General features: G+C 41.8%; 1 protein-coding gene and 1 long non-coding RNA gene across 2 annotated transcripts; both read left to right on the top strand.

Annotated features, from left to right (window-relative positions):
- The first annotated feature begins 46,896 nt into the window (after nt 1-46,896).
- Nucleotides 46,897-54,228, top strand: LOC132398902 (uncharacterized). The gene is made up of 4 exons (XR_009513836.1): nt 46,897-47,039; nt 48,150-48,282; nt 48,567-48,639; nt 53,819-54,228. It is a non-coding gene; the product is annotated as an uncharacterized LOC132398902 (long non-coding RNA).
- Nucleotides 54,229-69,776: 15,548 nt separating this feature from the next.
- Nucleotides 69,777-124,325, top strand: LOC132399737 (protein-glutamine gamma-glutamyltransferase 2-like). Its single transcript, XM_059980437.1, has 13 exons — nt 69,777-69,926; nt 70,247-70,426; nt 86,223-86,462; nt 88,130-88,248; nt 98,496-98,624; nt 102,163-102,340; nt 105,399-105,534; nt 113,543-113,646; nt 114,511-114,753; nt 117,032-117,304; nt 117,897-118,057; nt 119,738-119,874; nt 122,472-124,325. Exons 1-13 carry the CDS (start codon nt 69,917-69,919, stop codon nt 122,623-122,625), a joined length of 2,064 nt encoding a protein of 687 aa, XP_059836420.1. The 5' UTR covers nt 69,777-69,916; the 3' UTR covers nt 122,626-124,325.
- Nucleotides 124,326-144,179: the final 19,854 nt, after the last annotated feature.

The following is a 144,179-nucleotide window of genomic DNA, read 5'->3' as shown; positions in this document are numbered from 1 at the left end:
CATTATGATTTATGATAATAATGTAATAAATAGAGTCAGGATGAAAATCAGGTTTATTGTCACTGACATTCGAACTGACATTGTTTTTCAGCAGCAGTAAAATACACAATGAAGTAAAGTACAGTAAAGTACAATACACAATAAAACTATAAGTTACCATAATAAAAGAGAACAAAACAATGAGGTAGTGCACTTCCTTCAAACAAAAGCTGTAGCCAAGAGTCCCAGCTTTGCCTGTTTTTATGTAGGCTACGTGGAACAGGCTATGTTCCAAGCCTACGCCAGTATCACTTCCCCACATTTCCTATGCTACATCGATGACTACATTGGTGCTACTTTCAGCACCCATGCGGAGCTTGTCGACTTCATCAACTTTGCCTCCAGCTTCCACCCTGCCCTTAAATTTACCTGATCCATTTCCAACACCTCCCTCCCCTTTCTCGATCTCTCTGTCTCTATCTCTGGAGATTGCTTATCTACTGATATCTTTTATAAACCCACTGACTCTCACAGCTCACACAAAATGCTGGTGGAACACAACGGGCCAGGCCCGTTCTATAAGGAGAAGCACTGTCAGCGTTTCAGGCCGAGACTCTTCATCAGGACTAACTGAAAGGAAACATACTAAGAGATTTGTAAGTAGTGGGGGGGGGAAAATGCAAAATGATAGGAGAAGACCGGAGGGGGTGGGATGAAGATAAGCGCTGGAAAGGTGATTAGCGAAAGTGATACAGAGCTGGAGAAGGGAAAGGATGGGACGGGAGACCTCAGGAGAAAGAAAGGGGGAGGGAGGAGCACCAGAGGGAGATGGAGAACAGGCAGAGTGATGGACAGAGAGAGAGAAAAAAAACAAACAACTAAATATTGTCAGGGATGGGGTAAGAAGGTGAAGAGAGGCATTAACGGAAGTTAGAGAAGTCATAGAAGACTCTCATAGCTACTTGGACTATACCTCTCCCTATTGTTACTTGTAAAAATGCCATCCCCTTCTCTCAATTCCTCCATCTGCTCTCAGGATGAGGCTTTTCATTCCAGAACTAAGGAGATGTTGTCCTTCTTCACAGTATGAGGCTTCCCTTCCTCCACCATCAATGTTGCCCTCAACCACGTCACTTCCATTTCACGCATGTCTGCCCTCACCCTGTCCTCCCAGCTCCCCACCAGGGATAGGGTTCCTCTTGTCCTCACCTACCAGCTCCACATCCAGCACATAATTCTCTGGAACTTCCTCCATCTCCAGTGGGATCCCACCACAAAGCACATCTTTCCCCTTCCCCCCCACTTTCTCCCTTCCACAGGAATCACTCCCTGCATGACTCCCTTGTTCTTTTAACCTTCCTCACTGATCTCCCTCCTGGCACTTATCCTTGCAAGTGGAACAAATGCTACACCTCCTGCCTCACTGGCTTTCAGGGACATAAACAGCCCTTCAAGGTGAGATGACACTTCACCTGTGAGTCTGTTGGGATCATCTACTGTATCTGGTGCTCCCAGTGTGGCCTCCTGTATATCAGTGAGACCTGACATAGACTGGGAGACGGCTTCACTGAGCACCTACGCTCCGACCACCAGAAAAGCAGGATGTCCTAACGGCCATCCATTTTAGTTCTGCTTTCCATGCCCATTCTGACATGTCCGTCCATGGCCTCCTCTACTGTGCGATGATGCCACACTCAGATTGGAGGAACAACACCTTACATTCCATCTGGGTGGCCTCCAACCTGATGGCATGAGCAGTGAATTCTCTAACTTTGAATAATGCCCCCACTCCACTTCACCATATCCCCATTCCCTTTTCACTCTCTCACCTTATCTTCTTACCTACCAGTCACCTCCCTCTGGTGCTCCTCCCTTTTTTCTTTCTTCCATGACCTTCTGTCCCCTCCTATCAATTCCCATTTCTCCAGCCCTGTATCTCTTTCAGACTCAGCTTTACAGGACTTCACTTCTCCCCTCCAGCTTTCTGGTTTTACCTATCGCTTTGTGTTTTTTCCTCTCTCCCCCCCCCCCCCCACCTTCTAACCCTGACACCTCATCTTTTTTCCTCCAGTCCTGATGGAAGGTCTCGGTCTGCAACATCGACTATACTCTTTTCCATAGATGCTGCCTGTCCTACTGAATTCCTGCAGCATGTTGTGTGTGTTGCTTGGATTTCCAACATCTGCAGATTTTTGCTTGTTAATGAGGTAGTGTTCATAGGTTCATAGGCTGTTCAGAAGGCTGATAGCAGAAGGGAAGAATTTGTTCCTAAAACACTGAATGTGTGTCCTTAGGCTTCTGTAGTTCCTCCCTGATGGTAGTAATAAGAAGATACACTATTCACAAATATAAGAGCAAGAGATGTTTGTTCAATATTATGACCCATCCTGAATGATGAAAAGTTCTAACCTGACATTGTGAGTTTTCTCTAGGTTGTCAGAGTCTTAACGTGAACAAAGTTAATGTCTTGCTTCACAACAATGTATGACATTTTGTCCTGATGCAGATCCTTGAACCAAAATATCAACAATTCCTTTATCTTCCCCACAGATGCTGCTTGACCTGCTGAGTTTTCTAGCAGCTTGCCTGTTGTTTGCTCTGGTTGCCAGCATCCGCAGTGCATTGTGTCTCTACAAAGTGCTTATAGAACATAGAACAGTACAGCACAGTACAGGCCTTATGGCCCACGATGTGCTGCCAACCCTTTAACCCACTCTAAGATCAATCTAACCCTTCCCTCCTACATAGTTCTCCATTTTCATTCATCCATGTGCCTATCCAAGAGTCTCTTAATTGTTCCTAACTACCATCACCCCTGCCAGCTCTTCCCACAAGTGTCTATAAAAAAGAGCTACATCTGACATCCCCCTTATACTTGCCTGCAAACACCTTAAAAATATGCCCCCTTGTACTAGGCATTTTTTTTTGATTTAGAGGTACAATGTGGAATAGGTTCTTCCAACCCTTTGAGCAGGACTGCCTAACAACCCTAGTCTAATGATAGGATAATTAACCTCCTAACTGGTACATCTTTAGACTGTGGGATGAAACCAGAGCACCTGGAGAGAACCTATGCATTACATGTGGAGGATATACAAACTCCACACAGAGGAGGCTGAGGTTGAGCTCTGAACTCTGACATCCTGAACTGTAATGGTACTGCGCCAACTGCTATGCTACTGTGGCACCCTGGGAGAAAAGTTTCTGGCTGTTCACTCAATCTCTGGCTCCTATCAGCTCTATTGAGTCACCTCTCATGCTCCTCCTCTGCAAAGAGAAAAGCCTTGTCTTTCAGCCTATCTACATAAGAGTTGCCCTCTAGTCCATCCAGCATCTGGGCAAAACTGCTCCGCAGCTCCTCTAAAGCTTCCACATCCTTCCTATAAAGCGGTGACCAGAACTGAACACAATATTCCAAGTGTGATCTAAGCAGAGTTTTACAAAGCTGCATCTTCACCTTGCAGCTCTTGAACTCAGTCCCCCAAAATGAAGGCCAACATACCGTATGCCTTCTTAACCACCCTATTAGCTTGTGCTCCTACTTTTATGGACGTGGACTCCAGGATTCCTCTGTTCCTCAACACTGATAAGAATACTGCTATTCACTCCGTATTCTGTCTTTAAGTGTGACCTTCCAAAATGAATCACACCAGACTTTTCTTGGACCTCATGTGAATATTGCTTTAAAGTTTAAAAAAGGTAATGGATTTACTGTGTTGGACAATAAGAGCTCTTGAATCAGATGGAATGATACTTTCAATATTCTATATATGAAACAAAACAATTTCCAAAATACTTTTTGAATCAGATTAAATTACTTGGGTATAATTCACCAATGGGTATTATGATTCTGAAGTTGAGGTTAGGAAAGGTGTGCATAAGAGCAGTTTTCCCCTGGAAATGAATGTGAAAATAATTGATAAGCTGACCACAGCTTAATTGATAAGCCTGAGAGGTGGAGAAACCAGTCTAGATCCCTGGACCATTCTTACTCCTTTGAAGATTCGTGGAAATCCAAAAGGATAGGGTATATAGTGTAGTCATGCAATCAGTCAAGTTGACTATGATGTTCTCCCAAGTGGTTATCTGTTGGTGGGTCTTCAGGTGGCTGTAGAAACCAACCTGGGATTCACATATTCTAGTGCATTATGGGTTTCCTGACCTCAGAATCCCATCCTTTTACCACTTTCTGGTCATCACAGGACTTGATCCAGGGTGTTAGAGTGGACCCTGTTAACGGAGAACGGTTGTGCATGACTTTGTTTAATGTTTACAGTTTGATGACAGGCATCCGCTATGTGGTCCTTGACAGATTGGGATCAAAGTCCAGTGGCATGGAATGTAAACTGACTGGGAACCCTTCTCTGCCTTCACTGCCGCTGTGATGTGTTATTTTCTTTCCAGCTCCATTGTAGAAGTTTTGATCAGATTACTATTTATCCAGAAATTCCCCTTGATCTTACTGCCATGGGTGCTAAGTGTCATATGGCTAAGCTCCAGACAACACTGCTCTCAGCATCTCAGGAATTCATAAGGCTCTCCACTGGGACAAATTAATGATCCTCAGTGGAATATGGAATGACACTGAGACATTACAGTAAGTTTGTAGATGTGGCTGGTTGCAAGTAAAGCAATTCGGATGAAGCACATCTCTGAGATGGTGTTACTCGATAAAACGATACAGTAAAAAGGTTTGCTTATGAATGTTAGGGGAGAGCGCGATAGAGAGTATTAAATCAAATAATCAGATAAACAGTACAGATAAATATTCCATGGAGAAGCTGATTTGGAAAGCAGACAAGTCAGGTATTAAAACACATGGGCACCTTTGAAGCAAATGAAAATCAATGTCAAGTTGAAAGTTAAGAGTGGGAAGTCTTTGCTGGGTTTGTCTATGTGATGGATGTAGTTCAAAAGCAGAACTGAAAAACTTACTACTTTCTTCAGCTGCACTATGATAAGAATCTTTGGTTTTGTAACCCTGAGAAATTATTGCAGCACATGTCCCTTTATTGAAGTGACCTTTTCTGTGCAATGGGTGCAACCACTTATTTGCTTCTACTTTTGCAAGTTTGTCAGTGACAACCACAGATATTTGGTCATTAGGGTTGCAGAGACAAGCTGGGCTTGAGACTATGTAGAATAAATGAAGAGTAATTCTGGAAAAAAAAATCAATCCTGATTTTACATTCAAAGTATCAGCATTTCTGCAACTCCCAAACAAGTGGGTTGGTGTTGGGACTGCTTCTTTTTATGCTGTAATTGGCTTTATTTCCAAGTTTGCAGATGACACGAAGTTTGGTGAAGGGCCAGGTAAGTTGAGGAAATGGGCAGGCTGCAGAAGGACTTTGACAGATCAGGAGAATGGGCAAGAAAGTGGCAAAGTGATGTTAGAAATCCAAGCAACACACAAAAAATGCTGGGGGAGCTTAGCAGTTCAGGCAGCATCTATGAGTTTCTCTAGCATTTTGTGTGCGTTGCTTGTATTTCCAGCGTCTGTAAATTCTCTCATTTGTTTTTGGTTGGAAAATGCATGGTCACATACTTGGTAATAAAAAATAAATGTGTAGACTATTTCTGAAATGTGGCGAAAAACCAAAAAACTGAGATGCAAAGGGACTCAGGAGTCCTTGTGCAGAACACCCTAAAGGTTAACTTACAGGTAGATTCGATGGTCAGGAAGGCAAATGCAATGCTAGCATTCATTTCAAAAGGTCCAGAATACAAGCGTAAGGATGTGATGCCCAGGCTTTATAAGGCAACAGCAAAGCTTCACCTTGAGTATTGTGAACAGCATTAAACTCTTCATCTAAGAAAAAATGTGCTGGCATTGGAGAGGGTCCAGAGGAGGTTCACAAGGATGATTCCAGGAATGAAAGAGTTATCAAACGAGGGACATTTGATAGCTCTGGGTCTGTACTTGCTGAAATTTAGAAGGATGGGGGGGGGGGGATCTCTTTGAAACCCTTTGAATGTTGAAAGGCCTAGACAGAGTAGATGTGGAAAAGATGTTTCCCATGGTGAGAGAGTCACCATGACAAGAGGACACAGCCTCAGGGTAGAGGGGCGTCAATTTCAAAAAGAGCTGTGGAGAATTTTCTTTAGCCAGAGGGTGGTGAATTTGTAGAATTTGTTACCGCAGGCAGCTGTGGAGGCCAGGTCATTGGGCATATTTAAGACAGATTGAAAGGTTCTTGAGAATGGTTACGGGGAGAAGGCCGTGGGGTGGGGCTGAGAAGGGAAAAAAAAGGATCAGCAGTGATTGAATGGTGGAGTAGACTTGGTGGGCCAAATGGCCTAATTCTTCTCCTGTACCTTAAGGTCTAACACACATTGATGTTGCTCAAACCCATGAATTCCTCCAGCAGTTAGTTTTTTTTTTAGCTTTATGATTCATTTATGTCTCAGGAAGAGTCCCAGATTAGGTTGCCTCCAATGGGATTTCACCAGCAATCAAATCCTTCCCCCACCCCCCCACTTTCTGCTTTCCATAGGGATCTCTCCCTATGCAACTCCCTTGTCCATTCGTCCCTCCTGGTACTTATCCTTACAAGAGGAACAAGTGCTACATTTGCCCCCACACCTCTTCCCTCACTACCTTCCAGGTGAGGTGACACTTCACCTGTGAGTCTGTTGGGGTCATCTATGGTACTCAGTGCTCCCGGTGTGGCGTCCTGTGTATCAGTGAGACCTGACATAAATTGGGAGACCGCTTCGCCAAGCACCAATGCTCCATCTGTCAGAACAAGCAGGATCTCCCAGTGGCTACCCATTTTAATTCTACTTCCCATTCCCATTCCAAAAGTACGCGGGCTCCTCTATTACCCTAAAGAGGCCACATTCAGGTTGACAGGTCAACAGTTTATATTCCGTCTGGGTAGCCTCCAACCCGATGGTATAAATATTGATTTCTTGAATTTCTGGAAGTGGGCACCACCGCCCCTCCACCATTCCCAATTCCCATTTCCTTTTTTCACCTTATCTCCTTGTCTGCCCATCACATCTCTCTAGTGCTCCTCCCCTTCCCTTTCTTCCATGGCCTTCTGTCCTCTCCTATCAGATTCCTCCTTCTCCTGCCCTTTATCTCTTTCACCAATCAACTACTCAGCTCTTTACTTCACCATTCGCCCTAACTCCCCGACCCCCTGGTTTAACCTACCTTGTATTTCTTCCTCCCCCTCTCCACCTTCTTACTCTGACTTCTCATCTTTTCACCCCAGTCCTCATGAAGAGTCTCAGCCCGAAACATCATCTATTTACACTTTTCCATAGATATCGTCTGGTTGTTGCATTCCTCCAGCATTTTGTGTGTGTTACTAGGTTCAGCTGTGTTACTCAGAGATCTAGATCTACCTATCCATGCTTGGTCCATAGTCTCCTATCTGTCTACTGACCTAGATGGTTTTTAAACATTGTTAATGTGCCCCCTTAACTGCTATTTCTTGAGAGTGAGGTGATGAGTTATTATATTTTTATTATTTATAGATAGAGCACGGTAACTGATTCTTCTGGCTTAATGAGGCCGTGCTGCCCAATTATTTTCGTGTGGCCAGTTAACCTACTACTCTCGTATGTCTTTGGAACTTGGGAGGAGAACGGAACCCCAGAGGAAATCCACGTTGTTACAGGGGAGAACATACAAACTCCTTACAGACAGTAGCAGAATTGAACCTGGGTCACTGGAGCTGGAAAACATTATGCTAACTGCTGCACTACAATGCCACCCATTGCTTTCTTCATGGTGAAGGTGACTAGCATGAATTAAGAAGTTTCAGGATTTAGTCCCTGCAGTAAGGAAGGAACAGAGGTATACTTCCAAGTCTATAAATTTGATGGAAGCCTGGAAAAGGTGGTGATCACATTCACCTGCAACTCAGTCGTCCTTCTTGGTTGTAAAGGTCAAGGATTTGGGGGTAACCTAGGAGACTAACTGCAGCACTTTGCAGATGGCCCATGCTATGCTGAGGAAATTGAGTATTTAGGAAGTGGATAGGCTATGAATCCAGCAGGCTACTTTGAACTGGATTATGTGAAGCCTCCTGAACATTGTTGGTGCTGAACTCATCAAGATGAACAAAGGTTATTAGAAAGTCATAGATTGGAGCAGAAATAGGCCTTTCAGCCCATCAAATCTGCTCCACCATTCCATCATGGCTGATTTATTATCCCTCTCAACAGAGCTATAGGACACAGGAGCAAAACTACACCATTCAGCTGATTGAGATTTTACAGCATAATTTTGCAAAAATGGTGAAGAAGCAGTTTCTGTTTTCTCTAGCAAAACATTCCCTTTTGTCTCTCCTGCTGAAACTTTCTTCCTTTGTGTACAGTAATCTCTGAAATACATGTATTCAAGTAACCTTCAGGCCAATTTCAGGGATTTGGTCTGAACCCCTTGAAGGCAAGTTCTCAAATGCAAGTTATAATCAAGCCCTGTCATTCAATGTGGGCAGATAAATTCCTGTATGATTGAAATAAGCCATCTCATTTCACCTCTTGAAACTCCAAGACATTAATGCCACCTGCTTTGAAAGCAAACTGAATCCATTGTGACTCTGCTTGGGAGCACAAAACTTCTTGGGAAGGTATTTAATCCTCTTCTCTAAGAAATCTCATCAAATATTTCCCTGATGTCAGAAGTTTAAGAGTAAAGATTAGGTTTATTTGTCACATGTACATCAAAACTTGCAGTGAAATGCTGTGATTGTGTCAATGCCCAATACAGTTTGAGAATGTGCTGGAGTCAGATTGCAAATGCCAGCATGACTCCAGCAACAACACAGCATGCAAGGGAGAAGCTAAATACAGATGTATTTTGTATTAGAGTGGAATAAAGGGAACCACAAAGGCATGAGAGAGGAGCAGACCAAAGCTGATTGGAAGGGGACACTAGCAGGAATGTTGGCAGAATAGCAATGGCTGGAGTTTCTGGGAACCATTTGGAAAGTGCAAGATAGCTACATCCCAAAGAAGAAGTACTCTAAAGGGTGGATAAGGCAACCATGGCTGTCAAAGGAAATCAAAGACATCATAAAAGGAAAAGAGAAAGCATGTACTTTATTGCCACCAAACAATTGATACTAGAGCATACAATCATCCAAGTGATATTTGTTTCTGCGCTTCGCACTCCCTGAAGTACAAATCAAAGTAAATATAATAAAAATTTAAATTATATATCATAATTAGAAAATAGAAAAGGAAAACTAAAGTAGTGCAAGTCAGGTCCAGATATTTGGAAGGTACAGCCCAGATCCGGGTCAGGATCTGTTCAGCAGTCTTATCACAGTTGGAAAGAAGCTGTTCACAAATCCGGCCGTATGAATCTTCATGCTTCTGTACCTTCTCCCAGAGGGAAGTGGTTCAAAAAGTGTGTTGGCTGGGTGGGTCTTGTCCTTGATTATCCTGTCAGTACTGCTCTGACAGAGTGCGGTGTAAAGTGAGTCCAGGGATGGAAGATTGGTTTGTGTGATGTGCTGGACTAGGTTCACGATCTTCTGCAGCTTCTTCCGGTCTTGGACAGGACAACTTCCATACCAGGTTGTGATGCACCCTAGAAGAATGCTTTCTACGGTGCACCTATAAAAATTAGTGAGGGTTTTAGGGGACAGGCCAAATTTCTTCAGCTTTCTCAGGAAGTAAAGGTGGGCCTTCTTGGCAGTGAACGCTGCTTGGTTAGACCAAGTCAGGTCATATATGTAATATAGCAAAAATAGAATGCTAGAGGATGGGAAGCTTTTACAAACCAACTGAAAGCAAATTAAAAAAAAAAATGTAAGGAGAGAAGAATTGAATTATGAAGGTAAGCTAGCCAATAACATAAAAGAGGATACCAGAAGTGTTTTCAGATATATGAAGAGTAAAAGAGAGGCAAGAGTGGATATCAGACATTGGAAAATAATGCTGGAGAGGCAGTAATGTGGGACAAAGAAATGGTGGACAAACATAATGAGTGTTTGGTGTCAGTCTTCATTGTGGAAGACACAAGTAGTATACCGGAAATTCAAGAGTGTCAGGGGCAGAAGTGAGCTGAGCTCTGGAGAAGGAGCTTGGGAAGCTGAAAGGTCGGAACATAGATAGGTCACCTGAATTGGATGGATTACACCTCAGAGTCCTGAAAGAGGTAGCTGAAGAGATGGTGGAAGCATTACTAGTGGAGACATTTCAAGAACCACTAGGTTCTGGAATAGTTTTGAGAAACATGAAGGCACGTGACAAAGTAGGTCAAGTTCAACATGACTTCCTTAAAGGGAAATCTTGCCTCACATATCTTTTGGAATTCTTTGAAGAAATAACAGGCACGATAGAGAAATGTGAGTCGGTGAATGTTGCTTACTCAGATTTTCAAAAGGCATTTGATATGGTGCCACATTTGATAACCCCAAAACAAGGTAAGAGTCCATGGTATTAGAGGAAAGATATTTGCATGGATGGAAGATTGGCTGACTGGCAGGAGGCAAAGAATGGAATAAAGGGGGCTTGTTCTGGTTTGCTGTGGGTAGTAGTGGTGTTCCACAGGGCTTAGTGTGGGGACCACTTCTTTTCATTTTTTGTCAATGCATTGTATAACACCATTGATGGCTTTGTGGCCACATTTGGGTATGATACAAAGATAGGTAGAGGGGCAGGTAATTTTGAAAAAGCAGAGAGTCTGCTGAAGAACGTAGATTGGGAGAATGAGAAAAGAAGTGGTAGATGAAATATAGTGTAGGGGAGTGTATGCTCATACAGTTTGGCAGAAGGAATAAAGGCATAGATTGTTTTCTAAACAGGAAACAATTTCAGAAGTTAGAGTTACAAATGGTCTTAGGATCCTCATGTAGGATATCCTAAAGGTTAACTTACTGGTTGAGTCAGTGGTAAGGAAGCCAAATGCAATATTAACATTAATTTCAAGGGGATGAGAATATGAAAGCAAGGGTGTAATGCTGAGGCTTTATGAGGTATTTGTCAGACTGCACTTGGAATCCTGTGAGCAGCTTTGGCCTCCTTATCTAAGATGTGTTGGCATTAGAGATGGACCAAAGGAGGGTCATGAGAATGATCCCAGAATGAAAGGGTTAATGTATGAGGAATGAATGAAGGCTCTGGGCCTGTACTCACTGGGGTTTAAAACAATGAGGAGGGATCTCATTGAAACTGATCAAATATCAAAAGGCCTAGATAGAATGGACGTGGAGAGGATGTTTCCTATAATGGGGGTATCTAGGAACGGAGGCACAGCCTCAGAATAGAAGGATTTCTTTAGCCAGAGGTTGGTGAATCTGTGGAAGTCATTGCCACAAATACCTGTGAAGGCCAAGTCACTGGATATATTTAAACTGGAGGTTAATAGGTTCTTGATTAGTAAGGACGTCAAAGGTTATGGGGAGAAGGTGGAAGAATGGGGTTAAAAGGGGTAATAAATCAGCCAATACACAATGGCAGAGCAGGCTTGATGGGCCAAATTGCATAATTGTCCTCCTATGTGTAATAATCTTGTAATCTAACAGATAAATTTCAGATGCAACAACCAATCTACTGGAGAAACTCAGAGGTTTCAGCAATTATCAGGGTTTCAGCAAGAAACTTACATCAGAAACTTTAGATAACAGTTTGCATAAGGAACCTCTTGCATTAAAGAAAACCCTATAAGGAAGAGACATTTTTAGTTCTTCTTGGTTCTGCAGAACCTCCTCAGCTTCAAGACCAAAGATCTTTAGCATAGTTAACAGAAGCCCCAGCATACATATAGCTTATCTACTACTTGCACAATTCTTTAACCCTTATCTTTCTTACCAAGTTTCCCCTGCATGTTTCAAGTTCAAGTTTTTATTTGTCATTGAACAATATATACAGCCTACAGTATACAGCTAAATGAACCATTGTTCCCCTGGGGCCAAGGTGCAAAACACAGTTCATATAGTCGCACATTACATATATAGTTGTGATCCAGCACATACAGTACAGGTCCTTGTGCAGCATGGCCTGAAGATTGATGACACATCAGGTGTTGTCCTGGAGCCACTTTTCTGTAAGAAGCAGCACATGGCAGTTCCTCACCTTGTGCTGGGTCAGTCGAAGGGAACTCAGTTTGTTTTCCTAGGAGCAAACACTGGAGAACAAAATTGATGGAAGAGCCAGCCTGCTGGGACTAGCCTCCTCATCTAGCACAGATCCCAGTGCCTTCTCTCACACCACTTCTGGTGCCTCCTCCCCTGGGTGGCTGTAATAGGTGACATCATGATATGAGGAACTATTGGAATTGAAAATTGCTTTGTTATTGTCACATGTACCAAGTTACAGAGAAGAGCTTGGGAAAGTTACAAGGAAGGCTAGTCTGATCCTAGAGAAGGTTAAAAGGCCAGCACGCATCATGGGCCAAAGGGCCTGTACTGTGCCTTAATGTTCCATGCTCAGCATTCTATAATAAGGTAGACAGTGAAGGCAAGAGTCCATCTATTGTACGAAGGAAATATTTATTAACTTTATAGTGGTTGGTAGAAGCTGCCACTGCTGGTCTGAGCCGTGAGCTCTTTGTGCTTCCTGCCCAATGAAAGAGGGAAGAGGAGAGAATGTCTGTAAAGGTCAAATATAGCCTGTTTGATACAACAGCACTTAGATTTGTTACAATATCTGAATGTTGGATGAACTCTGTGGGTCAACCAGCATCTTCAAGGCTGAAGGTGTGGGTTGACGTTTACAGAACCAAGACCTGGCATCAGGACTGAGAGGAGTAGGAAAGATTGTCGCTCTGTAGGGAGCTGATATGGAGGCAGGTAGGTGATAGGTGGAGACAAATGGAAGAGATGATGAACAGATGGAACCAACCGGGAGGGAGAGGGATGAAAAAAGTGAACAAAGAAGGAAATTACTGTAAATGGCAGGTGAGTGTGTGTGGCATAGGATCACTAAGGGTGCCAGTTACCTGAAAGTTGACAATTTATGTTCAATATAACACATACAAAGTGCTGGGGGAGCTCAACTGGTCAGACAGCATCTATGAAAAAGAATAAACAGTACTCATTTCAGGCTGAGACCCTTCATCAGGACTGGAAAGAAAGAGGGAAGAAGCCATAATGAGGTGGTGGGAAGAGAAAAGGAGTACAAAGTAGTTGACAGGTGAAGTCAGGTGAGGAGGGAGGTAGGCTGATGGGGGAGGGGGAAGAAGTAAGAAGTTGGGAGGTGATAGGTGGAAAGGTATAGGGGTGAAGAAGGAATATGATAGGAGAAGAGAGTAGACCATGGAAGAAAGGGAAAGATGAGGGACACCAGAGGGAAGTGATAGGCAGGTGAGGAGAAGAGAGAAGTTATCAGGGGTGCCCAAGTGGTAAATAGAAGAACAGGAAAGGGGGAGGGGGTAAATTACTGTTTGTTAGAGGAATCACTGTTTCCCAGAGGTGTTGAGGTTACACTCCTGAAAGTGGCTTCATCATGGCAGTAGAGAAGGCCATGGACCCAAAAATTGGGAATAGGGGTTGGAAATAAAATGGTTGGCCATCAGGAAAACCTGCTTGTTGCAGATGGAATGAAGGTGCTCGACAATCTTCAAACCAATGGCTTGTAAACTGCCCAAGTGGAATGTGAGTTATCATTCCTCCAATTTGTGACTGGTCACAGTAGAAATGGAGAAGGTCAAGGGCACACAGATTGATGTGGGATGTGGAAGCTTCGATGAGATGATGTGTGACTAGAAGCCCTTTGCTGACAGTATGTGAATATTCTGCTTGAGGGTCAACTGGTCTATATTTCATTTTACCAAGTACAGCATTCCATGTTATCAGCACCTATACCAGTAGGTTAGGTTGGAAGAGATGGTCACTTAATGCCCTCCCTGATCTCATTCTGACCACCAATCAACATGGGTATTTATCAATTGTCTTCCCCTGAAGCACCAGCACCACCAATTACCCCTGGATCCGCTGTACTGCATTGGGCCACTGTGGGTTTTGCTGCACTCCAGCGGGCCAATGTAACTGAGTGCTACGACTCAGGGAGAGAACTCACTCAGTCATAGACAGACGGGGGACGTGATTATTGCATATCCTGGTTACAGTCAGGGTGACCCACAAACACAGGTGAATAACCCAAGCTAAAATGTAACAATAAATGAGCTTGAACACCTCACTGTAATCCCACAAAAGCATTTTCAAACAAGAACAATAAATACAACCGGCCACTAAGAATGCCAAGGGTGGGCCGTTGACAAAGTCCACCCTCACGAAGCAGCACAATATATTGATAATTTTGTAACTTCAGGATGATTCCCAACTAACATGTATGTCGGTGACCATCAGTGAATCCACCCCTGAGAGCAGGGTGTCCCCTGGCTGGTTGAGAATAGATAGTGGGTTCCATGAAGAAGACACCCATTCCACTCTACCAGTCTGTGAGAACCTAGCAACAGTAGTAGTATTATTTCTATGAGTTAGATAAGCTTCTGTCCATTGAGAAAACAAACACACGATAACAATAAATGGTTATAATTCATACATCTACTTAGGCAATTGCAAAGAGTCCATTTGGAGATAAGACTATAAGGAATAGGAGCAGAATTAAGCCATTCAGCATGTAGAGTCTGCTCCGTCATTCAGTCATAGCTGATTTCTTATCCCTCACAACCCCATTTTCCTACCTTCTCTTTGTGCCCTTTGATGTCCTGACTCATCAAGAGTCTTTCAGTCTTAGCTTTAAATATACCCAATGAATTGGCCTCTACAGCCATCTGTGGCAATGATTTCCACAGATTCACCACCCTCTGGCTAAAGAAATTTCTCCTCATCTCTGTTCGAAAGGGACTTCTTTCTATTCACATAGAAATGGCCCCTACAGGGAGGGCCCAGCAGCAGCAGATACAAACAGTGTCTTTCAAGGATTATGTAATTGGCAAATTATACAGTTTGCCACATATTTCCTGCTATAATTGGAAAACCTGGTGCATTCCACTCATTTTCGATCACACCCATCATTGCCACTTATTTACCACACAGGCAAGTTATGGGACAAGAGGGGAGGGTGAAATTGGACAACCATCGGGGTCATGACAGAGCCCCTGAGTGCCTTGTACTCAGTGAATTGAACTGAATTGACTTTATTACTTACATCCTTCACATACGTGAGGAGTAGAAATGTTTATGTTACATCTCCATCTAAGTGTGCAATGTGTAATTTATAATAATTTGTAATAAATAAATAAATAAATAGTATATACAACAAGACAGTCAGTAAAGCATAGAAATACAGTTGTGCCAACATGAGTTAATCAGTCTGATGGCCTGGTGGAAGAAGCTGTCCTGGAGCCTGTTGGTCCTGGCTTTTATGCTGCGGTACTGTTTTCCAGATGGTAGCAGTTGGAACAGTTTGTGGTTGAGGTGACTCAGGTGTTCAATGATCCTTTTTACTCACTTGTCTCTGTAACTGTCCTGAATCATGGGAAGTTCACATCTACAGATGCGCTGGGCTGTCCACACCACTCTCTGCAGAGTCCTGCGACTGATGGAAATACAGTTTCCATACTAAGCAGTAATGCAGCTAGTCAGGATGCTCCCAGTTGTGTCCCTGTAGCAAGTTCTTAGGATTTGGAGACTCATGCCAAACTTCTTCAACCGTCTGAGGTGAAAGATTAGATTAGATTCAACTTCATTGTCATTGTGCTGAGTACAGATACAAAGCCAAATGAAATGCATCTAACCAGAAATGCATAGTTGTGGCGACCCACTTTCTGCACAGGCGAACTGGCTCACAAATAGCCAGCGCGCGGGGAGAGACTTTGGTAATGCACCTGTGATATCATTTCCGCCTGGAGAGGGCGGGTGCTTGGGATTAAATGCCAGCGCCGCGAAGTTTGAATAAACTAGTCTCCAAACGACTTACCGACTGCGTGTCGTTATTTCAGCACTGCGTGTAGCACATCGCTACATAGTGTTATTTACAAAATAACTGTGAATAAAAAGTAAGTGCTACAGCACACAAATATAAAAGTTCTGAGTCTGTCCAATATGGGTGCAATACTGCTTAGTGCTGTGATGTGAGGTTCAGCAGGGTCACAGCCTCAGGGAAGAAGCTCTTCTTGTGCCTGCTGGTGCGGGAGCGGTGGCTCCTGTAGCGCCTACTGGATGGGAGGAGAGTCCATGGTTAGGGTGAGATGCATCCTTGATAATGCTTTTCACCCTGCCCAGGCAGTATTTATGGTAGATGTTCTCAATGGTGGGCAATTGGGTGCTGATCATCTGCTGGGCAGTTTTCACCACATGCTGGAGTGCTTTGCAGTCCGATACGGGAGAATGGCCATACCACACTGAGATGCAGTTGGTGAGTGTGCTCTCAATGGTACAGCGGTAAAAGTCAATCAGTATCCTGGGACAGAGGTGAGCTTTCTTGATGCTCCGCAGGAAATAAAGGTGCTGTTATGCTTTTTTGATCAGGATGGAGGCGTTCAGGGACCAGGTGAGATCCTTGAAAATGTGGACACTAAGGAATTTGAAGCTTGATACACGCTCCTCTACAGCTCTAGTGATGTAGATGGGGACGTGAGTGTGGCTCCCAGCATGCCTGAAGTTCACAATGATCTCCTTGGTCTTCTGGGTGTTAAGGGCCAGGTTGTTGCTGGCGCACCATGCGGCCAGGTGTTGGACCTTGTCCCTGTAGGCTGTCTTGTCATCCCCTCTGATCGGGCCAATCACCGTGTTGTCGTCTGCACATTTGATTATGGAGTTAGAACCATGTACAGGAACACAGTCACTGGTGAAAAGGGAGTACAGAAGAGGGCTCAGCACACAGCCTTGAGGCACGCTGGTTTTCAGGGTGAGAATGGAGGAGGAGAGATTATCTAATTTAACAGATTGGGGTCTGTTAGTCAGAAAGTCCAAGGTCCAATTGCAGAGGGATGAGCTGATACCAAGCTGGTGAAGTTTGGTGATCAGCTTGGAGGGGGTCACAGTATTGAATGTTGAACTCAAGTCAATGAACAGCATTCTGATGTAAGAATTGGGGCTGTCCAGATAGGTCAGGGAGGAGTGAAGTGCCGTGGAGATGGCATCCTCTGTTGACCTGTTGGTGCGATAGGCAAATTGATGGGGTCCAGGGTAGTGGGCAAACAGGATTTCAGATGTGATAGAACCTGTCTCTCAAAGCACTCTGCAATAGTGCAACTGGGAGGAAGTCATTCAGGCCCATGGCAGTGGAACCGATGTACTCTTTTCACCACACAGTAGGTATATACAGATCATGTGAGACCCTCAGTGATATTTATACCGAGGAACTTAAAGCTGTTCACCTACTCAATCCTAGATCCATTGATGTCAATGATGCCATCTCCATTCCTCCTGTAGTCCACAGCCAGCACCTTTATTTTTTGCAACTTTGAGGGAATGTTGTTTTCTTGACACCACTGTGTCAGGGTGATGACTTCTTCTCCATAGGCTGCCTTGTAATTATTTGAAATAGTGGTTTATCTGTGTGTGCATTATTGTTTGAGAGTGCTTCAGTCCTAAAGGTCTTTTTGACCTCAGATGCTTCACATTGCAATTGTACAAGTTCATCAATAAAACCTGAGAAAAAGTTGGCATTCTCAATGCCCTGCCAGGGGTAGGGGTAGAGGCAGATACATTTGTCTTAGATGGGGGATAGAACATGGAGGGTTATATAGGAGGAAAGGATTAGATTAATCTTAGAGTAGGTTAAACAGTTGATGCAACATCATAGGCTGAAAGGCCTGTCCAGTGCTGTAATGTTCTGTGAGTACACTGGGTTCTCACATGGCCATAGAGATCTGCTATTGCTGCCTGACAGGAGAGTCGCCCTGTTTGTTACCTGTAGATATTTCATCTTTCCCATTAATGTGAGCCATACTTGATAACAGTAATAGCAGAAGGTAATTGAAGTTTCCATAATTGTCCATTGTCACGTGCTACTGCAAGGACATAACAAGAGTCAGTGTAAATGTTTACAACAGCACCAACTGCAAGGATGTAGGCACTTGTTAAGGCTAAAAGTTCAGTAGATGATAGGTCCTGTTGAGGGCAAGACCAAATTAATGCACTGTGGTTGACCAAAGATGCAGCTTCACCCTTTATAGTCAAAGACAATAGACAGTAGGTGCAGGAGTAGGCCATTCGGCCCTTCTAGCCAGCACCGCCATTCACTGTGATCATGGCTGATCGTACACAATCAGTACCCCATTCCTGCCCTCTCCCCATATCCCTTGACCCCGCTATCTATAAGAGTTCTATCTAACTCTCTCTTGAATGCATTCAGAGACTTGGCCTCCACTGCCTTCTGGGGCAGAGCATTCCACATATCCACCACTCTCTGGGTGAAAAAGTTTTTCTGCATCTCTGTCCTAAATGGCCTACCCCTTATTCTTAAACTGTGGCCTCTAGTTCTGGACTCACCCTTCAGCGGGAACATGCTTTCTGCCTCCAGTGTGTCCAATCCTTTAATAATTTTATATGTTTCAATCAGATCCCCTCTCATCCTTCTAAATTCCAGTGTATACAAGCCCAGTCGCTCCAATCTTTTAACATATGACAGTCCCGCCATTCTGAGAATTAATCTTGTGAAAGTACGCTGCACTCCCTCAATAGCAAGAATGTCCTTCTTCAAACTTGGAGACCAAAACTGCACACAATACTCCAGGTGGGGTCTCACCAGGGCCCTGTACAGCTGCAGAAGGACATCTTTACTCCTATACTCAATTCCTCTTGTTATAAAAGCCAGCATGTCATTAGCTTTCTTCACTGCCTGCTGTACCTGCATGCTTGCTTTCATTGACTGATGTACAAGAACACCTAGATCTCCTTGTACTTCCCCTTTTCCTGACTTGACTCCATTTAGATAGTAATTTGTCTTCTTGTTCTTGCCACCAAAGTGGATAACCTCTCATTTATCCACATTAAACTGCATCTGCCATACATTTGCCCACTTACCCAACCTGTCCAAGTCACCCTGCATTCTTATAATATCTTCCTGACATTTCACACTGCCATCCAGCTTTGTGTCATGTTACGTACTCGTGACACATGACAGTGGTACCCTTGCCACGTGACTGGGGTTGAAGCTATACTGGACGAAGTAATGGTCTTGTGATGGTGGAGTAACATCATTTTTCCTGCCAATAGAGATCATGTGACAGGTTTTTTTTACAGGTTCTAAAAGGAAGACCCCACCCTGTGAGAAGGGGCAGTTCGTGGCTGGATTTGCCAAGTTGACTTCATGCCACTGCGTGATTTAATGTGATGACGCAGTTTAGTTGAAAGATGAAGTTTTACCTAATGCCTAAAGTTTAAAAGGTCATTGCCAGCAGTTTCTTTACAATACTGCTCATTCCGAAATCATTGGAGAGTGAAGATCGGAGTTTGGGAGTTAAAGATCGAGGAGAATGGATTTACGACAGTGAAATGGGTTCGACCTTATTTAATTCTTATTTGAAAGGAATTCGTTGACTGTTCTCATGTTAATCACTGTGGGATAGCAGAAGATTGAGGACGGTGTGATAAAGGAAAAGTCAGTGCCTTTAAACCATTTCGTTTCGTAAATTCTTCGTGGGAAACGTTCAACGCCGGGGATCGAAGCAAAACGATGTGAAAGAGAACTTAAATCGTCTTAAAAAGTCTCTCCCTTAAATGAACCGTGAGCATTTTGAGTTTGTGGCAATCCTACTTAAAAGAACTGTTTTTGCAACATCGCTTTAAGAACTGTTTGAGCTGCATCGCTTTAAGAACTTTTTAAGCTGCCGCACAGCAGCTGATTTCCGGTTACGTTAGTGTTTGTTTACTTTTGGGGGTTTTGTTTTCCGTGTTTAATAAACATGTTGTTTGTTATAAAAACCCTTGCTAAACTCATATATTTATTGTTGCCTGAATACGTAACATAAATATGGGGGCTCATCCGGGATTGGATCGTTGAGTTTAAATGCTTGCTAACTTTTGAATCGGTGTTTTGGAAACAGGGAATGCTCAATTCTTTTGATTGCTTGGCTTGTGAGTGTTAATCGGCAACAATGAATATTGATGAGTTTCTGGTTTCGCCTGATGCGGAGTTGTTAGTGAAGGCGAAGAACATGGAGGTGTCTGAGATAGCTCGTAGGTTGCAACTTAAAGGTATTTTGCAGACTACATCAAAGGCTGTTATACAGAGAAAAATTGCATCATACTAGTGGATTCGGGTGTTTTTGATGAATCGATTTTATAGTCGTTTCCAATAAGTAATCTGGAGATGCAGTTGCAAATCGAACAGATGAAATTGGAGCATTGTAAATTGGAGGCTGTTCAAAAGAAGAGGGAATTTGAATATGCAATGTCGGAATTAAGGTCTGGGAATCAGTCTTCTGGTTCTAAAAAACCATTTGTTGCTAGTCAAGAAATTAAATTGGTCCCTCCATTTAGTGAAACAGAAGTGCAAAGATATTCTCAACATTTTGAAACTATTGCTTGGATGTTAGAGTGGCCGAAAGATAAATGGTCAGTGTTGTTACAGAGTGTAATTAAAGGTAAGGCACAACAAGTTTACACAGCTTTAACTGCTACGCAAGCACTTGATTATGATATTTTGAAAATGCATATTCTAAACGCATACTAATTAGTCCCAGAAGCTTATAGGGAAAGATTCAGAAGTTTGAAAAAGTCTGTGGATAAAACCTATTTGGAATTTGCCTATGATAAAGCTGTGTGTTTTGAGAGATGGGTTTCTTCTAAAAATGTAAATGGGGACTATGATACATTGAGAGAGCTGATTTTAATGGAGGAATTTAAAAGAAGCATTCCTGTTGAAGTAAGGACCTACTTAAATGAGAGGGATAGTGATAAATTGCAGGTCTGTGCTAGATTTGCTGATGAGTATGTTTTAATCCATAAGAATAAATTTCCTCAGGGCAGAATTTTTAAGAGGAAAAATAACATGGGGACTCACGGTAAATCAGAAATTTAATCAGAAGTTAATGAGAAAGGTAAGGAGGAAGGAAAGCCTGTGAAGGAAAGACAGTTTGGTCTTATTTGTAACTATTGTAAGAAGCCTGGCCATGTAATAGCTAACTGTTTCAGATTGAAAAAGAAGAAGAAGGAAGCAGTTCCAGGTGTTTGTGTGCAACATACTGAAGCACCTGTAAAGTTACAGGGTTTGATAAACACAAATGAGGCTTTGTTAGAGTCTGACCAGGTTAGAAAGGGATATGATCATTTTATAACTGAAGGGTTTGTATCCTTGAAAGAAGGATCTACTCTGGTGCCAATAAAAATCCTTAGGGATACTGGAGCTTCTCAATCACTGATGTTAGACAGTGTATTGAAGTTTAATGATGAGTCTGATACTGGTGAGGTAAATTATGTAAGAGGTGTTGGGAGTGATTTTATGCCTGTACATTTACATAAAGTAAATTTAAAATCAGGGTTAGTTACAGGATTTGTTAAAGTAGGATTACAGCATAGCTTACCTGTGAAGGGTATTTCTTTATTGTTAGGTAATGACTTGGCAGGTGGAAACATTTTTCCTGAAGTGCATTTGACAATGGAGTCAGAGGAACCAGAGTTGAATTCTAACACAGATTCTTCCTGTGTTGTGACTAGAGCTATGGCTAAAAAGTTTGATGTGCAGAATGAGGTTGTTACTCATGACTGTTCAACTCAGGATTTGAGTTTTGAGGATGTGTCAGAGACTTTCTTACTTTTGTTGTTTGAACAAGATTCTTGGAGTAAGTCTGACTATGAAGATTTATCTCTGTCTCGGAAGGAGATGATAGCAGAGCAGAATAGAGACCCTGAGATTATAAAATTAAAAGAACAAGCTTTACTAGGTAGTGAAATTGAGAAGATGCCAGTAGGATATTACTTGGAAAAAGGAGTGTTGATGAGGAAGTGGAGATCACCTACAATTCCTGCAAGTGAGGATTGGAATGTTGTTTACCAGGTAGTTGTCCCAAAAGTTTATCGAAATGAGATTTTGACTTTAGCTCATAGTGTGCCTTTAGGTGGACATCAAGGGGTACGGAAAACTGTGGACAAGATTCTAAAACATTTTTACTGGCCTGGTTTAAGGAAAGATGTGGCGATGTTTTGTAAAACGTACTATACTTGTCAAATTGTGGGTAAACCAAATCAGGTTACACTAGTAGCTCCATTACAACCTATTCCAGCATTTGGTGAACCATTTTCTAAAGTTATTGTCGACTGTGTTGGTCCATTACCAAAGACAAAAACTGGTTCTCAGTATTTGTTGACTATCATGTGTACTTCGTCTAGGTTTCCAGAGGCAGTACCACTTAGGAATATAAAAGCTAAAACTGTAACAAAGGCTCTTATAAAATTCTTTACTTATTTTGGATTACCTAAGGCAGGGGTCAGCAACCTTTACCACTGAAAGAGCCACTTGGACCCGTTTCCCACAGAAAAGAAAACACTGGGAGCCGCAAAACCCGTTTGACATTTAAAATGAAATAACACTGCATACGACGTTTTGTTTTGCCTTTATGCTATGTATAAACAAACTATAATGTGTTGCATTTATGAAATTGATGAACTCCTGCAGAGAAAACGAAATTACATTTCTGCATGCAACAAAAACATTTTGAACTCCGAAAAAAAGACGTTGGGTTGAAGGTTACTTTTAAGTAAAATACTCAACGTCTATTTGAGTCCTTCTTGTATTTATGAAAAACGCCAAACTTAAATTTGCCGCCAGCAGCAAACCAAAAATAACGTCAGCCAGCTGTCAACTTGAAAAATAAAAGGACTATTTCACTGAACAATGAAAACATGAATATACGTAAAATAATAGGCAATTAAAATATTTATCATACTTGATCAGATTGACTCACACCTGACAATGCAGTCGTATTCAGTAGGGATGGATCGATGCTTAGGGGAGTGACCGGGAAGGATAATGTGTTTTTTTCCTCGCTGAACTCACAGAAGCGTTTCCCAAACGATGTTTGCATTGCGATGATTGCAGAATGTAAATACTCCGAATTTATCATGTCGTGACCTTGTTTGAACTCTCTCAAATTGGGGAAGTGAGACAATGTGCCTTTCTGTAAATCTCTGGCAAGCACTGTCAACTTGCGCTCGAATGCCAAAACATCCTCCAACATGTGCAGGGCTGTACGTCCTTTCCCCTGAAGAGCTGTGTTCAGCGTGTTCAGGTGCGCTGTCATGTCCACCATGAAGTGTAGCTTTTCCAGCCACTCTGGCTGTTCCAGCTCAGGAAAGGTGAGCCCTTTGCTGCCCAGGAAAGTTTTCACTTCTTCCAGACACGCGACAAAGCATTTCAGCACCTCCCCTCTGGACAGCCAGCGATAAAAACACGTTGTAGCGGTGTGCTACATGCAGTCAGTAAACTGCAGTCAAAGATAGCTTTATTCGAACTAAACAGCCTTGCTTTTAAGCCTCCCTCAACCCGCCCCCCGTGGGTGCGGATGCTCCAAAAGACACGTACTCACAAACCCCCGTAGGCTATCTCCCTTAGCCTGAATGCTGGCTAATGGTGAGCCGGTTTGGATGTGTCAGGAAATGGGTCGCCACAACGTCTTATTTAGATTGTACAAGATCACCATAATCTTCAAATTTAGAATTACATTTCAAAAACTAACAAACTAACATAAAATACATTTTAATTAAATACTGACCAATTATTTCCCAAAGCAAAAGGGAGCCGCAGCACAGACGTAAAAGAGCCACATGTGGCTCCAGAGCCGTGGGTTGCCGACCCCCGACCTAAGGAGATACAAACTGATTAAGGCAGTAATTTTATGTCTGGATTGTTTCAACAGATAGTTTATAAATTGGGAGCTAAGCAAATCACTTTGTCTGCATACCATCCAGAATCGCAAGGTGCCTTGGAGAGGTTTCATTCTACCCTCAAGAATATGATTAGGACATATTGTGTGGAAAATGAAAGTGATAGGGATGAGGGTATAAACTTAATTTATTTGCAGTAAGGGAATCGGTACAGGAATCTTTAGGTTTTAGTCCATTTGAACTTGTGTTTGGGCATAGAGTTAGAGGGCCTTGAACTTTATTGAAAGAACAGTGGATTAGTAAGGAAGTACACACTAATTTGTTGAATAATGTTTTGAAATTTAAGGACAGGTTACATAAAGCTTATAGCTCAGCCAAGGAAAATTTAAAGTTGGCTCAGGAGAAAATGAAGACTTGGTATGATAAAGAAGCTAGGATGAGGATGTTTAAGCCTGGAGATAAGGTGTTGGTTCTTTTCCCAGTGCAGACAAATCTTTTACAAGCTAGATTTCATGGTCCTTATGAAATTGTGTCTAAAATCAATTATGTGGATTACATGATAAAAACTCCAGATCGTAGAAGGTCAACACAACTTTGCCATATAAATATGATAAAACCGTATTTTGAGAAACATTCTGATACTGTGACTGTTGTGGTTAGTGAGAATGAGTTTGATTTAACTAGGAACGTGTTAGATGATTCATCTGAATTTCATTCTAAATCCAACATTGTTTCTGTTAGGTTACCAAATTCAACCATTCTGGAAAATACTGATGAGAAATTAGCACATTTACAGCTAGAGCAGAAACAACAGATGAAGAGATTAATTTTTAAATATAAGGAGTTGTTTCCAGATGTTCTGAGAAGGACTACTATAGTTTCACATGATGTAGATGTTGGAGATGCCAAACCTATCAAACAACACCCACATAGGATGAACATAGAAAAATCTGAACTTGCTGAGAAAGAAATTGAATATATGTTAGAGAATAATATTATTAGACATTCTAACTCAAATTGGAGTTCACCATGTGTTATGGTGCCAAAACCAGATGATAGTATTAGGTTTTGTACGGATTATAGGAAGGTGAATGCTGTAACGAAAACAGATGCATATCCAATTCCTAGAGTAGATGATTGTGTAGATAAAGTTGGAAAAGCAAAGTACCTTACAAAGATTGATTTATTGAAAGGGTATTGGTGTGTTCCATTAACAGACAGAGGTAGAGAGATTTCTGCATTTGTAACTCGATCTGGGTTATATGAGTATAATTTTCTTCCATTTGGGATGAAGAATGCCCCAGGTACTTTCCAGAGGATGATTAACTCTGTGATTCAGGGATTGAAAGATACTGGTGCTTATATTGATGATTTAGTGACAGGAAATGATACTTGGGAAGCACACATTATTGCGGTGGAGAAATTGTTTGAAAGGCTTTCAAAAGCTAACTTAACTGTTAATTTAGCTAAGAGTGAATTTGGACATGCCACTGTGATTGTCTATCTCGATGTTGAATGTACAATGCAATTATTTTTTATGGAGTGGTTTTATTTCAATAGTAACACTCCTACTGTATTGTGAGTTGTAAGCTGTTATATGATGGTATTGTATATTATGTATGTTATAAAATTTATACATTTGTTTTTTCTGTAAGCAATTGTTAAAAATTTTTGTTCTTGTCAGACCAAAAATTTTTTTTTGGAGGGAGGTGTTACGTGTTACGTACACGTGACACATGACAGTGGTACCCTTGACTGGGGTTGAAGCTATACTGGACTTGAGGTAATGGTCTTGCGATGGTGGAGTGATGTCATTTTTCCCGCCAGTGGAGATCATGTGACAGGTTTTTTTTACAGGTTATAAAAGGAAGACCCCACCCTGTGAGGAGGGGCAGTTCGAGGCTGGATTTGCCAAGTTGGCTTCATGCCGCTGCGTGATTTAATGTGATGAAGCAGTTTAGTTGAAAGATGAAGTTTTATCTAATGCCTAAAGTTTAAAAGGTCATTGCCAGCAGTTTCTTTACAATACTGCTAGTTCAGAAATCATTGGAGAGTGAAGATCGGAGTTCGGGAGTTAAAGATCGAGGAGAATCGATTTACGACGGTGAAACGGGTTCGACCTTATTTAATCCTTATTTGAAAGGAATTCATTGACTGTTCTCATGTTAATCTCTGCAGGATAGCAGAAGATTGAGGACAGTGTGATATAGGATAGGTCAGTGCCTTTAAACCATTTCGTTTCGTAAATTCTTCGTGGGAAAAGTTCAACGCCGGGGATCGAAGCAAAACAATGTGAAAGATAACTTAAATCATCTTAAAAAGTCTCTCCCTTAAATGAACCGTGAGCATTTTGAACTTGTGGCAATCCTACTTAAAAGAACTGTTTTTGCAACATCGCTTTAAGAACTGTTTGAGCTGCATCGCTTTAAGAACTGTTTAAGCTGCCACACAGCAGCTGACTTCCGGTTACGTTAGTGTTTGTTTACTTTTGGGGAGTTTGTTTTCAGTGTTTAATAAACATGTTTTTTGTTATAAAAACCCTTGCCAAACTCATATATTTATTGTTGCCTGAATACGTAACAGTCATCAGCAAATCTGCTAATGTAACTTTTAATCCCTTCATCTAAATCATTAATGTATATTGTAAACAGCTGCGGTCCCAGCACCGAACCTTGTGGTACCCCACTGGTCACAGCCTGTCATTCCAAAAGGGACCCGTTAATCACTACTCTTTGTTTCCTGTCAGCCAGCCAATTTTCAATCCATGTCAGTACTCTGCCCCCAATACCATGTGCCCTAATTTTGTCCACAAATCTCTTATGTGGGACTTTATCAAAAGCTTTCTGGAAGTTCAGGTACACAACATCCACTGGCTCTCCCTTGTCCGTTTTCATACTTCCATCCTCAAAAAACTCCAGAAGATTAGTCAAGCATGATTTTCCCTTCATAAGTCCATGCTGACTCAGACTGATCCTTCTACTGCTATCCAAATGTGTCGTAATTTCCTCTTTTATAATTGACTCCAGCATCTTTCCTACCATCGATGCCAGGCTAACCGGTCTATAATTCCCTGTTTTCTCTCTCCCTCCTTTCTTGAAAAGTGGGACAACATTAGCCACCCTCCAATCAGCAGGAACTGTTCCTGAATCTATCGAACATTGGAAAATAATTACCAATGCGTCCATGATTTCTAGAGCCTTCGTTGACACCTTGTGATCTTTGTCAGCCAGAGAACTCCAATAGATTATTCAGAAGCTTTATGGTTTGGAAAACATTGAAGCACAGTATTCACATACTGAAGCAGCATGGAAGGGTTTTGTACAATCTAATTGTTCCTTATAAGGATTCAGCAGATATTATTTGCCTCACAACATTACCTCCTTTCACCCATTGGAGCTCTGGTACGTGAGTAAGCAAACATTTGGTTATCTCATTATTCTTTGTCTGGGAAAGGCTTAGGACTTAATATTCAAAGTTAGTGGAATAGGATGTAAGGTCGCTGTATGTCAAAGCAATTACCTGGGGAAATGCTAAAAGAGTTCACTCCGAAAAGGCACAGCTTTCTTCCAGAAGTGGTTGACCATGGGCCTCAAATCACTGAAACAGTGAGGCAGTATGACACAAAGAATGACATCTTTGTAATGTTGCAGGATGTAATGTTTGTAATGTTGCAGGATGACATCAGGTGACACTTTATAATGCGGTTCAGCATCAGTTGACAACAATCCCTTCATGGCCCAGGCACAGAGTGAAAAGATCAAGAAAGAAGGATTTGCTATGATAGTCTTGCAGTAACTGCTTTACAGCTTGTTCATCAATGAGCTGGACCTTCTGCAGAGGAATGTGTGATAAAGTGGATGGTCGCACGTCACTTGAATGTCAGGCATGGGCATTTCTCTAACACTGTATGAACTTCTGAGCATTGTAGTATTTGTTCAATCATAATCAATGCTTTGTCAGATAAAGAATTATTGGTAAACTTCTACCACCAGTTATTTCAAGTAGAGACCTCTACCAATGCTCAAACCATTAGGTGTACCATTTCTGATACATCAAGTTGTATCCTTTCAGGGTAGCATGCCAGTGTACATCTAGGTTTACAAAGGAAATCCCATCCTCACAAATTAATCACAAGTCTTGTCCTATAAGAAAATGATTCTCTCCTTCATATCTGTAAAGCTGATAAGTGACTGTGTGAGGAATGTGTAAAGAGACTGGCTGTCCTGTAAATTCTATAACGCCTATCAATTCATTGCTCAAGGATGCTCAAGGTCAATCGGAAGAACAAGTTGTGAAAAACGTGGCTCCAGTATCAACCAGGAAATCTAGTCATTGTCCAGTACAGTCAGGGGAATGACAGTCTCCGAAATCTTTACAATGGGTAGAAATATAATCTACAGCTTCTTCAGTACAGTTCGGGAGAGCATTATTTAAAGTGAACAGCATAGTCTGTGATGTTGGTAGTAGTGAAGGCTGAAGCTGTCTTATCAAAGTTGCTTTGCCGTTGAGGATGTCTTCGAGCTCTGTGGCCAGGCTGTCCATAAAACGTACCCCTATTGGACATTCCCCTCTTTAACTCCTACCATCTACACTGCCTTACCCCAGTGCTTTGTGGATATTGAAACCAAGTTTACAGTGATATTACAAGCAGAAGTTTATCTGGTAATGATTAGCCAAAACTTGGTCACTGTCATTTAAGTTAAATGTAAAGCAGAACTATAAGTTAAGATAACATTCCAATTGCATCGGACAGCTGTTGCAATATTCTTTAAACTATGTGGATAAAGTTTTGTCTTTGGCTTCCTTGGCAGGTTCAACCTTCTAATGTTTCAATTGGCTCGGGCAATGGTGCAAAACTCCCACAATTCTACTTAACTCTTCTCATCCCACTCAACTAACAGTGTACACTTTTTTTAAACCTGGATGCAACCCATTTACAATAATATTTAATATTCTCACCTCTAGGGTTAACCTGGAATACTTTTGAAATACAGTGCACATGAGCACTATGTATTCATTAATATGATTGTCTGTCTTTTGTGCAACGCTCTGTATATGGTAATCTACTGTGTGAAAGAAACATTTTCTTACAGATTCTGCGAGATTTGTTCAGAATGTACGTAAATCACCGTATCATTCATCCTCACTGAGGTAGACAGTCTTATCCTTGACAAATCTTTCTGCCACCCAGCTCCCCCCACCCCGTTTCACTTGTTTTACCTGTGGGACTCATTTAATCATTTCTCCAGTCACCACCCTACAGCTTGCTTGTAGTTTTTTTTCTTTTCTATCAACACTTCAAACACGCTGCAGATCATGTACATTAAATATATTTATAGGAGGCAATCCTTATCAACTCTGTTAATCCATTCCACTTACTTCTCAACATTCTTAATACTTTCTAGTTCATAACCTACAAAACTGGCACTCTGCTGGAGTGCCTGTAGGGGGTCAGTAACTGGGAACTCTCTCTCTCTCTCTCTCACCCCTTCACAGTAATTCACACTTTGGAATTTCTTTTCTTACACACACTTATACCCAGGAAAGGAAAAAAAAAACCTGTTACCCACAACGATCCTTATCTTAAATCCATACTTCTCTTTTTACTTTTATTTAGTTGGGGAATCAGACCTCTCTTGGCTGCAGCTCTCTTTACTCTCCTCATGTTTGAGCGGGGGGATTCAACCTCAAAGTTCAAGGTTCAAAGTAAATTTCAAAGTAAATCATAACCTCTTGCAATTGCTCTTTTCCAGACCCTCCAGTCTCAATTGCTGCTCCATTTGCAATCCCTTTTGGTGACTGATGTGATGGCAAACCTTGACTACTCTGCACTGGAGGAAACCTGCATTCCAGTAGCAGACTCAATCCTTCACTCAAATATGAGCTGCCTAGGATTTAGGACTGATCGGCTCCTTAGGCCCAACTCTGTTCTCCTGTAAAATGAAGTTAAGATTTCGCTATTTAGGTGTGGGGCCTCCAAGAAACTGTTACTGTTGATTAACTGGACTCTGAAAACTTGCACTTGATCCTCAACCACAGTATATACTTGAGCACGAGGAGAACTGTTCAGCCCTGTCAGCAAACCGTTCTGAATTCTGAACAGAGAAATGCCATTTTTATACAGAAATTGACTAGTTAGATACAGATATTGATTCAATAGAATCTTTGTTTACTTATGAATTGCATCATTTGCATATTTATTTGCTAGTTATAATACATGTTTCAGGTTATTAATAACTAAATCTATGTGTTAAAGAACAATAATAATTGAGAATTGGTAAACTAATAGTCCAATGGTAAATGTTGTCCTAGGATCCTTCATAGAGTCACAGCATCATAGAAAAGTATAGCACGGAAACAAAATCTTTGGCGCATCTGGTCATGCCGAAACCATTTAAACTGCCTACTCTCATTGAACTACATTGAGACCATAGCTCTCCATACCCCTACTATCCAAACTTCACTGGAATGTTGAGTTATAAAGAAAGATTAAATAGTTTAGGACTTTATTCCATAGAATGTAGAAGATTGGGAGATTTGATGGAGGTGTACAAAAGTATGAGGTGTATAGATCGGGTAAATGCAAGCAGGCTTTTCCCACTGAAGTTGAAACTAGAGGTCCTGGGTTAAGGATGAAAGGTGAAAAGATTAAGGGGAACAGAGGGCTGAGGGGGTGTGGAATGACCTGCCAGCACACAACCTCAAGTTCTATGTTTAAGAGAAGTTTGGATAGGTACATGGATAGTAAGGGCCTGTTTCTGTGGTGTACATTTCTATGATTCTATGACTCAATGACAGTATTAACTTATGTCAAACCTGTTTTTATCTATGTTATTATGTTAATATTATTTTATATGCTGTATGTGATATATGTACAGTGTTTTACACTTTGGTCTCTGAGGAACAATGTTTTGTTTAGCTTTATACATGAGTACAGTTATGATAAACTTGAACTTTTACACTGAAAAATGTCTAGAAATTTCAAACCAATGGATTTGTTCACTTTTTTCTTTGAATTTTACCTTAATATTTAGCATTTGCTTCATAGAAATTGCTACAGAGTACAATTTTAAATCTGCCTTGAATATGGCTTTCATTAGAAATTAAGTCCATTTTATTTTTGCTAAGCTTTGCGGTTTTTTACACAGCTTGCTTTTATTGTTAAATGTGTAACTCAAAAACGCTGGATATACTTAGCAGGTTGAGCTGCAAATATGAGAAGAGAAACAGAGTTAATGCTTTAGGTCACTGATCCTTAATCATACAACATAGAACAGTACATCACAGGCAACAGGCCTTTGACTCACAATGTTGTGATTAACCAGCTGAAATGTAAATGAAAAACACCCAAATACTAACCCTCTTACCTACACAGTGCCCATATTCTTCCATCTTCCTTACATCCATGTGCCTATCCAAATATCTTTTAGAAGCCTCTAATGTATTTGCCTCTCTGACCATACCAGGCAGTGCATTCTCGGCTTTCACCACTCTGAGCAAAAAAACTTATCCCTCAAATCTCCTTTGAGCCTACACCCTTTCACCTCCAATGTATGCTGTCTGGTATTAGACATTTCAACCCAGAGTAACAAACACTCCCATAATCTTATAAACTATCAGGTCTCCCCTCGCCCTTACCACTCCAGAGAAAACAGCTCAGATTTATCCAATCCCTCATGATAGCTTATGCTCTCTAAACCAGGAAGGATTCTGGTACCTCTACGACACCTCAACATCCCAAGATGTCTCTGCTCAGCAACACGGTTAAGGATCTTGCCTTTAACAGCGTACTGTCTCCTTGCATTTGCACTACCAAGGTACAACATCTCACTTTTATCTGGGTTAAACTCCATCTGCCATTTCTCTGCCCTATCTGCAACTGATCTATATCATGCTGTATTTTTTGCCAGTCTTCTACAATATCCATAATCCCATCAATCATGATATCATCCACAGACTAACCCACCCATCTACATTTTCATCCAGGTCATTTATACACCTCACAAACTGCAAAGGCCCCGTTATAGATCTCTGCGGAACACCACTAATTATAGACCTCCAGCTTGAATAAGTTCCTTCAAGCACTACTCTTTGTCTTCTATGTGCAAGCTAATTCTGAATCCAAACAGCCAATTTGCCACAGACCCCATGAATCTTAATCTTCTGGATTAGCCTTCCATGAGGGACATTGAGGGGCTCCCATGAAGGCCTTACTAAAATCTATGTAGACAACATCCACTGCCCTACTTCCATCAATCTCTCTCATCACTTTGTCAGAAAACTCAATCAGGTTGGTAAAGCATGACCTGTCCCGTACAAAACTTCATCAGGATTTCGGCCTGAAATTTCCACTGTTTACTCTTTTCAGTAGATGCTGCCTGGCCTGTTGAGTTCCTCCAGCATTTTGTGTGTTACCTGGATTTCCAGCATCTACAGACTCTCTTGTGTTTGTACAGCATCAAACATTCGCCTGTCTTCTGGGACCTCATCTGTACCTAGAGAGGACTTGAAGATACCAATCAAGGCCCAACAATCTCATCTTTTGCCTCCTTCAATAACCGGGGGTAAATTCCATCAGGCCCTGTGGACTTATCCACTTTAATACTCATTAGGTGGACCAACACTTCCTCCTCCTTGATCTCTAAATGTGCTAGCATATTCGTACACTCATTCGTACACTGATCTCCTGGTCCTCCATAACACGTTCCTTGGTAAATACTGAAGCAAAATACTTGTACCTCTCTCGCATTCCCTGCATCCAAGCAGATGTTTTCACCCTTATCCTTGAGTAGTTCCCCCCTCTAACTAGTTATCCTCTTGCTCTTGATGTACATTATGTATAGAATGCCTTGGGATTCACCTTAATCCTACTTGCCAATGACTTTTCATGGCCCCTCCTGGCTTTACTGATTCCCTCTCAAGTTCTCTTCTAGCTTGTTTATATTCTTCATGTGCTTTGTTTGATCCTAACTTGATGAAGGAGAGCAGCATTTATGGATTTCAGTAGGGCACTTGATAAGGTTCCCCATGCAAAATTCATTCAGAAAGTAAGGAGGCATGGGATTTGAGGAGACCTTGCTTTGTGGATCCAGAATTGGCCTGATGGCTCAAATTCTGCATGGAGGTCCATGACCAGTGGTGTTCTGAAGGGATCTGTTCTGAGACCCCTCCATTCTGTGATTTTTATAAATGACCTGGATGAGGAAGTAGAAGGGTGGGTTAGTAAGTTTGTTAATGACATAACAGTTAGGGGTATTGTGGATAGTCTGGAAGGTTATCAGAGGTTACAGTGCAACATTGATAGAATGCAGAATTGGGCTGAGAAGTGGCAGATGGAGTTCAACCCAGATAAGTGTGAAGCAGTTCATTTCAGTAGGTCAAATTTGAAGACAGAATAACAGAATATAATACTAATGGTCAGACTCTTGGCAGTGTGGAGGATCAGTGAGATCTTGGAGTCCATGCCTATAGGACACTCAAAGCTGCTGCACAGGTTGACAGTGTTGTTAAGAAGGTGTATGGTGTGTTGGCCTTGATCAATCATGGGATTGAGTTCAGGAGCCATAAGGTGATGATTTGGCTATATAAAACCTTAGTTAGACCCCATTTGGAGTACTACATTCAGTTCTGGTCACCTCACTACAAGAAGGATGTGGATTCTATAGAGAGTGCAGAGGAGATTTACAAAGATGCTGCCTGGATTGGAGAGCGTGCCTTATGAGACTAGGTTGAGTGAACGTGGCCTTTTCTCCTTGGAGTGACAGAGGATGAGAGGTGATCTGATAGAGGTGTATAAGATGATGAGAGGCATTGATTGTGTGGATAGTCAGAGGCTTTTTGCCAGGGCTGAAATGAATAACACAAGGGGGCATAGTTTTAAAGTGCTTGGAAGTAGGTACAAGGGGAATGTCAGAAGTAATCTTTTCACACAGAGAGTGTTGGATGCGTGGAAGGCATTGCCAATGACAATGGTAGAGGTGGATACAATAGGGTTTTTAAAGAGTCCCTTAGATAGGTACAAGGAACTTAAAAAAATAGAGGGCTATGCAGTGGGGGAATTCTAGGAAGAAATAGAGTAGGTTACATGGTTGGCACAACATTGTGGGCCAAAGAGCCTGTAATGTGCTGTAGATTTCTATGTTTAATTTCTGAAGCTTTGAATATTTTCCTTTTTCCTTCTTGACTAAATTAATCATTCTTTGGACGTCCAAGGCGCTCTTCTCTTTCTATCCCTGTCCTTCCTTCTAACAGGAATATACCTTATGTGCACTCGGTGATATTGATCTTTAAACACCCTCCACACGTCTGATGTGGACTTGCCAGAAAAAAGGTGTTCCCAATTAGTTTCTGCCTAATGCCCTCATAACTTGCTCTACTCCAATTTAAGACTGTCCCACAATGACCATACCTATCCTTATCTATAGCTATCCTGAAAGATAAGGAGTTGTGGTCATTGTTCCCTAACTTCTCACTGACTGAAAGTTCAGTCACCTGGCCAAACTCGACACCAGGTCCAGTACAGCCCCTCTTCTTGTTGGACAATCCATATATTGATATAAGAAACCCTTATGGATATACTTAACAAATGTTGTCATATCTAAACCCCTTGCACTAAGATGGCCCCATTTTATATTAGGGAAATCGAAATCCCCCATGATTAACCCCATTATTTTTACACATTTCCCTAATCTGATTACATATCTGCTCCTCAATGTCCCAGGTGGCTACTGGGGTGTCTGTAATACAATCCCATCAGTGTGACTGCACCCTTCATATTCCTGAGTTCTACCCAAATGGACTTAGTTTCTGACCCTTTCATTACATCTTCCCTGAATACAGCTGTGATATTGTCTTTGATTTGTAGCGTAACTCTTGCACCCCCCCACCATTTCCTTCTCTATCTTTTCTAAAACTTTGAAAAACTTGGTACATTAATCACCCATTCCTTCCCCTCTCTGAACTTCAGTAATGGCCACAACATCATAGATCTATGTACTAATCCATGCTCTAAGTTCATCTTCTTTAGCCATAATGCACCTAGCATTAAAAAAATACACAATTAAAACTATCCAACCAATCACATCTTTCATTTTGATTGACATCTACCTTCCAGTCCAATCCTTCCCTTACTGCACTGGTGCTCCAGTTCCCAGCCCCCTGCAAAACTAGTTTAAACTCTCCCAAGTTACATTAGCAAATCTCCCAGCCAGGATACCATCCAGATGCAAACTCTCCTAACCATTCCCCTGAAAAGGTTCCAATGATCCAAGAACTTGAACCCTGTTCCCTGCACCACCTCCTGAGCCACTCATTCATCCATACTATGACCACATTCCTATTTGCATTAGCCTGTGACAATGGGAGTAATCTGGAGATTACTACTTTGGAGGTCCTTCTCTCCTGCCTCTTTCCTAACTCTATATATTCACTGCGTAGGACCTCTTCCCCTTTTCTGCCTATGTCATTTGTGCCAATATGCACTACAACCTCTGGCTATTCACCCTCACCCTTGGGAATACAGAAGCATAGAAAAACTACAGCACAATACAGGCCCTTCAGCCCACAATGGTGTGACAAACATGAAATTGCTCTGATACATCCTAGGCCCTAGTTCCTGAAAGGCAACACATCATCCTGGTGTCTCTTTTGTGGCCAGAGAGTCTCCTTTCTGTCCCCTAACTATCGAGTCCACTGGAAGTCCAGTACTGCCTGACTTTACCCTTCCCTGTTGAGTCTCAGAGCCGGCCACAGTGCCACTAGCCTGGCTGCAGCTGCTGTGTCCTGATGGGTCATTCCCCAGCTGTATCCAAAGAGGTTTACTTGTTGCTGAGGGGAATGGCCACAGAGGAACCCTGCACTGACTGCTTACTCCCCTTACTTCTCCTGGTGGTCAGCCATCTACTGTCTGAAGCCTGCACTCTGGTTGTGAGCACCTCTCCAAAAGTCTCAGATGACTAATATTCAATGTTAGCTCTGCTGTCTGATCTGCTGAGTGTTTCCAGCACGGCCGCTCTTTATGTTAGATTTCCAGTATCAATAGACTTGAGTGTTTGCACAGCATTTCCTATCCAGCTGGTATTCATGTTGAAAGGACCCAGGAGATGAAATCTACTCGAATGAATTTGCTTAAACTTTTTTCTGGGAAACATTACAAGGGAAATAATGGGAACTTGAGAGGAAATCTTGGAGTACATTAGCACTATATGACAGATCCTATCAATTAACAAGCAGTTGTTTCCTTTGGACAGAATGTGAGGCCAGCTAAATGAGGCAACATCTTTATTGAACTGTGCATATGAAGTTAAAGATACAATCTCTACTGTTTTATAAAAGGGGAACAGACACTTCAGGTCACGTTGAATACCAAGCACTCTTTCACACGAATACAGGGCCTGATGAATGTCAATGGTTTCATTCCTCAGATGCTGCTCAACCCACTGAGTTTCTCCCTAACATTGTTATCCAGCTGTTTCCTGTCTGTCTCTTGTCACTAACTGCGTGGAAATCCCATCTTATTTTCCCTTCATTTCCACCAGCTCCTGAGATTCCACCGTTCATCTCTGCACAAGGTGGTCAATTAACCTACCATCCTGCATGGCTTTAAGATGTGTTGGGATATCTGAGCACCCAGAGGAAACCTACATGCTCACAGGAAGAGCAGGTAAACTGTGCACTTACAGCTTCAGTAGTCAAAATTGAACCCTGGCCATAGAAGCTGTGGCATGGCAACCCAACTAACTCTGCCAATGGGCTCAGATTAATTTAGTAATTACGTGTACATTGAAACATATTGTGTCAAGCATTTGGTCCATAATGACTGACGAGGAGGCTCGTTAAACTGAACAACCATTTTATGGTGGTAAGCACAAAAACAGACCAGGTACTGTGACTGGAGAAAGAACCCACTCAGTCTCCTACAGACAGAGGAGGTGACCATTACACACCCTGGCTACAGTTAGGGTGACCCACAAATACACAAGCAAATAACTGTAAAATCCAAACTAAAATGTAACAATAAATGAACTGGAACTTCCCACCATAATTCCAGGAAAGTAGTTTAACACAAGAACAATAAATAGCTCCGGTCATTAGAAATGCAGGGTCGGACTGTCGACCATGCGTGCTCCACTTCCCCCATCCCAGAGCGTCACAATCCAGTGAAGTGTATTAACAACCAGCACAACCTGAGGATGAGCTGAGGGCAGCACACATTCTGGCACCAACATAGCATGCTCACAATCCTTGGCAAAACCACACAGTACAGCTGAATCTTCACAAGCTTCTACAGTAAGAAAGTAGAGGTGCGGCCATTCCTTCTTTGTAATGGCAATTACGTGCTGGGCCTAGAACAGATCCTCTGAAATGATAACACCAAATAATTAAAATTACTAAACCTCTCCACCTCCGATTTCCCCGATGAATACTGGCTCATGGACTTACATTTTCTCTTCCTGTAGTAAGTAATCAGCTCCTTGGTTTTACTGACATTGAGTGCGAGGTCGTTGTTGTGGCACCACTTTTGTGACAGATTTTCAGTCACCCTTCTATATGCTGATGCATCACCACCCTTTGATTCAGCCAACAACAACGGTGTATTCAGCAATATTAAAAAGTGACATTGGAGTTGTGTTTAGCCTCACAGGTGTTGCCTGGCCCACATAGTTCCTTCAGTGTTTTTAGTGTTCCTCCAGATTTCCGGTATCTGCAGCATCTCTTGAGTTTAGAGTTAGTACCTTGTTTGACCCTATCAAAGAGGCAGTTTGACCACAACAACCACTGCTGTGAGCTAAAACAACAAACACAAAATGCTGGAGGAACTCAGCAGGCCAGGCAGCATCTATGGAAAAGAGTAAACAGTTGGCTGATACTCATCATCAGGCATTTTCCATTTCCAGCATCAGCAGATTCTCGTGTTTGTGACGCTGCCGTGAGCTTGTGGGGAAAAGGCTGGAAGAGTTGCTAAATGGACAAAGGGACAGGCTGCTTGCATTGTATGATCTTGCACAGTATTGTTGACCTGATCTGCACTTTCACTGCAGCTGTGACAGTTTGCTGTTATTTTACCTTGTCCTACTTCGATGTAATGTATAATGAACAGTATGCAAGACGAGCTTTTCACTATCTCAGTATCTGTGAAAATAATTTTGATTCAAATTCTAACTGTTAAGCATGGTGGGAAACTAGGTAAGAAAATTAAGGGTTAAATAATTGTTTAGTTAGTAGATAAACTATGTGTGCTGGTGCTTCTGTTAACTGTGGTAAAGATCTTTGGTTTCACAACTGAGAAGGTTCTGCAGAACTGTGAAGAGCTGTAAATGTCTCTTCATTGTAGTGTCTTTTCCAATGCAAGTTTTACTTTGTTTTACCTCAATTTACTGTGTAAGAATTGATCTGAATATTATGAACGGTATACATGAAACACTTTTCACTGTATCTCGGTACATTTGACAATAATAAACCAATTGCAGTTCTAGTATCTGGTAATCATGGTAGCAGGTGGATACACAAAGAGACATTCAGGATGGTCAGGCCCCGTCAGAAAATATGAAATTGCAGCTTTTTGAAACGTGCCCCAACTTTGCAACACAGATATTGCACAAGATTCAAAACTGTTGATTGTCATTCTTCAGTACGAGTGTAAACGAGAACATAATGATTGTTGCTCCGTATCTGATGCAGCATAAAAACACAATAAACATAAAGAGCACAATAAAAATCAATAAGTACAAATATAAAAGCAGTCCTATAAAATATGAGGTACAAGTAACTGTTATATACAAAACTAATTGTAAGAACCTAGAGTGATGCTAATTATGTAATATCGGTGGGGGATAGTGGATCACATAAATGGTTGGAGGTGTTGATCACCTGACTGCTTGGGGGAAGTAACTGTTTTTGAGTCTAGTGGTCCTGGCATGGATATTGTGTAGCCTCTCTCCTGATGGGAGTGGGACAAACAGTCGGTAAGCAGGTCGAGGGGGGTGTGATCCTTCATGATATTGTAGGCCTTTTTCCAGCAACTTTCTGTATATCCTTGATGACATCAGTTGGGATACTGAAAAACTGCAAAGCATGAAAGTGAGGTTGGTCTCCTGACATTGCTGCATTGTCCATAACACAGAAGGGACTTCTCGCTCTGAGTCCCTACTATGAACATGCTGGATTTCATTATTGCAATAGAATGAACTCCCCAGGAAGTTGAACCTTCTGGGACCAGCAGCAATGTGGCAATAATTACTCATAATCTCCGATCAGCCCATTCAACAAAGAATAGGATTCTTAGTGTAAACTTGTCTTAATGCCAAACTGTCCTTCATTTTAATGAGATTTTAGATCCATTTCATACAGGAGATTTCTTAAGAAGGAGGTGCAACTGTCATAATTATTTATTTATTGAGCGACACAGCATGAAACAGGCCCTTCCGGCCTTTGACTGTTTTGCCCAGCAACCCACTGACTTAAACCCAGCCTAATCACAAGACAATTTACAACAACCAATTAGTCTACTAACAGGAATGTCTTTGGACTTTGGGAGGAAACCAGAGCACCCAGAGGAAATCCACGCACTCATGGGGCGAATGTACAAGCTCCTGACAGATGGTGCCAGAATTGATCTCTGAACTCCAAGCCCGATGCCCCAAGCTGTAATAGTGTTGTGCTATCTGCTATGCTACCATGGATCTCAGTAAGAAATATCCTCAATGATGAAGTGAGTCACATTCAACGAGGAGTCTTAGAGAGATCTTTTCACCTTGTCATGGTGGAGAGGTTTGTGATTCCCTGAGATCCCCAGAGTGATGCCACCTGGAGTTTAGCCATCTGGCACTTAACTCCTGGCGCTAAAGTCAAGAAGAAGGTGGGGGTGGAGTTTCAAGATGGCGACGTAAACATCTGCCTTTTAGGCGCTCTTCATTTTTTCAACTATAATCACCCCTTAATTAAATCTTTTCGAATTTAATCACATGGGTTGATACTTTTGATTAACTTTTTCTTCCTAAAATAATATTTGATCTAATCTTGTCAAACTTAAAATGGCTACAAGCAAGAAATCGTCTAAGGATCCTTTATCCATCGACACAATTTCTACTCTTTTGGACGCTAAACTGGATGCTAAACTTTTGGGTCTGGAAGGCAGATTAGATGGTAGATTGGGAAGCAGACTGACAAGTTTGGAAAATAAACTTACCAGGAAAATATCCGAACTTGAAGAAGCTGATAGATCGCTTGAAATTAAACTTCAATCACAGGCATCAGACATTCAGCGGCATGAAGATAAGATCGCGACTCTTGAAAAATCAATTTGTGAAAAAGTACGTACAATTGAAGCGCTGGAGAAGAAGGTAGCGTCGAATGCTAAAACTATGGATCAGTATAAGTTTAAAATTACTGATCTCGAAAATCGATCTCGCAGACAGAATTTGCGTATCATCGGGTTTCCCGAAAAAGTTGTGTCCGGTGATTTAACTGAATTTTTCTCTAAATTACTATGGGAAACTTTCAGTGCTGAAGGTTTGCAATCTAAACCTGTTATCGATCGTGCTCACAGAGTTACGAGATTTTCGGCTCTGTCTGATAAACCACGAGCGGTGATTGTTCGCCTTCATTATCCTCGGGAGAAAGAGCTTTTAATTCGATTAGCTCGTAAAAAAAGGTATGATTTCTTATAACACCAATACATTTCGAATTGTTGAAGATTATTCATACGATGTAATGAGATCAAGAATCGCTTTTAAACCAGTGATGGCAGAGATTCACTCGATTGGACTTAAACAAGCTTTAATGTATCCAGCGAAGCTCAGAATTACGTTGAACAACAACAGTCAGCAATTTTTCAAAACCCCGGAAGAAGCGAAGAAATTTGTTGAAGAATATAGATCTTCTAGTGCAACTTGAACTATGTGTCATGTTGAAGATTCCTCGGAGAGAGGGTGCCATCTTATTTTAAGTAACCTACGAAGTTGGGTTATAATTTTCTATCCCGTTCTACGGGTCTGGTTCTTATTTTTTACTATTATCACTGTTTTATGGATGCTTTCTTAACTTTTACAATATTTTTTTAATTCTTTTTTCTGTTTCAGATATATACACCTATATCTTGTAATAATGATTTATTTTTTTCAAGATGTCGTTTCTTCTTCCCATAAGACTTTGCTTTTTATAAACATTTATTTGTTTGCCTGTACTTAGAAATGGGACGAATGCTTTGAATTTTTTTAGTTTTTTTAATATATATTGTAGTGTTTATTGAATCTCTTTTAATCCTATTTTGGTATTTTTTTATTAGTAAACTTTTTTAATAGATTGTTGAATTTACAGTTATATTTTGTAAGATGGCTTTTTCAAAATGTCGTTTCTTCTTCCCATAAATCTTTGCTTTTGAAACGTCATCTTTCTTGCATTTATATATGAAATTTTTTTAAAGGTATATTACACTCTTAAATTTTAATGTTTATTCTTTTTTTTATTAAAAATTGTTTGTTTTATTATATTAGTTTTTTCATTCTGATTGATATATATTTTCTTTTTGCAACCCTATATTTAAATCTGGGTGTTACATAGTTGTTTTTTAAATCTTTTTATGGAGCTGTCATCTTGAAATGGGGGTAAGGTTAGTGTTGGATTATGCACTTGCCGCTTGGCTTTTCTTCGAAGGGTGGGGGGAGGGGGTGGGGATCTTTTTGCACACTTTTGCGTTTTTTTTCTGCTTTTAGTTTATGGGCCGACTTTAAATTATTAATATTGTTGAGGTGTCATGTTCTCCGGTTGCTCCTGAATCTATTTTCCTTTTTCCTGAATTATGGGTTATGTGTCTTTTTAACCTATTATGATACACACAACTAATATTGGTATGATGGATAAATCTATTAATTTTATCTCTTGGAATACTAATGGTTTAAATCATCCGATTAAATGTAAAAAAAATATTTAAGGTATTCCATAGATTGAATGCTAATATTATTTTTGTACAGGAGACCCATATTAGGAGGGAGGATAATCAACGTTTTTTTAGGTTCTGGAAGGATCAACAATTTCACTCGAATTGTACCGCTAAAATTAGGGGTGTGTCTATTTTTATAGACCCCTCAATTTTGTTTACACATCATGAAACTATTTCTGATCCACAGGGCAGATTTTTGTTGATAACTGGTTCACTTTTCAATCAGAAAGTGGTTCTAGTTAATATTTATGCTCCAAATTTTGACTGCCCTGAATTTTTTAAACGTTTATTTACTTCCCTTCCTAATTTGAATGAATATATGTTGATAATGGGTGGAGATTTTAATTGTTGTTTGAATCCTTTGATGGATAGATCTAAACCTATTCGAACTCTTCCGAATAGATCAGCCTTACTTATTAATTCTTTTATGGTTGATTCAGGAATTACAGAAATATGGCAGTTTTTGAACCCTAAAGATAAAGAATTTTCATTTTTTTCACATGTATATCATAGTTATTCTAGAATTGATTATTTTCTTATTGATCATTGGTTATTAACGGATGTTATTGATTGTAAATATGATTCTATTACTATTTCGGATCATGCACCTTTGAAGTTATCTATTAAGATTCCGGACTTTTCCAATAATGTTAGATCTTGGAGACTTAATGCTACTCTGCTTCAAGACCCAGAATTTGTCACCTATATAAAAAAGCAAATTGATTTGTTTTTCTCAACAAACTATACTGAAGAAATTGACAGAGGAATACTTTGGGACTCTTTCAAGGCTTTTATCCGTGGACAAATTATTTCGTATTCCGCTGGTAAAAGGAAACAAAGATATTTAGATATTGCTTTATTAGTGGATAAAATTAAGGAAATTGATAAGATTTATTCCGTGACTCCTACCATAGAACTTTATAAGAAGAGAGTTGAGCTTCAAATGGAACATAGCTTATTATTATCTTCTTCAATTGAAAATCAATTAATTAGGACCAGAGCTCAATTCTATATTCACAGTGATCAAACTGGTAAACTGTTAGCTAATCAATTAAAAGCTATTTCGACTAAGCGACAAATTATTAAAATTCGTAAACAAGACGGTAATTTAACTACTGATCATAAAGAAATCAATAATACTTTTCAAGATTTTTATAAATCTTTATATCAATCAGAATTTGATGGTGACCTGTCCATGATGGATAATTTTTTTAACAATTTGAATATTCCTAAACTGATAGGTGAAGATTGTAGCTTGTTTGTTGCTCCTATCTTTATGGCTGAAATAGGTGAGGCTATCTCATCAATGAATTCAGGGAAAGCTCCTGGCCCTGATGGTTATTTTGTAGAATTTTTCAAAACTTTTTCTTTTTTGCTTTCCCCTTGGTTATGTGAAATCTTTAACGATGCATTTGCTAAGAAGAGATTACCTCAATCTTTTTATGAAGCTACTATTTCTCTAATTCTTAAAAAAGATAAAGATCCTACTTTATGTACATCTTATCACCCTATATCATTATTAAATGTAGATTCTAAGATTCTTACAAAAATTTTAGCCACTAGATTAGAAAAGGTACTACCACAGATTATTTCAGAAGATCAAACTGGTTTCATTAAGAATCGGTATTCTTTTTTTAATGTTAGAAAATTGATTAATATAATTCATACTTCGTCACCCACAGTCCCAGAATGTATTATCTCATTAGATGCTGAAAAAGCCTTTGATAGAGTTGAATGGACATATTTATTTAATGCATTGAGAAATTTTAATTTTAGTCCTAATTTTATATCATGGATTAAGCTAATATACTATAAACCTGTTGCTTCTGTTCTTACAAATAATTATAGATCCTCCTTTTTTCAATTATCTCGTGGTACGAGACAAGGTTGTCCTTTAAGTCTTTTATTATTTAATATTGCATTAGAACCTTTAGCCATTGCTATTCGTGAATCTCCTAATATTTTTGGTATTACCCGTAATGAGAAATCATATAAATTATCACTTTATGCTGATGACTTGCTGTTATATATTTCTGATCTTGATAGATCTATTCCCACTATTTTATCCTTGTTGGCTCAATTTGGTAGTTTTTCAGGTTATAAATTAAACTTAGATAAGAGTGAATTATTCCCTTTAAACGCGCAAACTTTATTGAATGACAGGATTCCATTTAAAGTTGTTACTGATAATTTTATCTATTTAGGTATTAAAAATTACCAAGAAATATAAAGATTTATTTAGACTGAATTTTAACCTATGCTTCTTCAAATACAACACCTTACTACAAGATGGTCTCCCTTATTCCTATCATTAGTTGGTCGGATTAATGCTATTAAAATGATGATTTAACCGAAATTTTTATATTTATTTCAAGCCTTACCAATTTTTATTCCTAAATCCTTTTTTGACAACATTGATTCAAAAATTTCCTCATTTGTGTGGCACAATAAAAACCCCAGGTTATGTAAAAGGCAATTACAAAAATCTAAAAAAGATGGTGGTTTAGCTTTACCTAACTTTAGATTTTATTATTGGGCGAATAATATCCGTAACCTAACGTATTGGAAATTAGATTTGGACTCATTATTGTGTCCGCAGTGGGTAAATTTGGAATGCAATGAGGTAAAGGGATATTCTTTATTCTCTGTTCTTGGTTCTTTTCTTCCTGCTGATTTAGTTAAATTCAATAAACAGATATCTAATCCTGTTATTAAACACACATTATGAATTTGGTTTCAATTTCAGAAATTTTTTACTCTGAAAAACTTTGTTCTTGATAGCCCTATTTTATTTAATTTTTTCTTTAAACCTTCCTTGACAGATCAAGCCTTTTAGCATATGGAAAAGGAAAGGTATAAAATGTTTTCGTGACCTTTTTTTTGAAGGTACTTTGATGTCTTTTGACCAACTTTCCAATAAATTTAAATTACCTAAATCTAATTTCTTCAGATATTTACAAATCAGAAATTTTTTACATAAAGTTTTACCATCTTTTCCCAACTCAACTTCAACGGATTTCTCAGATTTGATTTTTACCTTAAATCCTTGTCAGAAGGGATTAGTTGCTTTTATTTACAACATGATTATGAAGATACAACCAGAGATGTCTGATAGAATTAAACAACAATGGGAAAAAGAACTTCGATACAATATACCAACAGATAAATGGGAAAAAATTTTACAAATGGTTAATTCTTCTTCTATATGTGCTAAACATGCTTTAATACAATTTAAAATTGCACATAGAGCTTATATGTCTAAAGATAAACTTGCTCAATTTTATTCTCATATTAACCCTCAATGTGACAGATGTCATTCAGAAGTGGCTTCACTGACCCACATGTTTTGGTCATGTCCCACTTTACATAACTATTGGAAGGATATATTCGTTACCATTTCCTCAATTTGGAACATCGATTTACAACCTCACTTTATTACTGCAATTTTTGGTATACCAAATGAGGATGGTAATCAGTTTTCTCCTTCAATCAGACGAATGATTGCTTTTGTAACATTAATGGCCAGAAGGTCTATATTACAAAATTGGAAAGAAGTAAATCCTCCTACCACGTCTCAGTGGCTTTTTCAAACTATTTCTTATCTGAGTTTGGAAAAAATTAGAAGCAATATTTTTGACTCATCAATTAAATTTGAAGAAACTTGGGGACCGTTCATTCGACATTTTCATATGAATTAATTTGGCCTTTCCCAGACCTTCTCTCTGCTTATTCTTGTTCAGGTATGGAGTTCCGGAGTTCTTTGACACTATCATATACTTATAAACTGTTATTATTGCCCATGTTAGTTTTAGTTTAGTGTTTGTTTCACATATATATTTTCTTTCACACATTTTTAATTTTTTTTTCTTTTTCTTTTGATGATTATTTTTGTTTTTTTTTCATATATAATTATATAGACTCGATTGATTAATGTATTTTTTTTGTTGATGTTTAATAGGATATTATTATCCTATTGTCAATGTAATTTCAAGTCTATTGTATTCATAACCTATTCATTATTATGTTATGTTTTTTTATATTTATATGAAACTCAATAAAAAGATTGAAAAAGAAAGAAAGAAGAAGGTTCTAGCCAAAGAGCAATCCAATCAAGAGCTGGTGGAAGATGATGACATATCACAGACGTTCTCCATTAAGGGAATTCCCGCTAACCTTCTGGATAGGTGGCTCCCAGAATGACCTCTAGAGCCACCTGAGGATCCACCAAAAGGCAACTGCTTCAGAAAAGGTCATAACATTTGACTACTATTGAAAGAACTAGAGGAGTTCAATATGATATGTCTTTCTTGATAGATCCAGAGAGGCAATGGTCCTTGACATTCTTAATCCTTGCTGTGTTCTCTTCAGAGAGGCACTGATCCTTGATATTGTAGACTCTTGTTATGCCCAATTCAACACATTATTCAGAAAGGATTAGAAGTAGAATAACTAGTGATAAAAGGATTGGCCACTGTGGTGCTTGAAACATCCAAGGTTTATCTGCATGATCATGTTGTTTGGGAGGAGATTACTTTCCTCTGTGGTAAATTTTCTTTTGATCAAGATATTTCCCTGATAAGTTTTTAATCATTCTATTTCACCTATTTCACCAGACTGCATGCACGTTCCCAAAGCAACTAACCATCTACGTCTTATTCAACAAAATGTTATGATTCCTCAGACAAACTACATGAGACTTGTTGGATTGGGGTACTAAATTGCTATTTTTGTTGTAATTTAACTTCCTTATGCTTGTTTGTAATTTTGTATAATCACCTATATACATGTAATTGTTCAGTGAATTTTCCACTGGTTGCAGTCGCCTCTGTATTTCAGAGGAAACTTCTTGTTTTCATTGATGGGTCTCACTTTGCTTGAATCTGGCTATATTATCAGGTAACTGTTATCAGTGAAATTTCTGGTCTCTCAGTCTGGTCTGGTAAAACCACAACTACTTTTTAGTCTTTTTTTTTAATTTTCTCTTTCGACACTTCTTCTTCTTTGCTATTATAACACTTAATAAAACAACTGTAAGCACAAGTTTTATGCCTCACTCCTGACCTCCAAAGAACCTTTGCTTGTATTACCTACAAATAATCTGTAGATTTCCAAGACATGCTCATTGTAGAAAATGGTTGACCTGAAACAATCTGTGGTTGCCTTTATGGCAGTTATTTAGTTTATAATAGTTTCGCTTAGTAATTCGTTTGTTAGCATTTTCTAGTTAAAGTTAGGATTGTTTAAAGTAAATTCGTTGTCTGTTATATATCACGGCATGCGATGTTGTCACAAACGGTTTCGCTGCGTCCTGTGGGAAAATACCGGTTTGGAGAAACAGGAAGGAGGAGGCCACACATGTGCGAGTCCAGCGCAAGAAAGGTTGTCTTTCTACGCACTAGAAACATAATGGGAGCAACGCCGTAAGTCATGAGATAATCGATATGTTCAATTAAAATGTTAACGCCGATCCTGTTAAAAGTAACGACGGTCGATAAGGTTTATGTTTTCGTTAGTTAAAGAGTTGCAGATAGTTTGTGTTGAAGTGTATTTAAAGCAGTCAATGGCATAGGTGGATTCTGACTGTATGCTGCACTTTAATGTAATGTAGTTGTTGTAGTTTTACTTTTGCAAGTATTTACAATGTAAACGTAATATCAAGAAGGAAACAAATGCTGTACAAATCTTGTATTGTTTTATCAACAGTTTTCAGCATATGTTAACGAGGAAGAGTGAACAGTAGATGGTTAATCTTACTGCGACCCTGTTTTCATTGACTACGGTTTATCTCGGTGTTCAGTTCAGCGTTATCTTACACGTCGAGCGAGAACACTACACAATCCTCAAATGGTCAATTGACAGGGATTGGATGTTGCTCATTTATTCTGATCTGATGGAGGTTTATGACTACAAGAGTACATGTGAATCTTGGGTACAAATTTATGCAGAAGCATTAGTTATGATCTGGTTAGACATTGGATAAAGACAGTGTGCTGTCTTTACGACAGTTATTTAGTTTATAATATTTTCGCTTAGTAATTCATTCAATAGTATTTTCTAGTTAGAATTAGAAGTGTTTAAAGTGTATTCATTGCATGTAAAATATATCGGCATGCGATGACGTCACATCCGGTTTCGCCGCGTCTTGTGGGAAAACACCGGTTTGAAATTAGCGCGAGGGTGGGGGCTTTCCACGAGGCTCACCTGAGCAGAAGCAGTTTTGCAGGCATGAGAAATCACAGTGAGAGCAACGCTGTAAGTTAATAGATAATCGATATATTGAACTAAGATGTTAATGCCGATCCTGTTAGAAGTAACGACAGTAGATAATGTTTATGCTTTCGTTAGTTAAAGAGTCGCGGATAGTTTGCATGGAAGTGTATTTAAAGTAGTCAATGGAGCAGGTAAACTCTCCCTGTATACTGCACCTTAGTGTAATGTAGTTATAGTCACCTTTGCAAGTATTTACACTTGAAATGTGATATTAAGGAAGGAACAAATACTGTATCAATCTTGTATTGTTTTATCAACAGTTTTCACCATATGTTAATGTGAAGAGTGAACAGTAAATGGTTAATCTTACTGCGATCTGGTTTGCATTGGCTGTGGTTTATCCGGACGTTAAATTCGGCGTTTCGTTACACCCGAAGGAGAACGTTACAGACAGTGAGTCTCTAAGCTTTTGTATTGGGTTTCACTCCATAAATTTAGTAGATTGTAGTAAACATATATGGACAGATACCGAGAATGCTTGCTTGGCATCCTAAAAAAATTACTGAGAACATATATTGTCATGTCCTTCTAGCCATTAAAGTAGCAAATGCAATCATCTGCCGAGGGCAGATCAATCATTGGTAAGCCAAAAATTGCAGTAACAAGGTGAGGTTGTACATCAATATGCAAAACTGTAGAAAATATATAAAAAATATCTTTCCAAATTTTTTTCCAAGAGAGGACAAGACCAAAACATATGAGTCAGAGAGGCTTCCTCAGATTGACATCTATCTCAAATCGGATTTACATGTGAGTAAAAATGAGCTAATTGATCTTTAGACATTCAAGCCCTATATACCACTTTAAGTTGAATTAACATATGTCTAGCACACATAGAAGAAAAATTAACTAACTGAAAAATCCTCCCACTACATCTCAATGGATTTCTCAATGCATATCCTGTTTAAATTTAGAAAAAATTAGAAGTGGTACCTTTGACTCCTCAGTTAAATTTGAAGAAATTTGGAGGCCTATTATTCAATACTTTCACAGAATGTAATCTGACCTTTTCCGACTCCTTTATATGATTCATTAATTTGAGTAGAAGAGTGGAGTTGACGACACTAATAATTTTTTTGATGTAATAGAATAGCCCAATTAGCTTTTTTTTAAAGTTTAGGTTTAGTTGTATTTAGTTTAGTATATTCTGTAATTATTTTTTTTAAATTTGTTTTTTTTTCCCATCTTCTTATTTTTTTTCCAGTATTCTGTTTATATTTAGTGTTTGTGAGGTCTATTATATGCTGTTACCTATAATTTTTAATGTGATGTGTGATGAGCAAACCAGGCTGAGATGGGGTCCAGAGTTGACCCCCCTGTGAACTATGCTGCTAACGAGAGAGAGAGAAAAAGAGGGGGGAGGCATCCTGCTGCAGGTAATGATAATAAGAGAGAGAGGGATGATTTAGTATTATGGCTTCTTCGCTAATTGTTTACTTTGCTCCAAGGACGCTTTCCTTGCCTGCTCATGTTGATTCCTGCTGAGACAGCAAGGTGGTAGAAGGTGATGGACAGCTGATGGATGGCTGGTACCCCATCAGGGGAGATAAAAAGCAAGTCTGCTGACAGACTGACACGCCATGGGAAACTGAAAGAGCACCGTGCACCCACAGGAAGGTGGGGGTTTGGAGAATTAATTTAGGGGAAATCAATCAGAGGTTCACAGCGTGTGAAGGCAGACTGGTGTGTCCACCTTAGCCTGGGTGACAGGCTTACCTCTGAAGAACGGTCTGGCTTGGTATGGAGGGGTCACAGTCGGTGACCACAACAGGACTAAACTGAACTGAACTGAACTGACCTGAACTCTGCACCATTATAAGACTATTCAGTTACCCCTAGACTTTGATAGAGCTTGGTTTTGATTCCTATTTCCACACTTCTATATATATCATTGCTAACCTGTTTTATATATATTTGCATTTTATAGTACTGTATTACTTAGTATTACTAATAAACACTAGTAGTTACAGAAATACCAGACTCCAACGTATTATTCCATTTCTGCTGGTTTGGTAACCAGGTCACTGCGTTTACAAATTGGGGGCTCGTCCGGGATATGAATATTATATTTGGGGGCTGTTTGAATTGATTGGGGTAAATTCCCTTATTAGTTCTGGTGTGGAAAGACAGCAGAAATGGACATTGGTAAGTTTTTGGCGGAGCCAACCTCGGAGACATGAGAGGATGCCAGGAAGTTGGAATTGCTGAGAATTGTGAGATGGTTGAAACTTTCAAAGGAGAAACAGACAATGAGGAGGTTGGAGATGCAGAGAGCCATAGCCAAGTATTATGTATCCAAGGAAGTGTTTCAGATAGAGGAGTTAGAGCTGTTTCCTGAAAGTAAACCTAGTGGGTTTGAGGTTCAGATTCAGATGGAGAAATTAAGAATAGAGGCCGGGGAGAGGAAAAGGATAGATGAGTTCCAAGTAAAGAAGCTGGAGGCTGAAGAGGCTGAAAGGCAGAGAGAGGATGCATAGAGACAGAGAGAGGAAAGGGAAAAAGAGAGGCAGTTTGAGCTGGCACGGATTAATGCATTGCAGGAAGGGAGACAGGTAGTAGACCCAGTCAGGGGGTTCAAGGTTAGTCAGGAGGTTAAGTTGGTTCCCCCATTTGAGGAAATGGATGTCGATAGGAATCTCCTAAATTTTGAGAAATTTGCCATGAATCAGGACTGGGTGAAGGAGAAGTGGGCTGTTTTACTGCAGAGTGTACTTAAAGGGAAGGCCCAGCAAGCCTATTCAGCATTGTCCACAGATGAGGCAAAGAATTATGATGAAGGAAAAGGGGCTATACTGAGGATTTACAAGTTGGTTCTGGAGGCTTACCAACAAAGGTTCCGGAATTTGAGGAAGCCGTGGGACTGCATGTATCTAGAGTTTTCCTGTGAGATGCAAATGTACTGTGATCGCTGGTGTGCCTCGAAAGGGGTCAGTGAGGATTCTGACAAATTGAAACAGCTGATGCTGAATGAGCAGTTTAAAAGCTGTGTCCCTGAGGGTATGAGGACCTATCTAGATGAGAAAGAGTCAGAAACCCTGGCCACGACTGCCAAGTTAGCGGATGAGTACGCTTTAACTCACAAGGTAAAATTTTCTCTGAGCAAGAGTTACCAGAGGGGTAGTAGGGATGGTCGAGAGAGCCCACCGGTGAAGTCAGAGAATAAGCCAGGGACTGGTGGAAAAGGTAAGGAGGAGGAAAAGCAGTCTGGAAGGAAGTTCCCCAGCTTTACATGTTATAATTGTGGGAAAGCTGGTCACATAGCATCTAAGTGTCTAGCTCCAAAGAAAGTGACAGGAAAGGGAAAGGCACCAGCCCCAAATGCCTGCATTAAGCCAGCTGAAATGCCGCTAAAGGAGGAGAAGCTGAACCAAATTCAGGAGGAATGGGAGAAATTTCTTTTGACCAGGTTGATACCTGTGAAGGAGGGGTCAACCTCAGTGCCAGAGAATCTGGAGAGACACTGGGGCTTTTCAATCCTTAATCCTAAGTAGTGTGTTGGACCAGTGCTGAGACCGAGACTGGTGACATGGTGATAGAAGGGGTTGGAAAAGGGACCGAGGCAGTACTGTTGCATAACATCTTTTTGAAGTGTGATTTGGTATCCAGACCAGTCACAATGTTTTTACCATCCCTGTATCAGAAGGGGTTAGAGGACAGTGACACTAAGGAGAGTAAGGGGGCCAAAGCAGATTTATTGTTGTCAAAGAAAGACATTGTGAAGAAACAGAGCAAAGATGAGACACAGATGTGACAGTTGGAAGGTCCAGTGTTGGACACTGATGATTTATGTAGCTTGAATGAGCTGTTTGCAGTTGAAGAATTTAAGGAGTGTGTTCCCGATGATATAAGGGCATTCTGAGATAAAAAGGATGCCATTACCTTAAGGGAGTCTGCTGGGTTAGCAGACAATGTTGTTTTAACCCGCAAGGTTGAGTTTACTCCGGATGGGAGTTGCCCAGAGAGGAGCTGGGAGGATCAGGGGAACTTGGAATTTGAAACGGGGAATGGTATTGGAAGCCTAGAAGAGGCAGATGTCCCATTGGCCTGTATTCAGGTTGTTGAGGTACCTGTGGATTCACAGGGTACTGAACCTTGTGTTGAGACTCAGGAAAGGTCTGAGGTATCTGACTTGGTTAAAAAGGAATGCAGTCCTTTTGTGTCAGGTGGACTTGGTTCAGTGAGTAAGGGGTTAACCCCGGCAACAGTGGAAAGTGAGGATTCTCAGTCACTTGTGTTAGAAGGTGTTCTAAAAGTTAGTGATGAGATGAAAGCTGGTGATGGGAATATTATAGAAGATATTGAAAAAGGTGTTACTGGACTTTTGAATAAGGTAATGTTAAAATCTGGATTGGTTTTAGAAGCATTGACCATGGTGAGTATAGGAGTTGGAGTGCAATGTTAAAATTGTACAAGGCATTAGTAAGGCCGAATTTGGAGTATTGTGTACAGTTCTGGTCACCGAATTATAGGAAAGATGTCAACAAAATAGAGAGAGTACAGAGGAGATTTACTAGAATGTTACCTGGGTTTCAGCACCTATGTTACAGGGAAAGGTTGAACAAGTTAGGTCTTTATTCTTTGGAGCATAGAAGGTTGAGGTGGGACGATATAATGAGGAGGATAGATCGAGTTGACATGGATAGGCTTTTTCCATTGAGAGTAGGGGAGATTCAAACAAGAGGATATGATTTGAGAGTTAGGGGGAAAAGTTTAAGGGTAACATGAGGGGTAACTTCTTTACTCAGAGAGTGGTAGCTGTGTGGAATGAACTTCCAGTAAAAGTGGTAGAGGCAGGTTCGGTATTGTCATTTAAAGTAAAATTGGATAGGTATATGGACAGGAAAGGAATGGAGGGTTATGGGCTGAGTGCGGGCCATTGGGACTAGGTGAGTGTAAGCGTCGGCATGGACTAGAAGGGCCCAGGTGGCCTGTTTCCGTGCTGTAATTGGTATATATGGTTATATGAAGAGACAGTGGTCTGGTAACAAGATGCCTGTTAATCTGTTACAGTTTGTTTTGGAATTTAAAGATAAACAACTTGGTGATGTTGTTCAAGTATGTGATTTGGAGAGGCAAAACTTAAAGTTTTGTTTTGACCAAGGGGGATCACCTGCGGGTGTTAAACTGGAAACCAATAGACTTAAGGATCTTGAAGATAAAATTAATAACTTGCTTAAAATTAATGAGTTGTTTGGAAGTTCAGCAAATGGGCTTAGTTTGGAAAACAGTAGTGATAAGCTAGCACCTGTTCAGGGGGTCTGTGAAGGCCTTATCCAAGCTGGTAAGCAAGCAGATCACGTGACGGTTAAGTGTTCTGTGTCGAAGTGGAAAAGGAGCAATGATTGACCAAACGCCACTTTGAATAACAGGATCTGGTTCTGCAGGAATTTGACTTTTTTTGTGACAAAGCATGTGAAAGAAAAAGACAATATCATGGTAGACTGACTGGTTGAATGTTAAGTTTAAAAGTGAAATAGAGATTAGTATTTGTATATGCTTCTGTAATTTACTACATGATAATCACACATGTATTAGTTTAAACTCTGTAATATACACCTAAGTTAAAAACTATTCCACTGTAGAAAAAGAATTACTGTCACCTATTCTGGTGTTACAGAATTTTGAGGTTTATATTTGTCCAGCACAGAAGCCCTTAATAGTTTATACTGATCACAATCCATTGGTATTTTTGACTAACATGAAGGCTAAGAATAGGTGACTGCTGAGTTGGAGTCTGATGTTACAAGAATTTGATATAAAGATACAACATGTAAAGGAGATTGACAATGTAATTGCTGATTGTTTATCTAGGTATTAGATTTGAAATTATATCTGTGTTACTCTGTTGGTTAATGACTACTTATATATTATATTAGTCTCTGTAACATGCATCAATATTGAATTTTCCCACCGTAAAAATTCTTTTAAGGGTGGAGGTGAGATGTGTGATGAGCAAACCAGGCTGAGATGAGGTCCAGAGTTGACCCCCCTGTGAGCTATGCTACTAACAAGAGAGAGAGAAGAAGAGGGGGGAGGCATCCTTCTGCAGGTACTGATAATGAGAGAGAGAGGGATGATTTAGTATTATGGCTTCTTCGCTAATTGTTTACTTTGCTCCAAGGACACCTTCTTTGCTTGCTCATGTGGATTCCTGCTGAGACAGCAAGGCAGTACCAGGTGATGGACAGCTGATGAATGGCTGGTACCCTGTCAGGGGAGATAAAAAGCAAGTCTGCTGAGACACAGACAGACACACCACGGGAAACTGAATGAGTGTTGTGCACCCACAGGAAGATGGGGTTTGGAGGATTGATTCAGGGGAAATCAACCAGAGGCTTACAGTGTGTGAAGGCAGACCAGTGGGGGCTTGTGTGTGTGTCCACCCTCACTTGGGTGACAAGTCCACCACTGAAGAATGGTCTGGCTTGGTATGGAGGGGGCACAGTTGGTGACCACAACAGGACAAGAAGACAATGGAAGGTTTGCCTGCAACTGCATCACCTCTCGCTCTGTCCCTCTCTCTCTCGAATGGTACAACAGCAACTACCTCAACCTAAACTAAACTAAACTGAACTGAACTGAACTCTGCACCATCATAAGACTATTCATTTACCCCTAGACTTCGATAGAGTTTGGTTTTGATTCCTATTTTCACATTTCTGTACATATCATTGCTAACCTGTTTTATATATATTTGCATTTTATGGTACTGTATTACTTAGTTTACTAATAAACACTAGTAGTTACAGTAATACCAGACTCCAACGTATTATTCCATTTCTGCTGGTTTGGTAACCCAGTCGCGGGGTATGTGACATTACTCATATGTTAACTGCTAACAATGTAATCTCACTCCCTTTGTACTATTATGACTAAAGGGTCGCCAGACTTGTTCAAAATTAAAGGATGTATCAAATGTTCAGCTTCTAATTTTCTCCAAGCTTAGACATGACATAATGGAGGAGAGCCAATAGAAAATAGCAGGTGGGTTAGATTCTTTCCAGTGTAGCAAAATAGCTCTCCTAGCCAGTAAAGTTGAAAAAGCTATCACATGTTGAGCGGAAGCAGATACTTTGCTTGCTTCCTCTGGAATAATCCCAAAAATTGCTGTAAGTGGATTAGGTTGAACATCCATATCTAGAAACTTTAGATAATATTCCAAACACACCCCTCCAAAAATTATTTAAACTTACACCTGACCAAAACATATGAGTTAGTGTAGCCACTACTGCATTACATCTGTCACAGATAGGGCTTATATTAGGAAAATATGTGCCAATTTATCTTCGTACATATAGGCCCTGTGTACTATCTTAAACTGAATTAAGATATGGCGTGCACAGATAGATGAATTATTGACTAAGTAATAATTTTTACTCCATTGATTATCTGAAAGTAGAATGTTGAAGTTCTACTTCTCAGGTGTGTTAAACCCTATCATTAGGCGACATGCGAGCATTCATTAACTGTTTATAAATGATAGCTATTAGTCGTTTTTGAAAAGGTTTAAACTGAAAAATAACACAAGCCAAATTTAAAGAGCAGGGCAAGGGGTAACTCAATAAAAAATCACGTAAAAAATTCCTAACCTGTAAATATCTGAAAAAATATGTATTAGAGATATTGTGGCGACCCATTTCCTGGCACATCCGAACCGGCTCACAATTAGCCAGCATTCCGGCTAAGGGAGATAGCCTACGGGGGTTTGCGAGCACAGACCCTTTGGAGCCTCTGTGCCATGGGGGGCAGGTTGAGGGAGGCTTAAAAGCAAGGCTGGGTATTTCGAATAAAGTTTTTTCTTCGACTGCAGTAACCGACTCCGTGTCGTAATTTTAGCGCTGCGTGTAGCACACCGCTACAATATCATATTTATCCATTAACTGTGAAAAAGACTTTAAACTGTCTTGTAAAAACAAATCTAAAAAAGTTTTTATTCCCTTAAGTTTTCATGTTAAAAAAGCCTTATCCGAAGTTGATGGTTTAAAAAAAGAAATTAGAATAAATATTACTAGAAAGTAGAAAATCATTTAATTCAAAAAAAACTACGAAATTGAAACCAAATTTTTAAAGCATGTTTAACAATAGGGTTGAGAGCTTGTCTACCTATTCTGGAGAGCGAAAACGGAAGAGGAGCTCCTAATAAAGAAGCTAACGAAAATCCCATTACCAAATTTTCCTCCAGCTGTAACCATGAAGGGCGATCTTGGTCGCCTATATCATAAATCCAAAAAGTAATATAACGAATATTAATTGCCCAATAATAAAATCTAAAGTTTGGTAAAGCAAGTCCTCCATCTTTTTTTGATTTTTGCAATGAAAGTTTATTCACTCTAGAGCTTTTATTCTTCCAAACATAAGACAAAATCAGAGAATCTATTTTATCAAAAAATGTTTTTGGAACAAAAGAGGGAACTGCTTGAAATATATATGAAAATTTTGATTTAATTTATTTTTATTTATTTGCTTTTCTTTATGCTCTTTGGGGAAAATCCTTATCCATGAAGGTTCGGAGATGACTGGAAGGATGTTTTTTTTTCCTCTCTTTTTTTTCTAATTTTATCCTCAATTGGACTGCCCAATCTTTCTTTTTCCTTCCTTTTTATTCTTTCTCTTTTTTTTGTTTCAGTTTAGTTAGTGGTTTTTTTTTTCTTTATCAATAAAATTTCCAATCTTTCTTTTATGATTACTATGAGGAGTTGTAGTTTTTTTAACCATTGTATATATAACAGCATAATATTTTACCTATTTGATTTTGACATTATATACTTTCTGTTTTTATTATTGCTGCTTATATGTATTTTATATTAACTATTTGCTAAACTCCTCCTCCAATTTGTATATTCCTTATTTGAAAATCAATAAATAGATTGAGAAACGAAATGTACTATTATGACTGACTGTTATGTATCTATTTTTGAAAGATTCAATAAAAAGATTGATAAAGGAAGATTGTCGTGTCTTTGAAGCTGAGTCTGTAGGCTGCGGAATCAGTTCAGAGTTGAGTTGTTGACATTTCATGTTGAGACCCTTCATCAGGGCTTCCTCCATCAATCTGGATTTTGCTCCCAGATGTTTCACAAACCACTCTCTCAAAATGCTATGACCACTTTAGAGATTAATTCCCCCCCCCCCCAGTGTAATTTGTCGAAAGCCAATGCTCCACATTTCCCTGTGGTGAATTATTTTTCTAATTCTGCTAGCTTAGATATGTTCTTCACCGGTCTTTTCCTCTCTGCTAGATTTTCCACACCCTCAGTGTTTCTGGTTGGTAATAGGAATGATAAAGTAGCTTGATTTCATTTGATGTATTTATACTTAACACTTTGCAAGCAACACAGTGGCTCATGGAGAAGAACTGCTTCCTCTCAGTCCTTAGAACTGGGCTTCAATCAGGCCTCTGGCCCTGCTGGTGTGGAGCTCCCAACTTCTATCTATGGCTCGTTGTATTCCTTCTGGAGTGTCCATCTTCCACCCACATCCCAGAGACATGGCTACAGTGTTAATAGCCTGCTGTAAACTAGAACAGTACAGCATAGAGCTTTCAGAATCAGAATCAGGTTTAATATCACTGGCATATATCATGAAATTTGTAGTTTTGTGACAGTAGTACATTGCAATTCATAATAACAATACAAATGTATAAATCACAATAAGAAATAGTTTTATAAAATAAAATGAATTAAGTAGCGCAAAAAGAGATCAAAAATAGTGAGTAGTGCATGTGGGGTTCGTTATGCATTTAGAAAGAAGTTGTTCCTGAAACATTGAGTCTTTATCTTCAGGCTCCTGTGCCTCTTCCTTGATGGTAGCAATGAGAAGATGGTATGTCCTGGGCGATGCGGGTCCACAATGATGGATGCCACCTTATTGAGGCATTGCCTCTTGACAGTGTCTTTGATGCCAGGGAGACCAATGCCCAGAATGGAGCTGGGTGAGTATGAAAATTTCTGCAGCTCTTTTTGGCCGTGTGCAGTCGCCTCTCCATTCCCGATGGTGATGCAACCTGTTAGAATACTCTGTGTGGTACATTGATAGAAAATTCCGAGAGCCTTTGGTGACATCCCAAATCTCCTCAAACCCCTAAAGAAATATAGTCGCTGTTGTGCCCTCTTTGCAATTGCATCGATATGTTGGGCGCACCAGAGATCTTCAGGGATGTTAACACCCAGGAAACTAAAATTGCTTTCCCTTTTCACTGCTGATCCCTCGATGAAAACTGCTGTGGGTTTCTTTGAATTCTCCTTCCTGAAAACCACAATCAATTCCTTGATTTTACTGATGTTGATGTTGCAAGGTTGTTATTCAACACCACTCAACCAGCTGATCTATTTCACTCCCGTGCACCTCCTTGACACCATCTGAAATTCTGCCAACCATAGTTGTGTCATCGACAAATTTATAGATGGCATTTGAGCTATGTCTAGCCACACAGTCATGAGTGTAGAGAGAGAGTAGAGCAGTGGACTAAGCATGCATCCTTGAGGTGCGCCAGTGTTGATTGTTAGTGAGGAGGAGATGTTAGTTCCATACTGACTGGAGTCCCTCAATGAGATAGTCAAGGACCCAGTTTCAGAGAAAAGTACAGAGGCTTAGGTTTTGGAGTTTGTTGATCAGAACCGAAGGTATATTTGTGTTGAATGCTGAGCTGTAATCAAGAACAGTATAACATAGGTGTTAATATTGTCCAGGGGATCCAAGGGCTAATGGAGATCCAGTGAGATTGCATCTGCTGTAGACCTATTGTGGCAAATGGCAAAATGCAACTGGTTAAAGTCCTTCCTTAGACTGGAGTTGATTCTGGCCATGACCAACCTCTCAAAGTACTTCATTGTACTAAATGTGAGTTTAACTGGGCAATAGTCATTAAGATAGCTTACCCTGCTCTTCTTGGGCACTGGTATGATTGTCACTCTTTTGAAGCAGGTGGGAACCTCCGGCTACAGCAGTGAGAGGTAGAAGATGTCTGAACACTCCCAGCAGTTGGTTGGCACAGGTTGTCAGTTTTCTTCCAGTTACACCATCAGTGCGTGGTGCCTTTTGAGGGTTCACCCTCTTGAAAGATGTTCTAACATTGGCCTCTGGGATGAAGATCACAGGTTTACCAGATACTGCAGGGATTTGCATTGGTGTAATTTTATTCTCCCTTTCAAACTGTGCATGAAAAGCATTGAGCTCATCTGGGAGTGAGGCATCACAACCATTCATTATTTTAGGTTTCGCTTCATAGGAAGTAATGACCAGAGCTGACATGCATCCAATTCCATCTCCAATTTCAATCAGAATTACTTTTTCTCTCTTAAAAAAGTCTTCAGTAGGTCATACTTGGACTCCTTGCATCGTTCTGGATCACTGGTCTTGAATGCCACAGATCTAGCCCTCAGCAGACTTACGAATCTCCTGGTTCATCTGCAGCTTTGGGTTTGGATAAGTCAGATATGTTCTCAAAGACACACACTCATCCACACAGGTTGTAATGAAGTCGGTGACAACTGTAGTGTATTCATTCAGATTGAAAGATGAATTGCTAATTATTGTCTAGTCCACCCAATCAAACCAGTTCAGTAAGTGTTTCTCCACCTCCCTTGATAATGCCTCCTTGGTCCTCACCACTGGTGCTGTGGTCTTTGGTCTCTGTCTATACACTGGAAGCAGAAGTACAGTCAGCTGATTGGACCTTCCAAACTGTGATGGCATGGTAAGCATTCTAAATGGTGGTATAAATATCACAGCCATGGACTCTGCCGCTGGGTCTGTGTCACTTCACAGGTGAGCTGCGGAACAGGATCAGCAATCGTGCCTGAGAGTATGAACATCCCACCCAATTAGTGCTTTATTGTGATGGTATTTAACTCCCTTCCTCTTGTTTCAGTCTTGCCAAATCTTGACCAAAAGCACTGCAATGTCAATGCTCCCTGCTTGCCTTCATCCTTGTTCTGGGGAGGAAGACTATTGCTTAGACTGATGTTGCAAAGAAGTAGTATTTGATTAGTATTAAGTTTCTGCTTCTGAGCCATAGAGTTGCCATTAGCTTATATCGATTTGAGAGTTTTAATTAAGGTCCTGTTGGCCTAACATTTATTGTTTTCCTTTTAAAACTGCATAGTTCCTATTAAAAATCAGTGAACTGTTAATCCATATCAATGTCTCCCCCTCTACACTTGGGCTATCACTGCACATCCATGTTGGCAATGCTCGACCACTGAGAAAGTGGATCATGTGGAGAGAGAACAGCTGTCCATGGCCCTGACATTAACGGCTCACAGAGGAGAGACGTTACAGTCCGTTGAGGCTGTGTTGACAGGGGTGACTCATGCATTGTGACAACTACTCGGACAATGACTAGCCCAGCCTGAACTGAAATTAGTGGATGGGCAACTAAAGTCAGTAAGGTCTGGGTTGGTCAGGGCATCTCACACAGTCTGACAATTACTTGTGGCAAACCCAGTCCAAGCAGGAAGAACAGATGTCAGCCCTTGCAGTGACAGTTTAGCAACTTACCCCAGAGAATGGGCAGTGATTACTGCTCTCATAGGCCATGGTTCATGAGTTAAATACTGACACCCAGCATCAGGTTACAGCTATTACCCCTCATGCTAATGCAATTCGGCAGCCTTCAGCTAGGTCAATCTCTCTCCTAGCTTCTCCCACATTGTCTTCTTTAACAGCCTCATCAACCTCGGCCACTAATGCCCTGACTTCTTTGACTGGCTCAGAACCAAGTATTCCTCCACCAAGCAAAATCTGTGGAGAAACTGAAGGCTGCAGGAATTTTATTATCCAGTGTGAGCTGACTCTCCAAGTGTGACCCTAACTTTCCAGCGTGACCCCGATGTCTACAGGAACTTTATTATTCAGTGTGAGCTGACTCTCCAAGCCCAGGCAGGTTGCTTCAGCCAGGATGCTGGGTGTAAACTGGCTTACATGGTGAATCTTGTCAATAGACCCCCACCCAACCTGTTCAGCCCTCTAGGGAACAAAGTTTCCCTGAAGCCAAGTCATTCGAACAACTTGTAGTTGAACTCAAAAGAATTTTTGATCATCTGGTACGGGGTCAGGCAGCATCTATGGAAATGAATACAGTTGACATTTCGGGCCAAGAGTCAATGGGTTTATAATAGACATCAGTAGACAAGCTGTCTCCAAAGACAGAGACAGAGAGATTGAGAAAAGGGGGGGGAGGTGTCAGTAATGGAGGAGATAATTTCGAGGGCAGGGTGGAAGTTGGAAGCAAAATTGACGAGCTCTGCATGGGTGTAGGAAGCAGCACTGATGCAGTCGTCGATGTGGCATAGGAAAATTGTGGAGTGTCAGGAACATGTCTAGCATGTCCAGAGGGTTCTCAGCTGGCTCCTCAAGAACAAGCTTTATGACAACCAGAGAATGGTGAACTCCATAAAGAGCAAGTGTCATTTCTAGACTATACATCCACCCATTCCAGTGTTCAAATAGACCCATGAGAAGCTCAGGCTGTCACAGAGTGGCCTAATCCATCTTATCAAACAGGTGAGGAACTTCATAAGGCTGGAATACTTTTATCACTGCTTTATCAGAAACTTCAGTTCCATCATAGCCCCCATAAGTACACTCACCAAGAAGTCCTCTGCAGGACTCCTATGGAGAAGTGAAGCAGACCAAGCATTTTCAAAAATAAAGCAATGCTTCACCACTGTCCTGGTCCCACAACAGTCAGGCCATCCTGTCTATTCATTGTTGAGGTTGATGCATCAGATGTTGGCACTGAATCTGTGCTCTCGAAACGCTCTTCTGTGGATAATCAGCTGTACCCCTTTTTCTTGTTCCTGTTGCTTGTCTGCTGCATGTGTAAATATGATATAGGGAACTGAGAACTTCTGGTTGTCAAGGAGGCCCTGCAAGCATGGCAACACTGACTGGAAGGGGCAGAGCACCCCTTTCTGGTATGGACAGATCACAAAAACCTCTCCTACATTTGTGACACTAAGAGACTGAACTCTCGTTAAGCCCCTTAGGCTCTCTTCTTCACCTGATTTAATTTCACCATCACCTACCACACTGGCAGCAAGAATACCAAGGCCGATGCTGTCTCCCACCAGTTTGTCATCTCTGAGGACAATGCCAATCTACAGCCCATCCTTCCTCTCTGGTACGTTGCTGCTCCAGTGTTCTGGAGAATATGGGCAGAGGTAAGAGTTGTCCAACAGGAATATCCAGGCTCAGATGTGGAACTTCCCAAGCAACTGTTTGTCCCTGCAACTGTGCGCCCCAGAGTGTTGGACTGGAGTCACTCTTCCCATCTGGTTGGCCATCCAGCACACTACTCCCAGTTTTGATGTTTCAATGTACATGTGACAAATAAAGCTAATAATAATAAACTTCCCCTCAACTCAGTCCACAAACTCTTGCCCCAAATCCTGACACTGTAATCCCTTAGTTACCCTCAGCTAAGGAAATATCCTTCTTTCATCCAGTCTGCTGACAAAATATTGTGCAGTTTCAAAAACATCCCATTAAACTTATCTAAATTCCAGTGAAAAGAGGTCTGCTTGTTCCAATCTTTCCAAATTTAACAAACCCGATAACACAGAAATTAGTTTTATGAACTCTGGCTGCACTCCTATGGTAAGCAAATCCTTTCTCAAGTTAGGGGACTACAGCTCCACTTAATGGTCCACATGCAGTTTCAGCAAGAGTCTGCATATTTTTTCACAATAAATTCTTGTTGCTGTACTCAAGCGAATGCCAATTCACAATTGCCTGCTGTCAGTGATTGGTGCACTTCCACATCCCAGATCCCTCTGCAAATCAGTTTCTCTCCATATATCACCAGTTCAGATATAACACCTTGACTTTATCATGAATTTATTCCAGGTCACTTTTGACAGTGACTCCAATGTTCTTTGAAGTGCACTCCAGATCATGAAACCACTTCTGCTTCAAAGTTCAAAGTAGATTTATTATCAAAGTATGTATGTATCACCAGATTAATTTCCTTACAGGCACTTGCAGGAAAATAAAGAGAACACAATAGAATTTATGAAAAAAAACTATACCTACGAAGACTGACAAACATCCAATGTGTAAAGTTTACAAATAATAGATAACAAAAGGATAAATAAATAAATAAATAATAATGAGAGCATGAGTTATAGAGTCCTTGAAAGTGAGTCCATAATTGTGGAGTCCGTTCCACTTGGAAACCTCGATAAAATCTTAAGCATAGTTTTAAACTTGCATTGGACGATTTGATAATGATAACACGTATTCAATGTAGCATTTTTTGAATAGTCACCATATTGGCTATCTTTTCCTCAAGGGGTTGAAGCTTGATGTCATAATGCAAAGGTCTGTGGATGTAGCATAACATGTGGGTTGAAATGCAGCTTATGACCTAATGACCTTGATCATCCTGCCCCCACATGTTTTGCAATCTGTGTCAGGCATTCAGGAATTGATTCTCCTTCTAGAAAATGAGTAATTACCATTCTCTGAGCAGACCAACTGAAGGGCATAGAGCTGCAAGTGATTCATTTCCTGAATTTCAACAGGAGTGTGGCAAGATGCCTTAAATGCATCATTACTGGTCTTGCAAGACTCATGAAGTTTCTAATGGAAAGTGAAATGCTGAAAAGCACAATGGCTTGCTATTCCCATCACTGTTACATGTCAAATTGTCAGCAAAACCAGAGAACTGATTATTGACTATGGTAGGAAGAAGCTGAAGTCTTCATTAGGGGATCAGAGGTGGATAGGATCAGTAACTTTAAAGTCCTTGGTGTTAACATGTCAGAAGATCTGTCCCGGGACCAGCATACAAGTGCCATCACTAAGATGGGATAATGTTATCTTTATTTTCTTAGAAGGTTCTGTGATCAATCCTTCAAGTGGGGAAGTGGGGTAACAAGTAGGAAGCCTTATTTGAGGGAAATGCTCTTGCTGAATAACAGAACAGATCCAAGGATAACAACTTTGATAAATTATTTGTAGGTACACAGTGGATAGTATCCTAACTGGTTCCATCATGGTGTGGAGTGCAAACATCAATGATCAGGAATGGAATACTGGTGAACACAGCCCAGTTTATCACAGGCAAAGCCATCCCAACTTTTGGGCACATTGACATAGACTGCTGTCACAAGAAAACAGCATCTACCATCAAAGACCCTTACGATCCAGGCACCATGCTCTCTTCTCACTACTACCATATCAGCCATCAACATATTGAATGGGGAGTCAGTTGAAAAGATTGAAAGGTCCTCTACTGCACATATTCTCTATGTTGCTATGTATCTATCTGACTACTGTGAGCCCTGCGCACCTGTATTTTGTTAATTGTCTTACCAGGAGTCGTTAAGTCCTTGTGCTTTCTGTTTAATCTTATTGAGTTTACTTTGAGTGGTACTATTTCCATGTACTGTGATTATTTAAAGCGGATTCCTGCTACAGTGCTTATCACGGGGTCATTGTGTTTCGATAATGATTGGTATTGAGGTGGTCCTCGGTCTGATGTACTGCACTGATGTAGTGTTGGAATTCATAAGTATAATCTCTTGTTTCTGTCTCTGCGGGGGAGTCTCTCATTCCTCGGCACCCGGGTACAGTTGTTTGTCAGCACACACCATGACATAAACTTGCTTTGTTGAATGCCGGGATTGGAGACCCACAAAGCATAGAAACATAGATACATAGAAAACCTACAGCACAATACAAGCCTTTCGGTAAACAATGCTGTGCTGAACATATACTTATTTTAGAAATTACTTAGGGTTACCCAAAGACCTCTATTTTTCTAAGCTCTATGTACCTATCCAGGAGTCTCTTAAAAGACCCTACTGTATCTGCCTCCACCACCATTGCTAGCACCCCATTCCGCACACTCACCACTCTCTGCAAAAAAAAAACTTACCCTGACATCTTCTCTGTACCTACTTCCAAGCAACTTAAAACTGTGCCCTCTTGTATTAGCCAGTTCAGCCCTGGGAAAAAGCCTTTGACTATCTACATGATCAATGCCTCTTATCACCTTATCAACCTCTATCAGGTCACCTCTCATACTCCGTCGCACCAAGGAGAAAAGGCCAAATTCACTCAACCTATTCTCATAAGGCATGCTCCCCAATTCAGGCAACATCCTTGTAAATCTCCTCTGCACCCCTTCTATGGTTTCCACATTCTTCCTGTAGTGAAGTGACCAGAACTGAATGCAGTACTCCAAGGGGGGTCTGACTAGGGTCCTATATAGCTGTAACATTACCTCTTGGCTCTTGAAGTTAATCCCATGGTTGATGAAGGCCAATGCTCCGTATGCCTTCTTAACCACAGAGTCAACCTGCGCAGCTGCTTTGAGCATCCTGTGGACTTGGACCCCAAGATCCCTCTGATCCTCCAAACTGCCAAGAGTCCTACCATTAATACTATATTCTGCCATCATATTTGACCTACCAAAATGAACCACCTCACACTTCTCTGAGTTGAACCCCATCTGCCACTTCTCAGCCCCACACCGTCCACAACACCTCCAACCTTTGTGTCATCAGCACATTTACTAACCCATCCCTCCACTTCCTCATCCAGATCATTTATAAAAATCAAGAAGAGAAGGGGTCCCAGAACAGATCCCTGAGGCACACCACTGGTCACCAACCTCCATACAGAATATGACCCATCTACAACCACTCTTTGCCTTCTGTGAGTGAGGGAGTTCTGGATGCACAACGCAATGTCCCCTTGGATTCCTTGCCTCCTTACATTCTCAATAAGCCTTGCATGGGGTACCTTGTCAAATGCCTTGCTGAAATCCATATACACTACATCTATTGCTCTACCTTCATCAATGTGTTTAGTCACATCCTCAAAAAATTCAATCAGGCTTCAAAAAATTCAATCAGGCTTATAAGGCATGACCTGCCTTTCACAAAGTCATGCTGACTATTCCTAATCATATTTTGCCTCTCCAAATGTTCATAGATCCTGCCCCTCAGGATCTTCTTCATGAACTTACCAACCACTGAAGTAAGACTCACTGGTCTATAATTTCCTGGGCTATCTCTGCTCCATTTCTTGAATAATGGAACAACATCTGCATCCCTTCAATCCTCTGGAACCTCTCCTATCCCCATTGATGATGCAAAGATCATTACAATCTCCTCCCTCCCCTCCCACAGTAGCCTGTGGTACATCTCATCCATTCCTGGAGTCTTATCCAACTTGATGCTTTCCAAAAGCTCCAGCACATCTTCTTTCTTAATGATTATATGCTCAAACTTTTCAATCTGCTGTAAGTTATCCCACAATCGCCGAGATTCTTTTCTGTAGTGAATACTGAAACGAAGTATTCATTAAGTACAGGTGTCCCCCATTTTTCAAACGTTCACTTTACATCAACTCGCTGTTATGAAATACCTAGTTAGTTACCTGCTTTTGCTAACAGAAGGTGTTATCACTGTTATGAAAAAAGGCAGCGCGTTCTAGCTGGCTTTGCTAAAACACGTGCCTGTGAGCATCTGTGCTTTATGTCTATTTTTTGTGTGCAGCTGTTAGCAAGATGAGGTCTAAGGTATCAGAGAAGCCTAAAAGAGCACCCAAGGGTGTTACACTTAGCGTAAAACTGGACATAATAAAGTGTTTCGATCATGGTGAAAAAAGTAAGGTTATAGTGAGCTTGGCTAAGAGTTTGTGGAAGTTGACGAAGATAATATTGAAGCAGGTTTGGATTCCCATGACCAAAAACTAAGAGGTGAAGAGCTGACATAGAGGAAAGGATAACAATTGAAACCAAACGCAGTAGCGAGTGGCCCGAAAGTGAAGTCATCCAGGAACTGAACGTGAAGCAATTGCGTGAGATTTTTGCTGTGATTGATAACGCTGCAACGATTGCAGAAAAGTATGACTTTAATTTTGAAAGGGTACGTAGGTTTAGGGCATATTAGCAGGATGGTTTGAGTGCTTACAATGAACCATATGATAGAAAAATGCACGAGACTGAGCAGTCAAGCGTACTGTTGTTTTTCAAGCCTTCCATATCAGCCACAGCAGACGACGAAACTCGACCTTCGACATCGGGGCAGGCAGATATAGAAGAAGGTGACCTGCCTGCCCTGATGGAAGCAGACAACGATGAGATGACACCCCAGTCTCCTCTACCTCCCACCACCCCAACCTCTGGCAACTTAGCTGAACGCACCATCATCAGTGTGCTCACTGTCTTCCCGATTCCGGTAAGTGAAACTTCACTGGGCGTACATTATTTCTACTTTACATAGGCTGTGTATTTTTATGTGTTATTCAGTAGCTTCATAGTTTAAAGGTTACTGAAAGAGTGCTCCTGCCGGGAGCATTTGCGCCGTGTCTCTGCCGAGAGTGCTTGCTTGCGATTTTCGCTGCGGCTGACAGTTCTGCAATAACTGTAGAGAAGTATTCCTACATTATCTAGGCTGTGTATTTATCAGATCATTCCTGTTTTTACTATATGTTACTGTTATTTTAGGTTTTATGTGTTTTTTGGCATGATTTGGTAGGTTATTTTTTGGGTCAGGGAACACTCACAAATTTTTCCCATATAAATAAATGGTAATTGCTTCTCCACTTTACGACATTCCGGCTTACAAACCATTTCATAGGAATGTTCTACCTTCGAATAGCAGGGGAAACCTGTATCTCTGCTATCTCATCCGGTTCCATACACCGTTTTTCACTGTCACACGTTATTGATCCCATTCTCTTGAGTTTTATCCTCTTGCTCTTCACGTACTTCTAGGATGCCTTGGGGTTTTCCTTAATCTTGCTCGCCAAGGCCTTCTCATGGCCCCTTCTGGCTCTCCTAAGTTCTTTCTTAAGCTCCTTCCTGCCAGCCTTATGATTTTCTAGATTCCCATCATTACCTAGTTTTTTGAAATTTTTCTTTTCTTCTTGACTAGCTTTTCAACAGCCTTTGTACACCATAGTTCCTGTACCCTACCATCCTTTCCCTGTCTCATTGTAACATACCTACGCAGAACACCACACAAATATCACTTAAACATTTGCCACATTTCTGCCATACATTTCCCCGAGAACATCTGCTCTCAATTTATGCTTCCAAGTTCCTGCCTGATAGATTCATATTGCCCCTTATTCCAATTAAACGCTTTGTTAACTTGTTTGTTCCTATCCCTCTCCAATGCTATGGTAAAGGAGATAGAATTGTGAATCACTATCTCCAAAATGCTCTTGCACTGAGAGACCTGACACCTGATCAGCTTCATTTCCCAATATCAGATCAAGTACAGCCTCTCCTCTTGTAGGCTTATCTACATATTGTGTCAGGAAACCTTCTTGAACACACATAAACTTGACCCCATCTAAACCCCTCGCTCTAGGGAGATGCCAATCAATATTTGAGAAATTAGAATCTCCCACCAGAGACATCGAGGAGCAGATAGGGAGACAGATTCTTGAAAGGTGTAATAATAATGGGGTTCTCAATCCCTGTTATTATTACACCTTTCCAGAATCTGTCTCCCTATCTGCTCCTCGATGTCCCTGTTACTATTGGGTGGTCTATAAAAATCACCCAGTAGAGTTATTGATCAGTATTTGTTATTGTTATAATTATTATTGACCAGTTATTGACCCAGTAGAGTTAGTCCTGACGAAGGATCTCGGCCCGAAACATTGACAGTGCTTCTCCTTCTCGATGCTGCCTGGCCTGCTGTGTTCCACCTGCATTTTGTCTGTGTTGTTTGAAGTTCCAGCATCTGCAAATTTCCTTGTGAGAGTTATTGACCACTTCTTTTTTCTAACTTTCACTCACAGAAACTCAGTAGACAATCCTTCCATGACTTCCTCCTTTTCTGCAGCCATGACTGGTCAACAGTGCCATGCCTCACCTCTTTTGCCTCCCTCCCTGTCCTTTCTGAAATATCTAAAGTCTGGCACTCTTAGTAACCACTCCTGCCCCTGAGCTATCCAAGTCTCTGTAATTGCCACAACATCATAGCTCCAAGTACTGATCCACGCTGTAAGCTCATCTGTTTTGTTCATGATGCTTCTTGCATTAAAGTAGACACATCTCAAACCATTGGTCTGAGCGCATCCTTTCTCTATCAGCTGCCTATCCTCCCTCTCGCACTATCTCCAAGCTTTCTCTATCTGTGAGCCGTTAGCTCTTTCCTGTCTCTTTAGTTCTGTTCCCACCTCTGCCCCCACCAATTCTAGTTTAAACTCTCCCCAATAGCCTCAGTGAACCTCCCTGCCAGGAAATTGGTCCCACTCAGATTCAAGTGCAACCTGTTCTGTTTGTACAGATCACTCCTGTCCTAAAAGAGGTCCCAATGATCCAGAAATCTGAATCCCTTGCAACTTGAAGTGTTTGTCTTTGTACCCACATACTGTCGATGCTGCTTACTTTTATTTCCCATAGTAACCCCTTAAACCTGCCATTTTAGCCACCTTGTCCATCATCTAGCCTAGTATCTTAACTGTGTCCCAATGATTGGGGCAGGAATAATCCAGGCTTTGAAACCTTGATGAGGTCTACCAGCAGCAATATAGCGCATGAACTTTTTAGTATCCAGAAATTCATCTCAATTTGTTTTCAAAGAACACAACTGACTCTCCAAAGCTGGCTAAAGCTGAGAACCCCGAGATTCACCAAAATTCGCAGTTTAAAGAAAATCACCTCTGCTCCCTGGCCGGGGTAACGTCGCTGAGTCTGCTAGATCTGTCTCTCCCTGAGCCCCGTTGCTTAGTTTTGCCGCTTTGAAGATGGATATATAAGGGCAGGGAAATGTGGTCGACGGGTGCGCCGAAAATCGTTGCGTCTCTCCCCGAGGAACTGGGGACTCTACCAGCAGGGGGAGAGTTTTAAACAGTTTACTCGAAATTGTGAAATGTTCCCAGCTTCAAATCTGATTCACAGGCTTCAGTCACCCGTATGTGGGTCCGTTGCGCTGGATTCAGCGGAAGTTGTGGTGGGGTCGCGCAGGTTTGGCTATAAAAGTTTGCAGTCCAGACAGGGAGCACTCAGACTGAGACTGAAAGGAACTCGGCGTGAGAGCAGCCTGCAGGAGAGATGGCACAAGGTGAGTGCGCTTCAGGACCATGGAAAAGACAGCAGCGGAGTTTTGCAGAAAATAAAACTTGTGGGCAAAATATTGCTTTCCACTTACAAATAATAACCGTACTGTAAGTTATTTGGGCTTAGAAAGGGAAAGTTAAAAACGTGTTGAGTTTGAAATAATTGTTGGATTATTGCACATATTGCACGATGCTTTACTAGAAATTGCCAGTGAATGAAGAGACTGAGATAGTTAGTCTTCGCTCTGTGGTTTGCAGAATTCAAAGAGATAATGGTTTGGGTTTGTTTATTCAACAACACGCACTTGTATTTGTCTTTTCACAGCACTGGAGGTGGCTAGCACAGATCTGCAGTTTCAGGTGAATAACACGGCTCACAATACGGCCGATTTCGGTTTCAAGAAACTGATTCTCAGACGGGGCAGTCGCTTTACTATCATTGTGAACTTCACCTCGCGGGGGTACAAGCCACAAAGTGACCAGATCTCCTTCATCGTGGAGACAGGTAAAGGGGGCAAGATGCGATTCAGATGCGTCTTGGTAAGGCTGGGAATTAAAGAACTTGCATTTTTACAGAGGCTTTCAGAAGACATCCCAGAGCATTTTACAGATGGAAGTGTTTGTGAGAAGGTCACTATTGTAATGACGGGAATGCAGTGAAATGCTGACTAGGCTATGTCCTTGACTGAACTGGAATAGGTAGGAGGGTAGTCCACCTCGCAAAAGGGAAAAGCTGAATCTGCTGGGAGCAGTCCTCAAGTCTCCTTAGGTTTTGATGGTAGAACATTAATCTGAAGCACTCTTTTCCTCAGTCAACAGATGCTTCCTGACCAACTCGTGTGAGTACACACTGACAGCTATGAACAAAATTATTTCTACGTTATCACAAGGGTCAAGGGGTAAAATTGGCTGGGATATGGAGAATAATTGTTTTCCATAAGCCATGGAAGCAGAATTAGACCATTTGGCCCATCAAGTCTGTTCTGCCATTCCATCGTGACCAATTTATTATCCATCTCAACCCCAATCTTCTCCTTTCCCTGTAACTTTTGACACCTTTACTAACCAAGAAGCTATCAACCTCCACTTTAAATATAGCCAGTGACTTGGTCTTCACAGCTGTCTGGAAATGAATTCCACAAATTCACCATCCTCTGGTTAAAGAAGGTCTTCCTCATCACTGCTCTGAACGGACATCCTTCAATTCTGCGGTTGTGCCCTCTTGTCCAAGACTCTCCCACTGCATCCCCACTATTAAAGTATCTCTTGGTCTTGGCCCCATTTTGCTCCAACACCATAACGATAATGTGACCTTAATTCCCAGAAATGAAGCACTCTACCAATGCTGGCCTTACTTCATTGTTGACCCTAAACTCTAGAATTTTCTCCATCTCTATCTTTCTTTCCCATTTTAAGAAGCATCTTAAAGCCTACTTTCCTGACAAAGCTTTTGCTCACATGCGTAACACATAAAATGCTGGAGGAGCTCAGCAGGTCAATCAGCATCTATGGAAATGAATGAACAGCCATCATTTTGGGCTAGGACCCTTCTTCAGCACTGGAAAGGACAGGGAGAGATGCCAGAATGAAAAAGTGATGGTGGGGGGGGGGGGGTGGGCTGGTGAAGCCAGGTTGGTGGGGTAAAGGCCTGGTGAAGAAAGGATGCTTTCATTATCTCCTCAGTTTCAATTTTAAATAAATGTGAATTGCTGCTGAAGTTATTATGCACACTTCCCTTTATAATAAAGTCATTTTAGCATTGAAAAATATTATTAAGTTTTATAGCTTTGTAATTCGAGAATGCTTATCTTTGACATGAAAGCTAATCCTGATGTTAAATTGCATAATTCTGCATCTTAGACCAGTCTGATAATCTGTAGAACAGTACTTCACACATTGAAATTGTTTTTGGTACTCTCAAGGCATTTTACAATTACTCTTACTTAACCTACTTTTAGTTTTCTATGAAAAAGGGAAATATCATTATTAGGCAACCTGAGTGAATCTGCAGTTGCTGGAAATAAATAAAAAACACGAAATGCTCTCAGAACTCAGCAGGCCAGACGGCATCTATGGGAGGAGGTAATAACGACGTTTCGGGCCAAAACCTTTCATCAGGAGGGTTCATCACTCCTGATGAAGGGTTTTGGCCCAAAACGTCATTATTACCTCCTCCCATAGATGCTGTCTGGCCTGCTGAGTTCTGCCAGCATTTCGTGTTTTTTTATTATTAGCCTGTTTCGAGTAGTCATAGCGAGAGTCATTAGTTCACTGGGGTTTAATTAATCTACTTTGTAATTGCAAAATTAACACCACTGAGAACTTAACACCATGGGACAACTTACAATGCCCTATTAACCCACCAACCTAATGTCTTTGGAATGCGTGAGGAAACCAGAGAACCTGGAAGAAATTCCCGCAGTCACAGGGAGAACATACAAACTCCTTACGGGATACGTCAGGAATTGAACCCGGGGTCATCCTTACTGTAAGGCGTTGTGCTAACCACTACTCTGCCTTGCCCGAAAGATTTCCAGTAACTGAAGTGAACATTAAAAATGAATTTAAAATGTGTTGTAATTCAGCAGAACTGAAGAGATGGAGAAAGATGAGCACCATTCCTGACTGTTCCACCTATTCATTTGATTTTGTTTTGTTTGCTGGAAAATTAAGTAGTTAATTATTGGTGGCTGTCTCACCAGAAATTTTCATTGCTTAACACAATCTGCAGTTGGTCTTTTTCTCTCATTATCACCTGATAAACTTTTATGGTGAGAATCGCACTAATATAGAGAAAGTTCAAGAATGAAAGATCAGAATGCTTGGAACACAGTGAGAGAGCTGCAGTAGGACAACTGTACCTGAACTTCAGAAAAATCCATTAGATGTCAGGAATTTAATGTCATCCCATGATTTGGAATTGGTTTAATACTATCACGTGTACCAAGGTGCAGTGAAAAAATTGTTTATAATGATCATTATGTTTGTAATTAATATTCATTACGATTGTATTAAAATGGTCATACAGGTAATTCCATTACAACTATGCTTTGAGGTATTACAAGGGAAACAAAATCAAAGTGTAGAATAAAATGTTACAGTTGCAGTGAAAATGCAGTGCAAGCAGACAATAAAGTGCAAGGCCATGATAAGAACAAGTTTCTGAGGCCAAGAGAGCATCTTACTGTACAAAGGGAATATACTTATAATAGTGGGAGAGAAGTTGTCCTTGAGACTGGTGGTATGTGTGTTCAAGTGTTTGTATCTTCCACCTGATGGAAGAGAGACAAAGAGAGGACACCCTGGTGGGTCGATCCTTGATTATGTTGTCTGATTTATCAAGGCAGTGTAGACAGAATCCATGGAGAGGAGGCTGGTTTCCACGATGTGCTGAGCAGTGTCCATAACTCTCTGCAATTACTTGCTGGCATGGACAGGACAGTTGCTATACCAAGCTACGATGAATCTGGATAGGATGCTTTTAATGGTGCGTTGATAAAAATTGGTGAGGGTTGAAGAATTCCTGAGGAAGTAGAATAGCTGATGACATAAATGTAGTTGGATCAGGACATGCTACTGCTGATGTTCATTCTAAGGAACCTTTAGCATTCAACCCTTTCGACTTCAACTCTGTTGATATAAACATGGGCCTGTGTAATATCCCCTTCATGGTATCAATGACCAGTTCTTTTGTTTGCTGACATTGAGGGAAAGGCTGTTGTTATGACACTAGGCTGTCTGATCCCCTTCCTGTACTCCAACTCATTGCTGCCTGAAATTCAGCCGACTGTAAGTGGTCTCATCTGCAGACCTGCAGATGGAGTTTGAGCAGAATCTGGTCACAAAGTTATGAGTGTACAGTGATTAGTGTAGAGGACTGAAGTTGCAGTCCAGTGGTGGGGATAATAGTGATGGGAAAAATGATATGGACAAGTGTTACTTCCTCTTTCTTTAATGTTAAAGCCATCTTTGTACTTGAAAATAATTCCCGATAGAAGACTAGAGCAAGTTTATTCATCTAAAGCAACAAAAACAATCTACTCCCCTAGTGATAAGGCATAATACTTCAAACTATTTGAGATATAAGGAAGCTATTTATTATAGAGGTATGTTTCACAAATGATCCCTATTTGTTTATGAAATATGGAGCTGATAGTTCTCTGTTTGCAAATTTAAAATCAGGAGCAAAAATTAAGTTAACAGTCCATCTTAAATATGTCAGGTATTTCATAGAGTTATGGAGATGTACAGCACAGAAAGATAAGAAAAACCTAAACTTTATTTGTCACATGTACATCAAAACATATGAGTCATTTCAGGAACATCTACTTCCCCTCTGCCATCAGATTTCTGAATGGGCAAAGAACCCATGAGCACTACCTCACTACTTATTTCCCTCTCTTTTTGCACTGTTTACTTAACTTATGTATTTCTTTGTACAGTGCCTATAAAATTTATTCACCTTCCGTAGAAGTTTTCTTGTTTTATTGTTTTGTAACATTACAGTCGACCCTCCTTATGCGCAGATTCAACCAACCATGGATCGGGAAAACCCAGAAGTTCTCTCTCCAGCACTTGTTATTTGACCATGTACAAACTATTTTTTCTTGTCATTATTCCCTAAACAATACAGTATAACAACTATTTACATAGCATTTACATTATATTTGGTATCATAAGTAATCTAGAAATGACTTAAAAGTATATGCAGTCCCCGGGTTATGAACGAGTTCCATTCCTGAGTCCATCTTTTAGTCAGATTTGCAGTTGGAACAGGTACGTCCTGTATTATTTAGCGTCAGTTAGTCAAACTTTTTTCTTAGTATATAGTACATATGTTACCTTTCTATGCACATAAAACACTTAAGAAACATACGTATTTCAATAATTAAACCACTGTGTTGCTTAGTAATAATTGTAGCTTTCATCAGGGCCTTTCACATGCTCCATTAAAATTGTTCCGATCGTTGACCGACTGTACCCTAACGCTTTTCCGATGACCGATGGTGTTTCACATCTTTCCCATCGCTTTATTACTTTCAGCTTCTTTTCAATCGTGATCGTGATTATTTTCATGAACAGAAACACTGCGGATTCAAAGCTACACCACCAGGTCCTAACGTCCACTGCACTGAGCTTGTTAAATAGAGTCTGGGGTTCCGCTGGGTCCTAAGGACCACCGCACTGAGCCAGGTTAAATAAGGAACTTGAGCATCCGCAAATTTTGGTATCCACGGGGGGGGGGGGGGGGTCTCAGAACCAATCCCCTGCGGATACGGAGAGCCGAATGTAATCACAGAGGATTTAAGTTGGCTTTTTTGACACTGATCAATGGAAATGATTCTTTTATGTCAAAGTGGAAACAGATCTCTACAAAGTGATCTGAATTAATTACAAATATAAAACTCAAAATAATTGATTGTATTGTCATGAGTGATGAACAGACCTGATGGTCAATGGGGTGCAGAGTTAACCATTCCCAACCCCCCTCCTGAGAACCACGAACTATTACTGTTGGTATGCTACGCATGAGAGAGAGATAAAACACAGGCAAGAACATTTGCTGCAGATAAGAGGGGGGAGAGGGACTGTTGATTTACTGTATTTTGTCTCTTCCTGGATTATTTACCTTCCACTACAAGGACTTTGCTCATTAACATTCCTCAGGAGATAGCAGGACTGGCCTGATTTGATGGACACAGTCATTCAGAGTTGATGGATAGCTGAGAACCCGTGAGTGGGGATAAAATACAGGTCTGGAGAGACACCCTTCAGACACACCAGTGGACACTGACTGAGTGTTGGGAACCCACAGAAAGGTGGGGGCTTTGGAGACCGAACCAGGAGATCGGTCAGTTAAACTCACAGTGTTATAGCAGGGCTGGTGGGGACTTGTGTGTATGTGTCCACTCATGCCAGAGTGATGAGTCCATCACAGAAGAATGGTCTAGCTGAAGACCAGAGGGGTCATAACTGAATGGCCACAATGACACGACGGATTAAGAGAGCCACAAAAGGTTTGCCTGCCGCAGCTGTTGCTGTTACATCTTGCTAGCTCTCTCTCTCTCTCTCCAAAGATTTTAACATAACAACCATAACTACTTCAGCATTTATGAACTGAACTCTATACTTTCCTATGACAGTTCATTTACCCGTAGACATTGCTAGAGCTTGTTCATTATTGAATATTATTATTCCTACACTTTTAGGTTTATTACTGCTAACTTGTTTTATATGTATATTTGCATTTTTGATATTGTATTGTTTAGTTTACTGATAAGCACCTTTAGTTTGGTAACACCAGACTCCAACGGATTCTCCTTTCTCTGCTGGTCAGACACCCAGTTACGGGGTACGTAACAGTATAAGTATTTCAAAGGTTCCAAAGTTCAAGGGTACAATTCAATATCAGAGAAATGTATACAATGTACATCCTGAAATGCCTTTTCTTCACAAAACATCCACGAAAACAGAGAAGTGCCCCAAAAAATGAACGACAGTTAAACGTGAGAACTCCAAAGTCCCCCACCCCCAACTCTCCCCTCCTGCGCATAAGCAGCAGCAAGGCAACGATACCCTCTCCCCTCCAGCAAAAATAAGCACACCCACTGCTGAGCACAAGCATGAGCTAAGTGATAGCAAAGACACAGACCTTGCAGTTACCCCAAAGACTATTGCAATTCATTTGGCATTCGACAAACCACAGGTTCTCTCTCTCCCTAGTAAGGGAGATGGAGGTGTCCCCCCCATTTTCACAGCGAGCGGGAGACATGACAACAACCTACTGGTTTACGATGTTAAAAAGTCCGCTTTAATATAACACACCAAATCATTATTGGTGCAGCCAGTTGGTCTTAGAAGTCACATTAATTAGTTATATGGAGATCTGTTTTTGGAGACCTGTGTGTTGTCAAGGTGTTTCAATTGATTGTAGTAAATATACACCTGTATCTGGAACGTCCAACTGTTGGTGAGTCAGAATCTTGGCAAAAAGTTGCACCATCAAGACAAAAGAACACTCCGAGCAACTCAATGAAAAGGTTATTGAAAAGCACAAGTCAGGAGATGGATACAAGAAAATTTCCAAGTCATTTAATATCTCTTGGAGTACAGTTAAGTCAGTCATCAAGTAATAGAAAGAATATGTACAGCTGCTTAGAGCAGGTCATCGTCAAAAACTGAGTGACCGTGCAAGAAGGGGACCAGTGAGGGAGGCCACCAAGGGACCTATGACAACGGATGCTACAAGCTTCAGTGGCTGAGATGGGAGAGACTGAGCTTACATCAACTGTTGCCCAGGTGCTTCGCCAGTTGTAAAGAGAAAGCCACTGTTGAAAAAAACTCGCATGAAATCTTGGCTACAGTTTGCCGGATGTATGTGGAAGACTCTGAAGTCAGCTGGAAGAAAGTTCTATGGTCTGATGAAACCAAAATTGAACTTTTTGGCCATCAGACTAAACACTGTTTGGCATTAGGTAAACACTGCACATCATCAAAAACACACTAACCCTACCATGAAGTATGGTAGTGGCTGCATCACGCTTCACGATTACAGACCCTGGAAAGCTTGTGAAAATAGAGAGTAAAATGAATGCAGCAAAATACATTGAAATCCTGGAGGAAAGCCTGATGCAGTCTGCAAGAGAACTGTGACTTAGGAGAAGATTTGTTTTCCTACAAGACAATGACCCCAAGCATAAAGGCAAAGCTACATAGGAATAGCTTAAAAACAGCAAGGTTAATGTCTTGGAGTGGCCAAGTCAGATTCCAGATCTCAATCCAATTGAGAATTTATGACTGGACTTGAAAAGGGCTGTTCACTCACGATCCCCATGCAAACTAAAAGAGCTTGAGCAGTTTGGTAAAGACGAATTGTAGTACCCAGATGTGAAAAGCTGATAGAAAGCTATCCACACAAGGTTGTAATTGCAGCCAAAACTGCATCTACTAAATACTGACTTGGTGGGGGTGAGTAATTATGCAATCAATTAATTTGAGTTTATAGAAATTTATAGAAATTTGTTTCACTTTGACGTGAACGATTCTTTTCTGTTGATGAGTGTCAAAAAAGCCAAATTAAATCCACTGGGATTCAATGTTGTAAAGCAATAAAACATGAAAACTTCCAAGGGGGGTGAATACTTTTTATAGGCACTGTATATACTTATTGTTGTAATTTACAGTTTTTACAGTTATGTAAATGTACTCCTGCCCCAAAACAATGAACTTCACTATATTAAGTAGTGATATTAAACTTGATTCCAATAATCAGCAAGGATTGTATGGGGCAGCCTGCATGTGTCACCACACTTCTGGGACCAACATAGCATGCTCACAACTCACCAACCCTAAGTAGACATCTTTGATATGTAGGAGGAAACTGGAGCACCTGGAACGAAAAAGAGGCTCTTTGACTCAAGAAACCATGACAACCAGCAAACAGAGTGACACTCATCCTGTTGCTGATTTCAGTTTTATTCTCCTCAATGCCCCCCAGATTATACCACTCACCCACCCACTAGGTGCAGTTTACAGTGGTCACTTAGCCTGTAGGGTAATATAATTGGTGGAAATTCGCAGCCAGCAACATTGAGTTGGGGTTCACTTTAAGAGGCTGGTCTGACGTAATGATGTAATTACATAAAGTACCTTTAGCACACTTTGTGTTCAGTGTTTGGAGTACAATAAAAAAGTTGTTCTGGACTTGGACTTCTGCCTGTGTGTCACCATTTATTTCAAGTCAAAGTCAAAGTAAACTTATTGTCAAAGTACTTATATGTCACGATACACTACACTGAGAGTCATTTTCTTGAGACATTTACAGGAAAATAAAGAAATACAATAGAACTTGTGAAACAAACTATACATAAACACTGACAAACAACCAAGTTGAAAAGAAAACAATTTTTACAGATAAATAATTAAATAAGTGAATAGTACAGAGAACATGAATTGTAGAATCTTTGGAAGTTTGTCTGTAGTTTGTGGTTTATTTTTCTCTGATTCATGTTTATTTCAGAATTGCTTTCAAGAATGCATTGACCTCATTCATATGTCCCAATCCACTCTGATGTACTAATCTTAAAATACATTATTGTCACATTATTATTACCACAGAAGAAATGTCATTGAAAAAGTGTAGCATAAGTAGGCAGAAACAACATGCTTTGTTGAAAGAGAAATTATGTTCGTCACGATCATAGATATAAGACACTTCAACATGTGCCATATGAAAGGCTGTGGGTAATACAAGATGGACTTATCCACTTGTCCCTCCCCACTGATCTCCCTCCTGGTACTGATCCTTGGAACTGGAAGAAGTGCTACTTCTGCCCATACACCTTCTCCCTCACTACCATTCAAACAGTACTTGCAGGTGAGGCAACACTTCACCTGTGAACCCACTGGTGGCATCAACTCTATCTGGTGCTCCCAGTACATTTACACATTCCAAAGTTGTAAAGGCTAGGGTTATAAGGTTATGGGCATGCTATGTTGGTGCCTAGAAACATGGTGACACTTGCGGGCTGCCCCAGCACAATACTTGGACTGTGTTGATCATTGACACAAATGACACATTTCACTGTGTGTTTCTATATTCTGATGTACATGTGACAAATAAAGCTAATCTACCTTTATCTATCTACCTAAATGAGGATGTTCAGAATAAATAAAGTGCTGCTTTGTCAGGGTAGGTGCTTTGTATTGTTTCATATTGGAGAGTCAGGAATTGAGGGAGTTGTCTCCGGATAAGAGGTTGACCACTTCAGCCTGAGATGAGGATTAATTCTGTTCCTCCTAAGATTTGTGATGACATGTATTTCTCCCCAATAGTTGAGTTTTATCTGTCCAGGTGATTCCTACAGCTCATCCCACTGGCAAATCCAAATTCACCCTATCACAAGCATCCTATTTGCCCCCATGCCCCCAGACAACTTGTCTGCACCTTAAAAATAACTTTTTATCATCTCTTTCCTAGTTCTGACTCAGGATCTTTTACTTGAAGCATACTTTCTGTTTCTCTTTCCATAGATATGGCCGGCTTTCAGTATTTTCAGTTTTTATTTCAGATTTTCAGCTGTCTTGGTTTGGTTTTCATTTCACAGTATTCAGTTGAAAAGTTGAGACTTACAAAACTGTCATAAACTGGTGATAAAAGCTCTTGAAAACTGTAGTTCATCTCCATGGTCAAGGGCCAATTTTAAACAAGAGTGATCAGAGGATGAGTGAACTTCTGTAGACAGGAGCTATGGAGGATGTGGACAACTTCATTCACCTCAACACTGAGCTGATTTCATAACCTATGGACTCCCCTTCAAGGACTCACAACTCAAGTTCTCACTATGATCTATCAATCTATTTATTATTATCATTTCTGTATTTGCATGGTTTGTCTCTTTTCACAATGGCTGCTTGTCACTCTTTGTTCATGAGTAGGTTTTCATTTACTTCATTGTAATTCTTTGTTCTATTGTGAATGCCTGCAAGAAAATTAATCTCAGTGTCGTATATAGTAGCATGCACATACTTCGATTAAAAAAAAATTGAACTTTGAAAGGTTTCCAAGAACAATTTCAGAAGTGAGAGACACAGGAATCTGGAGCAAAAGAAATGGGATATTGTGACCATTAGATCCTTCTGATGCTCTTTACAAAGGAAAAAAGCAAAAGCTGTGATGGTGTTTCTTAACGTTACAGAGGTATTCACTGGGTAGCTGTGGAGGAGATGATTCTGTGAGTCCAAAAGTAGGAACCATTTATAAGGAAATCATTATCAGAAAATTCAACAGAAACTTCTTTATCCAGAGAGATCAGTGGAAAGTTTTGGAAACTTATTCCCACATGGAGAATGCAGGGAATGATACAGATGTCGATAAGTGGAAAAAAGAACAGAGGGAAGGAAAGAAGAACAAGTGTTACGGAAGAATTTTAGTGATGTGGGAGACAAAAGGATTAGTTGTCATAGAGTTATTGAGTTACTTGACAGGGAAACAAGACGTTCCGCCTAACTTCTCCATGCTAAATGCATCACCCAGTGGTTAGTTTCACCTGCCCCTGTTTGGCCCTTGGACCTCTAACCCTCTTCTATCCATGTACTTAACTACACATACACAAATTTTGAAGGAACTCAGCAGATGAAGCAGCATCTATGGAGGGGTGTAAACAGTCAATGTTTTGGGCTGAGACCTTTCATCAGGACTGATGCTGCTTTGATCTTCTGAGTTGCTCCAGCATTTTGTGTGTGTTATTCAAGATTTCCAGCATTTGCAGAATCTCTTGTGTTTATCAAATACTTACCTTCAAAGCTTTTAAATGCTGCCAATGTGCCTGCCTCAACCACTATTTCTGGCAGCTCATTCCAAATACAGACCACCCTGTGCGTGAGAAAACTGTCCTTGCCGATGGACTCCTGACCTCGCAGTCTACCTCGTTATGATCTTGCAACCTTCTGTCTCCCTGCACTAGACGTTCTCTGTAGCTGGTGCACTTTATCCTGCATTCTGTTATTGTTTTACCTCGATGAACTGTGCAATGAATTGATCTGTATGAACAGTATAAGAGCACTGTTCTTCACTGCATCTCATTACACGTGGCGGTAATAAACCAAAACCAGTTCCAATCATTTTAAATCTCTCACCCCTGAACTTAAACCTGTGCTCTCTTGAATTCAGCACCCCCTCCCTGGGAAAAAGACTGTGCTTTCGCCCTGTCTATGCCCTCTTGATCTTAAAATTGTACTGTTATCAGGTCATCCCTTGTTAAGCAGAACATTAGCACCCACTTGGGGTAGGTGTTTGTTACTTGAAGGGGGGTAATTGTAGTGACCTGCTCAGTACTGTAAATTCTGCATGATGTTAGAATATAAAAATACATAAAGCATCAAATCAGCACCCAAAGCTTCCTGTGCAGGCAGTCTTCAAATAAAACACCCTCTCTGTGATTATGCAGAAGCATTAAACTCTTAGCATCTCAGTCAGTGGTATAAACAACATCTTTCATCTTGAAAAGTTCATTAAGTTCTTTACTGGAATCCCTGTGGTTAAATATTTTTATTGACTAAATAAGTGGTTTTAATTTTCAGAGCTGCCAATGGATCAAGTCAACCTCATCTAAATAAATGCTGCTAATGTTCAGGTGTACTAATACTTAGTGAAATCCTTGGATTTCTTCTTGAGCTTCAGTATAAAGCATGGGCCTTGGTTCCAGGTTACCTGCCTCAGAACATACTGAACATTTGGCCCATTCGATTTGATCGATTAGTATTTCTGTTAGAGTGGAGTGGAGGCCTTCGTTGGTCAGAGTTGACCATGGATATTGCATCCTAGCTGTCTAGGTACACAAGCCTGGGCAGTACAATATGTAGAGCAAGCTGTTGCCCATGTAGCAAGCTCCCCCTCCCCACTCATCTGATGAACCCAAAGGAATGGCAGAGACCGATATAGTTTGATACTAGAAGCATCACTGGAGTTGCCAGTCAGCTTTGAACTCAACGTAGAAATGCCTTCGAGACTCCAGCTCCAAATTAGTCCCTCAGCGTTTACACCGAAGCCTTCCTCATAAGTGGGTCTAGCCACAAGGCAGCTGAGGTTTGAGATCAGAGTTTCCGTTCTCCTAGATGAGATGCCAACTATAGCTGACAAGCACCATATGGCTGAAGTGACGGGTTTTAAGGCACCAGTAACTCATCTTTTCCCCTTCTCCTGTTAGTAGAAATAGTTCCACTGGGCTTAGTAGGTAAGCCACATGTGAAGGCTAGGAGCTGGACTTGGTTGTCCAAGACTATTTGAGCTGCACACCATTGGAAACATTTAATTGATAATGGGAGCTTGTACCCATTATCACCCCCGGATCTAACAACATTAAGCCCTACAAAGGGTGTTATGCATTCCCATACTAAACAGTCACTTCTGGACCTGCTGGATTAGAGTCTAGATTTTTGTTTTTATGTGTTTTTTCCATGTGGTTTAACCTTTCTTTATGCTTGCTTATGTGTATGTGTAAAATCACATGTTAGTCTGTAACTTCTAGCACCTTGTAGTACATTTAGTTTTATATTTTAGTAGTTTCTATGTCAGCAAACCAGAAGTATGACTCAATCAATGCGTGTTCACAGGTTTCTTATGTTAACTGGCCCAAAAATGTTTGCAGTAAAAAAAAACATGTGTCATATTCTTTTGTTACAAACAAAGTTCAAATTTATTATCAAATATGTATATCATACACAACCTTGAGATTAATCTTCTTGCAGGCAGCCACAAAACAAGGAAACACAATATAATTCACGAAAACAACACACACAACAAAGACTGCCACATGTCCAGAGTGCTAAAGAGGACAAATCACACAAATAGTTAAAAAAAAGTAAACAAAAAACACATGGAGCAGGAACTGCAGAGCTCGCAGCAGTGAAGACAGTTCAGCGCTGAGGCAAATGAAGCCCGTCCATGAGCCCAATGGCGCAGAGCAACAACTGCTCTCAAACCTGCTGGCATGGGACCCAAGATTCCTGCACTTCTATCCCAACAGCAGTAGCAAGAAGAGAGGTAGGCCAGTCAAACACAGGCAGATATCACTGAACAACTCCTTGTTTTCTGCTTTCAGTGTTGACAATTTAATCTTGCTCAACGCTTTAATCAGCAGGGAGTAATGGAACCAAACTTGGGTTTATCTTCCACTATCAGGCTTTGATGCAGTGTCCACCACCAGAGATGGCTGTACTGGCCCTCTCGAGAGATTAATTTTGCTGAGTCCCCTAGGAAATTGTAAAAACAACAGTTAGTTTAGTCAATTCAAAAGTATTTCCCTTAAAGGGAAATTACAGGCTGTGGTCTGCAGCGATCGCAGTTCAGAAGAAGTAAATCTATTAGAGTATCTAGTAGTTTTGTGAGTTACCTGCAAAGCGTTGCCACTGGTTGCCAGCACCAGCTTGCAGAGAGAATACTGGCATGGCCATTGCTGGGCATGGATGCTATGTTGAGGTATGATCATGGATGGCAAATCCATGCTCGTCTCCATTACAGATTACAGAATGTATGTAGAACATATTTTAATAGTTGGAAATTTTAAAGCAAACTCAATTGTGCTTAAAAGAAAACAGTAAACTGCCCTTCTGCCTTGCAATCCTTCCTCTCCATTCAGATGAATGAGCTCCAGATCAGGAACAAGGTCAAAACCAGTGCAGGATCAACAGACAGATCTCTACTGCCTAGAATCTGCTGGCAAATTGCTCCCCAGCAGGTATTTCAGTGATGCTGATCTTCCTGAGAGTATAGAGATACCTTTAGTTGTAACTCCAAGAGACGTTGGAGCAGTCCCCTAAAGTTTTATACAAGCAATTTTATGGTGCTTAAAGCTGCTCTTTGATTTGACAGAAGTGCTCTCAATGAGTCGAAACTGACCTCTGACTGGACCACTCTGTATGAAGTACATGATAATGCATTGGTTCTACATTGAAAACAGTCAAACTTGGTGCACCAGCACTGTGTCAATCCACCTTCTCTACTAAGAGAGGTTCTATGATATACACTCAGTGCCCACTTTATTGGGTACACTTGCTTATTAATGCAAATATCTAATCAACTAAACATGTGGCAACAACTCAATACATAGAAGCAAGCAGACATGGTCAAGAAATCCAGTTGTTTTTCAGACCAAACATCAGAATGGGGAAGAAATGTGTTGTAAGTGACTTTGACCATGGAGTGATAGTTGGTGCCAGACAGGGTGTTCTGAGTATTACAGAAACTGCTGATCTCCTGGGGCTTTCACACACAACAGTCTCTAGAATTTACAGAGAATGATGCAAAAATCAAAAAAAAACATTCAGTGAGCAGCAATTCTGTAGTTGAAAACAGCTTGTTAATGAAAGAGGTTGCAGGAGAATGGCTAGACCAGTTCAAATTGACAGTAACTCAAATAACCACGCATTACAATAGTGGTGTGTGGAAGAGTATCGATGAACACACAAGTTGATCCTTGAAGTGGATGGGCTACAGCAGTAGAAGATAACGAGCATGAACTCAATTGCCACTTTCTTAGGTATAGGAAGTTGCTTATAAAGTGGCCATTGAATTTACAGTGGCTACTACAAGGGGTGAGAACATGAGCCATATTGGTATACCAGGGGAAACTTTACAGATACTGTACATGATAAAGATGTTTCACCAATAACTGAATGGCCGAAATTTTGATTAGATGGGTGGTCCTTTCTCACATAACAAAGAACTTGTGGAAACTGTGTTGAGGTTTCTTTCAAACTTATAGTCTTTTAACATATTTGGACTATTTTTACCGTGCCTATGGTCTGTTTTTTTAAATCAAATTATGGTATTGTTTGCACTGTTGTAACTATATGTTGTAACTACGTGGTTTTGTGTAGGTCTTGTAGCTTAAGTTTTTGGTCTTGTTTTGTCTGGTGGATTTGGAGCTCCTTTCTGGGGAACGGACTAAGATGGTAGCGTGATATTAATACGCAGCAGCCTCTCCGGACTCTGGATTGGGGATTACCAAACATTATGTGGATTTTCTGGTGTAGTCTGTTTTGTCATATGCTTTGTTGATATCATTCTGGAGTAACATTGTCTTATTTTTTAACTGCATTGCATTTGTGGTTTTTAAATGACAATAAACCAAATGTGAATGTGAACTCCATCACCGTGGCAATGAACCAAAACCGTGGTTGCTGAGCAATTGGATAAAAGTTAAGAAATGGAGTGAAAAAAAAAGCATGAGAAAGAAAGAAAAATATATATTTTTATTTAGAGTTAAAAATTCCACGCTACCCAATTACAGCCATGTGACCAATTAACCTACTAACACATACATCTTTTGAATGTGGAAGGAAACCTACATGGTCAGGGGAAGAATGTATCCTTATGGATAGTGGCAGAGATGAACCTGGGTAGCTGGTACTATAATATAGTGCCACACTAACCACTGTGGTACCATGACACTCACACAATTCCAAGAGAACAACAAGCATACAAAATGATGACATATGTTTAATATTTACTGTAATTAGTTGGGAGCAATACACACAATATGCTGGAGGAGATTGGCAGGTTAGACAGCATCGATGGATAGGAATCTGTAGTTGACGTTTCGGGCCGAGACCCTTCATCAGGACTCTCATAGCTCTCATTTCTGTACTAGCATCTGCAGTACGTCTTGTGCCTATAATTAATTGGTAGATGGACTAGCTTGGTTATTAATTTTGAACAATTAATTGATGAGCTTTCTTGCTGTAATTTGGAGTAACAGTCTAATTCATCTTTGGTTTTCGGTAATTCTTTTTTATTCCAGTTTTGGAGTCTTTGGGGGCATCCGATAAAGTTGAGTTTCAACTTTCAAGTTCATTGTCTTCAAACTCGTGGAACGCTGTCCCAGAAAAAAATGTCGGAAGCCAGCTAACCTTGTCCATGTGTTCACCGCCCACCAGTAAGATCGGACGCTTCTCCCTGAAGATGGTGTGCACGACACAGGGTCATTCCAGACAGTTTCAACTGGGAGAATTCATCCTCCTCTTCAACCCCTGGTGCTCAGGTACAAACATGGATAAAATGTATCAAAATGATAATCTGAAAGATCAGTCAATCTAAAACAATTGTACTCTCAGTCAAGGTATTGAGTGTAAGATAAAGAGAACATAGTGTTGCCGAGTGAATTATTCCCATCTGCCTGCATCTCCCTCTGAACCAGTTCTGTCCATGTACCATCTGGATGGCTTTTAGATGTTGCTAATGTGCTTGCCTTCACCACTACTTCTAGCTGCTCCCTCTGGATATGCACCACCCTTTGCGTGAAGAAGCTGCCCTTGTTGTGTTCCTTCCACCTTTCTTCAACAATGGAACTATGTCAATACCTTCCAAAGGCATCAGTCATATAACAGGGAAGCAGGGCCATCTGTCTATCTTGTCCATGCTGACTGAGTAGCCTAGTGAGCTAGTCTCATCTGCCCCGATGCCCCATTTACATATCCCACCTCAGATTTTAAACCTATGTCCTCTTGCACCAACTCCCTGGGAAAAAAAGGGCTGTGTGCATTCACCGTATCTATACCTCTTTCAATCTCCTGCACTCAAGGGTATAGGGTTCCAGCCCACACAACCTCTCTTTGTGACTCAGCTCTCCCAGTCCAGCCAACACCCTGGTAAATATTTTCTGTACTCTTTCTAGTTCACTAATGTTTTTCTTATAACAGGGTGACCAAACCTGTACATAATACTCTAGGTGTGGACCCAGCAACATCTTTTATAACTACAAGATAACTTCACAGCTCGTATGCTTAGTGCTCTGACTGATGAAGATCAGCACACTAAATGCCTTCTTCACCTCCCTGTCTACCTGTGATGCTGCCTACAGTGATCTATGCATTTGCACTACGAAGTCCCTCTGTTCACAGAGAATGGTGCAAGAATCAAAAAACATCCAGTGAGGGGCAGTTCTATGGGTTAAAACCTTGTTAATGAGAGAGGCCAGAGGAGAATGGCCAGACTGGTTCATGCTGACAGGAAGGCGACAGTAACTCAAATAACCACACATTACGTGTGGAAGAGCATGAAGGATAGGCTTCAGCAGCAGAAGACCACAAACGTACATTCTGTAGTCATTTTATTGGGAACAGGAATACTGTACATAATAAAGTGGCCACAGAGTGTATGCATATGCAAACACACCCACATCCACAAGTACACACCTGCAGATGCAGATGCACACAAATAATACACATACAAACATGCACGTACACATATACTACCAGATGTGCACAAACACAGGCACACACACATGTAAACTCACACACAGACACAGAAACACACAAATACACCTCTCTCATGATTTTCTTGATCATTCTACAGTTGAACAGACTAAAGATTTATGTGCTCAATAGCTTCTTACAGAAGCTCTCTTATTGACATTAAGGGAAAGGTTGTTGCACTACACTCTCTAACTCCTTCCTGTACTCTGACACATCATTATTTGAGATACAGCCCACTCCTGTGGTGGTAGCTGCAAACTTGTAGGTGGAGTTAGATCCAAATCTGTCCATGCAGTCGTGAGTTTATAAACAATAAACAGTAAAGTAGGGGGCTGAGACTGGGGCTCAACCTCAGTAATAAACAACCATGTTACACAGGCATAGATGGAAGGAGGTGTGTGGACATTCTGTATGTGTTAAGTGGTTAATCCCTCTGGTTTTATTCATATTGCAGATGACTCTGTCTTCCTGCCTTCTGAAGATCAGTGCAAGGAATATGTGCTGAATGATCTGGGGCTGATATTTCTGGGATCGAGTAAATACATTGAATCAAGAGGCTGGAATTTTGGACAGGTAATGGAGGCTTTACCAGTATGAGTGGAAGGTGCTGAGTGAAGAAGCAGAATTAGGGGTTGCACTGACACAGTGTGCAGACACAAATAAATGTGAACACACACACACGCAGATGAACAGGTACAATTATACCTCTTCCCATCAACCATTCAGTTGTTGAACCACCCGACACAATCCTAATCACCAGTTAACAACACTATGACTGTTTTGATCACTTTGCTCTAAAATGGCTCTGTTATTTTTTGTCCTACTTTTGTTCTTTCTTATAAAAACTGTGTATAATTTATGTTTAATTGATGATTTTCTAGTCAGGTTATTAATTTTGGGAGAAAAATAGAGAGGAACAGTAATAAATCGGACATTCCAATGGATGTTGGTGAATTGATTCATGAGAAGTAGAAAGGCAATGGACAACTATGGCAGGCAATTAAGAACACAAATGGAAATTGAACTTTCACTGGAAAAGAGATGAAGAATAGGATTAATAAAGGTAACTGAAATATAGTATTTAGATGAGACCATCTCTGTGGTACTTTATGTAGGTTTGGTCTGGGGTACACGTCTCGGGGTTTATAAAGTGTAGGCTCGCCAGGTGAGCATTTTGATAAGGAGTGATATCTTTTGAACAAGACAAGTTTAGGATGGGAGGTGATCATATTGAGTCTCCAAGAGAAATTGATGCAGTAACTGCTATGAGGCTGTATCCTCTCATTTAATGATTTAGAACAAGCTTTGGAAATCAAAAAAGCTGGGGAAAAACTGCAGATGCTGGAAACCTGAAATAAAAATAGAAAATGGAGACATTGTTATTTATATTTTCAGGTTTTCAATATCTGAAAAGAGAACAAATGAAAGTTTTGGGAATACTCAGCAGGTTGGGCAGGGTCTGCGGTGACAGAAACAATTCAGGCCAACCATCCTTCATCAGAACCAAGAAAGGAAAGATATGAGGTTTAAAGTACAAAGAAGAGGGGTAGCTGTGAAGAAAACAGAGGGAGGGTACTGATGAGATGATGAGTTAGGACCTGAAAATGCCTGCCTAAAAATAATGTTGGGGCCATCCAAGAGATGATGATGAATTCTTGTAGAACACAACTGAACTGGCTGGAAGTGGTGTGAATTGAGAGAGATGAATCAGGAAAGGAAAGTGAAATAAAATGAACAATGCTGGATCTGTGACATGCAGAACACAACACTTAAATAGTCTCAGGATTAGAGGCCTGTCAGTTAGGATGGTCTATAGGAGAAGTTTCTTTAGGGAGGATACAGTATGATTATATTCAGAGATAATATCTGCAATATCAAGGAGGTGTATGGGCTCCTGTGGTCTGCGACTGTAACAGTTTGTCATATCCTGGTTCTTTGGATGACTGAAAATAATGCAGTTCCATTTGGGAGCAGACTCATACAGTAATAGAGCAAGTTATGAGGGCATGAGGTTGAACCTGCTGGGACAGATTAGATGATATCAGCAAATCTAATATTTAAACAATTTGTACATAGATGAGTGGAAATGAATCCTCGACATTAATGAGACCCAACATAGATTGGGGGACCACCTCTCTGAGCACCTACGCTTTGACTGCCAGAAAAGGCAGGCTTTCCTGGCGGCCACTCATTTTAATTCTACTTCCCATTCCCATTCAGACATGTCACTCTATGGCTTCCTCTGCTGCTATGATGAGGCCACACTCAAGTTGGAGGAGCAACACCTCATTTTCCATCTGGGTAGCCTTTAACCAAACAGCATGAAAATCGATTTCTCTAACTTACAGTAATTTCTTCCCCCCGCTTCTCCCTTTTCCATTCCCCATTCTGGTTTTCCCTGCTCTTCTCCTCACCTGTCCATCACCACTCTGCGGTTTCCCTCCTCCTTCCCTTTCTCCCATGGTCCACTGCCCTCTCCAATCAGATCCCTTTACCTCTTCTACTTATCACCTTCCAGCTTGTCACTGCATTAACCCCCTCCCCCCACACCTTTCTAGAAAGCGTACAGAAAAGATTTATTGGAACATTCTCTGGATTTGGGGAGCTTGAGTCACGAGGAGAGGTTGTGTAGACTCAGGCCTTATTTCCTGGAATCTATGAGATCAAATGGTGACCTGATAGAAGCATATGAGATCATGAGGGGCATAGACATGGTGAAAGTCTTTTTCCCAAGGAGGAGGTGCTAAAAACAAAAGATGATTAAGATTAGATGTTTAAGATGTTTAAGATAAGATGTCTAAGATTAGAGGTGAGTAATTTAAAAGGGTCCGTGAGGCAGCTTCTTCATGCAAAGGATGGTGTGAATTTGGAATTAGCTGCCAGAAATATTGGTTTACCAGGACACATTAGCAACATTTAGAGTCATAGAATCATAGAAAAATACAGGCTCTTTGCCCCATCTAGTCTGTGCTGTATCATTCAAATGGTCTAATCCCATTGACCTGCACCCAGACCATAGCCCTCCATACCCCTACCATAAGACCATAAAACATAGGTGCAGAATTAGGCCAGTTGGCCCATTGAGTCAGTTCCACCATTCAATCATGGCTGATCATTTTTTTGCCTTCTTCAGGCCCACTCTTCAGCCTTCTCCTCATAACCTTTGAAGCCTTCGCCAATCAAGAATTTATCAATCTCTGCCTTAAATACACCCAACAAACAGGCCTCCATAGCTGCCTGTGGTAAAAAAATTCCACAAATCCACCACCCTCTGGCTAAAGAAATTTCTCCGCATCTCTGCTTTAAATGGATACCCCTCTATCTCGAGGCTGTGGCCTTTTGTCCTAGACTCTCCCACCATGGGAAACATCTATCTTACATCTACTCTGTCTAAGCCTTTCACCATTCAAAAGGTTTCAATGAAATCACTCCTCATCCTTCTGAATTCCAGCGAGTACATATACAGTTCAACTCTTTGAGTGGTTATGCAGAAAGTTTGAAGTTAATAACTCATCGGGGTGATTTATAAGTTCATGGCCTAAGGTAGAAGAAGATTAGTTATTAACTTCAAACTTTCTGCGTAATCACTCAAAGTGTTGAACTGCATGTGCATGTAACGAGAGCTGTATAACTCATCTCCTTCTACCTTAGGCCACAACATATCAATCACTCCTGCTGTGGACACTTGCTGGAGGTCCAAGATCCATATGCTCCACAACCGCTGAACTAAGTTGTATAAATGTAGGAGGGGACAATGTTGAAAAATAAATGTGCTAGGTTTTCTAAAATCCTTCTACCTTAGGCCACAAACTTATCAATCACCTCTTGTAAACTCTCCCTCATCTTTTTTGGCTCCACACATGGATTATCATTCTGATCTTCAAGAGGACCAATTTTATGCCCTGCAATCAAAGTTCAAAATTCAATCTACATTTATTGTCTAAGTATGTGTACATTAGTCTGCCCTCTTTATCCGCGAATTCTGCATGCGCGTATTCAATCAACCATGAATCGCGAAAACCCGGAAGTGCTCTTCCAGCACTTGTTGTTCGAACATGTACAGACTTTTTTTTTTCTTGTCATTATTCCTTAAACAATACAGTATAACAACTATTTTACATAGCATTTACATTGTATTAGGTATTATAAGTAATCTAGAGATGATTTAAAATATACGGGAGGATGTATATGGGTTATTGTGGATTGGGATCGAAAGAAATCGGAAGTTCTCTTACTAAGTAAGTCAGAACAGATACATCTGGTATTATTTAGCGTCGGTTAGTCAAACGTTTGTCTTGGTATATAGTATATATTTTACCTTTCAATGCATATAAAACACTTAAGAACATATGTTTCAGCACTGGGCTCGGGTACGGAAGTTCCCGGGACTCACGACAGACCACTCCTGAGTGCGCTCTCCATCCGTGCCAGGTTGATGTGGAGGATCAAAAACCCAAAACCCCAAAACCCAATAATTAAACCACTGCGTTGCTTAGTAATAATTGTAGCTTTCATCGGGGCAGAGCCTTTCTCACTTTATCCTTTAGAATTGTTCCGATGGTTGACCAACGTCACCTAACACTTTTCCAGTGACCAATGGCATTTCACCCTCTTTCTGATCGCTTTATTATTTCCACTTTATTTTCAATCATGATCGTGACTATTCCCGTGAACAGAAACACTGCAGATTCAGAGCTCCACCACCGGGTCCTAATGTTCACCACACTGAGACAGGTTAAATAAGGTCTGGGGTTCCGCTGGGTCCTAAGATCCACTGAATTGAGACAGGTTGAATTTTGGTATCCGCGAGGGGTCCCGGAACCAATCCCTCGCAGATAAGGAGGGCTGACTGTATAGACTTAAGACTTTTCACCTCACAGGCTACCAGAAAACAAAAAAAAAAATGAAAGAAGCATTTAAAAAAAAGACCATCAAACACCCAATGCACAGAAAGAGTAAAATCTTTACCCTTTATTCTGACAGGCATATACAAGCCTTGTACTCTCAAATTTGCACTTGTTAAGGCTTCCAGTTATGAAGCAAGCCTTTGCCAGAAAAGAATCTGTCCCAATCCATACTTGCCAGATCCTCTTTGATACCATCGAAATTAGCCTTTCTCCAATTTAGAATCTCAACCCGTGGACCAGACCTATCTTTTTTCCATATTTACATTGACATTAATGGCAATGTGATCAAAAAGATGCAAAGTGTTCCCCCACACAAACTTCTTCCACCTGCACTGTCATACTGGACCGTGCCTAATAGCAGGTCCAGTATCACACACTCTCTTGTTGGAACTTCTTTGTACTGATTAAGGAGACCTTTCTGAACACATTTGACAAACCCTATCCCATCTTGTCCTTTTACAGTATGGGATTCCCAGCCAATAGATAAAATCATCTACTATCACACCCTTAAGTTTTGTTGCAATATCCTGGATCTCTCTCCAAGTTAGTCCTTCTAAATCCCACAGACAGTTGAGTGGTCTATAATATAGTCCTATTAACATGCTCATACCTTTCATATTCCTCAATTCCACCCATAAAGCCTCACTAGGTGAGTTCTTCAGTCTGTTCTGACTGAGCATTGCTGTGAGTTTTTCCTCATTAATAATGCCGCCCTTCTCATTTAATCTCTCCTGCTCTTTTGCATCTAAATCAACGGAATATTGTGCTGTTAGTCCTGCCGCTCCTGAAATTAAATCGCACTAGTGGCGACAATATTACAACTCACAATGTCGATTCATGCCCTAAGCTCATCTGCCTCTTCTACCATACTTCTTGCATAGAAAGATACATAGCTGAGGATATAAGTCACACCACACTCAACCTTTTAATTCCTGACTTCATTTGCGGTCTAACAACATCTGTTTTCCCAACTCACAACTATCTGTTCTGACACTCTGGTTAACATCCCTCTACAACTCTAGTTTAAATTTCACCATACATCATGAGCAAACCTTTCTGCTAGAATATTAGTACCCTTCCAGTTCAGGTGCAAGCTGTGCCTTCTGTACAGGTCTTATATTCCCTATAAGAGAGCTCAATGGTCCAAAAAGCTGATGCATTCCTTCCTACATCAACTCCTAAGCCACATGTTAAACTGTATGATCTGCCTGTTTCTAGCCTTACTAGCACACGGCAAGGGTAGCATTTCTGAGATCACAACTTTGGAGGTCCTGCCCTTTAACTTAGCACCTAACTCCCTGAGCTCACCTCATCACGCATCCTACCCATGCTCACCCTCCCACTTAAGAATGATGTAGTCGATCGAGATGTCCTGGGCCCTGGCTCCCAGGAGGCAACATCCCATCAGGAAATCTTGTTTTTGTCCACAGAGCCTCTTTGCTGTTCCTCTAAATCAGGGGTCGGCAACGTTTACCACTAAAAGAGCCAATATGGACCCATTTCCCACAGAAAAGAAAACACTGGGAGCCACAAAATGAAATAACACTGCATACAACGGGTTTTTTTTGCCTTTATGCTATGTATAAACAAACTATAATGTGTTGCATTTTTGAAATTGATGAACTCCTGCAGAGAAAACGAAATTACATTTCTGCATGCAACAAAAACATTTTGAACTCCGAAAAAAAGACGTTGGGTTGAAGGTTACTACATAGGTAGCCTACCTTGGATCGAAGAATTAAAAGAAAGCGCGCACTGGCGGGTGTCAGGCATTGGCAGTTGTGATGTATATTAATAGCGATAAAAAACACGTTGTAGCGGTGTAGCGCTACACGCAGCGCTAAAATAAAGACTGCAGTCAAAGGTAACTTTATTCGAACTAAACAGCCTTGCTTTAAAGCCTCCCTCAACCCGTCCCCGTGGGCGCGGATGCTCCAAAAGACACGTACTCACAAACCCCCGTAGGCTATCTCCCTTAGTCGGAACGGTGGCTAATTGTTCGGATGTGCCAGGAAACGGTGTCTCCGCAAAGTTTTCATATTGTACAAGATCACCATAATCTTCAAATTTCGAATTACATTTCAAAAGCTAACAAACCACGGGGAGCCGCATCACAGAGATCAAAGAGCCGCATGTGGCTCTGGAGCCGCAGGTTGCCGACCTCTGCTCTAAATAATGATTTTCCTGTCACCACTTCTTGCCTGTTCTCCCCCCTTCCCTTCTGAGTCACCGAGCCAGACTCTCTGCTAAAAACCTGTCTGCTGCAAATCTCTTCTGCTGGGTCATCCTCCCCAACAGTATCCAAAGTAGTAAACTTATTGTTCAGGGAGGTGGCCACAAGGTTATTCTACCTTTCCCTTTCCTGACTGCCATCCAATTTCCTGTGTCCTGCATCTTGTGTGTAACTACCTCTCCATATATCCTGAGTGATCCAACTTCGTAACACAGATTATTAGAAGCTGCAGCTGGATGCACTTCTCATAAATTGTAGTCGTCAGTGACATTAGCTGTCTCCCTGCCTTTGCACATCTCACAAGAGGAATATTCAACTATCCAGTCTGGCATCCCTGCTGTTCTAACTGTGCAAATATAAAGAAGGAAGCAATAAATAAACTGGAAAATAAATTCTACCTCCAGCTTTTTCACCTTCTCTCATTCAAGTGTCTCCTCGGTAATGCCTTGAAGAGCTGAAGCCTCAAAATTTTCTCTCTAATGCTGTCCACTCCAACAAAGGCACTCCGCTTGCCATTTTAGTTTGTTCTTGTCAACCAATCCTGATCATTGATTGGCCATTGTGCAAAGCACCGAACTGCCATGAATCAAGGCCTATGTACTCAGTTGGTGAACCTGAGTGAGCTACTATTCAGCTTCTCATACTTCAGACTGCTGATTGCCTGCTGCACAAAATACCAAATGGCTTTCTTAAGCCATTAGCTATGTATATGGATAGAAGAGGTCTGGGCTAAATGTGGGCAAGTGGGACTAGCTCACTGATCAACACAGTCAGCATAGATGAGTTAGGCTGAAGAGTCTGTTTCCATGCTGTATTCTGTATTAGAAAATATCAAACATAGCTCCACTGCTGATGAAATCTCCAAGACATTCTACAAGTATGTGAAGAGCAAGAGGATGAGCCGTGTGGGAATAGGACCAATCAGGAGTGAGAGTGGAGGAGTGCATGGAGCTGGAGGAGGTAGCAGAGGTACTTAATGGATACTTTGCTTCAGTATTCTCCAGTGAAAAGGACCTTGCCAATTGTGGGGATGATTTACTGCAGACTGAAATGCTTGAGCGTATAAATGTTATAAAAGAAGATGTGATGGAGTTTTTGAAAGATATAAGTTAGATAAGTTGCCGGGATATACCCTAGGCTACGATGGGAAGTGAGGGAGGAGATTGCTGAGCCTCTGGCAATGATCTTAGCATTATCAATAGGGATGGGAGAAGTATCAAAGGATTGGAAGTTTGCAAATGTTGTTCCCTTGTTCAAGGAAAGGAGTAGAGATAACCCAGGAAGCTATAGACCAATGAGTCTGACTTCAGTGGTGGGCAAGTTATTGGGGAAGATCCTGAGAGGCAGGATTTATGAACATTTGGAGAGACATAATCTGATTAAGTGTAGTCAGCATGGCTTTGTCAAGGGCAAGTTGTGCCTTACAAGCCTGATTGAATTCTTTGAGGATGTGACTAAACACATTGATGAAGGAAGAGCAGTAGATGTAGTGTATATGGATTTCAGCAAGGCATTTGATAAGGTTTGCCATGCAAGGCTGATTCAGAAAGTAAGAAGGCATGGGATCCAAAGAGACATTGCTTTGTGGATCCAGAATTGACTTGCCCACAGAAGGCAAAGGGTGGTTGTAGATGGTTTGTATTCTGCATGGAGGTCGGTGACCAGTGGTGTCCTCAGGGATCTATTCTGGGACCCCTCCTCTTTGTGATTTTTTGTAAATGACCTGGATGAGGAAGTATAAGAGTGAGTTAGTAAGTTTGCTGATGACACAACAGTTGCGGGTTTTGTGGATAGTCTGGAAGATTGTCAGAGTTTACAACAGAACATCAATAGGATGTAGAACTGGGCTGAGAAGTGGCAGATGGATTTCAACCCAGGTAAGTGTGAAGTGGATCATTTCAGTGTGTCAAATTTGAAGACAGAATATAGTACTAATGATAAGACTCTTGGCAGTGTGGAGGATCAGTGAGACCTTGAGGTCCATGTCCATAATACACTCAAAGCTGCTGTGCAGGTTGACAGTGTTACAAATGTGTGTTCTGTGATGGCCTTCATCAACCATGGGGTTGAGTTCAAGAGCTGTGAGGTAATGTTAAAGTTTAATAAAACCTTAGTTAGACCAGACGTGGAATACTGTGTTCAGTTCCGGTCACCTCACTACAGGAAGAATGTGGATACCATAGACAGAGTGCAGAGGAGATTTACAAGGATGCTGCCTGGATGGGGGAGCATGCCTTATGAGAAGAAGTTGATTGAACTTAGCCTTTTCTCCTTGGAGCGACAGAGGATGAGAGGTGACCTGACTGAGGTGCATAAGGTGATGAGAGACGTTGATTGTGTGGATAGCCAGAGGCTTTTTCCCAGAACTGAACTGGCTAACAGGAGAGGGCACAGTTTTAGGGTGTGTGGAAGTAGATACAAGGGGAATGTCAGGGGTAAGTTTTTCACACAGAGATTGGTGGGTGCATGGAATGCACTGCCAGTGATGGTGGTAGAGACAGATACAATCAGATATTTTATGAGACCCTTAGATTGGTACATGGAGCTTAGAAAAATAGAGAGCTGTGCGTTGGGAAATTCTAGGCAGTTTCTAGAGTAGGTTACGTGGGCGGCATAACATTGTGGGCTGAAGGGACTATAATGTGCTGTAGATTTCTATGTTCTATGTAAAAGGGTAGGAATACAATAGGGAATTGTAGACCACTAGCCTGACAACAATAAGAGAGAAAGGACTACGAGAGAGGAAATAATCTATTTTTCAAGGACCTTGAAAATGTCGAGAAATGTGGGGAGACAATGTCCATTTATAAGAGTTTTCTGACCACACTCAAATCTGTGTGAAGTTCTTTAAGGGAATAATTAGCAGATGAATGTAAACCATCAGGAGTTATCTATTCAAAATTTCAAATGGCCTTCTGTAAAATAGCAACCAAAGATACATTAAAGAAGCAAGGTGCATGGTAGAAGGCATGACAGACTGTGGAATAAGGATTAGGTCCCACCCAGAACATCAGCAATAAGAATACACGGGAAGAGCAGATTGGACATCAGTGACCAGGGATCTGCTGAGATCGGAGAGGGACTCTCCAGCTCTGACAAGTAGAGTATGCTGGAAATCAGTGCAGGAGCTAGTGGGGTCTGCTGGGATCAGCACTGCAGTCCCCAGCTGTGACCAGTAGGGTCTGCTGATAATCAGTCTAGAGGGCCAGTGGGTTTTACTGGGCTGAGTGCCAAGGTTCCAGTAGGATCTGTTGGAAATCAGTGTGGTCTGCTAGGAACCATTGAAGGAGGCCAGTGGGATCACTGGGTCACCAGGTGTGAAGAGTAAGGTCAGTTGGAATCAGTGCTGGGGCCCAACTGTTTGGAATCTCTGTCAATGATTTGGTTGAGAAGACCAAGTGTAATTTATTTCAGTGTGCTGTTGACACGAAGCTGAGCAACAACATGGCACTGAGTCAAATGCAGAGGGATATATTTCTGCTAATAAGTGGACAAGGATATGACATATGATCAAAGATTGAAGCCATTCTGTATGGAATCCACTCCTCAACATTGGTGTGGAGTCTCAGTAAAGAATATGAACCATACTTTTATTGGAAGATAGGTCAGGCTCATCGGCCAGACTTCACCATGTAAAATAGACAGGCGCCATGTATTTTATTATTGAATTTTACTTTCAGTTTGAAGATCGTATTTTGGATATTTGCCTGAAAGTCTTGGACAACAGCAACCAGTGCCTGGAAAACCCAAAGGAAGACTGCTCCAAACGAGGTGATCCCACTTACGTCAGTAGGATCGTGTCTGCGATGGTAAGCACCAGCAACTCACCTCTACCTTTGCTGTTAGTAATTTAAACTCCACAGGGAAGAGACCAAGAGTTTGCCACAGATGTCCTCAAATGAACTTGGGAAATCATTACTTAAAGTCCATCTTCTTGGTAAAACAGTCAGCATAATCAAAGGCCCCACTGACCCTGGGCCATTCTCTCTCCTCTCCTCTCCCATTTCGTAGAAGGTACAAAACCATGAACCAGAAGCTCAAGGACAGCTTCTTCAAGGATGCTGTTATAAGTTGAATGACTCCCTATAACAAGAAGATGGACTTTCAAGTTAATTTGAACTTTAAACTTTGAAAGGACTTTGACTATTGTTGTATGACTCTGGTCATTTAACTCTGCAGTAATTAAATTTACAAGAAGGATTATGAAAAGATTATTACTGGCTATCATGTGTACGAAAGTACAGTGAAAAGACTTACAGTGGGTCTATTATTCCCAGGCTAGTCAGATTTCAGAATAAAATGGGAGTGGGCGTAACAGTTGACAAGATTGGTTATGGAAACCAACTAAGCAACTGGTTAACCAGAAAGGCATCAGTGCATGGAGCTGAGAGTTGGAGGGAGTTGGTTTATTCCTCTCCACACTCAGTAGGTGGGTATCTCCTACGATTTTATTTGGCTCCATTGCCAACATAAGCAGCAAGACTTGATTGTTTTAAGGCTGTTTTTTCACACTTTCTGGGTATCTGTGGCAGCTGCTCCATCCTTAGCCTCAAGAAAATGCAGACTCATGGACGCAACTAAGCACATCACAGGAGCCGTGGACTCTCGCTATTCTTCTCCTTGCCTTCATAAAACTACTGGAGGGAGGGAAGGAGCGGTTGCCCAGCCTAACAGTCCTTGTTCTTATACTGCAGTACTTTTGACTGACAGTAGAAGGGCAAAGAGATTGCAGGATAGATAGGAGGGGTCTGCATATGCAGCACTTCATATATATCCTGGATGGGGACGGTGGGGAGGGGTGGAGAGAAACCCTGATGATTCACTCGGTAGCCCCACAAAATGTTACAGGGCCTTGCAATTCCCGTAGCAGACAGTGATCGAGCTGGTCAGGACACTCTCGATGACATTCTGGTAGAATGTGGTCTGAGTAGCAGTGGGGAGCCTTGCTCACCTCAGTCAGCTCAGGTGGTGAAGGCACTAAAGAGGTGGCGTTGAGGATGCAGGTGAGATGATCCGTGAGGTACGTTGCAAGAAACATGGTGCTGCTGACCCTCTCCTGAGGGGCAGCCATTGATATGCAATGGGGAGTGGTCTTCAAGTCCACAATCATCCCCTTTAGTCCTGTTCATGTTGAGACTCAATTTGCTGTGTTCACAATCTTTCTTCAGTTTGAAAAGAGAACAAATGAGGTTGGTGATAAATGCAAATATTGAAAAATATAGTAAACCAAAATAACCCATGCACCTGCTTCCTCAGAAGCCTCACCCAGCGTGTGGAGGAAAGAGCAAAATGGTAAATAAGATGAAAGATGGTTGTATCTATGTATTCAGTGCTTGAGTATATGACAGCATCAGACTTCCCCGCTTCTCTCTTTCCCTGTTGCAAGCACCTCAGAAATTTGAAAAAAAGAACAATTGTGGCAAAGCAAAGAATGGAATCATGTTTGGAGTCTGTTTATATGTGTTCCTGGGTCCTGAATGTTGCTGCTGAGATTTGTCCATTTTTACAGTGGAAGGTAGTTGAGGGTGTATAAGAAATAACACCATGGTGGCTGGTTGGGCATTGTGCCAGCTGTGGGGTGTGTGTGTATGTGTTTGGTAGAGGAGCTTATCAGGCAATTTTGCAAACCACAGCTTCTGTGAGATTAATTTCCAAGTGTTTCCTCATTGATGACAAAGGTTTCAAGCTCCCTACTGAGTTCTGGTCTTTAACATTCCTTTCCCACTTGCCACCGAGCCTGAGGAAGGTGCATCGTGTTTGTATTGTTACGTACCCCGTAACCGGGTGTCTTACCAGCAAAGATAGAAGTGTCCGTTGGAGTCTGGTGATACTATTTTCAACAGTGTTTATTAGTAAAAATATACAAAACAATATTAATGCAAATTTACAGATAATATACGTTAGCAATACTAAACCTAAAAGTGTGGGTATAATAATAATCAATAATAAACAAGCTCTATCATTGTCTAGGGGGATAATGAATTGTCACATGGAAATATAAAGTTCAGTTCAGTTCATGCAGGCTGAGGTAGTTGTTGGTCGATGTGTTGCAATTGTTGGAGAGAGAGAGAGAGAAAGAACGAGAACGCGCAAACAGTAACAGCTATTGTCTTGCCAACCTTCCTTTACAATCTTGATCCGTCGATGTGTTGTTGTGGCCATTCAAGTATGACCCCTCCGTCCTTTAGCCAGACCGTTCTTCCGTGGTGGACTCGTCACCCAGGCAAGGGTGGACACACGCACAAGCCCCCACCGGTCTCGCTACAAACACTGTGAGTTAAAATTTACCGATCCTTCGTTCGGTCTCTGATACCCCACACTTTCTCGTGGGTGTCTGATGCTCACTAGTTTGTCTCCTGGTACGTCTAAGGGGTGTCACCCCAGACCTCACTTTTATCTCCACTCATGGGGTTTCAAGTGTCAATCAGTTTTGAATGGCTTAGCCCATCAAACCAGCCCACTCCGGCTGTCCACTGAGGAATTTCAATGAATAGAATAGTACCAAGTAAACAATCCTTCTCCAAAAGACAATAACATTAAATCAATGGCTCCTCTCCTCTTTTATCAGTAGCAGATGTTCCAACTTGTTTACCTCTTATCTGTGTCGCTCTCATTCTCTCTCATGAGTTGTTATCAGTAACAGCTGTCCTGGCATGTTTTTCTTTTGTCTCTCCTACTTCCTTGTTAGCAGCACCAAAATAGTAACGGTTTGCGATTCTCCAAAAAGGGGGGGGGGGCATGGACAACTCTGCACCCTTCTGCCCATCAGAGTTGTTCATCCTTCGTAACAGTATCATGAAGTGAAGCTGGCAAGAGAGCTAAACTTCACTACTTGAGGCAATAAGCCTGTCTGTCAAAGGAAAGTGATGCCCATTCCTGTTCTTCTTTCATTGTCTATGCACTGTTTATTGCTTACGTATCCATGGCAGGAACCCTACTGCTCTGAAGAATGCTTTGGCACTCTAATTTTAATTGAATAAAGATAACAATTTCACAAATCAAGTCAAGGATTTGCATGCAAACCATTGGCTCTAAAGTGGGCAGGCAGAAGCTCAAGATGCCTGTCAATTATCCTCACCACCATTGCCACTGTTTCCTGTTGACCTTCTACATAAACTAGAGAAATTCATTTCAAAGGAACATTTCCTGAACCAGGCAAGAAAGGATTTGTCCATATATTTAGTGTTGCAATTGACCAGAGTGGAATTCAACCAACAGAACACCTCACAGACCAAGTGGACTGCCCACCAGATAACCCATGTATAGAACTTAATCTTCAAAGATACATTTCAGATCCTTCATCAATGTTTATTATGTAATGATGTAAAATTCCTCTCTTCTTTCCAGGTGAATTCCAATGATGATAAGGGAATACTGGTGGGTAATTGGGGTAGTAGCTTTTCAGATGGAGTATCTCCAACATCATGGAACGGAAGTGTTTCGATCCTTCGCCGATGGAATGATTCAGGGTTTAATGCTGTCCGCTACGGCCAATGTTGGGTGTTTGCTGCTGTGGCTGTCACAGGTATGTATTCCTCTGCACCATGGGGTTTGACTACAAATATTGTAAGAGATAAGAATTAATATTGATTACCAAGGAACTGCTGAACTGATTGTGATTCCATACCAATAAGACACTCATTATCTCTGGTGGATTCTCACACATTTTTATAATTCCATTTGAACCTTCCATCTACAACTCCTTGTAGAAAGCTGGAACTTCAGTGACACCATGACAGGTGGAATTTAATGCAGACAGGTGGAATTTAATGCAGACAGGTGTGAGGCATTGCACTTGGGAAGACAAACCAGGGTAAGACTTACATTGAGGATTGTGGGATTGTGTTAGAACACTGAGGAGTGTGGTAGAACAGAGTGATCTGGGAACAAACTATCCATAGTTTATTGAAAGTGCTATCACAGATAAAGTGGCCCATAAAGAGAGATTTTGGTATATTGGCTTTCTTAAATTAAAATAGTGAGTACCAGAGTCGTATTGTAATGTTGAGGTTGTATCAGATCTTGGTGAGACCAAATACAGAGTATTGCAGGCAGTTCTGGTCACCTACTTAAAGGAAAGATATCAATAAGATTGTAAAAGTACAGAGAAAATTTACAAGGATGTTGTGGGGAACTTGAGTATCGGAGGTACAGGGAAAGGTTGAATAGGTTAGTACTTTATTCCCTGGAGTGTGGAAGAATGAAGAGAGATTTGATAACGGTATGCAAAATGATGAGGGGAATGGAGAGGGTAAACACAAGCAGGCTTTTTCAACTGAGGCTGCATGAAACAAGAACTAAAGGTCATAGGTTCAGGATGAAATGTGAAATATTTAAGGGAAACCCAAAGGGAAACTTCTCAGCTCAGAGACTGGTGCCAGTATGGAAAATTGACCAGAGGAAGTAGTGGATGCAAGTTTGATTTCAACATTTAAGAGAAGTTTGGATAGTGTGGTTGGGTATGGTGTCCATGATTCAAGTTCAGATTGATGGAGCTAGGCAGAGTAATGGTTTGCACGTACTAGATGGGCCATCGGTCTCTTTGTACACTGTCGAGTTCTATGATTCAATGACAAATTCCTCATGGATATTTCCATTATAAGCTACCATTTTGTGGTGATCTTCCACTAGGACAGCAAGATTCATAATCTCTTTTGTTTCAGCAATAGGATTCAATCAATAAAATTCTGAATCCACGTGGCAAGTTCTGGTACCTACTACACCTTAAACTGCAGATTCAAAGTTCACTTGTCTCTGTTCTAACAACACAGACTCTTACGGTGCCCTCTGCCTTTGGGAATGAGGCCAGTCAGAATGCTCATACTGTACTTCGGAATGGGCAGAGTATACTGTACTCTGGAATGGGAAGAAGATACTGTACTCTGGAATGAGCAGAGTATATGTACTCCAGAATGGGCATAACATTAGATGAATAACATTAAGGAAAATCAACTATTTATTACAGCATTTGATTCTTGGCTAAACTGAAGCCAGGTACTGTCGTCACCGATTAACTGGACTTTGAAAACTCACTCTCATTCCTAAATCACACTATATTTATGTGTGCAGAAGGAGAACAGCCTGGCCCTGTCACCACACTATTCTGAAGTCTGAACAGAGAAATGCTATTTTTATACAGAGATAGTTTCAGATTTTGACTAATTGGCAACCTTATTGTATGTTCAAATTCCTTAGTTGCAAGATCAATCTCAGTGTTAAAAGTGTGAAAAGTCAAACAGTGCTTTGAAGTTAGTAATTGTCCTTTAGTTGGTATGTGGGCTTTACATCCTTATTTTGTCTCTGCAAGCCAATTGGCTCCAGTCCCCTGCTATGCAAAGGGTAGTGATGCTCTTCAAAGACCTTTCTTAAAAGACATTTCTTAACCCCTGCCTTTCCAGAACTTCCACAATACCAAAGCTGTTGTAGTGGCCAACCAATTACAGCTGCTTAAATTGGCTGTGGCATGTCAATCTTAAATATACACAAGTCACAAATGAAAAAAGGTAAACCACACTACTGCCCTTATTTATTTGTTTGTTTGTTTGTTTGTTTGTTTGTTTTTTGAACTACAGTGTGGAGTGGGCCCTTCTGGGGACACAAGAGACAACAGTGCTGGAATCTTGAGGAACACACAATCTGTCTGATAAACTCAGTGTACTAGGAGGTGCTTAATAAGATGGGCCAAAACCAGCAAGGTTCTCTTACGGGGAAATCTTGTCTGACAAATCTATTGGAATTCTTTGAATAATTACAGACAGGTTAGACAAAGAAGAGACAATAGATGTTTACTCAGATTTTCAGTAGGTCTTTGACAAAGTGCCACACATGAGGTGGCTAAACAAGATAAGAACTCCTGTATTACAGGGAAGAAACTAGCAGAGCAGAGACAAGGGAGGAGCAGGTGGGGGCGAGGTAATTGTGATTGATGTGAGAAGCAGGGAGGTGATAGGTAGAAGTAGCAAATGTCTGAAGAAGATGGAATCTGATAGGAGAGGGCGGTGGATCGTGGAATAAAGGAAGGGAGATGAGGAGGGGAACCAGAGGAAGATATGTGTGGTTGATGGGCAGATGGAGGAGGAAGGGGAGGAATAAAGAAGGGGTGATGGGGCTGGTGGAATAAGGGAAAACTAAAGGTCAGAGGGGAGTGGCTGCCAGAAGTTAAAAAAATTGATATTCATGCAATCAGATTGGAAACTAGCAAGGTGGAATAAGACATTCTGCTCTCCTAATCTATAACTGACCTCAATGTGGCAGTGAAGGAGAGTTTCGACAGACATGTCGGTGCAGGAATGGGAAGAGGAATTAAAGTCAGAGGCTGAGAATTAAAATCAGGGGTAGTTGGGCCAGAAGGGCCTATTTCGTGCTGTAGCTCTGAATAAAAAATTTTAAAATAACAGAGCACGAGAAGTGGGTCAGGGATAAAGAAACTAAAAGGGAATCATATTGTGATGTGAATGCTCCAACAAGGTGTGTTTTCCTAAATGTGCAGCATCATTTTTCCAGCCACTAATGTACAGTACATAGACTCTAAGATAATATACGTACAGAGACAGAACTTTTGCTAACCTGTTGCTCTTATCCAGTTTTAAGAAGTTTAGGAATTCCAACTCGGCACATCACGAATTTCAACTCAGCACATGATAAGGAGCAAGATTTAAGAATTGACAGCTTTAGTGATGTGAGGGGAAGAACTCTGAACATAACAAAGGATAGCATCTGGTAAGTTTCATCTCTGCAGTTACATTAGTTAATACATTGGAAAAGAGACGCAACACTGGTAAGGCTGAGATTAACAACTTAATATACAAGGGGTGATTGATAAGATTGTGGCCCAAGGTAGAAAGAGTCAATTTTAAAAAACCTAGCACATTTATTTTTCAACATAGTCCCCTCCTACATTTACACACTTAGTCCAGCGGTCATGGAGCATACGGATCTTGGACCTCCAGAAAGTGTCCACAGCAGGGGTGATTGATAAGTTCATGGCCTAAGGTAGAAGGAGATGAGTTATACAGCTCTCGTTACATGCACATGCAGTTCAACACTTTGAGTGATTATGCAGAAAGTTTGAAGTTAATAACTCATCTCCTTCTACCTTAGGCCATGAACTTATCACTCACTCCTGATCAGTTATTAACTTAAGCTATTAACCTTAAACTTTCTGCATAATCACTCAAAGAGTTGAACTGCATGTGCATGTAATGAGAGCTGTATTACACATCTCCTTCTACTGTAGGCCACAAACTTATCAATCACCCATCTTTGGGCACTTTCTGGAGGTCTCAGATCCGTATGCTCCACAACCGTTGGACTAAGTGTGTAAATGTAGGAGAGGACTATGTTGAAAAATAAATGCGCTAGGTTTTATAAAATTGACTCCTTCTACCTTCAGCCACAAACATATCAATCACCCATTGTACATTTTTAATCTCTGACCTGATGGTGACTTTCATTATTATCTTAAAAGTTAAAGAAATCTTAAACAAATTTGCTGTCTAACTCTATGACAAATTGTGCTGGCATGGCTGACTTGTTTCTACATTGGATTCATACTAAATGAGGCCATTTCTCTTTGAAAATGGAACTCTATTAGAACATTGGTGGAGCAATAACTTTATATCATGTTGCACCTTCCTTTGCAACCAGGGGTTACTGGTGATTTTTCTCCCTGTGACAGATAGAGGGGATATGGTCACAACCCAGTCTAGAAGGGTAAACCGGACAGGGTGGATCAGAATAGTCAAGTCAGGTTTATTGTCATTTAACTACATACATGTATGTAACCATATAATGTTTATAGAAATGGGATTTTTCTCTGAACCAGGGTGTAAAGCACAGTAGTACACACATAACACTCAATAAGTTACCAAGGTAAGGATAAATCTACAGATGAATCACACATACATAACAAAGTAAAGGGCATTAATGTTAAATATTGTTAAGTACAGACAGATTAACCAGTGGTACTTCAAATAGATGTGGCAGGGAGTTCAGTAGCCTAATGGCCTGGGGGAAGAAACTGTTTCACATCCTGACCGTTCTTGTTTTTACGCACTGAAGTCTCCTGCCCGATGGTAGAAAGTCAAAGAGGATGCAGGATGGATACTAAGGCCTCAGCATATGCAGTGCTCCTGATAAATGTCACCAATGGATGATGGGGAGATGCCTATGATCCCCTTGGCTGTTCTCACAGCCCTTTGCAGAGGCATCAGCTCTGATGCTGGACTGCTCCCATACCAGATGGAGATGCAACTTGTCAGGACGCTCTCAATGGCACTTCTATAAAACGTAGTTAAGGTGGGGGGGTGGTGTGGGATCCTTGCTTGCCTCAATTATCTTAGGAATTGGAGGCGCTGCGGTGCCTTCTTGTGCAGGGAGATGGATATTAAGTGGCCAGGTGAGGTCATACGTGATGTGAACTCCCAAGAAAGTGGTGCACTTAACTTTATAAACTCTTTCTACAGAGGAGCCACGTGTTCACAGAGGGGATGGTTGTTCTGCACCTACCTGGTCCACAATGAATTCATTTGTCTTCTCCACATTCAGGCTTAGGTTGCTCTCCTCACACCAATCCACCAGTTGCTTCATTTCCTCTCTGTACTCTTCCTCATCATCATTCATGATAAGGCCGGCCACTGTTGTGTTATCCACAAACCTGATGACATGGTTTAAGCTGAACCCAGCGACACAGTCTTGCGTCAGCAGTGTGAACAGCAGCGGGCTGGTCACACAGTCCTGGGGTGTACCAGTGCTCAGTATAACGTGACGAGAGACATTGCTGCCCACACGGATTGACTGTGGCCTTACTGTTGAGAATTTCAGTATCAATTTGCAGAGGAAGGTGTTGAGACTCAGCAAGGACAGTTTTCCCACTAGTTTCTGTGGTATGATGGTGCTGAAGGCCGAACTGAAGTCTATAAACAGCAGTCTGGCATATGAGACCCCACTTTCCAGATGGGACGGGACAGAGTGGAGAGCATAGGCTATTGCATCATCAGTGCATCGATTTGAGCAATAAGTGAACTGGAAAGGGTCCAGTGTAGCCTGAGAAAAGCTTTAATATGCTCCATGACTAGCCGCTCAAAGCATTTCATAATGGGTGATGTTAATGCCGCCAATCGATAGTCATTTAGGCGGGTTACTGGCACCTTCTTTGGCACTGGAATGATGGTTGCCACCTTGAAAACTCAGGGGACAATGTGAATATATCTGTCAACATCTCCATCAACTGGGCTGCACAGTCTTTCTGAACACGACCTGGTGGTGGTATAGTATCGGGCCCCGCAGCTTTGTGTGAGTTGACTCTGGCCAGGGTCTTCCTTACCTCCGCCAGCACTTTGCTCTGCGCATCAAAACAGGCATAGAGGACATTCAGCCTCTTGAGGAGTGAAGCATCCTGGTCACTGATGCGCAGGGTAGACTTGTAGTCAATAATCCTCTGAATTCCTTGCCACTTGTGCCTCCTGTCCCTGGTACCACAGAAGGAGCTGTAAATTCTCTGAGGATGTTCTCATTTCACCTTCTTGATGGAACGGGAAAGCACAGCTCTTGCTTCTTTGAGAGCTGTCACACACCCTGATCACAATTCCTCAGCCTGGTCCAGACAGACCTCTTCAATAAGCCATGCCTTCTGATTTGCCCTCACCTGGATGTGTTTTGTCCTCAGTGGTTGCCATAGATAGCAGCCTCCCTGAACATTCTCCAGTTTGTATTATCAAAGCCGACCTGCAGAGCAGAGATTGCACCCTCAGGCCTGTTTATTTTCACTGACATATTGTATGTCATGAAAAATGATGTTTTGTGACTGCAGTACAATGCAGGGCATAAAAAATTACTATAAGTTACAATGTAAACAAACAAATAAATAAATAATACAAGGAAAAGAATAACAACGTTGAGTTCATGGGTTCATGGGCCATTCAGAAACCTGACGGCTGAGGGGAAGAAGCTGTTCCTAAGATTTTTTGTGGATCTTCAGGCTCCTATACCTCCTCCCGGGTAGCAGTAATGAGAAGAGGACATGTTCCGGAAGGTCCAAATGATGAATGCCATCTTCTTGAGGCACATCGTCCTGACGATGTCCTCGATGTTGGGGAGGGTTGTGCCTGTGATGAAACTGGCTGAGTCTTCAACACTCTGTGCCTTGGAGTCTCCATACCAGGCAATGATGCAACCAATCAGAATGCATTCTCCATCATGCATCAGTGGAAATTTGTAAGAGTTTTTGCTGACATGTCAAATCTCCTCAAACTCCTTAATTTAGTTACTCAGCTAGTCACAACATATGCAGCTGCCCAACCTAACCAACTGTCAAATCTCCTAGACCACTTCTTCTCCCAGAATCCAGCTCAGCGGCTTCCGGTGCTGACGATGGTAGCTCCAGACCTGTAAGCTCTGGTCATTGACCTCCCCAATCTCCAGGCTCCAATTATCCAACGGGCTGTCCATTCGCCCTGTCATCTTGTCCTGCTCCCAGGAAACGTCTGCTGCTTCCTCCATCTCGGAAAAATTGATCACCAAAACGTTTGGCTCTCTTGCTGTATGACCAGTTATTCAGCCTCTGGAGATAGTCATGATTTCTAGGCTATGAACACCTCGAGAGCTTGCCAGGCTTTCAACAAGAATATTGTTCACATTTCCTCATATCTTTTGTTTGCTATTACCAACGTTTGGGATGACAAAATATGCGCATGAATATCTTTTTGCTCCTAAGGTCAAAACTGTCTGGATTAAGCCTTCATTATTGCCAAAACAAGTGACAGACGATATATCACTACAAGTGTCTTGACTTAATATGTATTAAGTATGATGGAACAGCCAAGAATGCTCATCAATGTCTCTGTTTCCCCGGGAAGCTAAAGAAATTTGGCATGTCCCTTCAAGCTTCACCCATTTTTATTGATGAATCGTGGAAAAAAGCCTACCACAATGCATCACAGCTTGGTATGACACTAGGTCTGTCCCTGACTGTGAGAAACTGCAGGGAGTTTGGACACAGCTCAGTGCATCCTGTGAACTATCCTGCACTCCATGGACTCTGTCTACACCTCTCTTTGCCTCAGGAAAGCAGGCAGCATAATCAAAGACTGCACCCAGCCCATACATAGAAACATAGAAAATAGGTGCAGGAGTAGGCCATTCGGCCCTTCGAGCCTGCATCACCATTCAGTACGATCGTGGCTGATCATCCAACTCAGAACCCTGTACCCGCTTTCTCGCCATACCCGCTATCCCTTTAGCCACAAGGGCCATATCTAACTTCCTCTTAAATATAGCCAATGAACCGGCCTCAACTGTTTCCTGTGGCAGAGAATTCCAAAGATTCTCCACTCTCTGTGTGAAGAAGTTTTTCCTCATCTCGGTCCGAAAATGCTTCCCTTTTATCCTTAAACTGTGACCCCTCATTCTGGACTTCCCCAAAATTGGAAACAATCTTCCTGCATCTAGCCTGTCTAATCCCTTTAGAATTTTATACATTTCAATAAGATCCCCTCTCAATCTTCTAAATTCCAATGAGTATAAGCCTAGTCGATCCAGTCTTTCTTCATATGAAAGTCCTGCCATCCCAGGGATCAATCTGGTGAACCCTCTCTGTACTCCCTCTATGGCAAGAATGTCTTTCCTCAGATTAGGGGACCAAAACTGCCCACAATATTCTAGGTGCGGTCTCACCAAGGCCTTGTACAACTGCAGTAGAACCTCCCTGCTCCTGTACTCAAATCCTTTTGCTATGAATGCCAACATACCATTTGCCTTTTTCACTGCCTGCTGTACCTGCATGCCCACCTTCAATGACTGGTGTACAATGACACCCAGGTCTCATTGCATCTCCCCTTTTCCTAATCAACCACCATTCAGATAATAATCTGTTTTCCTGTTCTTGCAACCAAAGTGGATAACCTCACATTTATCCACATTAAATTACATCTGCCATGAATTTGCCCACTCACCTAACCTATCCAAGTCACCCTGCATCCTCTTAGCATCCTCCTCACAGCTAACACCGCCGCCCAGTTTCATATCATCCGCAAACTTGGAGATGCTGCATTTAATTCCCTCATCTAAATCATTAATATATATTGTAAACAACTGGGGTCCCAGCACTGAGCCTTGCGGTACCCCACTAGTCACTGCCTGCCATTCTGAAAAGGTCCCGTTTACTCCCACTCTTTGCTTCCTGTCTGCCAACCAATTCTCTATCCACATCAATACCATAACCCCAATACCGTGTGCTTTAAGTTTGCACACTAATTTCCTGTGTGGGACCTTGTCAAAAGCCTTTTGAAAATCTAAATATACCACATCCACTGGCTCTCCCCTATCCACTCTACTAGTTACATCTTCAAAAAATTCTATAAGATTCGTCAGACATGATTTTCCTTTCACAAATCCATGCTGACTTTGTCCGATGATTTCATCTCTTTCCAAATGTGCTGTTGTCACATCTTTGATAACCAACTCTAGCATTTTCCCCACCACCAATGTCAGACTAACCGGTCTATAATTCCCCGGTTTCTCTCTCCCTCCTTTTTTAAAAAGTGGGGTTACATTAGCCACCCTCCAATCCTCAGGAACTAATCCAGAGTCTAAGGAGTTTTGAATAATTATCACTAATGCATCCACTATTTCTTGGGCTACTTCCTTAAGCAATCTGGGATGCGGACCATCTGGCCTGGGGATTCATCTGCCTTTTCAATCTCCCCTTTCCAGAGGATAGAAGACACAAAAGCCTGAAAGCATGTACCTCTAGGCTCAAGGACAGCTTTTAACCTGCTGTTTCATTGCTATTAAATGATTCCCTAATATGATAAAATGGATTCTTGACCCCACAACCTACCTCCTTATAACCTTGCACCTTATTGGTTATCTGTACTGTGCTTTCTCTGTAGCTTATACACTTTATTCTGCATTGTTTTTGTTTTATATCAATGCACTGTGTAATGATCTGATCTATATGAACAGCATGCAAGACAAGCTTTTCACTGTAACTTGGTACAGGTGACAATAATAAACCAATACCAATCCATACACTGTTCAGACAGAGTGTGCTTCCATTTGCTGCATTCACAGGAAGGCCACAGCATGTTGTAGATGTAATTACGAATGGTACTTATTAAATCGTCCTTTTCTGGAAACAATTATATAGCTGTCTCAGTGGTTTCCAGACATTAATTCAGCAGGAAAACAATGCAGAAAATCAACCTCAAGATCAAGATTCAAGTTTATTTTTCACATATACATCAAAACACACAGTGAAATGCATGGTTTGCGTTAACAACCAGTGCATCGATGGCGTGCTAAGGGCAGCTGCAAGTGTTGCCACACGTTTTAGCACCAATGAAGCATGCCAACAATGCTTGGCAAAACAAAACAGAACACAACATGCAGCAAAATGTCAACAGCAAAGCAAGTCCAATTCCTCCCTGCCACCCACCCTCATACACAGTCCTTTAACACCAGGACAGGCCACCTTCTCTGACCTCCAGTCTTCAGCAGATTCAGGCCTGCAGGCATCGGGCCTCAACTCCCAGTCTTCTGATTCAACATTCGGACCTCGATCTGAAACATTGACCCCAGGACATACCGGTCACCAAACAGTAGCTCTACTCACTGATGATGGGACCCCGAACTCTGGGCTGTCCCTCAGTTAACTGTCCAAGTAACTTCCAAGGGTTAGAGCTCCATTTTCTTTTGGCTAAAGGAAGCATTCTGGATAGAGGGGTATTCATGACTGGCTATGTAGAGGATTCTCACAACCTGGTTATTCAGTGATGTGAAGACCAATTACACTGAACATACTGGCTGTAGGTAACAGTTCACTTCATTCCACTTAAAAGTTGGTGAAAGCAATTTGGAGCAAGGAGGAAAGGAAGAATATCAAGACGGTCTTGCTTTGAGATTCTTGATCTTGGGGTAGTTAGTTTTCTGGGATGAGGAGTGAACAGCAGCTCTACCAGCCTCATATGCTGAGCAAACTCCCACTGAGCCAGAGTCTGCATGGGCATTCCAGTTGGATATATCCCAGTCCTTTTGAGGGTCAAAGTGCTGCAAATTCTTCATCCACATATATTATGAACTATAAAGAAACATCCAGCCTATATATTTTATCTGTGATTCAACATGTGAATGGATCACGGAGTTTACCTTTGATGAATTTGAACCCAAATTCAAATAATCCTTAGCAAGCTAACTCAGGTGCAGTTCAACATGGAGCACACATAGCAGGTCAGAATCAAGTTACTGAGTACCTTGTGAGGGAAGATTATTTAGTGTAGCAGTTAGCATATTGCTTTACGGTTGTAGCGATCGCCTTTCGAGATTCAATTCCGACTGCTGTAACACAGCACAATACTTGCTGATCTGATGCAAACAATGCATTTTACTGTACGTTTTGATGTAAATGTGACAAATAAAAATAATCTTTAATCAATTCTGGGAAGGTTTCCTTCAGAATTTATATGGATAGATTTTTTTTGTAGAGTTTAAAACATGTGACCTGTGAAATGAGAGGCTTGGAGGGCAGAATGGTTTGTGGGCTCTCCTCAGGGCAGAATAGGAAGAGCAAACTCTTCTTTCAAAATATTAAATTTTTAAATAAATATCATAATATCAATTCTCTACATTTCACAGTTATTCATCTGTGAACTTCCACTTTGAGAAGAGAATGTTCTCTTCCTCATCTGTACAATCTGTTGTTAACGATAGCTGTTCTCTTGTGACCTTGAAGGAACTTCCATTGCTGGGTGGAGTGTTGGATGAAGCGTCCTGATCTGAAGCAAGGCTTTGAAGGTTGGCAAGTCCTGGACCCCACTCCACAGGAGCGGAGTGATGGTAATGTGCTGTATACAGCATGTCTTGTAACAACATTAAGATTCCTTTTTCTGTGAGGTACAGTATAAACATAATGGGCCAGTGAGTGTAAAAACATCCATTCTTCTGAAAAAATATTTTTCATGTCCCTGTCAGCGAGTCCAGATTGTTACCTAATGAATCAACAGCTATGAGCTAGTGGAGGATTGAATCCACACACAGTGGATTGAATTCTGCGTCACCAGATTTATCAAAAATTAACTTTATTCAGCATATGAATTTAAATGTATTAGAAAATTGCTGTGATGTGCTGACGCAAGATGCAACAGAAAACAACAACATTCAACAATTATACGGAATAAAGGAATTACATAAATATTTACAATGTAGCAGCATTATAAAAAGTGCTTTATATTTACTTACTCTTGGTTGGTGCGACTGTAACGAAACCCAATTTCCCTCGGGATCAATAAAGTATGTCTGTCTGTCTGTCTTTAAAGTGTTTACAATGCAGTGCGGCGACTGAGGTCATTGACAGAGGGGGCACGGAGGGTTAACGAGAATGGTCGATCTGATTAACTGCTGGAGGGGGGGAGGTGGTGGAAAGAAACTTTTAAGATGCTGTGAAGTTTTTGTTTTAATAGTCCTATAGCACTGTCTAGAAGGCAGCTTTTGAGAAAAGTAATTTGCAACATGGGTAATACTCAAATTGAAGTTTGCTGCCCACTTCTTTGTCCTGGACACATACAAGTCCTGCAGTGGTGGTATCCATGCCTAACTAAGGAAGGCCAACACGTAAACAGTATTGTGGGTACATGAACTGGGCACATTGTTCAGTTGGTGAACTGTTATCAATGCAGTGACGTTAAGCGTTGTTCTCCTCAGGGATCTTCTGCTGTGGTCCTTCCTCGCTGAAAGCTATTAAGAATGGAGACGTTGATCTGAAGTTTGATACCCCGTTTGTCTTTGCCGAAGTCAATGCAGACGTCGTGTCATGGCTGGTCAATGCCGACGGCACAAAGAGAAAGATTGGCATTAACTCTAATCTGATTGGTCAGTATATCAGCACAAAGGCTGTGGGACGTGATGAGCGTGAAGATGTTACACACAATTACAAGTATCCAGAAGGTAAGCAGTGAAGGTATTGATATTATTTTATTTTTCTTTAGAGATACAGCATGGTAACAGGCCCATCTGGATCAATGAGCTCACAGATCCAATTACACCCTTGGGAACAATATTCTTACTAACCTGTATATCTTCGAAAGTGGGATGAAACCGGAGCATTCAGAGGAAACCCCAAGTGGTCTCCCAATCTATACTGGGTCTCACCTATATGCAGGGAGCCACAACAGGAGCACCGGACACAGTAAATGACCCCCTACAGACTCACAGGTGAAGCGTCGCCTCACCTGGAAGGACTATTTAGGGCCCTGTAGGGAGGAGGTGTAGCTCTTGCTCTGCTTGCCAGGAGGGGGATCAGTAGGGAGGGACGAATGATCAAGGGAGTTGCGAGGGAGCGATCTCTGCAGATTGGATTTGGAGACCACGTCGCCGAGTACCTACTCTCTGTCTGCCAGAAGAAGTGGGATTTCCCAGTGGCCACTCATTTCAATTCCACTTTCCATTCCCATTCTGATATGGCCTCCCCTACTGTCACGATGAAGCCACACTCAGGTTGAAGGAACAACATATTATATTCTGTCTGGATAGTCTCCAACCTGATGGCATTAATATTGATTTCTCAAACTTCTGGCAATGTCTCCCACCCCTTCACCATTCCCCATCCCCTTTTCCCTCTCTCACTTTATTTCCTTACCTGCCAATCGCTTCCCTCTGGTGCTTCTTCCCTCTTTTCTTTCTTCCATGGCCTTCTGTCCTCTCCTATTAGATTCCCCTTCTCCAGCCCTGCATCTCTTTCAGCAGTCAACTTCCCAGTTATTTGCTTTAATTTTCTCCCTCCCAGATGTTTCACCTATATGTTGACCTTGTGTTTCCCTTGTGCTTCCCCCTCCCCTCCCCCCCCACCTTTTAAATCGACTCTTCATTTTTTTTTCTCCAGTCCAGCCGAAGGGTCTCAGCCTGAAGCACTGACTGTACTCTTTTCCATTGATGCTGCCTGGCCTGTTGAGTTCCTCCAGCATTTTGTGTGGTTTGCTGGAAAGTCTCCCAGATTGTTCTGTCTGAGAAAAATTCCCTCCATTTACATATTTTAATGATTGAGCAAAAAGCTATTTTTTGGTTATTCAATCAATTTCCTCATAACTTTACTTTAGAGGTGTTACTGTTTCTGTTCTGCTTTCTCTGTCATGTCAACTGACCATCTCATCCTGCCTTTGGTATAATTGCAAGGTCATCATTTCCCATCCCCTTTTTCCTCCCTCACCTTGACTGCCCATTGCCTCCCTCTGGTGCTCCTCCCTCCTTTTTCATGCTTCCATGACCTTCTATCTCTTTCACCAATCAACTTCCCAGCTCTTTACTTCATCCTTCCCCCTCCAGGTTTCACCTATCACCTGGTGGTCCCCTCTCCCCTACACCCCTCCCCCACCTTTTAAGTCTATTCCTCAGCTTTTTTGTCTCCAGTCCTTCTGAAGGGTTCCAGCCCTATATGTTGACTGTACTTTTTCCATAGATGCTGCCTGGTCTGCTGAACGCCTCCAGCATTTTGTATGTGTTGTTCATTGTTAATGAGATTAGTTTTACAATATTTCATGGAATATACCATAATGGTTTTCAGAGACACAATTGGTTTAATTAACAGAGAGTTTTGCAAGCATCCCTTAATGCCCCAGCACAATATGCTCCAAGGTAGCCAACAACAATAGCAATCGCTTCCACTTCCATGCTCAACCCTCCAGTCAAACTATTGGTTCTGATGTTTCCTGTTTCTCCTTATTCCCTTCTACAGCTCCCATCGTTTGACACCTTCATCTCAACCACACTTCAATAATGCCGTTTCCTCTGCAGCACCGTATCCTTAAGGATGCTCCCTAACGATCCCCACATCCAGTGCTTGGGTTGAAATAGGCTGATCCTGATGGACTGATTAACATTTGTTCTCCTACAAGCACTCAGCTCTTCTCCCTACTCAACAGAATGGTTAACCATTCTCCAGAACCTGTTCCTCTATAGCATACGCATAAATGCAGATGCTCATGTCACAGTGAGTCCACTTATTCCCCTAACTACTGATTGTTTAAACCAACCAACACACACACACACAAAATTTTTTAAAAATTTGGTAGGGGGAAGGAGTCTGAAAATATTTTTTTTATCTCATTCTCCATTAGCCTGCCACTGGTCCACTGGTTACGTTCATACTGGGATAATCTACACATAAATGGAAGTAAAAGTATGTACTTAACTGTTCTAATAAATTCAACAATTGTTCAATTTTTAAAAGGTTCTGAGGAAGAAAGGAATGTTTACAGGAAAGCAAACATGACGGCCAACATGCCCCGCGAGGAGAACGAACCATTCACTATAAAAATGAATGCCAAGAGGTCCTGTATGAACGGGAGTGATTTTGAAGCCTCTGTGGTTGTCACAAATGGATCCTCAGTGAAGAAGGACTGCAGGCTCTTGTTCTGCGCCCAGACCACTACATACAATGGGAGACCACATGGAGAATGTGGTTGGAAGGATCTGGACCACTTCATAATTGAACCTCAAGAAGGTAATTCTGTGATTGTGGAGATGGCTCAAGTGCAAGTTAGTGTGAAGATAATCAAGAAAGGGGCCAGGAAATAAAACAACTTTTACCTTCACAATCAATTGTTTGATTCCTACAATGCAATTAAAGAATCATTAATGCACAAAAAAAGAAACAAAGCAGGTAGATGCATGACGTGTAGTCGCAGATAGCTACAGAACTGACTGAATAACTGCCTGCTTAGGTATAGCTCAGACCAGGAGGCTCCACTGAAATTAGAGGAATGGGGTCGGTTTTCATACATGGGGGCATTCATTTAATATACACTCAGAGGCCACTTTATTATCCATGTCCCGTACCTTAAAAAGTAGCCACTGAGTGTTAGTTGATGGTCTTCTGCTGCTGTAGCCTATCTTCTTCAAGGTTCAATGTGCTGTGTGTTTAGAGATGTTCTTCTACACATCACTGTTCAACATCGCAAACACCAGAGAACTGCACGCTGTATATCCCTGTAATACCACAGAACAGAAGCCCAAAGAGAAAAAGCAGCAAAATCAAGAATAACTTACTGTAAAAAATATTTAAAGTTTTATTCAATATTGCTTTCTTCCTTCAGCAAAGACTGAGAGATTTCAGGTGCGTTACGCAGACTACAACAAGTCCCTAGTAGATCACAACCAGATATGCGTCACAGCCCTTGTGATTGAATACGACTCTAACGAAGTACTGGTTGCCAAAAAGGTGATCACAATACAGAATCCAGAACTGCAAATTAAGGTAAGGATTGCCAGGAAATCCGGTAGGAATTTGCATTTTGTTGTAATAGCTTTCATGCTTCAGATACTGTATATTTGAACTGTGGACACAGATCAGCACATTGAGGATACCAGCCTGTTCTCCATTGACTGCCTACAATTCCTGCTGCCTCTGTAAAGCAGCCAGCATAATCAAAGACCCTATTCACCCCAGATGTTGTCACTTCTCCCCTCTCCCATTGATCAGAAGTTCGTACAACCAGGCTCAAGCACATCTTCTGTCCCCCTGTTATAAGAGTAATGAATGGTTCCCTAATATGGTACAATGGATTCTTGACATCACCAGTCTACTTTGTTGTGATCTTGTACCTGATTGTCTGGCCGCACTGCACATTATTCTGCATTCTATTATGTGATCTTGTACTTTCTCAATGCACTGTGTAATAACCTGATCTGAATGAATAGTATGCAAGACAGGCCTTTCACTCTATCTTGGTACATGTGACAGTACCAAACCAAGTCTGAAAACACTGTGGCGTAGTCCTGTGAAAGCTTGCTTCTCCCTGTGTCACTCAAGTTTTAGGAGCAGTTTCTTCCCCACCACCATCATATTTACGAATGGACAATCAATCCCCAAACAGTATGCGTCTCTCACATTATTTTTGAGCTGATTTTGTGACTTACAGTAATTTTTATGTCTTGTACTGTTGCTGCAAAACAATAAATTTAATGCATGTGCCAGTGATTCGGAACAGAGACTGGCTTGTCAAACCTTAGACAGCACACTGATAGTACAGGGGCCTATTGTTCTGGATTCTTTCTTACTAATAAAAGCCATTGTTTGCTCTGCCAATTATGGTCAAACACACCAAATGTGACTGGATGGCACAGTGCAGGTAGAGCTGCCACCTCACAGTTCCACAGAGACAGGTTCAATCCTGACGGTGAGTGTGGTGTTTGCATGGTCTTCCTGTCGGTATGTGTGTTTCCCACAACCCCCCTCACCCCTATGCTCCAGTTTCTACTCCCACAGTAGCAACCTCCTTCAAAACTCTTGAAAACATTTTTATCTGATGTTTTGGAATGTACGGTATTGGGTTCTATGGACTTACTAATTTCCAAGCCCACCAGCTCCTCTGGTAATATTATTTGACCAATGCTTAGTCCTTTATTCTTTTAATGCTACCATTTATGTTCCTGGAGAGACTGACCCATTCTACAGGCCAGGAATATCCTTACCGTCACATTACTGTTTCCACAGCAGCACACAAAGTGCTGGAAGAGCTCAGCAGATCAGGCAGCATCTGTGGAAATCAGAAAACGGTCAACATTTCAGGCTGAGACCCTTCATCAAGACTGTTTCCACACATTCTACCTTTCATTTCCTCTGTGTCTCTAACATTGCTCCTACTGATTTCTGTCATTCCCAGCCTTTTGTACCTCCAGCGTCCCAGATGCAAATATTCTTTCATCAAATACAACTGATAAGGCACAGTCTGAGATAATTATTCCATGTGGAAGGTCACAGTAGATAAAATTTGAAAAACTGATGCGCATGAAGCCCATATTTTGCTCTTGAAAATCAAAATGAAATATTTTGTTGATTTCAGTACTTTATAATAGTTTAATTTAAATCAATTATTTAACATGTTGCACAGAACAAAATGCACCCTTTGTTACTTAAACATGTTTATTCTTTCAGATCATTGGAGAGCCAGTGCAGTACCGGGAACTGGTGGCAGAAATTTCTTTGACCAACCCGTTGCCAAATGATCTGTGTAATGGTATTTTCCTGGTCGAGGGAGCAGGCCTCACCGATGAACAGAGACTTCCGTGCCCGTAAGTAGAAGATATGGCAGAGATGGTTTGTGTAAGGTGCTGTTTTGGCTCAGGCTGGAGCTTCCTTGCCAATAATCAATGCTCAGCTACAGTCCTCAAGCAATATTGGAATTACACTCATTGGCCACTGTAATATTTACCTCGTGTACCTACTGTTGTATTTGAATTGCTGTCACGTTCCTGTCAGCTTGAAGTAGTCTAGCTAATCTCCTCTGATCCCTCATATTAACAAGACCTACAGAACTGTCGTTCACTAGATATTTTTATCTTTCTCGCACCATTCTCAATAAACTCTACTGACTGACATACATAAAAATCCCAGGAGATAAGCAATTTCTGAGATACATAAGCCACCCCATCTGGCAGCAACAAACGTTCCACGGTCAAAGTCACCTAGATCATATTTCATCCCCATTCTAATGTTTGGACTGAACAACAACTGAAACTTTTGACAATGTTGTTATGCATTGAGTTGCTGCCACGTGACTGGCAGATTAGGCATTTGCATTAACGAGCAGGAATAGAGGTGCATCTAATAAAGTGGCTGCTGAGTGTATAATCTTTGCTTTGAAAGTGTAAGCACAAAGCCCAGCTAATTCCCTGACTTGGCTGGTGGTGGTCTTTAATGATGGATGCTGCCTTCCTGAGTCGTCGGCTCTCGTAGACGTCCTCGTTGGTGGAGGAGGCTGTACCCATAGTAAAAGCAGCTGAGTCCCACTACTCTCTGCAAGTCCTTGTGTTGGAGACATGCAAAGCTTTTCCCTGTACATTTGTAGAGCTTTGTACAGTTGATGGCATGCTGAATCTGCTGAAATTACTAGCAGACATTCTTCATTGCATCATTGCATCATTGTGTTGGGCACAGGACAGGTCCTTCAGGATGTTAGTGCCCAGGAAGTTTGGACTGCTCATCCTTTCCACTGTTGACTCCTCAATAAGGAATTGTGTGTGTTCACTTGACTTCCCCTTCATAAAATCTCTCCGAATTCTGGCTGAGGTCCATCCCTCAAGCAGTTCATTAAAATAGATCAGCCTAGAAATTAATTAACTGTGCATTGTTTTAATAACACCAGTGCACTGTACTATGCCTCTGAAATTCAATCTGCTGACTTATGTGGAACTGACCTTTTGCGTCAAGTTATGGCCAGTACTATATAGCAAGCTTACTTTTAATGATCAAGAATAAAACTGTTCAGTTCCTTATTCCAATTGCCTTTTCCTCGCATAAATATCTCTACCTCTCCATCTCCTCTAAAATGTCCTTAAGACCGTTGCTTTTGGCTGAGTCTGTCAATTACACAAATGCTGGGCACATTAGATATGCTGTATATACAGAGGCATGATGAAATGTTGAAGCCGGCTTGATGGGTCAAATTGCCTAATCTTGATTCCATATTTTATGTCCTTATGATCTTATAAGTCCATAAGACATAGGAGCCGAATTAGGCCGTTTGACCCATCAAGTCTGCTCCACCATTCAATCATGGCTGATATTTTTTCTCCTCCTCAACCCCATTTCCCAGCCTTCTCCCTGTAACTTTTGATGCTGTGTCCAATCAAAAACCTACCAATTTCTGCCTTAAATACACCCAACAACCTGGCCTCCACAGCTGCACGTGGTAACAAATTCCACAAATTCACCACCCTCTGGCAAAAGAAATTTCTCCGCATCTTTGTTTTGAATGGATACCCCTCTATCTTGAGGCTGTGCCCTCTTGTCCTAGACCCTCAAACCATAGGAAACATCCTTTCCACATCTACTCTGTCTAGTCCTTTCAACGTTCAAAAGGTTTCAATGAGATCCCCCCTCATCCTTCTAAATTCCAGTGAGTACAGATCCAGAGCCAACAAATGTTCCTTGTATGATAACCCTTTCATTCTTGAAATCATCCTTGTGATCCTGCTCTGGACCATTTCCAATGCCAACATGTCTCTTCTAAGATGAGGGGCCCAAAACTGTTCACAACACTCAAGGCGAGGCCTCACCGGTTCCTTATAAACCCTTAGCATCACATTCCTGCTCTTGCATTCCAGACCTCTTGAAATAAATGCTATCATTGCGTTTGCCTTCCTCACCACTGACTCAACCTGCAAGTTAACCTTTAGGGTGTTCTGAACAAGGACTCCTAAGTCCCTTTGCTTCTCAGATGTTTGGATTTTCTCCCCGTTTAGAAAATATTCCGCACATTTATTTCTACTACTGAAGTGCATGACTATGCATTTTCCAACATTGTATTTCATTTGCAACTTTCTTGCCCATTCTCCTGATCTAAGTCTGTACTGGAGACTTTTCAGCCCAGTAGCGTTACAAACATGAATGCAGCATAGACAAGGTATGTCTGTTAAGTATTCATAATTTAATATTCATAATCAATTCTCCTGAGAAAGTAGTTAGAAAATTCAGTATGAATACTTACTGGGTCTTTTGGTCTTGTGTGGCTGTGAAACTTTTGACTTATTATGTAGAACACAAAATGTGATTGGATGGTTGATCATTTGTTTGCCTGATGTGAACCAGAATTTAAAAAAAAGCAATGGACTCATTCACAGCGTCTAATGGACAAGAAACACTGATGATTCCCTCTTTTTTGTTTCAGGGTTCAGACCATTAAGCCACACCAGGAGGTGAAGTTAAGGGCTAAATTCTCCCCTCATAAAGCAGGCCAGCGGAAACTGCTTGCACAGTTCAACTGTGACAGGCTGAGTAATGTGAAGGGGTGCAAAAACGTCATCATTATACCCCATCAGTAACATCCTGGCACTCGGATTGAAAGGAGTGATGCGTCTGACACTGTGCCTTTAAAAATAAGCAGAAGTGTTGTCTCCTTAGAAAAATACTGCAATAAAGGATGATCTTTGAATGATAAAATTAACCACTGCTGTGCCGTCGTGTTCCAGCTTTCTTCTGATCTGAAGAAGGAACAAGACTTGATGCTTTTGGTGTAGTGATTTGTGGGGTGATGGGGTGCGGAGCGAGAAGGAAACCCAATAAAACCTCAGAACACCTGTTAAGTGCTTTTTCTCCCAAGGTCAGCTCCCTTTTGGTCAGCTGTGACTTCCTGTCAGATAGAAAGACCTGCCACACAAGGACCCCAAGAAAAGGCAAAATCTTGTTGGGAAGTGAGAGAGACTGCAGCAAGGGCGGGTTGAGCTGTGGTCAAGTAGTGCAGTGGAGAAATCCACAGAATGGGGTCAGATCTGACATTGTATTTCCATCATTTTATTTGGAATTCCCAGTATCTGCAGTTGTTTCATTTTATGGTCAGGAGAGTTTTGTAGAACGTACACACAAGAGTTATGCAGAGCACTTGAGCTTTCTCATTCACATGGCGTTTCCATCTTCCCCATTTATCATGTCCACATAATCTTCTGTTTTTTGCTTATCTCTGCTTTGATGCCTTTAAACAAAGCCAAAGGATATTGTGAGCTGTTTGCCTTTATCTCGGGAAGGATGAATGTGGTCTGGGAGTGAGAATGGAATTTTTGTTCTTTTGATAGTGTGTGGAATGCGTTTCTGCTCACCCTAAGCCATAAACTGAGCTTGATTGCAGCCCAGTAATATTCACCTGCCTTCTGACCAAAGATGTCAAACCTGTGGTCTCTGTACCTTTGTCCTCTGTTTCCCCCTTTGTATTCCATTTAACACATAACTCATGGAGAGGATGAAGTCCCAGACTTCATTGTCTACCACTGCCCTGAGTGTATGGATCTTTTTGCACATGAGGCAACAGTTACTGATCAACATCTCTTCAAATTATCACTTAAAAAGTTAGAACAATCAAGGACAGGGTCAAGGCAATTCATAGCACTAATACCAATTTAGGAATGCTAACACTGAACCAATTGTTCAGAATTAAATCAGTAGCAATCATCTTACTTTAGCAAAGCAGACTCAATGGGTCAAATGGCCTAATTTTGCTCCCATGTCTTATGGAATTTCATTCCAAGTCTAATCCATTGACCTGATCATAAAGTGAAATTTGGCACATTAGTTCAATGCAAAAAAAAAACTGGGGCACTATTTGGAAATGTTGTCATTAAACCTTGGTCATTTCTTACGTTTTTGTTTATAGAACAGTAGTGCATTCAACGAATGCTGCGGTTCTTCACTTTATATCAGTCACTGTTCATTTGGGCTGTGAAGTGTGTTAGGGTGTCCTGAGTTTGTAGAAGTTGAGGTACAAGTACAAATCCCTTCTTTAAATCAGTTTCAGAAACTGCCTGATATCCACCTTGGCAATGTTAATTAAGGACAAGAATTATGTTTCTATATGTGTTAATGGAAATAGCAATTTCTATATCTGATGTAAATCTAAGTTTTAACTTGGCAAAGTCTTTGTAAGCCATTCTGTTTATTAGATGTTCTTCTGTCTTCTTTAACATAAACATTTTATAAAACATCATAATGAAGTTTCGCTAATTTTGCAATCAATAAAGTCTCTTACAAAGAGTACAGAGGAGTACTATGTTTTTTTTATACTGCACTGTTGTGGGGTTTCCAGTTTTAAGCTGATCTTTCTTTCAGTTTGGGATCTTTGGCTGCTGTCTTCAGGTTTATCTGTCATCCGGAAGGAATGGTGAACTCTCCCTTCAACAGCTGGCCAACAACTTGGTGGCAGAAGATTAAGAGCTCAGTTAAGAAGGTTGAATCAGAATCAGAATGAGGTTTGTTATCCCTGACATATGACGTGAAATTTGTTGTTTTGCAGTAGCAATATACTATGGATATTAATAAGAAAAATATATGTAAGATTAAATAGTGTAAAAAAAGAGGCAATGTTCATGGGTTCATTGTCCATTCAGAAATCTAATAGCAGAGGGAAAGAAGCTGTTCCTAAAGTCTTTAGATTTGGCCTTCATTCTCCTGCATTTCCTCACTGATAGCAGTAATTAGAGAAGGGCACGTTCTAGCTGGTAGGAGGTCCTTAATAATATATTCCACCTTTCAGTGATATCGCCTTTTGAAAATGTCCTCAGTGCTAGGGGTATGACTGTGCAAGCGCGAGGACGTCAGCCAGTTAGAACAGTGAGAAGAGTTTAAAAGGAGACACCTTATAGAACAGGCATCTGAGGGGCAGGCGACAGAGTAGAGGGGGACGGAGTAGGAAGGCTTTGGCTCAGCAGGGCTTCAGCAATAACGGGTCAAGGTGAGGTAGGTTGCCTATGTAGAATACAGACAGGAAGTATGTGTGTAAGACAGGTGTTCTGTGCTCAGTGTCAGATGTGGGAAGACCTGGACACTCCCAGCCTCCCGGACGGCCACATCTGCACCAGGTGTGTCAAGCTGCAGCTCCTGAGGGACTGTGTTAGGGAACTGGAGATGCCAAGATGGAGGTGGGCTGGTCAGGGAGAGTGAGGAGGTGACAGCGAGGAGCTATAGGCAGATAGTCACTAGGGATAAGAAAGGCCTAGAGAGACAGATAAGTAGGTAACAGTCAGGAGAGGGAAGAGCAAGAGTCAGATGTTAGAGAGTACTCCCGTAGCTGTACCCCTTAACAATGTACTCCTGTTTGAGTACTGTAGGGGGGAGCGTCCTACCTGGGCGAAGCAACAGTGTCTGTGTCTCTGGCACAGAGTCTGGTCCTGTGGCTCAGAAGGGTAGGGAAAGGAAGAGGATGGCAGCAGTGATAGGGGACTCTATAGTTAGGGAGTCAGACAGGCGATTCTATGGACGCAGGAAAGAAACACAGATGGTAGTTTGCCTCCCAGGTGCCAGGCTCTGGGATGTTTCTGATCACGTCCATGATATCCCAAAGTGGGAAGGAGAACAGCCAGAAGTTGTGGTACATATTGGTAGGAAAAGTGAGGAAGTCCTGAATACAGACTACAGGGAGTTGGGAAGGAAATTGAGAAGCAGGACTTCAAAGATAGTAATCTCAGGATTACTGCCTGTGCCACGTGACAGTGAATATAGGAATAGAATGAGGTGGAAGATACATGTGTGGCTGAGGGATTGAAGCAGGGGGCAGGGATTCATATTTCTGGATCATCGGGACCTCTTTTGGGGCAGGCGTGCCTTGTAGAAAAAGGACGGGTTGCACTTGAATCCCAGAGGGACTAGTATCCTGGCGAAGAGGTTTAAACTAGAATTGCTTGGAAGTGGGAACTGAACTGAAGAGATGGAGGAAGAGTTGATTGGCTCACAAATAGAGAAAGCTTGGAGACAATGTGACAGGGAGGATAGGCAGGTGATAGAGAAGGGATGCACTCAGACTGATGGTTTGAGATGTGTCTATTTTAATGCAAGGAGTATTATGAACAAAGCAGATGAGCTTAGAGCATAGATCAGGTACTTGGAGCTAAATCGTTGTGGCCATTAGAGAGAATTGGATGACGCAGCGGCTGGAATGGTTACTTTGAGTGCCAGGCTTTAGATGTTTCAGAAAGGACAGGGAGGAGAGATTGTCAACTGAGTCTCCGTGGGTGGAAGTTAGAAACAGGAATGAGTCAATAGCTCTACTGGGTGTTTTTTATAGACCACCTATTAGTAACAGGGACATCAAGGAGCAGACAGGGAGACAGACTCTGCAAAGGTGTAATAATAACAGGGTTGTTGTGGTTTAAGATCTTAATTTCCTAAAAATTGATTGGCATTTCCCTAGAGTAAGGGGTTTAGACGGGGTGGAGTTTGTTAGGGGTGTCCAGGAAGGCTTCTTGACACAATATGTAGGTAAGCCTACAACAGGAGAGGCTGTTCTTGATCTGGTATTGGGAAATGAAACTGATCAGGTGTCAGGTCTCTCAGTGGGAGGGCATTTTCAAGATAGTGATCCCCATTCTATCTGCTTTACCATAGCATTGGTGAGGGATAAAAACAGACAAGTTAGGAAAGCATTTAATTGGAGTAAGGGGAAATATGAGGCTATCAGACAGGAACTTGGAACCAGACTGAAAACAGATATTCTCAGCGAAACATACATGTCACCCCCTGGGTCGCCTCAGGCGTGCTCAGCTCGTTCTCATCTAGGGGGAGCAGCCTTCGGCCCCACCAAACTGAGTAATCAAGTTTGTGTGCATGCTGTGTGATATACCTCACCCCACCAAATAACAGACAGTACACCATATGTGATTAAATGATTACACTTTATAACTGTTACTTTTACTATGTAGATAGTAAGGGAACAAAATAAAACTGTTTAAAAAAAAAGAAAAAGGCACCATTATTATTAACCAGTTTGTGCACACATCATTGGAGCTCTTACAGAACGAGGTCCCCCTTTCCTCCAGTCGATGTCCTCTGAACTCTGCCGACCCATGAACGGGACCACCCTCGGTGATCGACCAAACACCCTACTTGAGTCTGTCCGTGTCTCCTCTCCTCACTGAGGACCCTGGGCCTCGGACTCCCACTTGGGGTCCGCTCTGTCGCTCAGCTTACAGCATCGCATCTCCTCTCTCTGTCCCCATCGTGCCTTCTCTCCAAAACCCGTGAAAACAATAGCTTACAGACACACAAGAAAGAATAACATCTATCCAAATTGGTTAGCAAATGAATATAATTCTCTCTATCAGTAATTATAACCCAAACAAGCTGCGAGAGAGAAGCACTTTCTCAGCAGTTAACATAACAAAGAGAACACCAGTGAATCTGCAGATGCTGAAAATAAATAAAACACAAAATGCTGGCAGAACTCAGCAGGCCAGACAGCATCTATGGGAGGAGGTAGTGACAACGTTTCAGGCTGAAATCCTGCTGAGTTATCCCAGCATTTTGTGTTTTGAACATAACAAAGAAGCCATTTTATTAGCCTTAGCAGTAACATAAAATAAGAAACCACTTACACTGTCCCCCCATCAAATTTAGTCACGTCCTCAAGACTTCAAAATAACTCACCAACCCTTCCTGCAGACATAAAATCCCAATCCAGGTACAAACAGTGACATTGCTCCCCAAACAGTAGACTTTACGCCCTGTTCCTCAGGCGCTACATAGGCCAACCTATCTGGGAGTTTCCTAATCCTCCAAGATGTCTGTACTCCCTCACCTAAACCCTCCAGGCCTGGACACACTGGGGATACCTTGGGTCTGCTTGCCAACTCTTCTCTCAATCTCTCACTCATGCCCCCACTGCAACTCGGAACCCCCTGTCCCGTGTCCAGGGGCCCGCTTCTTCTCCTTCAGGGTCCTGCAGTAACCCAGGCTGCCCACAGCTAGCCCTCCCCACTACACCTGACTCAGTGGGAGAAGGGCCAATGGTCCCTTTCTCAATCAAGGGGAAGTTAACGAAAATCAGCATGTACCACACATCCAGCACATCATCCTTCGAATCCGTACTCTTCCTCATTTCCTCGATCAGTAGCTGCTGATTGATTTTCTCCAAACTGAAGCACTTGGCCTGGGCTGCCTCTGCAGCCTCTTCAGCCTCCTGCAATCGAGACAACAGCTTCTTCTCTGACTCCTCCAACTCTCGCCCCAATCTCAGCAGTTCTGACTCACACTTCATGTTCATCTCCATCGGGGACGCAATTAAACCAGCAGCTTCTTCCAATCTGTTCTGGATTGATTTCTTGAGTTTCTGCTGATCCTTTCGAGGGTTGGTCATTGTTTCGCAGCTCCGGATTAATTCATCAGTAAATGACCGCAGTTTCGGCTCGGAATTCCGTTTCCCCGTCTCCGTTTTGATGAGCGTGAACTCCAGTTCTTCAATGGTTGTCCCAAAATTGCAGCACCCCGTCTTCAGCCTGCATTTCTGAGCGTTCAGTTCAGTGGTGCAAATCTCCTCTCCCAGCCAAACACTCAGGATCTGAGTCTTTCTCCAGACCTGGCACTCATCCAAAGTTAAGCTTTACTTCGTGAATCCTTTGTCACCCGGGCTCCTTGCATTTGCATCACATCATGGTCCCCCAAGGCAAATCCAAACCCTAGGCAATCATCCACATAAGCCAAAACTCCAAACAGCTCCACATCCGCCATGGTCTTCCTCATGCCCCGCAGGAATGTTGCAGGGGCTCTGGATATGCCCTGTGGCATCTTTTCGGACTGAAAGAATCCTAGAGGACCCAGAACAGCTGTTTTCCTGTTGTCAGCCTCACTCATCGGGATCTGGCAACATCCGCTCCTCAGATCCAGCACATTAAACCACTCAGACAGACCATTGGGTCTTCAGTCCTCAGGACCGTATTCTGGTCAATGACATTGCGCCTGTTCAGAGCCCTATCATCCACGCACATGCTGCCTGCGTCTTCCACATCTACAGGGGCCAGTCGCCGCGACCTCTCTCTCACCGAGGTGTCTTCAGCGGTCAACTCCTCTCCCTCATGGTATTTCCAAGTGTCTGCTAAGAGGGTCTCACCCTCAGATACTTCCCCTGGGCCATACAGCCACCAGATCTTGTTTAAATTTGGTACAGGCCCAAAGCTGCTACACACGTCCTCAGAAGCAGCTCGAAACACTGGGTGCACAGATAATGCCACCAAACAGCTCTCACCCACCTCTTCCTGGCAGGCTCCCATGCGCCTCCTCACCAGCAGGGTATTGGTCCTGTCCAGAATTGAAACACTGCCCGTCACACCAGGATCCGGACACATCAGCATTAACAATTCACGACCCTCTGACACCCACACATTGGTCTCCAAGAACTCCCGTTTCACTGACCAATAACCATCACCTGGATAATCACCGGCACAGGTACCCCAAATCTCACGTGCTATTAATGTTGTCAAGGGTAAATGCTTCAACTACCGGTTGTAAAACGAATTGTACAGCAACTTGACCTGCGCCCTGGTGTCGAGGATGGCTTCAGCCTGGCTTCCATCTATCCGTAGCGACACCCAAGGACGTGGTCCCTCCAAGCCTTCAGGAAAAGGGTCTGTTCCTTTCGGGAGTTCCTTGGTACACTGCTGGGAACTTGCTCCCCCAGAGGCCCCAAGCTGTTCCCCCACTGGGCCTCCACTAAGTTTCCCGACACCTCTCTGATCAGCTGAACAACTGAGGGAGAGTCTGATGCCTTAACTAATCCCCCTGGCACCGCAAGCAATTTATCTGCCCCCCCCCCCCCACCAGCCAGAAAAGATACCCTGAAAATTTCCCACCAGTCTCCTGACGCAGATATGGAAAACCCTCCAGCTGCTGCATTTTACTTCCAGTCGAACCAAACGCATTTTCCCCTGCTTTCAGATTAACTGGCAGCTGTCACTACGGGGTAATTGCACCCAACGGTTCTGACAACGTCACCAGCCCGCCTACTCAAACTTTCAACCAATCCCTGTCGCTTTCCCTCAGCCGAGCACTGCCACTCACCCAACAACTGAGAGGTCCGCTTCACCTATCCCTCTGTCCCTTTAGGGCTGGACATTATTCCAAAAACTGGGCGGAGCCTGCCATAGCTGGAACATACCCAACAGTCTTTCCTCTCTCTCCTAACAGTATGGACAGCCCAAGGCCCTGCCTCACCTGGGGCACCAATAGACATTGGCAGTCCCACCACCATCTCGTCAGCGCTAGTCTGAACTCAAACAATGACCTCCGCGCTACCAATAGCTACCCACCTAACATGCATGCAGTAATAACCAGCAATCCCACAGAGGCACACCAGGTTTCCGTCCCCGCAACAGGCATGATTTAAAGAGGGCGATCACACAGCTTCCTACAAAAATCCATATCCTGGATGAGTAACACCACAACGTAGCCCCTGGGTCACCTCAGGCTTGCTCAGCTCGCTTTCGTCTAGGGGGAGCAGCCTTCGGCCCCGCCAAACTGAGTAATCAGCTTGTGTGGATGCTGTGTGATATACCCCACCCCACCAAATAACAGACAGTACACCATATGTGATTAAATGATTACACTTTATAACTGTTACTTTTACTATGTAGATAGTAAGGGAACAAAATAAAACTGTTTAAAAAAAAAGAAAAAGGCACCATTATTATTAACCAGTTTGTGCACACATCATTGGAGCTCTTACAGAATGAGGTCCCCCTTTCCTCCAGTCGATGTCCTCCGAACTCTGCCGACCCATGAATGGGACCACCCTCGGTGATCGACCAAACGCCCTACTTGAGTCTGTCCGTGTCTCCTCTCCTCACTGAGGACCCTGGGCCTCGGACTCCCACTTGGGGTCCGCTCTGTCGCTCAGCTTACAGCATCGCATCTCCTCTCTCTGTCCCCATCGTGCCTTCTCTCCAAAGCCCGTGAAAACAATAGCTTACAGACACACAAGAAAGAATAACATCTATCCAAATTGGTTAGCAAATGAATACAATTCTCTCTATCAGTAATTATAACCCAAACAAGCTGCGAGAGAGAAGCACTTTCTCAGCAGTTAACATAACAAAGAAGCCATTTTATTAGCCTTAGCAGTAACATAAAAGAGGAAACCCCTTACATACAGAAGAAATGTGGCGAACATTCAGGGGATATTTGCGAGGATATTTGGTACGTTCCAATGAGATGTAGAAAGGATGATAGGGTACAGGAACCGTGGTGTACAAAGGCTGTTGTAAATCTAGTCAAGGACACGGGGAGCTTACAAAAGGTTCAAAAACTAGGTTATGATAGAGATCTGGAAGATTATAAGGCTAGCAGGAAGGGCCTTAAGAATGTAATTAGGAGAGCCAGAAGGGGCAATGAGAAGGCCTTGGTGAGCAGGATTAAGGAAAACCCCAAGGCATTCTACAAGTATGTGAAGAGCAAGAGGATAAGATGTGGGTGAGTAGGACCAATCAAGTGTGATAGTGAATAAGCGTGTATTGAACTGGAAGAGACAGCAGGGGTACTTAATGAATACTTTGCTTCACTATTCACAACAGAAAAGGATCTTGTAGGGATGACTTACAGCAGACTGAAAAGCTTTAGCATGTAGATATTAAGAAAGGGATGGCTGGAGCTTTTGGAAAACATCAAGTTGGATAAGTCACCAGGACTGGATGAGATGACCCCAGGCTACTGTTGGAGGCGAGGGAGGAGATTGCTGAGCCTCTGTCGATGATCTTTGCATCATCAATGGGGACAGGAGAGGTTTCTGGAGGATTAGGGGGTTGCAGACATTGTTCCCTTATTCAAGAAAGGTAGTAGAGATAGCCCAGGAAATTATACACCAGTGACTCTTATTTCAGTGGTTGGTAATTTGATGGAGAAGATCCTGAGAGGTAGGATATATGAACATTTGGAGAGGCATAATATGATTAGGAATAGTCAACATGGCTTTGTCAAAGCCAGGTTGTGCCTTACAAGCCTGATTGAATTTTTTGAGGATGTGACTAAACACACTGATGAAGGAGGAACAGTAGATCTAGTGTATATGGATTTCAGCAAGGCATTTGATAAGGTACCCCTTGCAAAGGCTTATTGAGAAAGTAAGGAGGCATGGGATCCAAGGAGACCTTGCTTTGTGGATCCAGAACTGTGTTGCCCACAGAAGGCAAAGAGTAGTTGTAGATGGGTCATATTCTGCATGGATGTTGGTGACCAGTCGTATGCCGCAGGGATCTTTTCTGGGACCTCTTCTCTTCGTGATTTTTATAAATGACCTGTACGAGGCAGTGGAGGGGTTAGTAATTTTGCTGATGACACAAAGGCTTGGGGTGTTGTGGATCATTTGGAAGCCTGTCAGAGTTTGCAGCGAGACATTGATAGGATGCAAAAGTAGGCTGAGAAGTGGCGGATGGAGTTCAACCCAGATAAGTGTGAAGTGGTTCATTTTGGTAGGTCAAATATGATGGCAGAATATACTATTAATGGTAAGACTCTTGGCAGTGTGGAGGATCAGAGGGATCTTAGGGTCCGAGTCTATAGGACACTCAAAGCTGCTGCACAGGTTGACTCTGTGGTTATCAAGGCATATGGTGCATTGGCTTTCATCAATTGTGGAATTGCGTTTAGGAGCCGAGAGGTAATGTTGCAGCTATATAAGACCCTGGTCAGACCCCACTTGGAGTACCGTGCTCAGTTCTGGTCACCTCACTACAGGAATGATATGAAAATCATAGAAAGGGTGCAGAGGAGATTTACGAGGATGTTGCCTGGATTGGGGAGCTTGCCTTATGAGAAAAGGTTGAGGGAACTTGGCCTTTTCTCCTTGGCGTAACAGAGGATAAGTGATGACCTGATAGAGGTGTATAAGATGACAAAAGGCATTGATCATGTAGATAATCAGAGGCTTTTTTCCAGGGCTGAAATGACTAGCACGAGATGGCACAGTTTTAAGGTGCTTGGAGTTAGGTACAGAGGAGATGTCAGAGGTAAGTTTTTTATGTCAAGAGTGGTGAGGGCATGGAATGGGCTGCCAGCAATGGTGGTGGAGGCAGATACGATCAGGTCTTTTGAAAGACTCCTGGATAGGTACATGGAGTTTAGAAAAATGGAGGGCTTTGGGTAACCATAGGTAATTTCTAAGATAAGGACATGTCTGGCACAGCTTCCTGGGCCAAAGGGCCTATATTGTACTGTAGGTTTTCTATGTTTCTAGAGGAGGCTAGTGCCCTTAATGGAGCAGGCTGAGTTTCAAGCCTCTGCAGCTTTTTTCCAGTGCTTTGTAGTGGCTGCTCCATGCCAGATGCTGATACAACCAGGTAGAACACTCTCCATGGTACATTTGTAGAAATTTTCTAGAGTATTTGGTGACATACCAAATATCCTCAAATTTTTAATGAAATATAACTGCTAGCATGCCCTCTTCATAATGGCATTGATATGTTTGGCCCAAAATCAAACTTCAGAGACATTGACACCCAGAAACATTGAAACTGCTCACCTTTTCCACTGTTGACTCCTCATATACAAGGGAATGTTATGCATTCCCTTGACCCCTTCTGCCTGATGTCAACAATCAGTTCCTTCATCTTAATGCAATTGAGTGCAAGGTTTTTGTTGAAGTACCACTCATCCAGCTGATCTATTTCACTTCTGTACACCTTCTCATCACTGTCTTGATTCATGTTAGACCTTGAGCTCCATGAGGTCAGTTTGCTGATGCGTTATTGGTGCAAAATTGCCACAAGTTATCAGGTGATGTTAGCGAACATATTTTCTTTCCAATGCTTGCATTTATGCCCTTCAGTCCAATTCCTGATCTTGTATCAATTTTATCTTCATCTGAACCATTTTTCTTCACTTGATCACAATGGTACCCCTTCTTTATCAGCATCAAATGTTCTTCAACTGAATAAAATAGAATTATCCTGACAAGGCTTCCCCCATTTATAACATTAGTTATTTGTTAATAATTCAAACAATTACCTGGTATTTCTCTACTTTATCATCAGATGTCCTGCAACCACTTTTATAAGGTTTCCATAGAGATTTCTGTAGCCACTCATGGTAGATAGGCAACAATGGAGGGCAGTGGAAATTTAGCTCTCAAGTGTAGAATACCAGCAGCAAAAATGCAATGAATTCAACACAACATTTAATGAGGTTAGAACATAAAACATAGGAGCAGAACTAGGCCATTTGAACTATTGAGTCTGCTCTGCCATTCAATCATGGCTGCTTTATTATCCCTCTCAACCTCATTCTCCTGCCTTCTTGATGTAACCTTCTGTCACAGGGGGACATGGAGACTGGACCCAAATGCAGGACACAGGCACTGAAGTACTAGGGGCAGGACAGGAACAACTAAAGGATAGAACAAGATGGGGAGACTGTGGCATATAAAGGTGATCCTGGGGTTCAGAGAGTTCATGACAAAGGCAGGACCCTGGCTAGGCTAAAGGATGGGTCTTTGGGACAAGGAATGCTGGGAGGATAGCCCCCTGGGCAGGCCACATAACTCCAGGGCAGGGCCCAGCCTCCCAAGCAGGAACACAGGAGCCTGGGCAGGTCACAGGACACCTGGGCAGGATGCAGGGCACAACCCATCAGAAGCAAGGGGTAAAAAAGGGTCAGAGACCCCCACTAGGCAACAGCAGTCCAGCTTGCTTACCCAACAGAGGCAAAGGAGCTCTATTCAGGGTGACTACAAGAACAGACTTACAGAACTAGAAGATTAACAATGAGCACTCCAAGCCAGGGTCAAAACAGAACAACCCCCAACTAGACTCAGTCCCAGAACTCCTTATATACACCTGCCAGCCAATAGGTCTCAGGTGCGCCTCCTTAAGCCAAGATGATCGTATTTGGGCTTAAGGGTGAAAGGAGGGATGGCTACAAGACCCAGAGTCCAGAGTCTGCAGACCGGATCAAGACCTGGAATGTGGGCTCCGGACCGGACCATAACACCTTCGACACCCTTACTAATCATGAGCCTATTAACTTCTACTTTAAATATACACAATGAATTGGCCACCACAGTTTCCCTCAGCAATTAATTCTACAGATTCACCACACTCTGGCTAAAACAATTCCTCCTCATTTCTGCTCTAAAGGGACTTCCTTTCACTCTGAGGCTGTGCCCTCTGGTCCCAGACTCTCCCACTACAGGAAACATCCTCTCCATGTCCACTCTAACTGGGCTTTGCCAGTTATTCAGGAAAGGTGCTTCTATAAAGTTTAGCATTTGTTGTTAATGAGTTTTTCAATATCAGCAAACTAAGGGGATTTTTACTGCAATTTTAGAACAGGATGTGCACAGAAGGAAATTCTGGGCATTCCAGTTCCTATTTTGAACACTCGTGTTCAGGGAAATAGAAGCTTTGGTTCCTGCAAGTACAGCTTCAACTCAAAATGGATTTTGAAACATTTAAACTAAAAATCATTACTGGGACGGCTCATTTCTCAGCTTGTCAAGTATTTTACAATATGAGCAAGTAACATTCCCTTCATAGCATCAGACCGGTTAACTCATGGTTAACGTATAACAAACAAAATAATACAATCAATGATAGAGGCTGCAGTTCCGCCAAAAGAAACAATGACAAATAATATCACAAGATTCAGGTTTATGATTGTCATTCTTTAGCACACAAGTGAAAAGAATCAGAGCCAGGTTAGAGGAGATTCAAACGAGAGGACATGATTTGAGAGTTAGGGGGCAGAAGTTTAAGGGAAACACGAGGGGGTATTTCTTTACTCAGAGAGTGATAGCTGTGTGGAATGAGCTTCCTGTAGAAGTAGTAGAGGCCAGTTCAGTTGTGTTATTTAAGGTAAAATTGGATAGGTATATGGACAGGAAAGGAGTGGAGGGTTATGGGCTGAGTGCGGGTAGGTGGGACTAGGTGAGATTAAGAGTTTGGCATGGACTAGGAGGGCCGAGATGGCCCGTTTCCGTGCTGTGATTGTTATATGGTTATATGGTTATATCACTGCAGGTGTTGTGAAATTTGTTAACTTTGTGGCAGTACTACAATGCAATAGATAGTAATAGAGAGAAAAACCAAATTACAGTATGAATACATACATTAAATAGTTAAATAAGTAGTGCAATAACTATACAATGCCTATAAAAACATTGACCCTCACCCCCGGAAGTTTTCATGTTTTATTGTTTTATAACATTGAACCAAGGCATTCTACATGTATGTGAAGAGCAAGAGGACAGGATGTGAGAGAATAGGACCAATCAAGTGTGACAGAGGAAAAGTGTGTATGGAACCGGAGAAGATAGCAGAGTTACTTAATGAGCACTTTGCTTCAGTATTCACTACCGAAAAGGATCTTGACAATTGTAGGGATGACTTACAGCTGATTGAAAAGCTTGAACATTTAGACATTAAGAAAGAGGATGCGCTGAAGCTTTTGGAAAGCATCAAATTGGATAAGTCTCTGGGACCAGTTGAGTTGTACCCCAGGCTACCGTGGGAGGTGAGGGAGGAGATTGCTGAGCCTCTGGCAATGATCTTTGCATCATCAATGGGGACAGGAGAGGTTCCGGAGGATTGGATGGTTGTGGATGTTGTTCCTTTATTCAAGAAAGGGAGTAGAGATAGCCCAGGAAATTATAGGCCAGTGAGTCTTACTTCGGTGGTTGGTAAGTTGATGGAGAAGATCCTGAGAGGCAGGATTTATGAACATTTGGAGAGGCATAATATGATTAGGAATAGTCAGCATGGCTTTGTCAAAGGCAGGTCGTGCTTTATGAGTCTGATTGAATTTTTTGAGCTGTGACTAAACACTTTGATGAAGGTAGAGCAGTAAATGTAGTGTCTATGGATTTCAGCAAGGCATTTGACAAGGTACCCCATACAAAGCTTATTGAAAAAGTAAGGGAGCATGGAATCCCAGGGGACCTTGCTTTGTGGATCCAGTACTGGCTTGCTCACAGAAAGCAAAGAGTGGTTATAAACGGATCATATTCTTCATGGAGGGTTTTCTACGTTTCTATCAACCACAGAGGATTCAATTTGAATCAACAGGAAAGACTCTTCCATGCTAAAGGGAAAGCAGATCTCTACAAAGTGATCTAAATTAATTACAAATATGAAACATAAAATAATTGATGCAAAAAGGTTATTGAAAAGCACGCCAGGAGACGGATTCAAGAAAATTTCCGAGTCATTGAATATCCCTTGTAGTACAGTTAAGTCAATCATCAAGAAATGGAAAGAATATGGCACAGCTGTAAGTCTGCCTGGAGCAGGCCGTCCTCAAAACTGAATGAGCATGCAAGGGGACTGGTGAGGGAGGACACAGAGAGACCTATGACAACTCTGGAGGACTTACAAGCTTCAATAGCTGAGATGAGAGGGACTGTGTGTGGAAAAAAAACTCAGGAGCAGCAGACAGAATAGATCAGGCCGACTCAGAGAATTGTTTCAGACTAAAGGGTTTTATGACATGATATCATGGAGAGCCCAGACTCCTAAAGCAGAGCTCCGCAGCACTGCTGAACAATGGATTACACTCTTATTTATACCACAGGCGTACGTGACAAGAAGCACTTAAATCTGAAAAAGGAGGGAACTTCAACTACAACTCATTAGAATAGCCAAGTTGCAATATATGTCCTTGAGTGGTTATACATTTTCTTAAGTGTTCGCTCTCAGGGCAGTAAACTGGTGGCCTGTCTCCTAGCTGATATGGGCAGACCGGTGGCTTGCGGCCTAGCTGAAAGGGGGAACAGCAGGGGGGTGTTCGCGCCCTCCAAGTTGGGAAGGATAATCAGTCTCCTAGCTGAAAGGGGGAGGCTGGTGGCCTGTCTCCTAGCTGAAGGGGGAACGGTGGGGTGGGGGGGCCCTGTAGGAAAATCGGTCTCTTAGCTGAAATGGGCAGACCGGTGGCCTGCGGCTGAAAGGGGGACGGCAGGGGGTGCTCGTGGGAATACCGATGTAGCCAGCGATTTATTCCGGAAACGCACTAGTGAGTGCTCATTGTGTACATAGTGTGAATAAAGTAACTTTGTGCTGTCTTAACTGAAATTGAAATCCTAAACAGGAAAAATGGGAAGAGCAAGCAGCCGATCGGCTAGCGCTGACCCTGCTAATAAACTGAAGAGTTCCGGAGGTAAGACTAAGGCTTTGAACACTCAACTACAAGTAGGAAAAAAAACCACAAAAAAACGATAAAGAAGATAAAACGGCACCACCAGCAAATAGGAGACACTTGAGTCCCGCCTAGATCTCCGGCGGATATGGTAATCAGAGTGACTGGAGATGATCATTATGCGGTAACATTCAGTAGTGATTTGCATGAGTGTTCGCAAGGGGATTGGCCATATGGGGGAAGTTTTAATTTGAGACTGAGAGGACGCCACCCAAAATGGGGACGGCGACCCAAATTAGGAGGCTGATTACACATAAAGACATTTTAAACGATGTAAGGAGGTGGCTAAAAGAAGCCAACCTCCAAAGAAAAAGAAGATTAAGCAGGCTGAAACAGAGAAGGCTGGGGTTGAAACAAAACCTACCACAGGACTTTACCCACAACTTCCTATACCGGCCAGTGCCCCATTGGCACCCAATAGTAAAACAGACAATTTAATAGTGATGATGACTGCCTTGGGACAACCAGCACCCACTCCTTACAACCCCCCATGCCAGAAGTTCAAGCATCTGATACCCCCAGAGGAGCAGACATCACAGGATCTCAGGAAAGAGGAACTGAAGCTGAGGGAGCTGAAGTAAGTGTTAGCAGAACTAGAGATGATTAAAAAAAATACGCCCAGAAAAGAAAAAAAAGAGGCAGGAAAAGAGAAAAAGAGAATGGAAGAAAGCTTATAACAGAGATCTTCATTATATCTAAAACAGCCCCGCTTCCCCTGCTGGGTTTGCAGACCCTTTGTAAATTAGGGGCAACACTGCAGCTGAAGGTATATACATGGAGCTTCCTCAAATTAGGATCCCTCACATACATGCTAAAATTAATGAATGGGCGAGAAAAGGACAGTTCACAATCCATACTATACTGTTGGCAGCTGGTTAGTAATCTCTGTGCTTGGCAGGTTCAGAGACCGTATGACACACTGATAGGACAAGCCAACCTCTACATGCAAAATCTGCAATACTTGAACAGCAGCCGAGAAAAGAAGCAGCACAGTCTGTTATGCTTTACAAACTGACCCGCACTTTGATAGGCTGTACACCCTGATTTAAACAGTAATGCTAAAGGCAACACCGTATGTGTATTTTGGTCCCGAGGGATTAGGGCTCCTGGTAGACTTAAGGCTGATTTATAGCTCTGCGTCAAATGATCACCGTAGGTACGGCGTAGCTGCGTAACTACGCTGTACCCTACGCCCTACCCTATGCCATAGCCTTACGTGCTCCTCTCCAAAAGTGTAACTATACGTCGCGGCAACAAAAAGCGCAACAACTGTGATTGGTCCACTTGATAGCATCGCACTTCCTCCTGGCTAGAGGCATACTGTACGTACACTGATGCAAAATAAATGGTTGGAGACTATGAACTAAATCGTCAAATCTATCTACATAAGTGGAAGATCAAAAAAAAGGATTCCGACAAGGGGACTCTTCAATGCCTCATTTGACAGTGGCCATATAACCACCAGCAAAGGCTAAAGATATCGGGATGATGATAAAACAATTGGCAAAAGAAACCGAGGCTGTCTATACCATATCTCTGCAGGTACTAGGATAAGAAGCCCGAATAGAATTCTTTAACAAAAAGGAGAGGGAAAACATGGACTTGAAAAGGACTGTTCAGTTGTGATCATCATGCAATCTCACAGAGCTTGAGCAGTTTTGTAAAGATTGGGGAAGAATTGTAGCATCCAGATATACAAAGCTCATAGAGACCTATCCACACAGATACAAGACTGTAATTGCTACCTAAGGTACATCTCCTAAATTCTGATTTGAAGGGGGTGAGTAATTATGCAATCATTTTGTGTTTAATAACTGTAATAAATTTAGACCAATTTGTAGAAACTTGTTTTCAATTTGACACAAAAGAGACTTTTCTGTTGATCAGTATCAAAAAAGCCAAATGAAATCCATTGTGATTCAATGTTGTAAAACAATCAAACTTGAAAACTTCCAGTAGGGGTGGGGTGAGTACTTCTTAAGGGCAAGTCTGGAAATTAAAAATCTGAAGTAGTAATCATGGATTTTATGTGCAATTTCTGAATGGGGAACAGGCTGTTCCTGTCATAAGGACTCAAATGCAGGACGCAGGCACTCAAGCACTAGGGGCAGTTCAGGAACAACTAAAGGATAGAACAAGATGGGGAGACCATGGCATGCAAAGGTGATCCTGGGGTTCAGAGAGTTCATGGCAAAGGCAGGATCTTGGCTAGGCTAGAGGATGGGTCTTTGGAACAAGGAATGTTGGGACGATAGCCCCCTGGGCAGGCCACATAACTCCTGGGCAGGGCCACCTCCCAGGCAGGAACACAGGGGCCTGGGCAAACCACAGAGCACCTGAGCAGGTTGCAGGGCACAACCCATCAGAAGCAAGGGGTAGGAAAAGGTCAGAGTCCCCCATCAGGCAACAGCAGTCTGGTCTGCTTTCCCAACAGAGGCAAGGGATCAGAAGGGTCAGTCCAGGGTGACTACAAGAACAGACTTACAGAACTAGATGATTAACAGTGGGTACTCCAAGCCAGGGTCTAGATAGGACAACCCCCAACTAGACTCAGTCCCAGAGCCCCTTATATACACCTGCCAGCCGATAGGCATCAGATGCACCTCCTTAAGCCAAGTTGATCCTATTTGGGCTTAAGGGTGAAAGGAGGGACGGCTACAAAACTCGAAGTCCAGAGACTGGATCAAGATCCAGAATGCAGGCTCTGGACCGGACTACAACAATTCCCAAATCATTGAGTGTGTGCCTTCAGGCTTCTGTACCTTCTTCCTAATGATAGCAGTGAGAAGATGGCATGATGGGGGATGGGGCCTTAATGACAGATGCTGCTTTTTTGAGGCACCACTCCTTGAAGATGTCCTGTATGCTCAAAGGCTAGTACCCATAATGGAGCTGACTAACTCTATGAATTCCTGCTTACTTCGATCCTGAGCGGTAGGCTCACCAAACCACCTCCCCATACCAGACAGTGATGCAGCCATGCTATATCTGCAGAAAATTATTGGAGACATACCAAATCTGCTCAAACTCTGGCTGAAAAATAGCCGCTGTCCTGTTTTCTTTATAGCTGCATTGACGTGTTGGGTCCAGGTGGGTCCCTCAGAGATATTGACACCCAGGAAGTTGAAATTGCTCACTCTGATCCTGCTATGAGGACTGTTACTTCGTCTTATCCTTTCTGAAGTCCAGGATCTGTTCTTCTGTCTTGCTGACATTGAGTGCAAGGTTGCTGCTGTAACACCACTCAACTAGCCAGTGTACCTTACTCCTGTACGCCCTTTCATCACCATCTGAGATACTACCAACAATGGCTGTATCGTCAGCAAATTTGTAAATGGATTTGGACTGTGCCTGGCCACAAGGTCTTAGGTGCAGAGACAGTAGAGCAGTGGGCTAAGTACCCATCCTTGAAGTGTGCCACTATTGATTGTTAGCAAGGTGGAGATGTTATTTCCCATCTGCACAGATTGTGGTCTTCTGGTTACAAAGTTGAGGATCCAGGTGCAGAGGAAGGTATAGAGGCCCAGGTTCTGCAGTTTACCGATCAGATTGTGTTCGATTTTTGATTATGTTAAACTCTAAGCTGTAGTCAATAAACAGCATCCTGATGTTTATATGCTCCAGGTGATCCAAGGCCACACAAGGTTGAATGCCAATGAGGTTTCATCTGTCCTAGACCTATTGTGGCAATAGGCAAATTGCAGTGGGTCCAGGTTCTTGTTGAGACAGGAGTTCAGTCTAGTCATGACCAACCTCTCAAAGCATTTCCTCCTCACTGTTGATGTGAGCGCTACCAGGCGATAGTCATTAAGGCAGCTCACATTATTCTTTGGTGATGAACGTAACTGTTGCCCTTTTGAAGCACGATGGAACTTCCGACTGTGCGATGAAGGATTGAGAATGTCTTTGAACTCCCTCCCAGTTGGTTGGCACAGGTTTTTAGAGACTTAATGGGTACTCGATCAGGGCCTGTCACCCTGCGAAGGTTCAGCCTCTTGTAAAACAGCCTGACGTTGGGAGCACAGGGCCACCAGGTGTTGCAGGGATCCTTTTAGCAGTGGTTCTACACTTCCTCTCAAAAAGAGCATAAAAGGCATTGAGCTCATCTGGGAGTGAAGCATAGCTGTCATTCATGATGTTGGATTTTGCTTTGTAAGAAGTTACGGACTGCAAACCCTGCCAGAGTTGATGTGAATCTGATTTCACCTCCAAGCTCTCTAGGAGTTGTTCCTTAGCTCTTGAAATAGCCCCCTACAAATCAAGCCTGGCTTTCTTGTACAAACCAGGGTCACTCGACTTGAATGCCACAGATCCAGCCCTCAGCAGACTATGAACCTCTTGGTTCATTCATGGCTTTTGACTTACGGTAAGTTCTAGTAAACGCACACTCATCCACGTAGGTTTTAATGAAGTCAGTGACGGCTGTAGAGGCTCGAAGATGAACCCCTGAAGACAGTCCAGTCTATCGATTCTCCCTTATCCACACTTTCTTGGTCCTCACTATTGGTGCTGCGGTCTTCAGTCTCTGCCTACACGCAGGGACCAGAAGAGCAGCCAGGTGATCAGACTCTACAAAGTGTAGAGTGTAAGTGGCCTGCTGAGTTCCTCCAGCATTTTGTGTGTACCAGTATCTGAGCCTGTTCATCCTGGCGTGGATGCTGTGCAGCCTCTTCTCTGGTGGCAGTGGGATAAACAGTCTGTAAGCAAAGTGTCTGGGACCTTTTATCATCTTGCTAGCCTCTGCTAGCCTTTTTTGCTCGCAATGCGAGGCCAACATCGATAAGGTGACACAGAGAGAGCTGAATTTTTGCTTCTTCAGGGCTGGATATCCTCAGAGACTTGATAAGCAACATATCCAGTTTGTGGCCCAAGGGAAGTGGAATTTTAGATCACAAACATGAGAAGATCTGCAGGTGCTGGTAATTGAAGCAATAGACACACGCAATGCGGCAGGAACTCAGCAGGCCAGGCAACATCAACAGAAAAGAGGAACCAGCCAACATTTTGAGCTGTTGACTGTCCACCCTTTTCCACAGATGCTGTCTGGCCTGCTGACTTCCTCCAGCATTTTGTGTGTATTGTTGGAATTTTAGTCGCAGGCTCACAGAAAAAATCTGAGCTGCAGGCTTGCAACTGTCCTGAAGGGACAACAGTCACCATCAGATTTATTACCAGCGACTTTCATGATATGAAATTTGTTGTTTTGTGGCAGCAGTACAGTACAAGCTGTAAACATTATTACTTACTGTTATTTATTTTATTTGAAGATACAGCATGGAATAGGCCCTTCCAGCCTATCAATTCACACCCCAGCAACCCCCGATTTAATCCTAGACTACTTAAGGGGAAATTTATAATGACCTATTAACCTATTAACCTGTTCACCTTCAGACTGTGAGAGGAAACTGGAGCACCCTGAGGAAACCTATGCATTCCAAGGAGAGGGCGTTAAACTCCTTACAGATGGCGCTGGAACTGAACTCTGCCTTCCAACACCTTGAGCTGTAATAGCTGGCTGTGCCACCATTGAGATGAATATGATCTTGTAGTATCAAGTTCATATATTATGAAAGGTGTTAGAACCTGTTGCATCAGCTATAATGCAGATATATATATTTGCTTTGAACTTTGAATCTGCTTCTACCACTCTCTCACAATGCATTCCAGATACTCACCACTCTCTGTATGATGGAAAATCCCTCTCAGAACCCCATCTCTTACCCCATATCCAAAATCTATATTCTCCAGTTTAATTCACGCCCGATGAGAAAAGCAAGTACTCTTTTTTGATCTCAACTTTTGCCATGTTGACCGATGCAAATATTGTTTAATTTAGTAGGATCATTAGCTTCGAATGCATTAGTAGATTCAAAGCTAAAAACTAGCTTTATTTGTCACATGTACATTGAAACATCAAAAAGTACAGTGAAATGTGTTGTATGTGTCGAAT

The sequence above is a fragment of the Hypanus sabinus genome, chromosome 9 (genome assembly GCF_030144855.1).
Source record: "Hypanus sabinus isolate sHypSab1 chromosome 9, sHypSab1.hap1, whole genome shotgun sequence".
NCBI lineage: Eukaryota > Metazoa > Chordata > Chondrichthyes > Myliobatiformes > Dasyatidae > Hypanus > Hypanus sabinus.
This window is presented reverse-complemented; position numbering and strand designations above follow the sequence as displayed.

Bases quoted from the DNA above. Each gene is read 5' to 3' on its own strand.
- LOC132399737 (XM_059980437.1), top strand. The intron at 113,647-114,510 runs GTAATGTGCTGT...TGTTCTCCTCAG, and splicing joins TCCACAGGAGCGGAGTGATG to GGATCTTCTGCTGTGGTCCT. The intron at 117,305-117,896 runs GTAATTCTGTGA...TTCTTCCTTCAG, and splicing joins CATAATTGAACCTCAAGAAG to CAAAGACTGAGAGATTTCAG.